Here is a 144,179-nt window from a genome sequence, read left to right on the forward strand (position 1 = left end):
TGCTAAATTACAAATATATTTTAGTTATAAATATTAATGCAAAATTTGTAAATATTACACCAGCAAATAGAATCTAATAGCACATAAAAAACAATACAAGATAAACAACTATAGTTAATTTCAGTAATGCAAGTGTGGTTCAATGGTAGAAAGCCCATAAATACGGCCATAAATAAGGCCATATAAACAGAGTATAAAAGAAAAATTATATGATTACTACAAAGATATAGAGAAGGCATTTGCCAAAATTCAGCACACATCATGATAAAACTACACTCAATAAAACAGTACTTAATGGACACATTATTAACATGATAAAGTATATATCTTAATCAATAAACAAGCACTTTACTTAAAAGGAAAACACTACAGGCCTTCCCATTATGATCAAGAAAAGACACGGTTGTGTCATGGTGTCAAAGAGAAACAAACATGCAAATAACATAATCAGAATATAAGACCCAGGCTTTAAGCTGGGAACTCAGGAGAGCTACACTCTAAGAGAATGAGAAGTGGAAGTAGAGGAAGTCTTGGGAAACCACACCTGGGCTACAGTCAGCTAAGGCTGTCACTGAATTTAGGCCACATGGTGCCACTTTATATGCCTGGTAGAGGATATGGGTAAAGTTTATAGAGAATTAATAGTATCTGGATACACTATATTTTTTCTATCTAGTGTGCATCAGTTGTGCACACATACACGTGCAAACACACCAATGATCGGGTTGAAAAGCAAACAACAGAAACGGATCCAGAGGTATTTGAGTAATTATGGATTTCAGGCACTGACTTTGAATTAACTGTGGTTAATATGTGTGAGGAAAGAGAGAAAAAGATAACTCACTGGAGAAAGGGAATCCTTGAAAAATGATATAGGAGATCTAGAATTAAAAATATCATGATACCAATTTACAATTAAATAGGTGGGTTTAACAGAAGACAGGACACAATAGGAAAGAAAATTGGTTAAGAGAATGACAGGGGTATAGAAAACAGGCAAGTGGATTCATGGACATTATAAAGAATTCAGACAACAGAATAGAGCATGAGAAACACATCTGAAAAGTCTTGTTTACCTTGTGTCCCAGAAGAACAGAAAGAGAATGAGGTACAAGTAAATTTAGACGAGATAATGGCTGAGACTCTTCCAAAACTGATGTGTGACATTGGGCCAATATGAAGAGGTGGAATAAGTAAAAATAAAACCTATGGATGTGTGCATAGGAACATCAAAATAAAATTTTTATAAGGCAATTATTAAGAGAAAAAAAAGGACCTAGAGAGAAAAGATGTGTCCATACAAAAGTAATACTGAAGTGAGTTCTTCCGGTAAAGGAAAACGATCTTGGGAAGAAACATGGAAAATTGGTAAGAAATGACAAAAAAAAAAAAGATAATGAATGCAGGGAATATAATAGTATTAAAGAGTAGAGTAACAGTATCACAGGAAATAGGATCACATAGCACTCAGATAAAATCCCAGCAAGTTCTACACATAAAAAACAGAATGTGTGAAATCAAGGTTCAAGGCTGTGATAGCATAAACATTCAACAGCAAAAGAGCACAAACAAAGGTGATAATAAAAGAAAATTAAAGTAAAACAGGTAGAAAATTTAAAATAAGTTTTGTAAGGTAGATATATAAAGACAAATATAGTAAACGTTATAGTATATATTAGTAAACCCAATAATACAATTAAAATTAAAACTGTCAGAGTAAAATAAAAATCATCAAAGAAAAAATATTACCTACAAAGGACATCCTTTTCAGTGCCTCTCATAAGAAATGAGAGGATAATAAAAAAGCATTAACACACAAACAGTAACCTTTAAGAACTGGTACACATACATCAGTGTCAGACAAAATAGACTTAAGGCAAGAGCCAATACTACAAAGAAAGATATCTGTCTCATAATAATATAAAGGTCATTTTTCCAGAAAGATACAAAAATTCTAAATGTGTGTGTCTCTAATTACATAGCATCAAATATGTAAAGGAACAATTGATAAAGCTAAAAGACAAAACTACAGAATTCACAGTCACAGTGGAATGGAAGACTAGCAATCCCTTTAAATACTTAATAGACTAAGCAAACGAAGTAAATCCTTATGAACATTGATCATTTGAATAACAATTAACTGATCGACATAATATACTAGACCAAATAATGACAGACTACACATTCTTTTGAAATTTGTATCAACTGTTTATCAATATAGACAGTATGCTAGGACACAAAGCAAGTCCAAACAAGTTGTAAAGGGCTAAAATAATTTAAAATGTATTCAATGATTAGAGTGGAATTAAGTCAGAAAACAATACTTAAAAAGAATAAATAAAAAATAATGTAATATTTGCTATTTTAAAGATGAGTCTGCAATTTAAAACAACTTTTACAGGAAAATAACCACAATGGAAATTAGGAAGTGTTTTGACTGTAATTTTAAAATGATATATCAAATTTGTGGGATGATGTTAATGTCATGCTTAATGGAAAATAATGAGCCTTAAGTAAATATATAAGAAAAAAAAGAAAAACTGAAAATAAACCACTGATTTGAGCTTCTAACTCAAGAAGCTAGACCATTAAAAAAAAAGACCTCAAATCCAATAGAAGGAAAAAACAAGGGAAGATACAGTAATTAAAAACAAATTACAATAGATTCCATAAAACGAACAAACAAACAAAAACCAAATAAAGATCTTTGAAAATGGCTGATGAAAATGTGGACTCCAAGGAAAGATAATTAAGAATCAAAGAGAGAAGACAAAAACTTCAAATTTCAAAAGGCAGACACATAGGTGTGAAAATAAGAAACATCACTGTAGACTTTAAAGCCATTAATTATGGGAGCATATTATGAGAATCTCTCTGATAATAAAATTTTATTCAGATGAAATAGACCTATTCACAAGAAAAACTGTGGCAATTGACCAAAAAAACTAAAAAAATAAAATGTCCTGTATCTATTTCAAAAATAAATTTGTAAATATAAATATTTTGACAAAGAAATATCTAGAGCTACAATATTTTACTGTGAGTTTTTCTAAAATTATTAGGAATGAAAATTATGGTAGAAAAATATTTAAGATATTTTTAAAATATGGGATATGTTTGAACGCATTTTTTTTAGGCGAACATATATTTGGCACGAAAATGTGACTAAGAAAAGAAAACAAAGTGGTCAAGCTTTCTCAGAAAAATATATGCTCTACAAATAACAAATTTAATGCGGTGTTACATTACAAAAATTATAATCACGCTGAATTGGGCTTATTTATGTAATTAAGGATTGGTTTAACATTTGAAATAATAGTGTAAGCTAAGAATTAATAGAAAAAGTAAAGTAAATAAATTCAAAGTTGATAATCTAAAAAGATGTTGAAAATAAAATTCAACAAATGCTGAAATGAATCTTAGTAACAAACTAGAAATAAAAAGCTCTTTCCTATTAGAGAAATCATGAAAGTTATTATTCTTATGTGATACTAGTATTAATATCAATATTTTAACTGATATAATAAATTTAATCAATAATAAAATAATTATATAATATTTTTGTAATTTATAAATGAATCAAGAGTAAAGTTTACAGCAATTTATATTTAGCACAGCAGACGAGAGTAAAAAATGTTATCAATAGAAAGGAACAAACTGGACAGCAACTATTTGCATATGACACATTTGCATACACAGAAAATGTAAAATAATATACCCAACATATTAGAGTTAATAAGTTTACAAAGTCCCTAGGTTCAAGGTAATATAAATATACATTGAAAATATGTGCAAATCTCTAAACTAAAAACTCCAAGGAAGAGGAAAATTAAAATCTCAAAAAGAAAAGATACACATCATGATTAAAAATTGTGTCAATTTTGTAAATATGTAAATTCTCCTCAAATTGATCTTCTGAATCTCAGTTAGAATCCAAGTTCTGTGTGTGTGTGTATGTGTAAATATTGTTAAAGATTCAAAATGTATATGAGAGTCAAAGGACCAGAAACAGCAAGAAAATCTTAATAAATAAAACAAAACACAGGACAGTATCAGTTTTCATTGCATTATTAAGATAGGAAAAATATATGGATACAAATGCATACATATTCAATCACTTGATTTATAAGAGCAGTGGCAATAAGATAGAATTTCTTATCTCCAAGGTAAAACAAATTAAAATTTGGTGACATTTTTGTTGGTGTGGCTGTGGAAAAATAGATACTCTCATACACTGGTGATAGGAACAGAAAATAGCAAAATCTATCTAGGAAGAAATGTAGCCATATCAAACAAAAGTGCATTTACCTTTCGATCAGCTGTAGGAATTTTTCCAGGGATAAATTAGAAAACATGCAAAAATCTATATAATGTTTATTCAATAAATTAGTAGATTTAATAGGCTAGGATTCAAAATTATCCATATGTCTATCAATAAGGAAACTTTTAGCTAAGGTCTAATGTCACATACAGTTGATTATGATGCAGCTATAACAAAGAGAAAGGAGTGTCTCCATATACTTCCATAAATCTTTTAGATATATTACTCAATAAAATGCCAAAGTAAAGCAGGAAAAATATAAACCAAGTAAGTATAAGAAAACCACATATAGGAACATCACTGTTGTCTTGATTCATTTTCTGCTGCTATAACAAAATACCATAGACTGGATAATTTGTAATAAAAAGAAATTTATCTGGCTCACAGTTCTGTAGACTGGGAAGTCCAAGATTATGGCACCAACATCTGGCAAGAGGCTTCTTACCGAGTCATAATATAGTGGAAGGGCAAGCTAGCACCTGAGGCAGAGAGAACGGGGCCAAACTTGTCTTCTTATCAGAAGCCCACTCCCAGGATAACTAAGCCATTTTCGAGATAATGGTATTAAACCACTTGTGAAGATGGACCCTTCAATGCTTAATCACCTCTTAGAGGTTCTACCTCCCAATACCATTATATTAGCAATTAAATTTCAACATGAGTTTTGGAGAGGACATTAAGCCATGGCACTAGTCAAGCTGTTAAAAACAGAAAGTAAAAAAATATATATTAAAAATGGTCAGAGAAAAAGGTAGATTTACATTGAGGAAAACCACACACACACACACAAAATGACGGCTAACTTAGTAACACAAATAAAAAAGGACAGAAAAAGATAAAATTGTTAAAGTTATGACGAGAAAAGTTAAAATTATTTCAAAATAGAGCAACACATGCTTAAAGACCCACGAGTGAAACATTAGCAATTAGAAACTGCTTTAAAATAAATGATAATGAAAATAAAACTTATCAAACTTTATGGGAAACAACGCACAGAGCAAAGCACAGATGAAAATGTAGACAGGCTGGGCGTGGTGGCTGACTCCTGTAATCCCAGTAACTCTGGGAAGCCAGGGCGGGTGGAGGGTGGATCACCTGAGGTCAGGAGTGTGAGACTAGCCTGGCTAACATGGTGCAAGCCCATTTCTACAAAAAATACACAAATTAGCTGGGCATGGTGGCGTGTGCCTATAATCCCAGCTACTACTCAGGAGGCTGAAGCAGGAGAATTACTTGAACCCAGGAGGTGGAGATTGCAATGAGCTGAGATGGTGCCACTGCACTCCAGCCTGGCCAACAGAGAGAGATACTTTGTTAAAAATAAAAAAAAAAAAAAGAGAAAGTAAGAAGAAACTGTATACATACCTTTAAGTGATCATATTTAATGAGAAAAATGTGTACAATTAATGATCTATGCTCCCACATTAGGAAGTTAGTATAAAAAAAAGAGAGAAATTAAAACCAATTATGTAGACAGAAGTAAATAATAAAAATATGAGCTAAATGTCAATGAATTGAAAAACAGCAAAACAACAGAATCAGTGAAAACAAAATCTGGTTCTTTGAACGGATCAATAAAGTTAGTCTCATCAGGAAAAAGGAATGCACAAAAAATATCAAGATCTGAAATTAAAAATTACCATCACTCCTGATCACATAATCATTAAAAAGATCAACATGTAAAACATGAAATGTTTGAGAAACAATTAGCAATATTGACTCGAAAAGCAAAAACATCACCACAAACAAAAACAAAAACAAAATAAAGACCCAGATGACATCAGTGGTGAATAAATTCCTGCAGACCTTTGAGAAAAATAATACCAATTGTAAAATACACTTTCAAAAAAAAAAAAAAAAAAGAGAGAGAGAGAGAGAGATCACTTTCCAGCTCCAGTATTAACAATAAAAATAGGAATTTTACTACAGACTCCGTAGGTTTTAAAAAGATAATAAGCAAATACGAAAATAACTCTGGTTACATAGATTCATCAATATAAATTAGAAAAAAAATCGTCACAACACATAAACTACCAAAATGTGTGCAAGATGGCATATCTTGAATAGTTCTATGACTATTAAATAAATTTAATTTGTAGTTTAAAGGCTCCTGATAGAGAAGTCTCCAGGACAGAAAATTTTATTGGTGAATATACTGGTTATTTAAAGAAGAAATAACACCAATTCTACACAATGTCTTCTAGGAAATAGAATAGGAAGAAACACTTCCCAAATAGCATTGTCCTGACACCAAATCCAAACACAACATTGTCTTGAAAAACAAAAGCAACCTCTAAACCATATTCCTCCTAAATAAAGAAGAAAATCTTTCATGAAATATGAGCAAATTGAATCCATTAATTCAGAAGCAATAAATGGCACTATGACGATATCTAAGGTGTGCAATGTTGTTTTTCTCTAAAATCAATAATGTAATTGTAATTTTAAGAAAAAAGAGAAATACAGTTATGCTAATACTTACAAAAAAATCACTTGGAAAAATTCAAAACCTATTCTTCATAAAAAACTCTCATCAAATTAGAAATAAAATGGAACTTCCTAAAACTGATAAAGGACATCTAATACATTTTATGACGAAGGTAATACTTATTGGTGATATTCAACATTGTCCTGGAGGACCTAGCCATTTCAATAAGGCTGTAAAAAATATAAGACACATGATTGGAAAGTAAAACAATCAAGACACTGCCACCTTGCTGTCTGCAAATGTAGAATATCTTAGTTCTATTGTAGGGAATCTAACAAAAACTGAAAACTTTTAGAATTTGTAAGTTACTATAACAAGGAGGTATTATACAAAGTCAATACACAAAAATTAATGATATTTATGCATAAGATCAAGAACTAAAAGTTGAATTTAAAATACAACTTAATTTATCAGAGAAACATAAGCAAAATATTTTAAAAGATGCTTCACTAAAATGAAAAACCAAATAGCAAAAATAAACATAAAATATAATAAAAGTCAATAATCATGGGACTACAGTTTAAGACCTTTATATTATTATACAGCTATTAATATGCAAAAACATAAATTGTGGTAGCTTAAAGTGTTGGTGAAGAGCTTAAATAATGGAAACACTCGTAGAGTGCTGGAAGGAAGTTAATTAGAAAAACTACTTTGGAAAAACATTTTTAACATGACCTAAGAAAGCTAAATATATGCTTTTCATCCCTCCATATATGCCCTTAAAAAAACAAAAACAAAAACTGTATATATGTCAGCAGACATTTAAAAGGATTTTTAGAAGATCATTGCTTGAAATAGCCCAAAATAAATAACTTAAATGTGAAATAAAATAAAATAGATAAATAAAATAGAGTCTAGTAATACAATTATAAATAACAATTAAAATGGCTGAATTAAGCTATAGCTGCCAACATAGATTGAATTTATATTGATGAGGAAAAGAAATAAGTAACATGAGAATGCACACAACTGACTATATTTATATGAGACCCCAGACCTAGCTATTTAAAATAATACATAGTATATAGATATATGTAGAGGTGATAACATTATAAAATAAATCAAAGTAATGATTATCACAAAAGTCAAGGCAATGATTACTCTTACTGGGAAAGAAGGGTTCAGAATCAAGAACATAACTCATATGCTTACCTTGGTTGATGCTTAGGGGGCTTTTATTTTATTAATATTTTTAAAATATATGTTTTATGACTCTTCTATATTCATTAGAATATATTTCATTTGAAATATTTCAAAGAACAAAGTTTATAAAATAGAATAATACTGCCGGGCACGGTGGCTCAAGCCTGTAATCCCAGCACTTTGGGAGGCCGAGACGGGCGGATCACGAGGTCAGGAGATCCAGACCATCGTGGCTAACATGGTGAAACCCCGTCTCTACTAAAAAATACAAAAAAAAAAAAAAAAAAAAAAAAAACTAGCCGGGCGAGGTGGCGGGCGCCTGTAGTCCCAACTACGCAGGAGGCTGAGGCAGGAGAATGGCGTGAACCCGGGAGGCGGAGCTTGCAGTGAGCTGAGATCCGGCCACTGCACTACAGCCTGGGCGACATAGGGAGACTCCGTCTCAAAAAAAAAACAGATTAAATACTGCTTGCCTATGAAACGATGAGACTGTGTCTAGTTATCCTCTTTGAACAATCCAGAGTTAAACAAGAATAATTTTATGCCATCTCAAACTCAACAAAGCCGATATGCGCTACTGTGAGAGAGAGTGTCATGTTTACACAAGGATAAAAGGGAATGACAACGTTTATATAGTCCCCGAGATAAGCATCTACCTCTCACGAAGGAATAGAAATGTCTTATCCAGAAAAGATCACACAAAGACTATATATTTAACAATTTGGAGACACTTTCTCCTACAGACAGACAACTAAGTCAGAGGAAGAAGCAAACATTCAACAAACATTTATTGAGCACCTGACAGATGTGACACCACTGATGGTAAAAACAAACAAACAAACAAACAAAAAAAAAACTTTTCATGATTTGTGTCTCAAGAAACTCTTAGGGTAATCAAAGTATCTAAAAATATAATTGCAATATCTGTAAATAAATGAACAACTCCATGCAGTAACAACAATAAATAAGAGGTAACAGACTTCATTTAGAAAGGGAATTATGAGTCAACCTGAAGGACAATGCATTTGGAGTTTCCAGGTGGATGAACAGGGCATTGTTTAACATTATTATCATCATCATAACATTATAGATAGCAGAAATTGTGTAATAAGAGTACAAAGATCAGAATATCAATGATAACATTAATATTATTTCATTTATCTTATTTGCAGTTATAAACGACTAAATGTGAGTATTGCATCCTAACAAAATGCCAATGTTCCATTTCTCTATTCACTCAGCATACATTAGGGGCCATTTGTGTGCTTCAGCTGTAGCAATCCAAAAACACGTTCCTGGCCAGCCTCATAGTTCTCACAGACCGGTAGTAATGATTCTGTGCATTTCATTGTCAGTTCCCTCATACTTCTGTTTTCTGATTTTCACCCTCACACTCCATTTACATCTTCTTATTTGGAGAAAAAGTCCCCTTATAATAAGTAGAGTGTAGGAATTCTGCTCTTGGATAGGTTCACAGAGGCTACAAATTAGTCTTTCTTTTTAGAAAATTTGGCCTCGTAATAATAACTCCCTTTATGAAGGCCTCACAAAGACTTTTGCCTTTCCATGTGGTGTTCAGAGATTAATGGGAATGGTGTCCACATATTTGTGTTACTGCCAGACTGCGCCACTTATCTGAAGCCAGTGTCAAGACCCCATGACGATTAATCACCTCTCCAGTCCCTGAAATAAAATCTGCATTGTACACTTTTTGGACTGAGGAGGGAGAAAGGGAATGGTGTGGTTTGGGACTGCTTCTCATCGTTAATTTTCAATTATGACTGCAAGAACCATCCCCGTTAAGCCTCACGTTGGAGGGCAGGGGGTACAAAAGCCCCCAGGGAAGACTAATAATGGCCACATGGAGTGGGAGAAATCTGGGACTTATAAACCCTTTTATTTGAAAAAGAAAAATAATACACAATTTATAAAATTCCTTGCAGGGCGGTATAAAATATATCCAAGCTAATTGAAAAAAAGTCACAAAAAGGACAAAATGAGGAGGCTTTTTAAAGGCGTAAATAAAAATGACTGAGCCATACCTTTGCTTAGGGCTAAAATCATGAAGCTGACTTTCTTCACTAGTTAAGATAATTGTTTCCACTTAAAAAAATAATTTTATGACTGCTTCTTCAGTTCTACTGACACTTCTCTCTTAGCCAAAGGAAAACGTTTCATAGTCTTCAGAGGCCCGTTTGGGAGTTTTTCTGGTGTGAAATGAGCAAGCACAGAAGATCTATTCTTAAAAGAAAAAAAAAGAAAAATCAGGTTCCCTCGTTAGACCCAAAGGAATCTGAATAATGAGAAACTAACTTTATGTGTGGTGTTCTGTATTTTGGAAATGACTTTTATATAAAATATTCTCATCTCACAACATTTTATGTTGTCAGTTTTATAGAAATCTCATTTTCCAACAAAAGGAACTAAAGATCAAGCAGCAAAATCACATGCTCTGTGTAATAGGTTAGAGGTGGTATAGTCCAATTTTCATCTCCTGAGTCTAAACACACACTTTATGTGGCATTTTGATGCCTTTGAGTCTTTAGAGATTGGATTTTAAAGCATTTATATAGTTATACTTTTTATATGAGCAGGCTGATATTATTTTTATTAGCAGAGAAGACCATCACACACACACACACACACACACACGCATTATATCATATTGGATATCAGTCACTTTTGAATTGTCCTTCTTTTCTTATTCACACTTTCTTAATTCATTTTGTTCTTTCTTGAAGAATAATTTATTATTGTGACTATTTTAGGTGGGGAAGTACCTATTCCCACTACAAAAACTCTGTAGGTCAATTTCTTCTTTTTTTTTTTTAACTTGGGCTTAGGCAATCACGCATTTTCTCTAAGGATAGTGAATCCTCAAGGAGCAAAAGAAGGACCAGAGTCTTCTTAAAACATGACCTTGGCCGTTGTTCTTACTACCTAACTTCTAGTGCAAAATCTTGCCTTTTGTCATTTTACCAAGCTTACCCTTCCATTATCCTATCAATTAAATGATTACCTGACATTCTAATACATTCCCTGGTTGTCTGAGAAATCAGTATTCAGTTCCTGTGGCTTGCCATCAAGAAAGTGACTAATCTATGCTTTTTTGCAGTCTTGAATACTCATGGATTATGAAGACACTAGCTCTATGCTAGTGCTTGTGATTTTAGATTTCAATAAAAAAACTTAATTTTTTAAGATATGAAATTAAATTTTGACTGAAAACACTGTAGATAGATAAACTTCTAAAACATCTCCTGGAACTATGATGCGAGGTTCATATGCTAAACACTGCAATATTGATGCCATACATATATGGTATATATAATGTTTATATATGCACTAGATAGATCTATATATATAAAGTAATTCAAATTAGCACTTAATATTGGCTGAATACGGTAAAAATTAAAGGGGTAGAAGACATTAAAAGTTTTTCAGGCACATATTTGATGACTATGATGCATGAAGTATGAAATAAACAAATCTATTTATGTCTTTCTTATTTATCCCAGATAGGGGAACTTTCTGCTACTAAAATATGTCTGCATGTCATTTTAAATTGCAAATTAATTGGGAAGTCTTATAAAAAGAGTATATCACAAAATGTAAAAAGGAATATATTACATAAATGTTATCTTTACAAAAATCTTCATCTTTATTAACAAAGGCTTTGAAATAAATTTTAGGCCTCAAACAGTTAACTTTATCTTATTTTTCCATTCCAGATATTTTTCATCTAGATGTCTAATTTTTGAGTAATAATTCTGGTTTGGGAGATAAAAATGGCAAGTGTCATAAAAAACGATTCTGTTTCTGTGGAATTTTCAGCCTTATTTTTAAGGCTCATTATTACTCTTTTATATCATTAATACTTTGTCCCCAAATGTGCTTTTATAGTAGTATAATACCAAAGTAAAACCACTGGAGAACAGTAGATTTACGTAGTAAGTGTGTTAGAGGAAATCCCTCATTGAGTGGCAAAAGCACGTGTTAAATTTCAAGTTCGATGAGAGTGACACTAGTCTTTATTTATAATGACAGCTGCATATAAGCTGTGGAGACAAACTAGATTTAGAATTTCCTGATGCTTTTGCTCTGACAATCATGTGGCAGGAAGGACCCTGGATTTGGATATTGAAGTAGAAAGTATAAATTTAGTTTCCCACTTACCCCTAGGGGTTAAGGGTAGAGGTTGACAGGTCAAAGCACTTGATAGAGTCAGAACAGGCCAGTATATGAAATCAAACATACCCTACCTCCATTCTTGGAAATACACCAATAATCCACTTTACATTTATTGAATAGTTAACTTGAATGTGCATGAGCAAGAAAAAAAAATAAGTTTTTTGGTGATAAAGGAAATATCAAGGAAACAAAGCTCAATATTTATTTTTAATTTTTGGTTTCACTCCTTGCAAATTTATAGTAAGGCCAACAGGCAGGCAGGCAGATAAAGGCAGGAAGACAGGAAAGGAAAGAAGGAAGACAGGAAAGGAAGGAAGGAAGGAAGGGAAGGAGGGAGGGAGGAAGGAAGGAAGGAAGGAAGGAAGGAAGGAAGGAAGGAAGGAAGGAAGGAAAGAAGGAAGGAAGGAAGAAAGGGAGGGAGGGAGGGAGAAAGACAGGAAGGGAAGGGAGGGAGGAAGAAAGGAAGGAAGGAAGGAAGGGAGAGAGGGAGGAAAAAGGGAGGAAAGAGAAGAGAAAGGAAAATAATTAAAATCAAAGGAAGAGACAGGAAGAAAAGGGAAGAAAGGAAAAGGAAGTAAATGATGTATGTCTAAGTATCAGGCAATATGGCACATATACTGAATCCCAGTTGCCTGAATTCAAATTATGATCTGGATTTTACAAACTGTGTGATCCAGGGCAAACTATTTAATCTGTTGATGAGCCACTTTAATCACCTGCAATACAGATCAAACACAGTAGCTACTTCATAAAGTTGTATTAAGAATTCTAAACATTGAAATAAACAATGTGTTTAAAACGATGTTTGGCAAGCTGTATGTAATGTTTGTTATTATAATTAATGTGTTATTAATGTAGTTTCCACAACCCTGATGAACGCCTCAGGTACTTGCATAGAGACTCGAAGCAGTTACAGAAATTATTGGAGGTCTCCTGGTTTCCACCCCAGTCTAGTTTCCTCTCACGCCAAGAGACTACCTTTATAGCAAAGGTGATTGACACAAATCCCTCCACTCTCATTGCCTACCTTCTAACATACACTATATTCTTCTGCTTCTTTGCAAAATCTCTCTTTTGAAGACTGTCTGGTCTTCCTTGAAGAGCTCTGGCTTCTGTTGAGTTGAATTAGGTCTTCCTCAAATTCATACATTGACGTTCTAATCTCCAGTACTGCAGAATGTCACCTTATTTGCAAATAGAATTGTTGTATTATAATAGATGGAACTGGTTAAGTTAGGATGAGTCCCTACTGGAGTCACCTGGACTCCTAACCCAATGTGACTGGTGACTTCATACAAGGGGGACATTTGGACACACAGGAAGAATACCGTGTGAAGACTGTAGTTAGGCTGCCATAGTCAAGGAACCCCAAAGAAGCCAGAAACCACCAAAAGCTAAGTAAAAGGCGTGGAACAGATTCACCCTCACAGCCCTCAAAGGGACTCAAACTCCTCAATACCTTAATTTCAGATTTCTGGCAGTCACCAGGGTTGTGGAACTATATTAATAATACATTCATAATAATAACAAAGGTCTGTTGTTGAAGCTTCTCAGTTTACCTTACCCTAGGAGGGTAGTAGTCTCATGGAGGAGAAATGTTGTCAACTATGCAACTTGCTATAGTTTATGCATGTTGGAAACCTCCCTCTGTCTGGAAATATCTCCTTCTGACCATGGTGTTGAGGCTTTCTTATGGCCATTGACACTGACAATATACTGCTTGTACTGCTGCATTTTCCTCACTGCTTGTGGGAAAGATTCTTAGTGGTTGTCTTGAGTCCTCTATCGAGAGAAGCTGCTCTATATTATTCCATGATTTCACTTTATATTGGGGAAACGAAAGATAACGACACTTGCAATTTGGATTTGCGAGCTTTGCCACTTCTAAAAGTGTAAACTTGAGAAAATCATTTAATCTCATCCTTCTCTCACTAAATAGAAATGAAATAAAGATGAAAATAAATCACTGAATTACTGCCCAGAAGTGAAATGATACATTTATTATCCATGTAGACATTTATTGAGTACCTACCTACAGACAGGAAACCAGGCAATAGATTTTTTTTTAATGTGCAAAACAAAGCCTGCCTTCGTGGTAATTAGCATGCAGAGAGGAAGACAAATACACACATAATAACATAACTACAATATGCAGTGAGAAATGATTGACTAGAGTTGTTTCAAGGTTGTATGTGAACTCAAGGAAAGAAGGTTTAATCACTGTCTAGGCTGGGAGGTGGGTGGAGGAATGATCAGAGAATACTTCAATTAGCAAGTATGTGTGGCTGGGGGAAGCTTCACAAATGTCATGACATTGGAACTGAGCTGTAAAGAATGATTGGCAATTTACCACATGGAGGAAGGATGATAAGGAATGGGTACCTGGAATGTGCATACACATAAGGGCATGATTTTAGGAAAAGTCTCAGTCGATGTGGCTAAAAGGCATGATGTACATATGGACAAGTAGCAGGAGATGTTGAGTTAACAGCTGAATTTGAAGTATTTGCAAATCTTGAAGAACTCTCTTATTAAGAATAAGCAATTTCTATCCTCCAAGTTCAAGAAAGAAGTAAGATAGATTACCTTTTCTTTGGTCTTGAATCCAAGTCTTCATCAGAACTGCTTTTAAACCTTCTCAGTCTTTCAGTAACAACTTGTCTTCCTTAATCAGACAGCAAATCAGCAACCCCCTGGCTCCAGTGGCCATGCTTGTAAGGGTCTGAAAGGTCAACCAGTCTCTCAACACTACTGCTTCTAAAAGCCTGCAGATCCTTGAACTCTGTACTTCCCCAAACACTGTATAAAATCATCACTTTCTTTGTTCAGAGATAGTATGCCTTATAACTATAGTTCTTCCTTGCTTACTAAGCAATACTGATATGGTTGCCTCTGAGTCTCTACCCAAATCTCACGTCAAATTATAATTTCCGGTTTTGAAGGAGGGACCTGGTCGGAGGTCATTGAATCATAGGGGCAAACTTCCTCCTGGCAGTCCTTGTGATAGGGTTAGCAGGAGATCTGGTTGTTCGAAAGTGTGTGTGCTTCCCCCTTTGCCCTCTCTCTTCCTCCTGCTCTAGCTCGCCATGTGAAGATCGTGCCTTTCTTTGCCTTCCTCCATGATTGTAAGTTTCCTGAGTCTTCTCCAGCCATGCCTCCTTTACAACCTGCAGAACTGTTAGTCAATTAACCCTCTTTTCTCCATAAATTACCAAGCCCCAGGTAGTTCTTTATAGCAATGTGAGAATGAACTAGTATAAATTATTTCTGCTTTGATTTCATATATTGACACTATTTAATTCCTTTATTATTGTACGTCTTCCCTGCCTTTATTTTCTAAAATATTTAATAAACACCTATTTTAATAAGCCTACCTCAGCATGGCCCAAGGACACAGAGACTTATTCTATTATATGTGGGAGTTGTCCCAGAAATTCATCTAATGGGTTATATGGATACTAAAACACTTTAAGTGAACATTTGTTTCATAAATGAATGAGTGCAGGAGAGCTAACAGTTGTTACGTGTTTACAATGATACATAGTTTACACTAGTTATTTCACATAATTTAATTTCATTACACATCACAGCAGTACCCTAAGGGCTTGTTTTGCGAACAAGAACTACTCTACCAAAGGCTTAGTAACTTTCTCAAAGGAGAGGTGAAGCAACAATGTGGTTTCATTTTTGGCTGGCTTCAGAACTGGTGGTCTTGCCCATATAGGGTCTGCAATCTTCAACATCCAAGCATACCTTGGGAAGGCTTAAAATGAGGGTAACTGCCCAGACATGGAGAGGAATTTCTCTGTTGTTACATATAAAGTTGAAATGTAGCCATGTAAACTTTCAGCCTGGGAGTCTGAAGCAAATCTCACACAAGAGTATGTACATACATTTGTTGAAAACACTAGATATTTAAAACAATACGTTTTTTCTCTAATATATTATTTGTATTAAATGTTATTTTTATAGAATTGCAAATTATCGTTTTCCACATTTTAACTTGAAAGGAATATATAGAAAATAATTAGTCCTTAGGGAGTATGCATACTGATATTTATTAAGCAGCTACTTATCATTTACATGTTTTATTCCAATAATCCTCTGTGACTGAAAATTGCATAATTTATATTTCAGGAGCAAGAAAACTGAGGCATGAGGTGGTTATGTAAATTCCTCCAGGAACTTATATATAGTACGTGGAAAACCAAAATGATAACATTTGTTCTGTTTTAAAATTAACATTTCGTCCGGGCACAGTGGCTCATGCCTGTAATTCCAGCACTTTGGGAGGCCGAGGCGGGCGGATCACAAGGTCAAGAGATCGAGACCATCCTGGCTAACATGGTGAAACTCCGTCTCTACTAAAAATACAAAAAATTGGCCGGGCGTGGTGGCAGGCACCTGTAATCCCAGCTACTCGGGAGTCTGAGGCAGGAGAATTACTTGAACCCATAAGGCAGAAGTTGCAGTGAACTGAGATTGCGCCACTGCACTCCAGCCTGGGCAACAAGAGCGAAACTCTGTCTCAAAAAAAAAAAAAAAAAAAAAAAAAAATATATATATATATATATACACACACACACACACACACACACATATATAAATAAAATTAACATTTCATAAAAATAATGCTTATAAATAAAATAAACAAATGTCTAAAAGAAGTCTTGACAAGGTTCTGAACACTTTTCAGTGATACTTCCTTATAGTTAAAAGCAAATAAATTTTTCCTTTTGGTCAAATATCAAAGTTAGTAGAAAGATGTTAGAGATTTATGTGATTCTTCCCAATTTAAGATTGAAAATGTCCTCTTCTTATTTCTCATTGTAATTAAAGATTAAGTAAGCCACACTCAAAATTACTTATCCTTTTCACAGAGAAGGATCTGAGAATGAGAAAGTCAATTTTGATGCTCGATATAATCTCAAAAATGCTAATTAGTTTTATGTAACACCTTCTATTTACGTCTCTTTACTGTTAACATGTTGATAAAATCTTCATAGTTTGCAAAATTAGGAAATATATAAATCACTCATTTTTATAAGAAACTGTATCAAGTTATTGAACAGTAGCAATGAGTAATTCTCATTTCTTATACTCTGACTTTTGGAGTTCCACTCTCAAAAATCTACTTGCTGAAACTTGCAAGACATAGTACTAACAGCCTGACTATACCAAAAAGGGAAAAAAGTAAAATAATCTGTTCCTTTGTTGTTCTGAGTTGTTTGAAGTAAGTCCTCTGGGACATAGCACTAAGCATCAACTTTGCTTGTAGGCTTTAATATGACAGGATCAAAGAGCTTATTAGAACGAATTATTTGAGAGGACTCAATGGTTGTATTTCCCTAATCTACAAAAACAAACCAAAAGTAAGAAAAGCAGAAAACAATCCCTAAATCATAACGGAGCAGATTAGGAGGCACGATGCTCCAGCTTAGTTCAATCAGATGGCAGGACAATATGTTGATAATTATAATCTCTTACATATGCTCAACCTCATTGAATTGTTAACAAACTCTCTACAGTATTTAAACACACTTGACAGCTTTATGAACAAATTTTAATAAACAATGAGAATACTATTGAAAACATTTATATTTTGAAATAATTTTAGATTGACAAGAAGAATCACAACAGTAATACAGAGTTCATTTATGTCTTCACCCAGCTACAGCTAATATTATCATTTTACATAATCATGACATATTCATGAAACCTAAGAAATCAACAATGATAGAATGTTTATTAACTAAACTACAGGTTTATTTCAGAATTCATCAGATTTTGCACTAATGTCTTTTTTCTTGTCCATGATGCAATCTAGCATAACACTTTGTCACAATGTGTTTCCTCAATCTCCACCAAACTGAGAATTTCGTGCTCTTTTTTGTTTGTTTGTTTGTTTGGTCTTTCATGACCTTGACACTTTTGAAGAGCCTTGGTCCTTTATTTTATACACTGTCTCTTAATTTTGGTTTGTCTGATGTGTTTTCATGATTGGACAAGGATTATACGTTTTGAGGGACACTATTTCGCTGAGAGTAAGTTGCCTCTCTCATCGCGTATCAGTCAGAGGGTGACAACAATATGACTTATTATTGAGGTTAACCTTGATCACTTGGATAATGTGCTGTCTGATGGTATCCTAAACAGTCACTAAGTTTCTCTTTCCATAATCTATTCCTTAGATTTCAGTTTTTAAATCTAGTCTATACTCAAGGGCAGAGGAGTTAAGTTTCTCCTTCTGGAAGGAGGAGTGTGAAAGAATCCATAGTCAAATGTTAAAACCACCAGAGTAAGTAATAAATATTTTGGATAAAATGCATTGAGGCTAGGTAAATATCCTGTTACTCTTTAACCTTTGCCCACTGATTTTTATCATACATCAATTGCCTGGAAGAATTATTACATGCTGGTTTAATGATGATACTCCATTTTTCACTTCCATTTCACACGTATTATTTGCAGTTCTTTTGTAAAAAAGATTTGTTCCTTTTCTCTTATTTATTAACCCTTCATTTACTCAATCATTTATTTATGTCAGTATGGATATGTACTACTAAACTCACACATTAATTCATATTTGTGTTTTATGTTAGGGACTTGGTATAATTTATCTTTATTGGCAATATTAACCATTTAATAAATAGCTATGATGTACTGAACACAACATACTTTATTTTGAAAAATCTATTATAGTTTATAGGAGTTATATTAAGCAAAATCAAATTATCATCTTCCACTTCGCATTCGAAGGAAAGCTCTCCAGTATTTTTCTACTTTTTCCCCCTAATGCCTTAAGAGGAGTCAAAAAAAATTTTTTTTATTTTTTATGAAAAAGGAAAGCATAGGCAGAAAACATGGAAAAGAAGTTGAGAATCAAAATTTCAGAGGAGGTAAACATGAGAAGTTTCAAAGTGAGGAAAGGGTTAAAATACAGGAGGAGAAAGATGACCAGGGTTCATTTCATTTCATTTCACGTATAAAGTAAAGGCCCAAGAATGAGGAATTGTCTAAATTATAATAACCCATAGGATGAGATATTACACAGTCATTCAAATAATGCTTTTAAAGAATGTGCAGCTGCATGGGGAACGTCGCGGAATAAAGTAGAGAAAAACAAACAAACGAACGAACAAAAAACAATGGCAGGATATAAAAGACACCCACGATTCTAACTTGATCACTGTGCTACCCAGGTTGGGGTACAATGGGGCGATCTCGGCTCACTGCAACCTCTGCCTCCCGGGTTCAAGCAATTGTCTTGCCTCAGCCCCCCGAGTAGCTGGGATTACAGGCACGCACCACCACGCCTGGCTAATTTTTGTATTTTTAGTAGAGACAGAGTTTATCCATGTTGGCAAGGCTGGTCTTGAACTCCTGACCTCAGGTGATCCACCCACCCCGGCTTCCCAAAGTGCTGTGATTACAGGAATGAGCCACCGTGCCTGGCCAAAAATATACTTTAAAAAAAAATCACTAAGTGATCCTCAACACCTAGTCTGTCACAGTGCCTGGTCGCCTACTTGGCATCTACTGAATTAATTATTGAATACAAGAAAATATTAATAGTGGTTATGGCTGAGCAGTGGAGTAGTTGATGACTTCATATTTCTTCTTTATGTTCTTTGTGTATTTTCCAAGCTTTATATTCTGAACATATATTATTTGACATCTCAAGAAGAAGTTGCAGTTAAAATAAAATTGAACAACAGTTGGTCTTCAACTGTCCTCTACCTTGCAAAAGTGACTCTTGAGAAGTGTTTTGCTACTGTGTCAACTAGAGATTATTTTTAGAAAGAAAAATATTTAGAATAAAATTCCTAAATTAAAACTGAACTCTTCTAATTAATCAACCTCAGAACTTGGCCGCTCAATACCAATGGTGTAGGTCACCTGAAAAGCAAACAGAATAATTGTAACTGCTTTAGGAGTCTTTGAAGTTATAGATTAAGCCAGTGGGAAATTAGCCAGATTGCCATTATAGCTGAAAAGTGCCGGAAGGCCTCAGCAGCCAGTATAATTATGCAAGCTTTGTGAGCCTTGAAAATTTTGTGATTGTAATGCGTGCTCTTAGCCTTCATAAAGTTCTCCACCAACCTGCATTCTTTAAACTGCTGTCTGGCCCAAGGCTGAGCGATAAATTAGGAGAGAAAAACAAACATTATAGCAAACCTTTCCTTCATATCAGGAGTTTCTTTACCCCTTGTGTTCCTAAAGGCTGCTGGGGTAGACATGCACTTCACCCTTTAGGGATGACAGTGGTGTGGAGACACTGCCCTTCCCGTGAGGCTTATCTTACAGGGCAGACACAGGCACCACACAGCTGTGTCTAATTATGGCTGGAAGTTCCATCTAAAAAGAGGCCACCTGGGTGTAGATAGGGGTCACTGATAAGATTAGGGACTCGTCATAGTCTAGTAAAAATTCAGGGCAGTGTTCAGAGGTGTGGGAGAGGTAAGTCCCAAATGATGCTTTGATAATCGCCGTAAGTAGATACGTTTGGGGCCCTCTTGAAAATGAATGCTGCTCTAAACTCAAATGCTGCCCAGATGTGAACTGGGAAAGAAAGAAAGGACTGCTATGGTGTGAACACGGACCTTTATTTAAGTCGTGAAATAATTAAGAGAAGGGTGCAAACAGTGGAGACATATAATCAAAATGTCTTTACATTCATACAAGGGCAGAACCATAAGTGAAGAACAAAAGATGACCTCAGAAAAAAAGACTTTTGTTTCCATTTGAAGGTTCTTCCTTGGAGGGTAACAAGACTCCAGGGAGAAGAAGACTTGGCTAAGAAGAAGTGTATTCCATCAAACTCAAGGAGTAAAATTTGTCTTATGTGTGACCTTTGATTCTTCTGCAGATTCCTTGCCAAAGACAGCATTTCAGACAAGGAGCATCTGGTTTGGAATATCTGAAAAACATACTGTGTAGAGGACAGTGGCCTTAAAATTTGAGGGGCAGAAATCACGTTAAGAATTTAGTAAAAACTGTTGATTCCTACCCCCAGGCAAATGTTTCCATTCACACAAAATGCATTATTCAGGGGGTTCAGACGTTACCCTGACACGCTACTAAGGCACTCAGATACATGAGCCCTAGTTTAATAATCACTGATGTAGAAGTCGATGACAAGTTATTTCTAAAATGTTTTCTCCTAGGAGCTAAAGGAAATTCTCAAATCTCTCAACTACCTTAGCTTGATTCTTTAGGAGAAAGATAGAATCTATGTTTTGCTGATAGGAACACCAAATGTAGATGAAAGATTGTTTGGCAGTGATTCAAGTCCGAGAAATGCAGCCATCAGTTTATAATCCTATGTTCGAAAGGCTATTGTTCCCTTCCAATCTACTAGTTGGTTTGTAAAATGATCAAGGAACTTTTAGAATTGGTGGAATATGTCTGTGGAGACAAGAATATTAATTTCCACCAAAGAAACCTAGGGATGTTGTTTCCTAATGTTTTGATATATCATCACATAGTGTAAACACAAAGCTGCACAATTCTAAAATCCTTTCTTTAATTAAAATTAATAACTGAAAATATTCTCAGTATTACAAAAGGAGCAATTATTTTAAAACAGTTAATGTATTCACATTTAAGTTTAGTATTTGTATGAAAAAGATAAAGTATTGTCAACTATTAAAAAAACAAAATATCTAAAAGAATTCTTAAAACTCCATTGATAGGACTTTCAAAAATAATGTGAATCACAAGATGATATTCGAATATAAATATTTCCATAATCCCAGTGCAAATTTTAAAAATAATATCCTTATTCTGCTTTCTTCACTGCATTCAACTGTCTTCCTTTATGCTAGTTAGAGATAAGTGCCCTTAGCAACTTTCCTAAAACTTCTCTATGAGCATTCTCCACTATCCCCAAAGGAACTGTAGAGTTTACAGAATATCTAACCTTGGAATCGGACTTATTTTATGCATATGTGTACACACACATACACATATACACACATTTTTATTGATATTACCATTCAGTTTCATCATACTATTTATCATTTAATTCTCTGGACATTTCATTTTGCTCCATAGAGACTTGGAGAAGAGAAAAAGTTCTTGAATATATAAATCAGCTTGGTGTTTTAAGAGAAAGATAGAGTCTGGTTTTTTCCAGATAGGACCTATTTTTTACAGACAGACACGTAGGCAAAGAGAAGTCAAATGTTAATGAAGGTTATTTGGTAGCAACTCAAGACCAAGAAATGAGTATTGTCAGATGAGGGTGTTTCCCCTGTCCAGGTTCTCTTTTCAAGGCTAGTTCCTTCCTTAAGCTGATGAGCATGTCAGCTGCTGAATGTTGATAGTTGAGCCATGTGTTGAGTTGTCCAAGATGATGGCGCATCCCAGGGGTCAGCTTTGGCAAATGACTGACTGAGGCAAGGACACAAAGGCCCAGACCCCCTCCCTCTTTTTGTAATAACTCCAAAGGGTCACTCAGCCCGAGAGCTGCCCATAGAATCAGCTGAAGCCTCAACTGCAATTGGAATTTGTTTGCTTTCCATGGTCCAACCCAATTTCTCTCACCTTTAGGGGGATTTATATACAATTGACATTTATATAACTGTTTTTTAACAGCTTTTTAAAGGTATAATTGATGTACAGATAACTGTACCTGTTTAATGTGTGCAGTTTGATGACTTTGAACATATGCACACACCCATGATACCATCCTCTCAATCAAGGAAACAGATATATCCAACACCTCCCAAAGTTCCCTTGTGTTGTTTTTGTTGTTTATTTTGGGATGGATGGGGAGGAGGGAGGTTGATAAGAATATGTAGCAGACGATCTATCCACCTCACAAATTTTGAAATGTACCATATCACCTTGTTCATGACAGGTACTATGTTGTACAGCAGATCTCTAGAATTTATTCCACTAGTATAACTGAAACTTCATACCCATTGAACATCATTTATGTGTCTTTATCTTAACCAATGTATAGCATGGTTAAATGGACCTAAAGACTTTATTTAGATCTCAGTGTTTCTCACTGGTGTTACTTTGTTCTTCCAAGATCTAATCTAGGATATCACATTGCATTTAGTCATCCTGTCTCTTTAGTCTCCTCTAATCTGTGATGATTTCTCAGGTTTTCTTTGTTTTTAATGAACTCAACAATTTTAACGAGCTATGGCCGAGTATTTTGTAGTACTTTTCTCAATTTGTGTTTAATATTTCCTCATAATCAGTCTGGGGTTAATCAATGGAACAAAATTACCTCCGAGGGGAAGTGCTCTTCTCACTGGATCTTCTGAGGGGTACATGATATCTGCAGAACTTACCAGTGGTGACATTGACCTTGGTCATTTGCTGAAACTAGCATCTGCCAGGTTTTTCCACTATGGAATTACTGTTTCTCCATGTTTTAGCTCTCTCCTGGAAGCACCTCCCAGTAAAATTCCCATATACAGCTCTCAATCTCAGAGAATGTTTCTACAGGACCTAAATTAAGTATATTGCAACATCTATTCATCTTTCTTCAACCAATATCCTCAAAACACAAAATTGCTGAATAAGTGAGCCACTGAAATTCAATTTTGCTAACAAATATAGAATAGGAAAAATGTAATTACAATTAATATTAATTTTGTAGTCATCCTAATGTTACACAAGAATTATACATTTTTACAAAATTTACCAGCTAAGTTATTTTCACGGAATAGCTTTAGTTCAAGGAGCTTATAGAAATAACCATATATATTAAATAGTCATATTCATATTACCATTTACATTTATGTTGATCCTGGTAGTGGTCTAATGCACAAAATGCATGCAACTTCTATCATATATAGAACCTGCCCAAGGATCTACATTTTTATGTTCACTAATTGTCCAAACTACTAATTAACTACATTAGAAATTCACACATTCCACTCTGAATCCTTTTGAACCAATCAGTGAAATCACATTTTACGAAAATCACTATCATTAGTAGAATTTGCAGTGAACATTACTGGATACGACATTCATGTCTTTGCCGCATCAAGATTTCCACTGGAAAAAATCTCTGATAAAGCTCACCTAACTGTATAAAATTGCTGTCACTTCAATTTCAATGACTGTTCCTTTATATTCAGTAAAGAAATATTTATTCAAGGAGAATAAAGCTAGTAATTTTTTTTCTCAACTTTCTTTATACAAACCAAATGTTTCTTAAGAAAAGCCCTCAAATTCTCCCTGGTTTATCACATACTCACATTGTGCTGTGTGAATATATCTGTCAAACTTTGAGTTATATGATAAACTCACTATTTTCTTCTCATAACTAAATTATCTGTTCTGATTGTGAAGAAAGTGACGCTTTTTAAAACATATTTCAGAAAGGCAGCAGTATCTAGTCTCAAAAACAAGCTACCTTCTATTTAAAAAAAAAAGAGAGAGAGAGAGAGAGAACACTGTGGCTGGGCATGGTGGCTCATGTCTATAATCTCAGCACTTTGGGAAGTCGAGGCAGGCAGATCAAGAGGTCAACAGATCAAGACCATCCTGGCCAATATGGAGAAACCCTGTCTCTACTAACAATATAAAAATTAGCTGGATGTGGGTGGTGCATGCCTGTAATCCCAGCTACTCGGGAGGCTGAGGCAGGAGAATCACTTGAACCTGGGAGGCGGAGGTTGTAGTGAGTCGAGATCGCGCCACTGCACTCCAGTCTGGCAACAGAGAGAGCCTCCATCTCAAATAAATAAATAAATAAATAAATAACTGTACTTGGTACTTTTTCTTCAAAAAAAAAAAAAAAAAAAAAACTCAGGAAAGGTGATGATTTAGATTACAAGCTTTGATGACGTTTACTGCAATCACCTCAGAAGACAAAACATCCTTCATTTTTGTAGGCAAAATCTTTGAGACAAGTGATGCTGGCGTAACATATCACGTGTGATCGTGATACCAGGTTATTCTTCCTTGACAGAGAACACAAATCCTCAGTTGTCTCCCCCCAGCATAGCAGGGTCATTATCACTATAAGTCGAGCCACATACATCAAGTTAAAATGAAAGTCTCTTTGGAGACTGTAACAGACTGGTTTCCTTCATAGTTCAATGGAATGGCCCAGGGAGCCACGTGGCTTTTGGCATCTCATTGATTTATTTGTGTCACTGCAGGAATGTTACCTTATCTGTGAGGACTATACTAAAGACTAAAAATATTACTCTTCCCCAACACTGCTCTCTGTATCCCCTTTCTTGCTTAATATTTTTCTCTACAGCACTCATTGCTATGCTGATGGATTCTATTTTGCTTGTTTTTAAAATGTCTGTCTCTTTGTTCTAGAATGACACCTACATGAGGACAGAGACTTCCTCCTTTTGTTCATGCTCTATCTCCAGTGCCTGGAACAGTGAATGACACATATAGATATTTCATGAGTTTTAAATAAATACGTGGATAAATATGTTTGTTTAACAAATCTGTGTGGATTGCTTGCTAACCTTTATCCATAGAGGAAAAAGCAGATACAAACAATTGTAATTACCTTCTTCCAAATGATTTTTTGGACATTATACTACAAAGAACATTCTCTACTATATATCAAATACCTTATTCTCCTCTCCATCTCCTTCCCTACATTAACCACTAATAAAATGGCTGTATCTTTGTCAGACTCCTTTGGCCATAGCATACAAAACAGCAAATTAATTTCTACAATTCAATAAGGTGATTCTTTGGAGGTCCATTTTTTTAGCAAGATTCATCACCTATAAATATAATAATCCTTGAGCTTTCCTTTTTCACAGCTAAGATTTACTACTATTTCAAAGACTACAAATGTATGCATTTCTACCTAATATAATTGTGTTAACTATTACCAGAGGGTAGCTTATGCCCTCCAGGGTCACATTATAGTTTAAATAGCTTGCCTCATTCATTATTTTTCCAACTTAGTGTATCTCATTGGATATGTTGAAGGTACTTCTATTTGATATTAATTCTTCCAACCCTAAAAATGACAGTAAATGATTGAAAGTCATAAGCATTTCTTTGTAAGCTTTTCTAAATAGAAAGTTTGTGTGTGTAATAGGATATACTCTAGAAAAGTGCATGCTATCAGGACTTTAAAAGATCGGTATGAGAAAGTCAAAGAATTATATCCCCCGTAATCAAGATTGCTAGTTGGTTTATGTAGAAAAATATTGCAGTAATATGCATCATCTTCCTGACTCTGTAGGCCAGTTTTGACCAGAGTATTTATATCTGAAAGGTGCCTTTCAAGTTAGACAAATGGTACAGCACAGCACCACACCACACCAATTTCATTCCCTCACCGTTACTGATGCTGTGCTTAATGTAGTCACTTACCCAAACTATCAACTTCTGCCATTTTTTAAAAGCTATGCTTTAAGGACTCTCTTCAGAAAATGTGAAACTAGTGAATTTGCCTTTAGGTATAATCTTGTCAGGCCCCCCCAAAAATGATATGTCACAGGTAATAAAATAGGGCTCATGGTTAAAGGAAGTTGAAGCAACAGACTTGTTCATCATTTGTGCCATTTTGCTGGTTACAGGCTGTGGCAACTGGTTCCATATATATATATATATATATATATATACACACACACACACATACATACACACACACACACACACACACACACACACACACCACACACATATACATTCCCTGACTGTATCTTTCCAATGGTATTATGAAGATAGCCTTCAGGTTAAGACAAAAGAAATATTCATCCTGTGACATCAATGACAGTCATCACCTAGAGAGACAAACAGCAGGTCTGGATAAGTCCCTGCTGGAAATGTCTATCTTTTGGTTCAGTGGATTACATTTAGTTGACTTGTTCCCAAAAGTGCCATGCTGTCTTCTTCCCCTTCCACGTTCAGTAGCTTATTATTCCAAGTAGACATTCTTATTACAGGAAACTTTCCATTCAAGGAGACTCCAATTTATGGCCATTTACTTTTCATGTGTTTTGCATCACTTTTCTTGTCACTTTTCTTCACTGTCAAAGATGAAATGGGGACAAAGCCCGCCCTTTTTGACTAAGACAACTCTGTCCACTCATTCACAAGACAAGGAGGGTGGAATCCATTTCACATTGTTTGAAAGTGGTGTCTTTTCCTTGTCAATCCAATCTTCTTGTTCTTGTAGTGAGATGACCACATTAAATATAGCCTGGTTTTTTAGTAGATTGACAAGTCCTGAACATGGAGTTATAACTAACTTCATTGTAGGGTTATAACAGTCAACATTAAAGTGAAATATTTTATAGCTGGGAAAAAATTGACTTTTACTGTAGAAAGGTCTATTAAAAGTCCTGATACTCTAAATTTCTCCTATAATTAATAAATGTTACTGTTTGAAAAACAGTCTCAATTAAGAACTTACTGGAGGAAATAATTATGAAACTATTAATACAAGAGTAAAAATTTCAGCTAGTTTGCACAAAACACATGAATTATTTGTCCCATGAATTTCCTAAAAATTATGTCTTTAAAATATTGAGGCTTAACTTTGAGGTGTATTTTAAAAATATTCTCATGTATCAGGGAAGTGTCAAGGAAGTTTAATAATCTATTTAATAATGTCTCTTTCCATGTTTCATCAGTAGCAATGAAAATAAATACTAGAATATTCATTCCTTCAGGTGGGAGTATTATTTCTCATAGGTTCCCTTAGTTCACGCATTCTTGATTGTCCCACATATGTTATGCAATTAACGAATATTTGGTGAATACATGAATGCACATACATTTTTCTAATGTCCTTTTATCCATTATTTTGTTTCTCTTTCTTACTGTCACTCCTTTATTCAGCCAATATTTAGCAAGCACTTAGTGTGTCCTAAGATTCTTTCTAAACAATTAAGACATTTCAGTAAATAGTGTAGCAAATGATCCCTGCCTCATGAACATAGTCTAGGAGCCACTTTTGATGATATAAATTCGAATGACTTGTCAACACGTGTTTTCATTGCCATATATTTTTCTCTGTAAAGGAGGAGGAGAGTAGAGTGCATCTGGGTGGAATATTGTGAATCATATAGGATCTATTATAATCAAATATGGAACTATAACTGAAGAAAATATTTTAGGGATTACATAAGAAGAGATGATCATTTCTCATGTTTAAGTATTCTCTCAGTCATTGGCTACTATTTTTTTTTCCGGATATTCATAGGGTTGTTGGCTTTCCATGAATGCTATAAAACATTTTGGTTAGCCTACAGGTGCCCCTTACTTTTCTTTAAATATAGATTGGCTGCAATTGAACAACGCCATCTGGAGTAGCAAAGGGGGTCATTTTTAACACCTGAAAGCTTTTTCTCTGAGAAATGAGCAGTACTAAGCATCCTGTCAGGCATGTAACTCAAGGTCCCTACCACTTCCCCCTGAGAATTTCCCTGGAATAGGTTGGAGGAGGTGGGCGAGATTAAATAGGTGCAAGTGCCTTCCTTTTGCCAACATTCATTCCAGGATTCAGTGGGAAACTGCCTGGAAATGTGGAATCATACAGATTCAGATGCAAAATCAGGTTCAAAGACTTCAATATTCTGACCTATATTTTGTTCTTCCAATGAGTATCTTAACATTATGTTATTGTGATGATTAATTCAGATAATATACGTCACGTGGTGAGGATAATAACTAATATATGATTAAAATAGATAAAATATATCAGTTTTCCTATATTAACTTTCAACAACAGGATAAAGAAAACACACTTTATATTCATCCTATTAAAATGATGATAGCCACTGGTTGGAAACAAGAAAAATACATAAAAATATGAAGACAAGAAGAAAACTCTTCATTTGATACACCACAGATTTCTTTTTTTTTTTTCAAGTAGTTTGCTATTACAAAAATGTGTGGCAATGAACATCTCAGCAACTAGTCTTCATCTGTTTCTGCTTATGTCCACAGAATAAATTCCTAGACATAAAATTGAGTCATTTTTTAATGTCAATATTTAAAGTATTTTTCTGTATGTTACTATATCCCTTTATGGAAAATCTTTATCAATTTACACTACAGCAATATGATAATTCCTAGATGATCTCACCCTATTGTCTCTTAACTATTTTCCATTTGATAAAATTGTACCCTTATGCTGTTTTTTAAAACATTACATCTGAATAATAATTCAGGCCACTTTGATTTTATTTCTATTTATTTGAATTACTTTAGGCTGAAGTAAGTGTTTTCTGATGGAGTTTAATTTTTTATAATTTACATATACTTATTTTTAATTTTGGTTTTTAATCACTTGTTTTAGTGAGTAGAAAACTTATTCTCCAATTTATCTTTCACTTTTGTTATATGATTTTTGATAAATACTCTAATTTTTTGATGGTGGTCGGCTTTAACGTTTCTTTTGATTTCTTCAATTATACTTAATCTGTAGAAGTTTTCTGTATGAGATTAAATACATTTTATGCTATATTTTCCTCGGTTTTATTTTTACTTTTTAAAATCCTTTTATATTTAACTACTTAATCTCTTTAATTTTGTGCTATTAGAGAGCGTATATGTGTTTAACACATGGTGATTACCAGGTGATCGCCATGTTTGACACTATTTAATTATTATCATTATCATGAGGTTCTTTTAATTTCTTTACAGTAAGTATGCAACTCGGATGGCAGGAAAAGTATTTGGTTGTAGAAGGAGTCTCCAGTCCCCAGGATGTGGACTGGTACAGGTCTCTGGTCTATTAGGAACTGGGCCACACAGCAGGAGGTGAGCGGTAGACAACGGAAACTTCATCTGTATTTACAGCCTTTCCCCATCACTCACATTACCGCGTGAGCACTGCCTCCTGTCAGATCAGCGGCAGCATTAGATTCTCATAAAAGCGTGAACCCTATTGTGAAATGCGCATGTGAGGGATCTAGGCTGCATGCTCCTTATGACAATATAACTAATGCCTGATGATCTGAAGTGGGACAGTGTCATTCGGAAACCATCATCCCCAACACCCCTGGTCCATGGAAAAATTATCTTCCCCAAAAAGAGGTCCCTGGTGCCAAAAAGGCCGGGACCACTGACTTATATGATTTGTCTCTCATATATTGAAATTGTCTTTTAGTAGCAATTCATACGTTAGAGAAAAAAACACAAGGCCGGCTTGAATTGTATTCTGCTTTTAGTGTTTTGTTTTTGTGAATGTGAACAGACATTTAGAGAAGATTTTCTTCTCACTTCTAATGAAAGGACATAGGGGTATCTCAAGATTTTTTTTTTTTCTGAATCTTAATGAAGCATTTCAATTAGTGTAGTTTCAGTTAGATATATTTTTCGTCTATTCTGAAAATTCTTCTTCGGTTATGTCCTTGAGTATTGTTTCTGTTTTAAAAGTTGTATTCTCCTTGAGCTTCTTCAGATCCTCTCATAATTCAAAGATTGGCTTTCCATTATTTCTTTATCACATCTGAACTCTATCCTTTTCCCTTCCTTTGGGAGCACTTCTCCTATTCATCATACTCACTGATGTCATCTCCCAACTTATCTTATTTAGCTGTTTTCTGCCTTGGATTCACCTTTAGGTTCTGCTACTGGATGTTTAGTTTTTCCATGTATCTCTCTTTGCTCTTAATCATTGTGGTGGGTTGAGTTGTCTACCCAAAAAGGTTAAGTACAAGTCCTAACTCCCAGTACTGCTGAATAAGACCTTATTTGGAAAGAATCTTTGCAGCTGTAATAAAGTTGAAAATTTCAAGATGACATTATTCTGAATTTAGGGCTGGGCCCAAATCCAATTACTGGTATGTTCTGAAAAGTAAGGAGAGTGAGATTTGAGACACAGTGACACACAGCAGAAGACTGTGCAAAGAAAGAGGTAGAAATGTAAAGCAAGGAACACCAAGGATCTCTGGCAACCACTGGAAGATAGGAGAAGGACAGAGAACAGATTCTCCTGCAGAGCCTCCAAAAAAGACCCAACACTCCCAGCACCTTGATTTAGGGCTTCTAATCTCCCAAACTGAGAGGGAATAAACTTATGTTGCTTTCAACTGGTAAATTTGTGGTTATTTGTTATGGCAGCCCTAGGCAACACTTTCCATTAATTTCATTTTTTAAAATTTATTTTCATCTACTATGTAGTAAGTGACAATTCTTTCAAGAGTTAGGTGTTAAGCTGTCAGTACTAAACCCTAATGTTATTTTCTTTTTTTTCCTAATTTCCCTATTTTTTGTTGATTTTTTTTCTTTCAAAAGTATTTTAGTGGACAATAAGGAAGTTTTCACTGGGGATGCTAGCCAAATACCATTTTAAACAAAATGTTTACTTATATTCATAAACAGATGTGTACATAATTATACATCAAAGATACAATTAAGATCAAATCACATTGAAAGGACATGAGGAAAAGAAAATCTAACACCCTGCATTATAATTGATAATATCAATTGTTAGAATGATCCTTTATATCTTCAAGAAGAAAATCATATTGGAATGTGTATCTTTTCCCAGTAACAGAAAATTCATAAAGGCTGCCTTCCTTTGGATTTTCTCAGAAGCAAACCCTGAAGCAAGGGTTAGAATACAGTTAGTTTATTTTGGAGTGATCCCAGAAAACACCAATAAAAGAGTGAGGAAGTGAGACCAGGATGGGAAGTCAGCCAGTAAGGGTTGTTATCAGGCAATAATACCACTGCAGCTATCTGGAGCTTAGCCGTGCTGAGAAACTCTGGGCACTAGTGCAAACCATGATATTCCACTCCAGGGATGGAGCTGAAGTATTTATATACCAACTGCTTTCTGTCATTAGGCCTGTTCTTAGAGGCAGGGATAACAATGTTCCCTGGGCATTTGTGCTAACTGGGTGGCATTTGTGCTAACTGGGTATCTAGAGGACTGAGAAATGACTTAGGGAAATAAATATGTGTTGTCAGTTGGAAAGTAGAACAGGATACTGCATAGTGGTAGAGAGCATGGAAGGGCACCCATCACATCTGCTGCAGTGGTGTTAAAATACAGGGTTTCTCTCAAAATACCGGAAATCCTAAGATTAGCCATTGCTAGCATTATTTCCAAATAGACACAGCACTGACATGTTCTCTTGACCTTTCTATCATGCTTCCTAGTTGGCTGTAACAGCTCCAAACCTTGTGTTCTTTTCACTTCAATCAAAGAAGAAAGAGGAAGGATGTTCAGCAGAGGTTTTCTCGGCACGAGTTATCCTTTCATCAGAAGGGGAAAATCTTCCCCAGAATCCCCCCAGCTGACTTCTTAATACCTCATTGGTCTGATAGAAAAAAGGAATGGGCCTATTCTCCATCAGATCAAGAACTTTTCACTTCATATATGAACAAAACTGAAGTTTGATAACAAAGAAGACACAGGGAATAAAGAAGGTTTGTGGAAGCAGCAGCCTAGTCTCTTACAAAACATAAAAGAAAAAAATAACTGGAAGACGTTGTAGATACAAACACTCTTACCTCAGTTCGGTGCTTTCATTCTTGTATATATATATATAACCTGAGTAGGTGTATGCATCGCTGAGTTAGTTGCAGTGTAATAAGCTATGATTTTCACAATGTTCTCAAAATACAGGAGAAAATATCCACATTTTTGAGATATTTTAGGTCACTTTCCTTCTGTCACTTTTCTTTCTTGCGGCAGGTACTCCATGTACACACAGGCCTTCATCATTTTTTCCCATCTACATGTTTAAGCCTCTCAACATACAGAACAAAAGTATGTATAAAATTAAAGGGAGTCTGTTATTTTGAGGATGCTAAAAAGGACCGTGAGTCTCCCACTTCCATATTATTTTTGGTCTCATTTAAAGAGGAGAAAATGCTGTAAACATGAGTTTCTGTCATATTTCAAAATATTCGTATTAACCCGTATGTGACCATAAGAGCAAGGCCATGTTTTCCCATTCTGTTTCATTCCAACCAATATCCACCCGTCACTAAACTTTACAGATCTTCATAAGCTTAATTTGAATTAGGCAAAAAAAAAAAAATCTTGTTCAGAATAACTGAAAGCATGATTGTGGATTTGTACTAACTTACTTTTAGATCTAAAATAAAATAACTCACACCATTTGGTCAGGGAATTGCTCATTGCTCTCATTGCTCTAACAAATCAAACCCTAAATCTTACAGGCTTAACACAATATGTTTATTTCTCACCTCACCCAAATGAAATCTAAAATTGCACTTTTGGTTGGTGGGTACCCACTCCTTCAAGTGGATATTCCAAGGCCAGATCTCACCTTTGGTTTTGTCTTCCTCAACATGTGGTTTCTAAGATGACTAAACTTGTGAAGACAGATAGGGCATGTAGGAGGGACTGTGAAAGATGTTTTGAGTCAGTCCTAGGCACAGCAGACAATGAACTAACCTCTAACATTTCCTTGGCTGGGCTCAGATACATGATCACACCTAATTGCAAGAGAGTTTGCAAAAGTCCAACTTCGGGGCCAGTAAGAAAAGAACAGGCTTGATGATGAGCTGTCACTCATTACTACATTCTCTTCAATTCTCTACCATCCTCTTCTCAGAGGAACAAAATGAAAGAAAATAAGTAGGTCATTCATCAACAAACAATCAAACAACAACTTAAATTGCTCTCTAAGGCTTAATTTGCAAAATAATTATATACTATTATCAAAGCAGTTAATATTTGTTCTTATTAAACATTGAATTTATAAGTTATTTTAAAGTTGCAAATAAAACATCAGGTGTTAACTTCTTGCCAAATGGCTTTCGAAAAAAATGTTATTGATTTTTTTCAACAAATGTTTATTAGTTGTCCAGTATGCACCAAGATTTTGTTTGCACTTGCATTTAACATTATATATTACTATTGCTTGTAATTGTTTCACTTTACCATATACTGATAACACCCTAGGAAGTAATTGTGAGGTTTAATTTTTCTCTTTTTAAATGTGAGAGAAGAAAGAGACTTTATTTTTAATCAAAAAACAGAGTACATGATGTTAATTTTGCTCTCTATCACCAAAGTGATCGCTATTTTGTAAGAATGAGAATTGTTCCATCTGATTACTGATCCAAAGGCTATAAACATAACTTTTATGAAAATCTATCATCTATGTTTATTCTAAATTGTATCCAAAAAAGCACCATCCATTGTAATTCAGTGTGATTCACTCTTCAAGTTTAAAAGTTAGTGCTCATGCAGTATATTACTTTCAGACACTTTAAAAAACTTTCCTTAGCAAATTGCAAAAACATGCATTTTTAAAGCAGAGTTATTTGCATGTGCTGTTTATATCATGGTTTTGAAACTTATTTTTTTAAAAATAGCATAAGTTTGTGTGGTAAAGAGCCTTAGCTTTAAAACGTTTTCATAGAAATTTCATGAAATTACAAAGGTATTTTTAATTATTACTTTATTAACTTAATTTTCTAATTGTACCTGAAATTTGTAGTTGACGGTATTTTTATTTTGTCATTTCGTTGTTAGAATTAAGATGCATTGATACTTTAAACCACATAGCAATGGCCATAGTTTATTCCTCAAAACTCCAGTACAATCATAGAGGAGTCAAATTTGCTAACCCAGACAAGGGATATTTTCCCAGGATTATGAAGATAGTGAAAAACTGCACACAGAAATATTTTTTAAAAAGTACCCACAAAATATAACTAGTGGTAAGTTAGGAATAATAAACAGGCATATGTTTCTGGTTTCAAGCCAAATGTTCCTTTCAGTAACCTACTTCCTGCTAAAAATAAAGAGATATCTATTTTTTCCTATTAAATATAAAGCTAAACATTAAACCGATAAAATTGTTTCCTAGTTTTTTTCTTTTATTCCCAGTACTAGAGTAGCCTCTTTCTTGTGTGGCCTACGTAAGAACAAAAGAGATTATTTTATAGATATGTGTGTGTGTGTGTCTGTGCGTCTGTGTGTTGTATTTTATATATAAAACAAATCAATTAAAAAGTATCAAAGATACTTAATAACCTCTCTTTACATACGTGGAGAGTTTGGGAGGAAGAGGCTATAAATCCATTTAGTTACATATCTTTTGAAAAGTCAAGAGAAAGTGATTGGTGAGTTACACAGTGGGATAGTTCCTATTGTGTAGCAGAGGTATCTGAGCATGAGGACACATACGCACATACACACACAGTTAATTGGCACCTACACATGGCATAAAGTCAACAATAACCTGCTGACCAAATATTTCGTCCTACGGCAGTACTCTTTACGTGTATTGTTTTCAGTATTGTCTTATTACAATCAGAAAATTGGACAATAGGTTCTGAATATTTAACAGCAGTGACTATTAATTGAGTTGGGAGGGTATTTTTTAAAAACATTCTCCCCACAACTTACCGTGGGAACGTATTGTGATGGTCAAGCTCCAAGATGATTGGCTATCTGTACCATGATGTGGTTGGTCCCTTTCACCATGAATAGGACTGACCTGTGTAACTAATAAAATATTGCAGACATTATGGTGTGTGACTTCCTAGGCTAGGTCATAGATATTGTGACATCTCCTTTGTTTTCCCTAGTATCATTCATTTTAAAAGAGGCTAGCATCAAAGCTGGCTACCGGGCCCTGAACACTCACAAGTAATTGTATGGAGAAGCCGCCATGAGAAGGAACTGAGGCCTCCCACCAGTAGCCAATGCCAACTTGCCAACCTGTTAAGGAAGCTATCCTGGAAGATCTTCCACCCTAGTCAAACCTTCAAATGTCTGCTTTCTTAACAGGCATCTTTAATACAATTTCATGAGAAACTGAACCAGAACCATTCTGCTAAACGAATGCAGAATTCCTGATACAAGGGAACTGTTTCATATAATTAACAGTTATTGTTTTAAGCTGGTATGTTTCAAGTAATTTGTTACTCAGGAAAAGATAACTAATAGCAATATTTTGGCAATAAAAAATAAGCTAATATAATTTCTTAGCATCAATTTAATTCAATTAACAAATGTTGAGTATGTTGAATACAACTACCTGACACACACTCACACATGTTTTTTCTCTAACGTATGTTTTATGTATATGTTTTGTATAATATGTTATATATATGAGTGTCACCATCATATATGCATGTGTTATATATATGTGTTTTAGGTTATTATAAATATATGTGTGTGTGTGTGTGTGTGTGTGTGTGTATAACATCTTGCTGGGTGATGGGATACAAAAACTTACCTTACAGGAGCTAAAAAGAAAGAAAGCCATGTTGATAAACAATTATAATAAGCATCACAACTGAGATTTAAGAACTATAGCCAAGTGAGGCTGGGTGCAGTGGCTCAAGCCTATAATCCCAGCGCTTTGGAAGGCCGAGGCGGGCAGATCACCAGGTCAGGAGATGAAGACCATCCTGGTTAACACGGTGAAACCCCTTTACTACTAAAAATACAAAAAATTAGCTAGATGTGGGGTACACACCTGCAATCTCAGCTACTTGGCAGGCTGAGGCAGGAGAATCACTTGAACTCGGGAGGTTGCAGTGAGCCGAGATCGTGTCGTTGCACTCCAGCCCAGGCGACAGTGCAAGACTCCGTCAAAAAAAAAAGAAAAAAAGAACTACTATAGCCAAGTGATAGCTGTAATTACCAAAAAAAAAAAAAAAAAAAAAAAAAAAGCGATTAAACTGAATTCTGTTGAGAAACAGAATTTTCTGCAGAAATGACTAGCTGAGGACAGTGAATGAGCCATTGTGACAGGCAAGGCTAAAGACAACTAGTGATGTATTTCTAAATGGAGCTTCTTAATTTTTTTGTGTATTAATGGTAGGCCTACTCTGTGCCCAGCAAAAATAGGGTTAGCTAGGTAAAGAGGTGAGGCAATTGGGAGGAAAATACTCTAGGCATAGAAAATACCCATGCAAATCCTGGAGAGAAGAAAGAACATTCCAGAACTGTCAGATATTATATTTGCCTTGAATATAGACTTTGCTATGTGGCTTCAGGTTAAGGACTCCTGAAATGATCAGAAAGAACATTGCAAATAGTTGGATAAAAGGTTAGTCTTATATACGGTTCAGATTTTCCAGGCTCTTCAGAAGAGACAACAAAGGTCTCCATCCGTCCATCCTCTCTTGGACCTGCTTCAGTTCATATACATGTTTAATGCAGGTCCAAGCTGGATTATGTCTTTGAATAAGATGAAATAGAAGATGTGTTGCTTTCACATTCACTCAAATATAGAAATGATCTCATATGAGTTCCCCTTAATTTCCCTCCGTATCTTCTTTTAGAGGCCAGTTTTGTTGCAAATGTTTTTTTTTCTTGTTGAATGCCTGTTTTCTTAATCTAAATGCATTATTCTTTTGTAAGCCTTAGAAATTGAGTTGCTATAAATGATTCCACACCTGCTGCCAATTAGTGAAAATGTTCAATGTTAGCAAACTTGAACCAGTTTAAGAAAAAGTGAGGAGCATATTTCAAGGTCTCTGTAACTGTGGCTGGAAAGGTTGAAATAATTGCATAAACAAGACTTCCAGAAGTCACTGCTATTGCGGGTTGGTACAATTAAGAGAATTACTGCAAGCTCAATAAAGATGCTACTACAAATGTAAATACTAAATTCTGCAATATAGTCTGTCACAAAATATTAAAGAGATTTCTTTTTCGTATATATTCATATAACAATGAATCACCATAGCTTCAGAAAGCCTACGGTGGAATTGCCAGACAGGATGAATCTACATAAATACTATCTAACGTTGGTGGTTAATAATATTAATGTCTACTATTAGACCCTATTTGTTTCTAAAAGCAAAATTCAAAGAATTACCATATCAAGTACCACAATACATTGATCTGATCTGCTGTTTTTCCTATATATCTTAATGTCTATTTAAAACGTACTGTACTACCTGAAATATTAAAATATTGTAAATCTATCAGCCTTCCTTCTATAAATTCCCTAAATTCTATTTGGAAATGTTTCAGTCTGCTGAAAATAATTACGTATTTATTTATATTGATACAATATCTGCATATTTTTGTTGATATCAGAAATTTGTGGAAATAGAATAAGTAAGAATACCTACAAAATGAATACTAATGAAGAGCCAAATGTAGTTTACATGTATATAACCCGCATCAATAAAAACATATCACTCTGTTCATATAATCTTCCACAATGATCTTAATCCCATGAACTGAGACTCTTTTCCCTGGTAGAAAACTCTAGAGTTACTGACCATAGTAACTGTTCCTTAAGCAAGGGAGTCAGACGATGAATTCGGATGGGATATGCACACTCTTCCACTAAGACCAAATCAGAAAATAGGATCTCTTTCAAAGCATACTTTTAGTAGCCTGGCCTATGTTTGAACCAGTGATTTGAGAGATACAATTCTTTGTGCTTTAAGTTTAGGAAAGTACATGGGAGGGAATTAGATTTTCCCAGAGAATATTATCTGAAGGGCTGGCTCTTTATGATTTAGGGGAGAATATCAAGCTGGAAATTATCTGTCTAGCTTACTGCCTGTATATTTACCCTGCAGTCTGACCTTGTCTGTGACTCTATGCGTCTCATTTGAAGAACAGTACATAATATATATCCACATCAAACAAATTCACTGTAGAAATAATAGCTACTACTTTATCCCTTCGCTGCCTCCCCCAACTTTGCTGCTAGTCGCCTCTAGAGCCAAAATGTCTTGTCCTTTTCCCTTAGCTCACAAAGCTCCAGGACACAGTCCATAATTTACGACTGATATTTAATGAACATTTGGAGACAATGGAGAATAGAGCATAAACAACCTAAAACTTTAAGGTAAATATCACAAAAATATTTGCTCTTAGAGAAACTTTGATTTAGTTCCCACCACAAGAAACTTCTTACAGTCTTGTCCTTCTCTAGCCCCAGCTGCCACTAGAACATTCATACCCCATTATAACTCAAGATCCTTTCCCTCATTTTTTCTTTCCGGTTTCCAACACACTTTTCTCAGAATCAGGAAAGAAGTCTAAATTCCTATTACTGTCATATGCAGAACACAAAAGAACTTTGAACCACTTTTTCCATCTGGGTTATAACCAAAGGCATTTTCTTGTACAGCCATTACTTCTAATTATTTTCTTTAGCAAAAGAGTAGTTCTTTTTTGTAAAAGGATGTTATTTTATTTTATTTTTAAGTGTTCCCAGGCAAAATTGCTCAAACTGGAGCCTGTGTTAATATAATTTATATGCCTCTACTCATACCATACAGAGAAAGGAATAGTGAAGGAATATATAATGTGAACATTGTTGCCCTCTATCTCCAAGCCAAAATGAAGAACAGAGATACTATAAAAGAACAACAACAAATCCATTTTAGTTCATAATGCGGAAAGAATTCACATAGCATGTCCTCCTCATTCTGGAAACATCCATCTTTCTTAAGAGAGTGACAATCACTTAATTGGTAAAATTAACCTTGGCTTGAAAAATACAAACTTTTTTCATGGCATCTAACATTTCTTGGAATTAGCTGATGAGTTTATGTAACCTGGATTCACAACTGCTTTTATGGATTCTGTTTTTTCTTTTGAATGCTTGATGGATTTTTCATTGTCCTTTGCATGATCATCCAAATGGAATTTAAAACAATGTTAACTTTCTGAGGATATGAAATGAAAACTTGGGAACTAGCTTTGGTTAGAATACCACTACCCAGAGGCATATATGGAATTAGATATTAACATTATGGACTTATTTTTCGCCCATGACACAAGGCTAAAATCATCTGCAGATTTAACTTGAGGAAACAATTTCTTCCTCAGGGCATTTTGGCATTTTGGCAGAAATCCTGAGCTGCCTTTTCCTCTCCTCTTTTGGCTGTTCTCCCTGGGGCTCAGAGCCGGGACGATCCATTAAGATCAGATGCATGTAATCATGATCAATTTCCTGCAAGTGTAGAAGGGCTGGGCACTTGCGATGTTGGGCCTCACATTTTTTATTCTGTTTCCACGGGTGGTGTTTTTCTGTCTGTAATGGCAGCTGGATTCCAACTATGTAGTAGAGAGTAGAGGAGAGAAATGAAACTCCTCTTAGGTATAAGAATACGCAATATTTGTCTGGTTTCTTTTTCTTTAAATGAATTCTCTGTAGTTCCAGTTTCCCTACTGCTTGCAATGTGAAGAAAGCTATGGGAACGCAGGCTCAACTCAATGCATACTTATTTGATGCCACAAAGCTGAAGAAATGTCACTTTATTTCAAATGTCAGTATCCAGTGTTTCCTGAAGAACAAATCTGCCTTAGAAAGTCCCCAAAGTACCTCTAACTGGCTCTTGCTTACTTAAAGCCTCAGCTGTGAAAAGGCGTCTTCATTTTTGTTGGCACTCAATATATTTGGGACTTGAAGGACACTTGATACATTGACAAGTTGTATATAAAATAACAAAAGAAGAGTAGGAGGAACTTTCTTCTTCTCCACAGATGAGAATGATTTTTATATACACACCCATTTTACCCAGACACATAAAGATTGTGACTTAAAAAAATTTTCTGAAAAATCAAATATTTTAATACCGTAATGTTATTTTCTTTTGCCCATTTTACCCAGACACATAAAGATTGTGTCTGAAAAAATTCTGAAAAATCAAATATTTCAATACCTTAATTTTTTCAGTTCCTTTTATAAATACTTCCCTGGACCTATAATTTTCTGATACTTTTCTCTTAGCTTTTCATTAAGAATGGAGAATTTTTAAATGTGTTCCATGAAGAATATTCTGCTTCTTTTATGCAACTATTCCCATAGAAATTGTTCACTTTGATATTAAATTCTTCTAATATGCAGATGTATACAATCACTAGAAAAATCATCTCACTTCATGTAATTATTATTATGTAAAGGGGATGTATAAAATAATTTTTTCCTTGCTTGCTAGGAGGCCCACCGTTAAATTTTGAGTTTACTTGCTGTTAGTATTCTTAGCTCAGGGTTTCTGGTAAAACTTCCCACATCATCTTTAGTAACTAATGTTAATTGTAATTATTGTGGTAATAAAGAGGTTTACTTTCCTCTGCCCAACTCAGCTACCTCTCAGGGCAATGAGTGTGGTGCATTAATGGTCATGCTGGAGCATCGTAGGGAGGCTCCTTCATGGGGTAGCTGGCAATTGTCAAATGTAGCAAGTCTGGCTTTCACCATACGGTTCCTACTTAGCAGCTGACAGTGAAGAGGCTCAGTGCAAGCAAATAGAAGTCCTTATTCATGTAAAGGTTTGATGGTTGACTGACCCAAGTTCTTAGTTCAGGTGATGTTAATTTTCTATTTATGTACAAACAGCACAGCCAGCTAGTGAGGGCTCCAGGCAGCGAAACTGAGCATACAACCAATTACCCTTGCAGTAAACTTTCTCTGGGTCAGGATTCTACTGGCTCCTCCTGGACAGCTGTCTTCTGAGAACGATTTTCTGAGTGAGGCTCCCCATGTTTCTGCAGCTTCCTGATCTTTCTTCCTTCTTTTCTATCGAGCCTGTCTGACTTAACGCATGTATCTATTCATGCCTCCAGCCTGAGAGTTTCACTTGTTATTTGGAAGTCTTCCATGGCTATTCAACAAGAAGAACCCAAAGTCTTATTAAATCATGAGCACATATCAGCATCAGAACATTTACCTCTCCTATTCTTGAATTCAGAGGAGACTCAGTCTTCAAAAACATGACCAAATGACATCCATCCCTGAGAGGAAGAATGCATTTTCTATTCAAACGGACAAAACTGTTTCTCCATTCTAGGGCAGTTTAAGTCAATTATGATAATGGAGCAAATAAAAAAAAAGTGAAAAATACTTTTCCTGGGCAAATAGGTTGAAGATTCAAATTCTGCTGATTTCTAAGGATCATTAGTGCATTACAGTTAATAATTACATTTTGTGTACATCACCATATCCTTGTAAAAATAATGGCATCATCCTCCTCAACACGCAAATAGAAAAATGGAAGCTCAGGAAAGTAGCAACTTGTCCAGATTGCAGGGTAGAAATTGGAAAGCCAGATGTTACACTCTATTTTTTTTAGTACTCTTCTTTGCCGCATAGTAGCCTTTTCAAGTCAACTCCCTACCTCATCTCCTATGGTGTTAATGATTTTAGTACAGAATTGCTCCCTTTCTTTTCTTGGTTATGTTTTTACAGCAACTCTTACTGATTAATTATTTTAAAATAAGGTGGGGTAAAAATCTTAAGTACTCCAAAGCATGGTGTTCTATGTTTAAAGAAAACAATGAAAATCCCACCAATATTGTTAATCAATTAAACTCCCAAGCTGGAATAGATGATACATTGTTTTGAAGGGGATGAAAATACTAGCTAATACGTACCTTGATTGTTTTAAATATGGTTAAAATTTGTCCTTAAGGAATGCCCCCCAAAACCTGCAGAAGTTACTATATTCTATAGAGTGGTGAATCACCCCCATGAATAACTCTGATCTTAATTCTAGCCCTACATGAGGATTTTACTCATTGATTTTAAAGAGGTGGACTTTTAGTCTCCATCATTTACCTTAAGAGACTTATGAGAGACTCAAATTAAGTAAATGACTGGAAATGTCAAGTAATTAAACATCTGGTTTTTAACATGAAACAAATCACTTCATGCCTGTGGTCTCTGTCACTTGATCCCTCCCAGTGCTCTGTGTTTAAGCTGCTTCTGGCTATATTTAACCTCTTTGCCAAGCCAGACATAACTCCATGCTTCCCATGGTAGGTAGGCCTGGCCATTCTTGTCCCCAAGGCCTTCTTCTAGGATTGCTGGGTCTGTGGCTCAGGCCTGAGTTTAGAGTCTAGTTTCTGTCTTGCTCTACTTAGGATAAAATATAGCAGAAGGAAGTGATACTGATATATGTCTAACTTCAGCTGGGACTTTTAAATTTTTTTGTGTGAGTGAACAGAGAAACTCCCTCTGCTACCCGTCCCCTGCAAGCTGGTACTAGGTCTTTCTCATGGAAAGAACACTGTCTCATCTGATTTTTGAGATGTTATATTTGGACCTCTTATTCATTTTCTTTTTAAAGCTCTTTAATAGGATAGATTTTTTCAAGGGCTGCACCAACCACTGAAAAACGAAGTGTTTTTTTCATGTATGCCTAATGCAAATGAAGAAGTTTGGGTTTTTAGGGCACCCCATACATGAGGCACAGTGGACGGACAAGATTTCTTCTTCATCCTGAAGCCACCACATCTATAAGATTGGTAGCAACATGTTGCCCCTAATAGTAAACATCTGTTGTTTTTGTCGCTGCAGAATCTGCGATCCCTCCTCTAATTTATACTTAGAGTCCTCCCCTCCTCAGTTTCAGTCCACGAGCTCAGGTGTGACCATCTCCAAATTTGCTTCAGGGCTAGGCCTAGCTAATTAGCTTGTTCCATTCCCTAGAGATAGTCACTAGTTTCAGTCAGAGAAAGTATAGACCCATGACATTTCAATTCTGGAATTTTCCTGGAAAAAACAAGCAGAAGAATCAATCTCTTTTTCTGCTGAACTTGCTTAAAGAAAAGAATACAAGCTTGAAGTTTCTGCTGGCTACTTTTTCACCACAGGCAAAAAATATTGGCTTAATGAGATTAATGAACAAAGAAACACATAAAACAGATACAGGAGATGATTCAAATTGGAGTATAATATCTAAGCACTAACAAACGCTATCTTTATGCTTTTCAATAGAATGAGTCAATGCATTCTTTTTTTTATTTAAACCAATTTAATTTAATTTGAGGGCTTTTTGTTTTTATTTTTATTTTTTCTGTATATAAGCAGATGATTCTTGACCAACATAACTCTACTTCAAAGGCCCATATAATTTTAGTCCAATTTGACAATGGTGTAAATTGCATTATCAAACTCCTATTTTGATTTCAGTTTGGTTTCTTGACTATTTTCATGTCAAATTAAGGAGCAGGAATTAATTGTGCTTTCTAAAACTTCTAATATCTCATGATTAATCTCTTCTGAGAAACGACTGGTTAAAATTTTTCTCTCCATAATATAAACCCATAATCTTTTCTGCTTGTACTAGTTCATCTGGACTTACCTAGTTACTAAAAAGACAGGCTTTTCACATTTATGATTGCCAGGTCAAACATAGGCATGAGACATACTTAAACTACCTGTGTTTAAGTATTTATCTGGAATTGAGTGTTTATCTGAAATTGAAAGTTAATTGGATGTCTTTTATTTTTATTTGTTAAATCTAGCAATTCTACTCATTGTGCTCATACAGACACATGAAAGGTCTAGAACTTTCTCTGGTTTCATTCGAATTAAATCTACACATTCCTTAATTGTAGACTTAGTTCCACTCTTGTCCATGCCAGCAGCATTTATCTGACTATTGCTTTTATTTGTGTTTATTGTGGTTTAATGAAACCTAACTGTGGAGCATTCCAGAAAATATGAAATAAGTGAAAAAAAAAATGGAGGTTCTTTGACATTCAAGGAGTATTTAGTTTGAAAAAAATCTAAGGGCTAGAGATAGGGGAGAAACTTCATTCCATAACCAAATATGTCTTGAATAGAAGAGACAACAAATACAGTCCATACTTATCCAGAATATACAGCTTGAATCATAGGGAAAGTTACAGGGTAGCATGTTAGATTCCATATAAGTCTAACTAGAAAGAAAATTAGTGTTATAATCAGCATTTCCTATGGAATGAAATAGAATAGATTTCTGCCTCTAGAGACTGCTGGTGTTTGAAAAAGGAAGATATCTGTTAAGAACATCATGAAAGATACTCTTGCATTGCTGTTTTCTGCAGGTGGATCATGAAATATAATTTTGGGAGATCCATGGACCTGAGGGAAGAAGCCAGATGGTGAAAAGTTATGGAGTCATAGTAAGTGAGAATGGTTTCCAGAGAAAGACATGCTCATGAGATTGTAGTGGAAAATCCAGTGACAAATTTGTCACAGCAAGGTAGCAAGATAATTTTAAGGGAGAGGTAAACTAATATTCAACTTTAAATTGTTTCCTGCTCCTAACTGGGATGTGGATTCCCTCTATTATCTCAAAACCACCTCTAAATGAGGTGCATGCAAAAGTGTTGTATTAATAAAATTGGGTTTTCCAGAAACAGCAGCTCTGGTTATATGCAGAGTGAAATTTGAAGAAAGAAAAGGCAGTCATAGGGACTTGAGAAAATGAGAGGGGGCAAAGAAGCTGCCAGAGAAGGAAAGCAAAGCAGGATGGAATTAGGGAAATTCTAGGCGTTTTGTATAACCTCAGAAAGTTAAGATGCAGGGATAGACACAGTGGAAGATGGTATCTCAAACATTTTTTAAAAAATTGTTAAGTCTTATCTAAGAAGGAAGAGTGCTTGGGGGTAAATCAGTGACATGAGAATAAGCTTTTTTGTAGACCTTTCCTTCAATGAGATCGGTTGCTTTATGTTACAGTGGAAGACATGACATTTTTTATGCTATCTGGAAAGGCCATTATAAACGGGATCTTTGGATTGGATGGGAAAATAGACGAAGGAGTTCTCTTATCACTTATGGTCCACACTGTTTAAATTAAATCTCTCATGACTTTCTATGTAGTTACTCTTTCATGGTTCACTACACTGTGATCAAATTCCTAGAGCATTTTTATATGGATTTTGAGCTTCCTGAGAAACTAATAATTTTATTCTGTCTTGATATCACTTATGACACGATATTAGAAATAATGCAGTGGGGAATTACTGGCCCACTTAGTGATTAGGTATGTACCAAAAAAAAAAAAAAAAGACTACTTACAACTCAATAATTGACAACATTGGAAGAAAATGTAGACACAAAGCAAAACAAAGCAAAAAGGCAAGAAGACACTGTTCAATTTATTAGAAGCTAAGATATATGTATAGGATTAAACAATTTTAAATAAGCTAATATATTCTTAGGCTATACTATGAGGATAATGGAGAAAATGAAAATGATAGCAAATTTATGACCACTCTTAAATATGTTACAAAAACTAAGTCTGAAATATTACTCTAATTCTCAGCTCCACTTAAAGATTAGAAAAGTGTTACGTCTTCTATTGAAAAGACACAACGGTAAATTGCTAAGTATAACAACATTAAAATTTATAATGAAAAAACAATTAACCTCAGTTAAATGGTTTTCATTTTACATGTTTCCTGTGTATAGTTAATATTTTTCAAACTAGAATCACAGTGGGTACAATGGCTTATAACGATTTTTTCCCAGTTGCATTTTTTTAAAATTCTGCAATTTGAAAAATCTTACAATTTTAATGATTACCTAATATTCCATTTTGTGGATTCAATACTATAACTTAATAATTCTAAATCATTTTTAGTTCAAATTTTTATAATTATAATGAAAATAAATGTTTTTGTAAATCAATTTTTTTATATTTTAAATTATGTTATTTGATTAGATTCATAGCAGTAGAATTTTTACACAAATGGGATGAACAACTTTCAGGGCATATAGACATGGTCTTATGCTCATTTAATTGCCCATATTAATATATCATGCACTTTCTTCGAGTATTATTATTTTTGAGCATTTATAATTTAAGAGACCAAAATAGACATTTGTATTGTCAAAATATACTGATGAGTTTTATTGTGCTTCCCAACATGTATTGAACCTATTCATTAGCTAATAACCCTATACTCATATATAATCCTAATTATTAACATTAGCTATTTATATTACCTTTATCCAAATTTTTGTTAATTGTTTGTTCAAACTTTACCCATATATTATTGAAATGATAATGCTTCACATCAATTTATAAGAATGCTTTATTTATAATACTTTATATATTTTTAAATTTATTACATTTGTCTTTACTTCTTGGTATTTTCATTTTAAGTTTGATAATGTTATAAGGGCACAGTCTTGAAAACTTTTTGTTTGTTAAAATCTTTGTATGTATCATTTGATGCATCTGATAATAAGTATAATATTAGAAAATCTTTACCAGTGATCCCTCTAATATTTTTACATTTAGAGATAATTTTTAATTCATCTAATGTCATATGGTCGATCTATGTGTAGTAGTTTATATTTCTCTTTTTTTTTTTTTTTTTTTTTTGAGATGGAGTCTTGCTCTTGTTGCCCAGGCTGGAGTGCAATGGTTCTATCTCAGCTCACTGCAACCTCCACCTCCTGGATTCAAGCGATTCTCCTGCTTCAGCCTCCCAGGTAACTGGGATCACAGGAGTGTGCCACCACGCCCAGTTAATTTTTGTATTTTTAGTAGAGACGAGGTTTCACCATGTTGGTCAGACTGGTCTTGAACTCCTGAGCTTAAGTGATCCTCCTATCTTGGCCTGCCAAAGTGCTAGGATTATAGGCATGAGCCATTGCGCCTGGCCTATATTACTTTCATGAAGTGAAAGATGAAGATCTACATTGACTTTTTTCTAAATAATTAAGAAATTGGTTAAGGTCTATTTATTAATTTGCCTTTGCTTTCCTTATTGATTTAGGCTAACACTTGCATCTATTTAGTTATTTTATAAAACTAACTCAATTTTAATGAAATCATTTTTTCATCATTGTATATATTTTGAATGGAGTATAATAATTTTTAATGATGATTCATTAATTTAAGCTAAAAAATTCTAAAGTTCATTAGTCTCTCTATCATGACTTTTCTATATCCAAATTTTCTATGCTTTTCTCACACCTTTTCTAATCCAGATAATTTTAATAATATTTTATTAATTGAAAATTTACTGATAAGAGTTGACTGAAATCATATTCACAGTAGCCATTTTTACTTTTGAGGTATATTGAAGACTCCAATTCCAAGCCACTTTGGTCAATATGAATAGTCTTACTCAATGCAATCTATATTAAATGACTTATATTACAAGTATAAAGTATAATTGAATGAAAAAGAAATTTCTATGGACTTTCTTTCCCGGCAAGTTGAAAAAGGGAGTCACACTTTCATGTTGTGAAAGGAGTTACACTTTCTTTGTGTGAAGTCACTGAGATTGGTAAGTAATCAGCTGGTCCTGCCTAAATGAGGCTATCCTGATTTAAAGTACTATTTTTGAATTAGATTTATTTCTTCTGGAGGCAAATACTATGGGCATATGTTTTCCTTTCCTTTCCCTCCCTCCCTCCCTCTCTCTCTCTCTTTTCTTTCTTTATTTCTCTTTCTTTCTTTTCTTTCTTTCTTTCTTTCTTTCTTTCTTTCTTTCTTTTTCTTTCTTTCTCTCTTTCTCTCTTTCTCTCTTTCTTTCTTTTCTTTTCTCTCTCTCTCTCTCTCTTTCTTTCTCTTTCTTTCTTTCTTCTTTTTTTTTTTTGGTGGAGTCTCACTCTATCACCCAGCTTGGACTGCAGTGGCGTGATATCAGCTCACTGCAACCTCTGCCTCCCAGTTCAAGCGATCTCCTGCCTCAGGGTCCCGTGTAGCTGGGATTACAGTCGTGCACCACCACGCCTAGCTAATTTTTTATATTTTTGGTAGAGAAGGCATTTTACCTCGTTAGCCAGGCTGATCTCAAACTCCTGACCTCTGGTTAACAAGGTGAAATCCCGTCTCTACTAAAAATACAAAAAAATTAGCCGGGTGTGGTGGCGGGCGCTTGTAGTCCCATCAATGATAGACTGGATAAAGAAAATGTGGCACACATACACCATGGAATACAATGCAGCCATAAAAAGAAATGAGATCATGTCCTTTACAGTAACATAAATAAAGTTAGAAGCCATTATTCTCAGCAAACTAACACAGGAATAGAAAACCAAACAGCTGAACAATGACATCACATGGACACAGGGAGGGGAAAAACACACACTGGGTCCTGTTGGAGGGTGTGGTAGGAGGAGGGAGAGTATTAGAAAAATAGCTAATGCATACTGTGCTTAATACATAGGTGCTTGGTTGATAGGTGTAGCAACCCACTATGGCACATGATTACCTGTGTAACAAACCTGCACACACTGCACGTGTGCCCCAGAACTAAAAGTAAAAATAAATTAAAAAATAAAAAATAAAAAGACAGAAACATTAATATTTAATCCAATTAACATACACATAATTCTGTATGCTTGATTTTATATTCAAAAATTAGAAGTACACATTTTTCTCCATATTCATTAGATACTTACAAAATTGATTCTATACTAGGCTACAAAGCAAGGTATAACTTATTTCAAATAATAGGTATTTCACATAATAGGTTTTCAATGGTTTTGATGCAAACTGCTTCTTTTCATGTATCTCACAAAGGAACTTAAACAAGTAAGTACGGTTATTTAAGAGATATGTATTTCCTGTGACTGAAAATGTTAAAGAAGCCATTTTTGAAGAAGAAAAGTTAATTGGACCCTACTGTCAAAAAAAGCTAAGAAAATTCTGGGTCAAGCAAATCAATTTCCATAGTCTTGTATAGCTTTATGTAGGAGACAGCAGAGCAAAAGTTAAAGACCTCCTCCCTTACATGAGTCTGGCTTAAATCCAGCTGTGGCATTCACTGTAGTGTGGCAGTTTGGACAGGGATACTCTATCTCACAGTATTCCAGATGACTTATTGATAAAATGTGAACATATAATATTAATGTAAAGATTAAATCAGATGAAACATACAAAATCTTTAAAGGAGTGCCTAGTATACAATACGCATTCAGAAAATGTCAACTTTTTTATGTATGTTCACATTGACTCTCTTTGAGTGGATTCATAGTAGATGACATCCTCCAAACTTGGTCTCCACTTCGGCTCTTTTGTTGTTATTGTTGTCCTTGTTAATTTGTTTCAGAAGCAGCTCAAGGAAATACCATTCTGTACATACATTTTAAGAATTACTATTGCAGAGGAGTCATTCTAAATTTATGATTTCAGACTCACTAAATAAAAATTAACTGAGCGCATTTTCATTCTTTCAACAAATATAACCGGAGTTATTATGTGGAGCAGATATTCGTGGATCCTGCACTGGCAGGTGGGAGTAAAGGCAGGGACCTCTTGGCCATCTTCGCTAAAATAAAGCACAATAACTTTCAGAATCAATACATTTCAATAAATGTCAAAGGTCATGAGGGTGGTCCCCCAATTTGGAAATCTCAATGATTTCCTTTTTCTTATTAGGAATTGCTTCATTCCTATGCAGAGAATTATAGACTTTGTGTATAACTTTTGTTCTGTGCGTACTTTGCTTGTGCAGTATTCTCATGCTTTTTCAATGTCACATAATTAATACCTCACACAGCAAATATTTTTGTGACTCTACAATGGCATTGTGCTAGACATTGTCACTAAAAAGTGAATGAGTGACACAATTCTGCCTTCACTGGGTTGCAGTCTCCCTTGGAAAAAATATTTCTAAATAAGCAGTGACAGTAACACGGACTGCCATGATACTTGAGAACATAGCATTAAGTAACAGCAGCAACAATTTCTATACAAATTAGTATGCTATTAATTTACATAATCCATGTGAAATATTCTTAAGAATTTAAAGCAAAACAAACACAAAACCTTTCTTTGAGTCTCAGAATGCAATTTGTGTTACTAACTAGAACAGTCTGTTGTTAATTAGAGTGTATTAAGATTTTTAAAAAGACAAAAATGAGAGGTGTGTCATGGAGGCTAATGATTTCTAATCATATCCCCAAGGCAAGTCTATGGACATTTGAAAAACAGGGACATTTCAAATGTCCCAAGGATAGAGACCCTTCTTACCCAGAAACATATAGTTAAAGCAACTAAGAAACAATGCCAAGCATCTAGTGTGGTGTGTGTGTGGGTGGGGGGGCTGTGGGGGGTGATATGTGCATGCCTATTTTTCCCTAACAAGGAAGTATGAAAGACTTAGCATTTCTCCATCATAAACTTCTTTTAAAAATGGCTCTAAGTTGCTTTGTTCATTTTGATCAGGACGTATTTGACCATTGGAGATCTTTTGCAGTTCCATATAAATTTTAGGATTATTTTTTCTATTTCCGTGAAGAATGTCATTAGTATTTTGATAGGGATTACATAAAATCTGTAGATCGCTTTGTGTAGTATGGACTTTTTAACCATATCAGTTCATCTATTCCATGAAGATAGGATATCTTTCCATTTATTCATGTCCTCTTCAATTTCTTCATCAATGTTTTATACATTTTATTATTGAGATTGTTCACCTCCTTGGCTAAATTTATTCCTAGGTATTATTTGGGGGCTATTATAAATGGGGTTGATTTACTTTCTTGATTTATTTTTTATATAGTTTGCTATTGGCATATAGAAACACTACTGATTTTTGCATGTAGGCTTTGTATCCTACAACTTTACTGAATTCATTCATTAGTTCTAAAGTTTTTTGTTAGATTCTTTAGAGTTTTCTATATATAAGATCAGGTCATCAGTAAAGAAGGATAATTTGACTTCCTCCTTTCTAATTTTGATGCCCTTTATTTCTTTCTCTTGACTAATTGCTCTGGCTAGAACTACGTTAAATAAAAGGTGAAAGTAGCCATCCTTATATTGTTCCAGATCTTAAAGGAAAGCTTTTAACTATTTCCCATTCAGTATGATGTTAGCTGTGAATTTGTCATATATGGCTTTTATTGTGTTGAGGTGTGTTAATTCTACAGCTAATTTATTGAGAGTTTTTATTATGAAGTGAAGTTGAATTTTATCAATGCTTTTCCTGCATTTATTGAAAAGATTATATGCTTTTGTAGTTGATTCTGTTGAAATGATATTTCATGTTTATTGATTTGCATATGCTGATCCGTCCTTGACGAATCTCACTCAATCATGGTAAATGATCATCTAATGTGCTATTGAATTAGTTTTTCTAGCATTTTGTCAAAGATTTTTGCATTAATGTTTGTCAGGGATATTGGCCTATATTTTCTTTTTTGTTATGTCTTTCTCTGATTTTGGTATTAGGGTGATACCGGCCTCATAGAATGGTTTGAAAGAATTTCTATTTTAGTAACCAAAACACCATGATACTAGCATAAGAAATGGACACAGAAAAATGTAACAGAATAAAGGACACAGATATAAAGTCACTGTAGCCAATTGATTTTTAACAAAGATACCAAGAACACACATTGGGGAAAGAATAGTCTCCTCAAAAATGGTGCTGTAAAAATTGGATATCAACATGCAGAAGAATAAAAGATCATTGTCTGTTACCAAATACAAAAGTCAACTCAAAATGGATTAAAGATTTAAATGTAAGATCTGAATCTATAAAACTACTGGATTAAGAAAGTGTGGCACATATACACCATGGAATACTATGCAGCCATAAAAAAGGATGAGTTCGTGTCCTTTCTAGGGACATGGATGCAGCTGGAAACCATCATTCTCAGCAAACTATTGCAAGAACAGAAAACCAAACACCGCATGTTCTCACTTATAGGTGAGAATTGAACAATGAGATCACTTGGACACAGGAAGGGGAACATCACACACCGGGGCCTATTGTGGGGAGGGGGGAGGGGGGAGGGATAGATAGCATTAGGAGATAAAACTAATGTAAATGACGAGTTAATGGGTGCAGCACACCAACATGGCACATGTATACACATGTAACAAACCTGCACGTTGTGCACATGTACCCTAGAACTTAACGTATAATAATAATAATAATAATAATAATAATAATAAAAGAAAACATAAGGAAAATGCTTCATGAAATTGGCCTGGGCAATAATTCTTTGGATAAAAACTCAAAAGTACAGGCAGCAAAAGCAAAAAAAGAAAAATGGGGTTAAATCAAACTAAAAAGCTTTTGCACAACAAGGAAAATAATCTTTGTCTAAACAGACAACTTGCAGAATCAGAGAAAATACTTGCAAATTATGCACCCGGCAAGGATAACATCTAGAACATATAAGGAACTCAAACACTTCTATAGCAAAAAACAATCTTATTTTTAAATGGGCAAAATACCTGAATAAATATTTCTTCAAGAAACACATACAAAAATCCAATAGGTATATAAAAAATGCTGAACATCATTAATAATCAGGGAAGTGCAAATCAAAGCCACAATGAAATATCATCTCACCTTAGTTAGAATGGCTACTACAAAAAATACATATATTAAAAAAAAAAAAAACAAATGTTAGCATGGATGTTGAGAAATAGGAACCCTTATACACTGTTGGGAATGTAAATTAATGTTGGCATTATGAAAAGTAGTATGGAGGTCCCTCAAAAAGTTGAAAATAGAACTATCATATGAGCCAGCAATCCCACTACTGTGTATGTATCCAAAAGAAATGAAATCAGTATGTCAAAGAGATGTCTGCCCTCATGTTCATTGCAACATTATTCTTCATAGCAAAGATATGAAATCAACACAAGTGTCTATCAACAGATGAACAGATAAAGAAAATGTGATATATATATATATAATAACAAAGAAATACTAATGAGCAATAAAAATAAATGAAATCCTGTCATTTATGGTAACATGGATAAACTCTGATGACCTTGTGTTAACTGAAAATACAAGAACAGAAAAACGAGTACAGCATGATGTCACTCATTCGTGAAATTTTAAAAAGCTGATCTCATAGAATCACAGAGTAGAGTAATGCTTACCAGTGGCTGAGAAGAGTAGGGAGTAGGAAGGAATGGGGAAAGATTGTTCAATGGGTACAAAATTACAGATAGATAAGAGAAATAAGTTCTGGTGTTCTATTGCACAGTCAGATGAACATAGTTAACAATATTACAAGAGAATGTGAAAGTTCTCACCGCAAAATAATGATAAATATTTGAGGTCATGGATAAGCGAAATACCCTAATTTGATTTTTACACAAGGTATACATGTATCGACATCATACCGTACCCATAAATATGTACAATTATTATGTACCAATTAAAAATAAAATCTAAGATTAAAAAAGCACATAAAAATTATTCTAAGTTTTTGACTTCTTGACAGCAAAACACACTGAGAAAGAAGATGTTCATTTGATTATGGAAATACTGGAAAGCTGGAAGTCAACTTTTAGTGCACTTCCTTTAGTGACCTTCATTATACAGTTTTTCTACAAGTCTCTTCTTTCTGTGAGAGTCATCTGTGCTGCTAATTAGTTTTTAGATTCGCTTACCTTTTTCTGTTAATTGGAAGTCATCACTCTGCTTCTCATCCCCCCACCCCTTTATATTATTCATGAAGAATAGTTACAATAAATAATTATTCATGCTTATATATGCAATGTGTTTATTTGGAAAGAATTCTGTATTGGTAAATAAATCCAGGCAACAGGCCTTGGTGGGAAGACAATTATGGACACATTTTGCTAAGTAGTGTTTATGGGTGTGTGGCAAAGCACACCATTGCAAATTTCAGATTTTCAAATTTCCAGTGTTTAAATTTCAAATTTTCCCAGAAAATTCGAATTGGAGATTGAGATAGAGTCAAGATTTGGATGCCCAAGTGGTTGCCAGAGTCCTGAGCACTACGCTTATGGAACCCTAGTTTAACTATAGGTAGAGGAAAACGTATAGGTAATTTTGTAGATGTATAGAAAATAAGTGATCCTGATGTTGAATGGCACATGATAGAAATAATGTTTCTTTTCTGATGGAAATAACTGGTGATTCTACTGATAAATAATGTATTCTTTTCAAAATTATTATTGATGTCAAGAATACAAGGGAATGGTTTTATAGAAAACTGAAGTTTTTTTTCTAAATATATGCATGCACCTGTGTTCACATTGTGTATGGGTGTGATTCCTTTGGAGATATAAAAATCCTTTATCATATACACATCAGGTTCTGAATGGGTGTTTATTCTATTTGTTCTGTAGTGAAAAGTGAGACTTTAAGAAAGTCATTACTAATGTTGCTATTAGTGAAAAACTATGTAGCTGCTATTTTGCCTTAGATCACAGTTTTTTTGGTTTTGTTTTTACATATGAGAATTATTACCTGGTAGTATGTTCTCAGAGAAACTTCGACAGACACATACATGAACATGCATGCTTACATCCACTGTATTGTATAAATAATTATGCTTACTGGAAGAACATACAAAAAGTCAAGATGCATGTTGCATTGGATTTTTCATAAGGTGAGGAAGATGAGATACATCCTTGCTGTTGGTCAAGTGTGTTTGCACTGTTCCTGTTCCCACACGTTGCACAATTCTTTTCTAGGTCTGAAACCACTGACCTGCAACTACATACAGTTATCTGTATTAGTCAGGGGTTCTCAGAGAAACAGAATATATACCCAATATAAGTCTTCTCATATAAAAACATAAATACAAGGAAATTATTATAGGACTTGATCGAAATTGGCTCACACAATTATGGTGATTAAGAAGTCCCACTATGTGCTTGGTGTCTGCAAACTGAAGAACAGGAAAGCCAGTGAAGTAATTCAGTTTGTGTCTAAAGGTTTGAAAATCAGGAGGATGATGCCTGATGGCAAGAAAAAAAAAAGTCCCAAGTCAAACAGCAAGCAAATGTATTCTTTCCGAACCTTTTTTGCTCTGTTTATACCCTCAAGGTATTGCATGATGTCCACTCACATTAATGAGGTTGCATCTTCTTTGCTCAGTCTACTGATTCAAATATCAATCTTGCAGACATAACTAGCAACAATGTTATGTCAGCCTGGGTGTCCCTTAGCCCAGTCAAGTTAACACATAAAATAAACCATCACAGGAACTCTGGCAGAGACCAGTAACTGTTTCCCAATATTTTTTTGCCTCCTTATTCTATAGGAATAGAATTACATAGTTAGTTTTGTGTTGCAACCCAACAATAGGAACTTTGAATCTCATTTTTCTTTGTGTTATAATAAACCTGGCATGTGGCACAAATTTAAAACTCTGTACTTGCTCCATCTTTATGTCCTTGAGTTATTATATTATTAACTTGCCTAGTTTCTCCAGAACTTGAGCCCTCATTTTCATGTCAATATCCTTTGTTAGAGAGTTTTGACCTGGTCACTGGGACCTATTGACTTTTAAGATCTGAAAATTTATCTAACCATCTGGATCTTCAAAAATAGTTTGTTTTGGTTTTTTGTCTTACTGTGCATGCCTAGCTTCCCTATAGATTGGTATTGAAGATTTTATCTGCCCAAACAACCACACGAACCTACCACTATATCCCCATGGTTGCCTGTACTTCCACAGCTGAGTCACAGAACAAATCACTGTATTTCTGTTTCATGATAAGGAATTTAACAGAGAATAGAACCAATCAAAATCCAGCATACGGAAAGCTGTAGCGTTCAGAAGTTCTAATGATATTAGAACAGGAAACCCCTCATAGAACCTATTTTCCACTCACCTTTTTCTTTTTTAGGGGAGATTTATTTCAAAACAACATTTAGAGAGAAGTCTGTACACAAAATGCATAAAGAGCATTTCTGATTAAATCAGGGTGAAATCCACAGAACTATTTTAACTCCTATATGACAATACTGAGGCTCCAAAGCAGTAAAAATGACTTTAAAACACATCACAAAGAGACCTGGGGGAGAAACCTGCATTTATAGACTCTCTTTGCTGAGCTCCTCCTCACCACCACCTCGTGGCCAACTCCATAGGCAATGCACATTCCTGGATGGAAATCTCAAAGTTTATTTGACATATGAGATTAAATTAAAAGCAGTTAAAATGTTTACCTATAATATTTGAGAGAAAGACTTTGCTTTTCTTCTGGTACTTAACTCGATGGGTGAAAAATGTTCCCTTCCCAACCTTTTCCTTGTAATTAGAGGTAAGTCCATTCTCATGATGGTACTGATGCTAATATGAAACAGAACTCTTGAGGAAAGTTTATTCCTAGAAGAATGTCAGCGTATTTGTTTCTCTGTAGTTTGGTGGTCTTCATTAACAATCTCCAATGAAACAAATTTTGGTGGGATGCCTTTTACGTTAGCCAAGTATTAAATAGCATTCACATAACATACTGGCAAATTTAAAACATTAATGTTTATAACTGAAAATAAAACCCAGTAATTCTCAGTGGATTAGAAAATATTAGAAACTATATTCCAATGAAGTTATATAATTATGCTGATCACATTTTGTATTCTCATAATTTTATTGGCTTATGAATTATTCCATGTATTTTGTCCAATAAAATTATTTAATTGGTAAAATAAATTGCAGTTTGGGTAAAGATACAATTTAGCTCACTTTACGCATTTTGGCATATCATTCCTTTGCAAAATTTATAAATTACAATGAATGGGGTCATATAAGTGGCAGTGGAAAATAAAATGCATCAATATATATGCATTTTTAATAGGATTCAGCATATTTCAAGAGCACAAAAGGATTGCGAAGCAGAGGCTTTTGTAAATATTGAAAAACAACGTTTAAGAGACTCTATTTCTAGAGCAACGTTGTCCTTCTCTGTTCTCTGATTCCATACTAAATCTTTTCTTGCATTTGATTTGTAATTTACATCCTAATAATTTGGATTATTTTGTTTTTAGGAATACTAAAACAAAAAATTCAAGGTAATGTTATTCATTTAAAACACAGTGTCATGGAGATAAATTGTCATTAAGAAATAGACAGCTAGATAGAAAGATAGATGGTCAGACAGATAGATATACATAACTCTATGGACTCATAATGATGCAGACACTTACGTAGTTAGAGTTACAGCATACAATCTGCCTGAGAAAGCACCGATTTTCTCTTCTTTTTTGTTACCCTTGTGTTCCCAAATCTAGCATTTCGTGCTCTAGTTACATTAAACAGCAGATTTCATGAACATTTTATGCTGTTTTTCATTTTCCAGTCTTTGCTTCTCCTCCTTCCTTGTACTGAATTGTCTTTTCTTCTTATATGCCTAATCAACTGTGAGGGCAGACATTATTATCTCCTCTCTTAAGCTCTCCCTGATCTGCCTTCCAGGAATTTATTTCCTCCCTGTACTATTTCCAGATTTCAAATTATTTTCACATATCAGACCTTAGCTGGTAGTCTTAAATATTCTGCCATCTCAGACAATCTGAAGTACAACAAATGTGCCAATCTGCTAGATAAAATAAAGAATGGAATCGGGAAAAATGATTCCTCTGAAAGAAATCTGTCTGTTTTTCTGAATAAAATCCTTCTCACTGGCCACAATGACTATGATTATTTATACTTCCTCAACATGCCTCAAATATATTGTCACCTCCCATTTAGAAAAGGTCTTTGCCTCCTATGTCCTAGGAAAATCCAATGCCATCAAACAGGAAACACGGATCTTATGACATGTTTGTTCTTTCTGTCCCTTTAGGGACTATAATTTTTGAATCATAGAGCAAGTTCATAGTTAATTTGGCTAATTACTGACACATAGCTCTTTAGAAGATCTGTACTAAGTTACAGTCAACTAGCAGAGCTCAATATTCCCTGCTTATGTATACTTTTCTCAACAGTTAGCTAATCTAATTTTTACTTTACACCAATCAGATGTGCAAGGCTAGCTTTCGTTGTTGACTTTCATTTGCATTTTTCTGATCACTAATGAGTTTGACATTTCTTATCCTCTTATCCATTCAGTTTTCACCTTCTGAGAAATTAGAATATGTACTGTTTTCTTTATTTCTTAAAAAAAAGAAAAACTGGATACATGTGCAGAAGGTGCAGGTTTGTTACATAGGTATACGTGTGCCATGGTGGTTTGCTGCACCTATTGACCCCTCCTCTAACTTCCTTCCCCTCGCCACCCCCAACCCTGCACCGCAACAGGCTCTGGTGTGTGTTGTTCCCCTCTCTGTGTCCATCTGTTCTCAAAGTTCAACTCCCACTTATGAGTGAGAACATGTGGTGTTCGGTTTTCTATTCTTGTGTTAGTTTGCTAAGAATGATGGCTTCCAGCTTCATCCATGTCCATGCAAAGGACATGACCTCATTCCTTTTTATGGCTGCATAGTTTTACATGTGTATATGTACCACATTTTATTTATCAAGTCTATCATTGGTGGGCATTTGTGTTGGTTCCACATTTTTGCTATTGTAAATAGGCTGGAAGAAACATACGTGTGCATGTGTCTTTAGAGTAGAATGATTTATATTATTTTGGGTATATACCCAGTAATGGGATTGCTGGATCATATGATATTTCTGCTTCTAGATCCATGGGGAATCGCCATACTGTCTTCCATAATGGTTGAACTAATTTACATTCCCACCAACAGTGTAAAAGTTTTCCTATTTCTCCACAGCCTCACCAGCATCTATTGTTTCCTGACTTTTTGATAATCCCCATTCTGATTGGCATGAGGTGGTAACTCATTGTGGTTTTGATTTGCATTTCTCTGATGATCAGTGATGCTGAGCATTTTTCATATGTTTGTTGGCCTCATAAATGTCTTCTTTTGAGAAGTGTCTGTTCATATTCTTTGCTCACTTTTTGATGGGGTTGTTTGTTTTTTTCTTGTAAATATGTTTAACTCCCTTGTAAATTCTGGATATTAGACCTTTGTCAGATGGGTAGATTGCAAAAATTTTCTCCCATTCTGTAGGTTGCCTGTTCACTATGATGATAGTTTCTTTTGCTGTGCAGAAGCTGTTTACTTAGATCCCATTTGTCAATTTTGGCTTTTGTTGCCATTGCTTTTGGCATTTTAGTTATGAAGTCTTTGCCTATGCCTATGTCCTGAACGGTATTGTCTAGGTTTTCTTCTAGGGTTATTACGTTTTTGGGTTTTACATTTAAGTCTTTATTCCATTTTGAGTTAATTTTCGTATAAAGTATAAGATAGGGGTCTAGTTTCAGTTTTCTGCATATGGCTAGCCAGTTTTCCCAGCACCATTTACTGAATAGGAGATCCTTTCCCCATCACTTGCTTTTGTCAGATTTGTCGAAGATCAGATGGCTTTAGATGTGTGGTGTTATTTCTGAGGTCTCTTTTCTGCTCCATTGGTCATGTCTGTTTTGGTAACATTACCATGCTGTTTTGGTTACTATATCCTTGTAGTATAGTTTGAAGCCAGTTAGCGTGACACATCCAGCTTCGTTCTTTTTGCTTAGAATTGTGTTGGTTGTACAGGATCTTTTCTGATTCCATATGAAATTTAAAATAGTTTTATTCTAATTCTGTGAAGAATGTCAATGGTAGTTTGATGGGAATAGCATTGAATCTATAAATTACTTTGGGTAGTATGGTCATTTTAATGATATGGATTCTTCCTATCCACGAGGATGGAATGGTTTTCCATTTGTTTGTGTCATCTCTTATTTCCTTGAGCTGTGGAATGTGGTTCTTGAAGAGTTCCTTCACATCCCTTGTTAGCTGTATTCCTAGGTATTTTAGTCATGTTTTAGTGATTGTGAATAAGAGTCCATTAATGATTTGGCTGTCTGCTTGCCTATTATTGGTATAAAGGAATGTTTTTAATTTTCGCACATTGTTTTTGGTTTCTTAAAATTTATTATTCATTTTCAGGAAGGTTTCATATAGCCTTAAATATAAAATATATGTGAGTTTTAAGGTGGGAGATGGCATTTACCAATCTGTCGTTTGTTAGTTAACTCAGTCTAAGGTAGTGATTCCCAAAGGAGGGGGATTTTTCCCCTCGGAGTTTTGGAAATATGGGGAGACATTTTGTGTTATCTCGGTGATTGAGGGGATTTATCTTGGCATGTTGTGCGTTAGAACCAGGGAAACTAGATTTTCTACAAAACTTTGATATGTCTCACTAAGTAATTATTTGACTATAAAATACTTAGAATTATTTGATCCTAAAACTCAATTCCATTTTAAATATACCACAAAGTAATTTTGAATAGTTTTTCATATATACTGTTTTCCCCAGAAATGTACCTACAATACAAATTTATGAAGGCATTGTGGGGAACCTTACCAAAAATTGTTGATCATTTTTGAAAATCAAATCATGGACACTAATGAACCTCTTGGTATTTGAATATACATTGAAACTTCCCTTCATAAATTAACATTTGTAGCTTTGAAGTCATAGTAATTCTATATATAGATGCTAATGTAGCCTTGACAAACAATTTACCATTTCAAATACTGAACAGAACATGATAAATTTAAATTATTTTACTTCACCTTATATTACAGTAATATACTTTTATTTGATATGGAGTTATAGTATCCATTTTTGTAAGCATAGAAAGGAGAGCCTTACACAATATTTATTGTTAAAAGGATATTTGGGTCTCATGCTACATTAAGGTCTATATTAACCATATGTGAATAGAAATTCTTATTTTGGATAGAATCATATACACATCAAATTTTTTCTTTATGATTTATGCCTTTTAGATTTTTTGAAGAAATTCTCTATACCCAAGGGTCACAACAATATACACATACATTTTCTTCTATTAAAAAATACATATATATACATACACATATATTACTTATATTAATTTTGTCACTATAACATCCATGTTTAAGTTGAATCCAAATAGAGTGCATGATAATAGATAACAAGATAAGTATGTAGTTTGATTTTATTTTTTATATTTTGAGCCAGTTTTCCCAATAACATTTGTTTCCTAACAGTTTATACTTTATCTCCCTTTACTGTGGTGCTGCCTTATCAGATATCAATTTACCATTATACATAATCCTAAGAGATCTTTAATCATTTTCTGGTTCTATTTTTCAGCTCCTTCAGGAGTACTTTACATTTTTTATAATGTGTTTTTGGCATATTATGATATGTATCTGTGCTATTAAAAATCTTGATTCTTTTGTATAAATTTAAAAAGATTTTATTCAATTTATAAAAACTAGGCAGAATATTGCTGACAATGTGAATCCATACGTTTATTGTGGGGGAATTGACAGCTTCACACAATTAATTTTCTGCATTCATAAACATGTGTATCTTCATTTGTACATAATTTTTGTGTTAATTTTTATTCCCCACATATACACTATGCATTATATGTCAATTATGATACATTTGATGTTTTTTGTTCCAACTCTAAATTATATATTATGTATTTATAAGATGATTATTGTGATTATAGAGAATTATAACTCTTTTTCAAAGCTGTACATGAATCTGAGGATCTTGTTAAAATATCATATACTTGGAATGATTTCTGACTTCTGGTGTTTTTTTCTGTGTAAAGAATCACACTGTCTGCCCATATTGATAATTTTATATCTCCCTTTCCAATCTTTACACCTCTTTTCTTTTTCTCTTTCTTGTGTTATTGTATTGGGGGAGTTCCAGTAAAATATTAAAAACTGGTGATACAAGTCAACTTGTCTTGCCACTAATCTTAAAGAACATGTATCTAAAGTTTCTACAGAAAATTTTATATTTGCTGTATATTTTGTTCAACAACCTTCATCAAGTTAAAAAATATGCAAATATGCATTGATTCTTATTTCTTAGGAGATTGGCGATGTATTTTTAGAGAATTTACCATGGTTAACAGAACTGGCTCAAAGTAGACTGCCTTAGTTCAAACGGTGGTGCAATCACGACCCAATGTATGACTTTCTGTCTTCTTCCCTTGCCTCTTATGTAAAACGTAGTCAATAATAATAGTTTTCTCATATGAATTTCTGAGTGTTAAATCAATTCACTTGGGAAAAGGTCTCAGTGCCTGGTACATGGGAAATGCTAATTGCTAAGTATTCTTTATTTGATTTTAAGAGAAATTTAGTTATAATTTATTCAAATATTTTATGTCTTTATATGCACATGTATATTATATATTTTTTTTTCTTTTTGAGACTCATTATGTGCATGTTTTTACTTATTTATATACGCCCTTCCTATATCTTATTTTTTCTCATTATATCTCATCATTGGTTGACCACAGATAATTCCTCTGCAAAATGTTCTTGCTCACTAATTGACATGAATTGACATTTCAACTGTATATATTCCGGTCTTTTGTATTCTTTATTTATTGTCTTTTTCAGGCTCAAAATGTTGACATGCTTCTTACTTTGGCAGTTGGGAGATAGTTTTATGTCAATGCAAGGATTATCACTTATGTTGAATTTGTACATGTACCCAAATTCTTATTTGTACAATAAAACTTTTAAGAAATATTTAAAATATTAAAGAGATGATGTATAATATCTCATAAAATACATAAAGAGTATTATAGTAAATACTCATATGTCTAATTTTGAATATAGAATGGTTCCATATCTATTAAGATTCCATCCACGTATCTCCTTGATGTCATCTCTTGTAGTCACGGCAGACGAATCCACCATTATGAATTTTGTGCTTGCATTCTGTTGCTTGTTTTTTTCTTTGTACAAATATTTACTACAATGTCTCATTATATATATTTAAAATATATCCTTCTATAACTTGCTTATGTGTCCTTCCATGACTTGTTTATTTTGCTAAACATTACACTGGTGAAATGTATGTTGCTACATATGGTTTTAATTTATTTATTTTCAAAACTTTATAGTATTTTATTAATTCACTACAATTTGTTTATCTGTTCTTCGATTGATAGACCATAGAACCTTTTCATAAAAACAACTCAATTCTTGGCCGGGCGCGGTGGCTCACGCCTGTAATCCCAGCACTTTGGGAGGCCGAGGCGTGTGGATCACGAGGTCAGGAGATGGAGACCAGCCTGGCGAACACGGTGAAACCCTGTCTCCACTGAAAATACAAAAAAATTAGCCGGGCGTGGTGGCGGGCACCTGTAGTCTCAGCTTCCAGGGAGGCTGAGGCAGGTGAATGGCGTTAACCCGGGAGGCGGCGGAGCTTGCGTGAGCAGAGATCGCGCCACCGCACTCCAGCCTGGGTGACAAAGCCAGACTCCGTCTCCAAAAAAAAAAAAAAAAAAAAAAAAGTCAATTCTAAATATTTTTATATATTCCAACTGGTACATATTGTCAAAAATTTCTTCATGGCCTAACTAACTCTTGATGTTTCAGCCTTTTTCATTTATTTTAATATGGTAGGAATAAAATAAAGTTTCATTGTGATTCAATTTGTAAATAATTGACTGTGTACAAGGTTGTGTTTTCCTATTCTATAAGCCATGCCTTTTTCCTTTATTATAAAATGCCCATTGTTATACTTTGTTTTGTGTTTTTATCTTAAAGATCCATAAATATTTTATATGGACTCCAAATACTATGGTTTTTTCTGTTATTTGCATCCCGAATACATTGATACAGTTTGAAATGTATTCTTTAAACATTTTAAATTATTTTTCAATTTTTATTACTTATTTATTTATTTATTAGATGAAATTTTGCTCTTGTTGTCCAGGCTGTAGTGCAATGGCACTATCTTGGCTCACTACAACCTCCACCTCCCAGGTTCAAGCGATTCTCCTACCTCAGCCTCCCTAGTAGCTGGGATTACAGGCCTCCACCACCCTGCTCAGCTAATTTTTGTGTTTTTAGTTGAGACGGGGTTTCACCATGTTGGCCAGGCTGGTCTTGAACTCCTGACCTCACGTGATCCGCCCGTCTCCCAAAATACTGGGATTACAGGCATGAACCACCATGCCTGGTCTTAATTTTTAAATATTTGTAATAAAATATTTTGCTATGCTTATGTTTTCATTTTATCTGAATGTATTTAACTTTTTTTATTTCTCCAAGTTCATAAATACATTTCTCAATATTTTAACTTCTGAACTAAGTTTATAACATTCAAAGTAATGTCAGTTAATTTAGTTTTGACAGAATAAACTATAAAAGGTTTGCTTTGATATCTTTAACTGAAAAAAATTAAAATAAAACTTTTTGGAATTAACTGACTTTCTCTTTAAAGCATCTATTACACAGATGTAAATATGGAATAAATTAGATCTTCTAAAATATTTTTCTGTCAATGGACACAGCACCATAGTAGCTATTTCTTCATTTTTCACACATAAACTTAAATTATAAAGTGAATGAAATCTGTGAATGAAAACACAATTAGATCTAAACGAAATGTCATGTTTTATAGAGTGAAAAGTGCCTGCACTTTCTGTACTCATATGTATCTCTGGGTTCAGTATTCTTATATCAACTACTAGCTTTTGCAATAGAGTCTAATGTTTCTTCTGCAGATTACTATCTACTAGTCTTCATGTAATCAGTGACATAGCAAGTCGTTTCTGTGGTGAATGATAAATGTCAACAAATATTTGTGCAAGCTGTATACTCACTGTTAACTTTCTTGAGAGGCTAGAATTAAGTACTTATTTTTTTTTAATTAAATACAAGCATTATTTTTAGAGCTAATTCCTGCTAAAATATTTATTCCAAAGCCTAAAAAGCATTACCAAACAGGTTTACAAAGTGGTTTTTTATGTTTGCATTACAATAAATGAAGCCACCACTGCAGGAAAGGCCTGCAGACTACTCTTTATATGGTCTATATGGTCTATAGTCGGGTTTCATTTCACATATGTATTTTATATACAACCTACTTACAATTTTTCATGGTTCTGTTGACCCAAACAGCAATGCCTGATGGCTTTGTGGATCTCACAAGCCAACATGCAGGAACCTGTGCTCCTGACTGGTATATTAAGTGGCCAACAGGAATCTCTATCACAATTACTTAGGTCCTGAAGGAATTAGGTATCCCTAGATACTCCTTTTAGAGCACATTTGATTTTCTAATGAAATTATTCCCTCAAACAAGTTTTCCAAACTTTTAGATTTTTCTTCTTCCTTGGGAGTACCAATTATTCTTAGGTTTGGTAATTTAACATAACCTAAACTTCTTGAACCCCTGGCTTCAAACAGTCTTCCCGCCTTTGCCTCTCAAAATGCAGGGATTACAGACATGAGTCATCATGCCCAGTCATTGGATGTAATTTTTGACAACACTGAAATATCAATATCTGGCAGGGCAAGCTCCATTTATGTCTTTTCTTTTGAGTTTATTCAATTATTTGCTGACTTTTATTACATTTTACATTTTAGTATAATTATATCTATTAATTAAACTTTCAACTGATATTTTGGTTGAATCAGTTTATATTTATACATTAGCATGGGGAGAATTGGCCTCTGTTTTAATTGAGTTGTCTTATCTATGAGCAAGCAGGTTCTTTCCATTTATTCATTTACTTTGCCCTTTATTTGGGACTTAAAGTTTTTCTCTATAGAGATTAATGCATATTTAGTTAATCATTAATTACTTTCATTGGTTTGTACTAATTGTAAATGCCATCTTGTTTGTGTATTTCTCCATTGGCATTCGATGATGTCACTATTGACACTCTGTAAGTTGAGTGATCAAATTGCTGAACTATCTTATGAGTTACAATAAATTTTTAATTATACTCATTTTTAAAAGTAGATGATAATAAGATATTTGCATATTATGCCATTTTTTCTCTTTCCATTCAGCACTTATACCTGTTACTAGCATTTCTTTTTCTTTATAGTAGCATTGTCTAGCATGTCTAGTATTAACTAACAGCACTGATGCTGGGCATTCTTCTCCATTCTTAAGAATGAAGTTAGGCATCTGAAGGTTCCCCCATTATGTAAAATATTTTACAGGTTTTAATTTATAATGTATATTTTAAAAATCCCTTCTACTTCTAGTGTACTAAGGTCTTTTTAAATAAATAATGGTTAAATTTGGTTGAATGAATTTACTCGTTGGTTTTGAAAATTATGACCTTTTTCCATTAGTTAATGCACTGAATTACATTGACAGCACTTCTGTTTGGCACATTCTTGAATTTCTTGCATAAGCCTATATGATCATGATATATAATTGGATTTGAATATTTAATATTGTTTATGAATTTTGCCATTTAACTAATTTGTTCAAAAGTAAAATGGGAGTTTTCTGACTTAGAAGGTATCATTCCATTGCCTTCACAAAATAAACTGAGTGGCTTTTGCTGTTTCTAACTTTTTTATTGTAACAACTTTTTTGATGCAGGAATAAAGTGTTCTTTAAAAGTATAATAGAACTCAACTTCAATATCCTTTGGAACTGGGTATTTTTGACACATTTAAAAGTTTTTATAATCTTTTGTTATTACATTATTTATTTCTTCTGACAAATTTAATATTTTCTATAAATTTAGCTATTTCACTACATTCTGAAGCACATTATAGTATTTTATAATGCTCAGTGTTTATTGTGTTTACAGTTATTATCCATTTAAAATCTATACATTATCTTCTTTTTTTCTTGATCAGTTTTATTAGAGGTATGATTAAGCATATGTATATACTTTATAGGAGCCAACTTTCAATTCTATTAAATTTATTTGTTGTTTTTGACCTCTATTATTTTGAATTTTTTTTTTGCTTTCCATGTCTTTTCAAACATTTGTAATATAGTTTCATTATATATTAAAATTACATTGACTCTTTTATTGTAATATACTTCATATATGTCATTTCTATGAAATTGATTTTGTAATGTCCATTGAGGCTGTTTTTGTCACCTTAAACATAGTTTCCTTAATAGTCCACGTGCACTTGAAAAGAACAATTTTAGTTTTTATGTATGATATCTTGAATTCAGCAATTCTATTTTTAGATCTTCAATGTTTCTGTTTATATTTGTGTACCTGATTCATCAACTAAATCTGACTGCTTATATACTTCTTGTTATATGATATATTGCAAAAGGTTATCAATGATAGATATGTCCTCTTGTCATAGTATTTCTTGTAATATTATATATTACTTTTCTTTTTCTTCTGTGTCATAATTTTCCTTCAAATTTTGTTTTGGCAGATTTTCAGAATGCAATCCTACTGTTCTTTTTGTCCGTAGTTGCCTAGTGGATCATCTTTTATCATGTTATTTCAATCATTTTTATTGTTTCACGTTTTTTTCTCTTATTTATTATAACCTCTTTGTAGTACAATCTGTGGTCTCTAAGATGAATAGAACATTGAGACAGTGGAACACTGGAAATGAGGTAGTTGTAAATGACAAGAGCAATAAATATTAATTTTTATATAGTGCAGTACTACAAAAGGACTAAATGAAGTAACATGATAAGAACTAAAAAATATTTTTTAGTGAAAGAGTTGCACTGTAATGTATATATGGTAAGATATACCATATACATTTTATGTAAATTACTTCTTTTAAGTATTAAATATAGTGAATATGAGCTTCTCACTTGTTGAGAGGATAAAAACCTTACATTTTATGGGCACATAATCATTTTATTTAAAAAATGCCTTAATATGATAAAATGGTAGTATCATTTTAACTTTGTGTAGTGGTAAGATGGATGTTTAATATATCAATTGTTGTGCATCTATTTTCAAAATTTAAAAATAAATAATTAAAAACCCTCAAACCCGAAGTTGATTTAAGAAAAAAGTAAGTTGTAGAATGAGTCCATTTAGAAAATTCTAAACAAAATAAAATATGCAAATATGCAACATAATTTAAATAACTGAGAATTAGAATCTAAATTGGCAATGTTGAATTCCAATTTTTATTCCTTTAACATTAATAACCTTATTCACATTGTTCAAGACTCAAGAGACTCTAGAATTAAGATCAAAATTCTGTGACACCAAGCTTTTTTACTAGTTTGTTCAGTTTTTGCTAATTGTAGTTGTAAATACCAAAATAAATTATTTGACTAAGAAATTTTTTTTTTTTTTTTTGAGATGGAGTCTCACTGTGTGGCCCAGGCTGGAGTGCAGTGGCCCGATCTCGGCTCACTGCAAGCTCCGCCTCCCAGGTTCATGCCATTCTCCTGCCTCAGCCTCCAGAGTAGCTGGGACTACAGGCGCCCGCCACCACGCCCGGCTAGTTTTTTTGTATTTTTAGTAGAGACGGGGTTTCACCATGTTAGCCAGGATGGTCTCGATCTCCTGACCTCGTGATCCACCCGCCTCGGCCTCCCAAAGTGACTAAGAAATATTTTGACTACGAAATTATACACAAGTAAAATGGCACTTTCCTATACCTAAAATGAGTGACATTTTCAGGGAAGTTATTCATCTTTCACATTACTAGTAAAGACACTTTTCTTCCCAAACGTTTAGATATTCTCGAGGTCTCCTTATCAAGAATCCATAAGTAGACGGTAATTAATTCCTGTCTAAAAATGCATTTCTTCCAGAAGTAAAAGACCCACTGAAGGTAAAAATTGGAATCCAGCACCCACTGTCGACTAAACTGTCTAATTGTTTGATGCCAAGAAATTCATTATTGGTCCACCAATGGAATAAAAAGTATTTTCAAGTAAAAACAACAGTAAAATTTTAAAAATTATTTTTAAATTAAAACTGCATCATCAATTTTATATTACCTGGCTGTATCAATTAGAAACTGGGTAAGTAAGAGTTGGTGCAACTGAAGATGAGACTGGGATAAAGGCTTCAACTTGCCTATTGGTTTTGGCACGGTGGCATTTAGTCAGAGAGCATGTTGGCATGTTAAAGCCCAAAAGCGGAAAGGAAAGTAGAAATAGTGGTGCTAGGCAAATTTTTCAGTCACTTTTACCCTAAAGAGGAAAAGGGAAAGGGTCAAGACGCCAGAAAACATAAAAACAAGGAGACAATCATTTTTGTTTGTTTGTCTGTTTGCTTAAAGAGATTTTAGACTGGAGAGAATGATCCAAGCAAGAGTAAAGACTTAAGACACAATGGAGAAATAATATACTTTTAGTAACAAATTCCTGGAAAGAGCAAGAGAAAATACGTAATGAATTTCAATGCTGAATGGTTTTAATAGAAGTAAAAAAGTTCGTCTATTGTGATGGAAAATAAACAGACTGCCCCAAGATAGATAACTATCCGCTAAGTAGATTTAGTGATGGGGGTATGAGATACTTCTCTCTGGGGCTTCTATTCTCTCAAGAATGAAATAAATAGAAAAATATTTGAGAAGAGGAAATAAGAGAAAATGCAAAATAATTATCTCAGTGACGAGAAGGGCCATTTGATCAGGAAACGTTAGTAGGATTGCTTGATATTGTAGAAGGCCCAGTTGAGAGTTGTAGTCATAATTTTAAAATAAAGTTTTTCTCCAATCCCTATCAGTTACATAGGTGCGGGCACAAAGTAAACAGAGACTTGATGTAATCAGGATAGTCATGTTGGCTGGAAAACATGATAAAGTGGGAAAGGGATAGGAAAGTTAAGTGTTCATGCAAGAAATATTTAAAGGGCTGGAGCATGGAATCTACTGGTTGATCTATCCTACGGAATGCTCAGTTTTTCAAGATTCCTCTGAGATGCCAGATCTACTACAAAATCCAACTTTAAAATATACTATGGGTTGAAACAGGAAAATACAGAATAGAAACAAAAGTACGGGCAATGACTGCAGTCAAACCACAGATCACAGTGTGTGTGGACAGCTAAACTCCGCATTTTGCAAGTAAATACAGTGGGAAAAAAGTCTTGGTAAAGACATTTAGCAAAGAAAATAAGCTAAAAAAGGAAGCATTTAGACTGCAATTCTGAGAACGTGTGGATTTCTTTTTCTGTCTGGGCCTTTGATGAAATCCATTACTCACAGTATACCTTGCTGTACAACAAATGAGCATAATGAGGACGGCACAATCAGTCCTGAGGGAAAGCGATCAGTCACTGATCCGCAGATTCCATTCCATGATTCATGTCCTAGGTTTGCTCAAATTATCCCTCACTGGCGACTGCCCATGAGATTAGGCAGCTGAGAGTAAATAAAATTTGAAGGAATATTTTAACACAAATGATAAATCAGGGGAACAAAGAAGGTATTAAACATATCGCTTGTTTTAAAATGTGTATTCTATCAGCCCTAGAAATCCTGTGCGACATTTTGTTAAGGAAGCTCTTCTCTAAAACTTTTCCTTCAGAAGCAGTTCATCACCGTCTTCAAGTCTGGGAAACAGCATTGTCTCTGGTAGTTGAGAATTAGTTTAGCCAATTTCCTTTTTCCCTATCTCACAGTCTAACTGGTAGGTGTGACTAAAAGGTCTCTGAAATTACTCAGAATGATTGTGGCATTACTTAATAACTCTAAAGGATTTTTCCTCTGAAAATCTGTCACAAATCTCTAACCAAATAGCAGTTATTATGGAAATTTTTGGATAAATTTACTGTACCATTAGTGGTATTTCTGAGTCAGCTAGTAATGACACTGAAAGTTAAAAGAAATTTTAAAAACACATAATCGGTTAGAAATAGCTTATTGACGGTGAATTTGGCCCTTGCACAAGTTCAGTGGAAAAAGAGCTGCTTCAAAAGAGCCCTGTCAGCATAACATTAGTCTAATTTTAAGAGTCTGTCTTTCCTTACTACTAATTTGAGTTTAATGAATCCTTCTGGCTGGGATATTTCTGATGAAAAGATATGTTGTGAGATAATAAATTGGATCTGCATGTGTGTTTCTGTGTGTATGTGTGTGTATGTGCATGTGTGTGTGGTTGAATCGTAGGAAATTATCAATTTCATAGGTTAAAAAAGTCATCAGTTTCACATGGTTCAACTTCATAAATACATATTTATATTTGAATATTTATAAAATATAATATTCTGTGTGCTATTGTGTGACATATATTATTGTATTGTGATAAAGAATATTTTGCATGCTCACAAAATATAACATTAGACACATAGACACTATTTCATAATTTACCTTCCTCATGCATAGCAAATTTCCTCATTGTCTTTCCTGTGACAGTAACTGTCTTGAAAAGGAAAAATAAAACCATTATTCAAACTATTTGATTTAACCACAATAAAAACATGTTGTATTTTTGAGAGAAATATATGAAGTTGGTAACATTCCAGAATATTTTTCCTATAGGAAGGACTCTCACCTTTCAGAATTTGTTTTATTCTATGGAAACTAAATTTTGCCAATTTTTGTGGGACTATATTGACATCAAGTTTTGACCAATATACGAAGAGAACCTGAGAAAGAGCCACCTAGACCATCCTTAAGCAAAATGTGGGTAGGTGAAAATGTTTAGCAATTTTCTTCCTTTTTGTTTCTTCTCACATAGTATCTGTGACTGGTAGGTGCAAAGCAATCAGTTCAAAAGCACTTTCTGTATAGCACACTGGACTTAATTAAATCTCTGTTGACTTTGCTAGGTTTTATCTACTGCACTGTCCAACCAAGAGTAGTCTACAGGCAATCAAACTAGAAAGACTTAGCACATTTTTACAGTTTATTGTTGCAATCAAACAAACCTTATAGAATGTTAATTTATGCAGTATTTAAGATTCTTCTTCAACTTTATAGCCTATATCATAATTAGCCATAAAGGTAAATAATAAGCATGAATATCAAAAGATTTTATCGTGTCATAGCCAGCCCATATAGATCCATGTTTTAATTTTGTTAGCTTTATATTATACACAAGTTAATTTGGCAAACTCATTGAGATTCCACAATGTACCAAAGTAGACACAGATGCTAAGGAGGCAGTTCTAAACAAGGCGGCTTTTCTGTCATAATGTTATGAATGATAAGTCTTACTTCTTTATATTTCAACACTATCAGAGTCAGTAACATATATGGTACTCTTATACATGTGTCACTGATTCTGGATCAGGAACCCTATATACTTAGCCTTTATTTTATTTTACCTATATATGTCTGCCTAGTATTACCTAAGCTTCTGGGACAAAGATTCCAAACTTATTTCTCTCTTTCCTGGGCATACAGCCAAATGGTTTCCTGATCTCTTTTTTTCTGGATAAGTGAGAATGTGTGACTGAGTTCTTGGTAATGGAATATGAATGGAAATGATGGATGCTACTCAAAAAAAACTGTTTCCAGCTTGGATACAGAGAAACATGCAAATAATTCTAAAGCACTAGAAGATAATAGAGAGCAAAATATTGAAAAATCTTGGGTTCCTGTATACCCACTAGAATCTTGTCTCCCCAGCCAACTATATTGGATTCTGACTTGAATGAGAATAAACTTTTATTTTCTCACACTATTAATATTTGGAAAATGTCTTGAATAGTTAACCTACTCTGACTAATACAATTTTTGTGATGAAGTTTCCTGTTTTTTTTTTTTTTTTAACATAAACTCCCATCCAATTCTGATGTTCCACTGTTGGAGATAGAGTTAAACTCACAAAATGGAAATATTTACAAGAAATTTAGAGTTTCGCATTGTGTTAACTCCTTGAAGTGACATAAAGCTAAAGTATGTGAAGAAGATAGGGGCCTGCGTTATTATTTCCTTAAAATTCCTGTGCAATTGCAACTGAGTTTTGTTGTGAATATAATTAATAACATTAAATATTTTTCTATTGTGAGGAGAAAATGAATTCAGAAATCAGGAGAAATGGGGTACATGAATGCTTGCCGGAGTGTAAGAGATCATTTAGACTAGGGAATGAGAGAAGCAAAAAAGAGATGAGAAATTGAAGGGGAGCTTCCTTGATTTCAGATTGCAACACACTGTGATAGCTCTTCATAAATATTTGGAAAGGGCATTTATTTATCCAGTATAACTCCAGAGAGCATAGTAAAGATTCATAGGTATATTTCATAGAGGAAGATTCCCATTTAATACCAGAAGAAATTATTGCTAATTATAGCAATTTCAATGAATTCTCCTCCAGAAATTCTGTATGCCTACATGTCAGGTAAACTTCCCTGGGCCATGTCTTGTCCTTGTTACTGTACTTTCACCTCCCCTGCTATGACCAATTTTGTTTTGTTTTGTTTTGTTGTTCAGATGGAGTCTCACTCTGTCGCCAGACTGGAGTGGAATGCAGTGGCGCAGTCTCAGCTCACTGCAACCTCCGCCTCCAGGTTTCAAGTAATTCTTCTGCCTCAGCCTCCCGAGCAGCTGGGACTACAGGTGAGCACCACCATGCTTGGCTAATTTTTGTATTTTTAGGAGAGATGGGGTTTCATCAAATTGGTCTGTCTGGTCTCAAACTCCTGACCTTGTGATCCGCCCACCTTGGCCTCCCAAAATGCTGGGATTACAGGCTTGAGCAACCGCGCCCGGTGCTATGACCATTATTGTGTGACATGTACCACAGGGGTCAAGCCCTCTTCTTTTCCTATGTTCTTCACTATGCTCTAGTGTCTGAAGGGTTGTTGACATCTCACTCATATGCCAGGTCCTCCATGCCACATTCTGGACTCTTACTCAACATTATCTCAGCTTTTATGACTGTTATTTTCTTTGTGTAAATATAATTACCATAAGATATAAAAAACTAGATCATGTCTTTATTTTAGAATTCCCTATATGTATTTTGTGTTTTGATATTCACTAAACAGTTGAATAAATCAATTAATTTATTTCTTTGGAGATATTGCAGACTGGATGCCTCTGAGACATGTAAAAACTCTAAAATTTCTTCATTATAAGTTGGCAAATAAAAATTTAATCAAGTCTCTTTTACTGGGTGGTTGATAAACTAGAAAAGATTTTGAGAGGCACTGTATGCTTCTAGGAGGCTGGAAAACTCAGTAACCTGTTTAGGTGATCACTTTTTTTTTTGCCTAACTTGAGGCATTCTTTCTCTTCCACTGCCATACCATGTTGATTTTATTTTTCTTACAACCTGACCACATTGGAATTTTCCTCTGCTTATCTAATGTCCTCCATGTAATTCCTTTCAATGCCCATCTCAATTTTATACATCCAAATGTCAGTATTTTGTCTCCATAAATGAAGTGATTATCTCTTGCTTACTCTCCATATCTCTCTCTGTATATATATGTGTGTGTTTGTGTGTGGATATACACACACAAACATATACACATGTATTCATGCATACACATACATATATACCTACACACACACGTGTATATGTATATACTCGAATATTTATATATTTCTGTGTATATTACATACATAAAAACATAAATACATTATTTTATGTATAATATATGTAACATAATTACATCATTAAATATGATAAATATTTTATATCATATATAACATCATATCTAATGTATATTTAATATATCATGGTCTATATCCCCCATATAATATGCATCATGTATTATTGCATACATGCAATCCATATATTTCAGAGACATGAAAGCTATTTTCCAGTATATATTAGTTGCATGATGAAAAATATATTAATTAAATCCTCTGTGTCTCAACTCACTTACCTGTTAAAGAGAAAACATTATAGCATTTATCTCATAGGGTCGGTAAGAGATTATACTTGTAACTTGGTAAGAAAGGTTTCTTGCTCATAGTAAGTCTAAAATAAATTGTGGTTCCCTTTTAATATCAAAATCATGAGTAGTTTATAGCAATTGGAATGACTTCTAGATAATTGGTGCTTACAAATATGTGTAGCATGGAGGTAGACTATGCCCTTGACTATTTACAAATTTACCGAAAACAAACTATGTCTCAGATTTTATTATCCCAATACAAACCCTTGGAAGTATCTCATTTCTCCACTTTATTAAGTGGAAAAATGACAAATATGGTCATACTAACAGAACCCTTAAGGATCAAGGATTAAGTGTTCTGTGAGTATCACCATATTTCCACATGATGTGCCAAATTGATCTAGAAGTTCTTAACTCCCAAGTAATTCAACCTCAGTATGCAAAACCCTTTCTGCATTGAGTAGGGGTCTCGTTCCAAAGCTAAATAATTGTTATTCCCAGTATTTATCAATAAGTGCAGGATGAATCAAAATAAAGACCTTTTTAAAAATTGTGTCTTTAAGTACTATAAGATTGACACCTAATAAAGCAGCTTACAAATCATAACAATGCACTATCATAGTGAATAATGGACCATATGCAACACACTCATTACCTGCTTGAATGTGGCTGCCTGCTGTAATTTCTGGTCTCTCACCTTGTAGCTCAAACTGGCACATAGCACTATGAGTCTCTGGGGCAAGTAACATTGTTGAAGTCATTAATCCCCTCCCCCCAACAGTCTTGTTCATCCTCCCACTGAACTGTGAGCAAATGACTTGGAACTCAAAGACCTTCCACAGAGCTCCTCTGCTCTTTCTCAGCCTGGCACATATAACAAAGGTTTATGGTACACATATGAGATTGTTTATTGAGTGTTATAAGCAGAACATTTTCAGCGTAACCCAATAGGGACACTAATATGGTAGATATGTTTTGGCTTGATGTGGTTACCAAGTCATATGTGTTATCAGGAAAATAATTCTGTAACTTGCCTGTAAAGAATGAAAAGATACCTATAGATATTTTTAGTTCTCTTTAATGAATTTGAAAATTAGTATGTGAAAATCCACAAAAGTTGTCAACGTGTAGGTTAACATAACTCAGGAACTGGTCTATAAGACACACTGGGGTATTTAAATCATTTAAAACTTTGTTTGGCAAACCGTTATACTGACTTGACAAATTGAGATTCCTTATTAGTTTCAGTGTTGCTCTTGGCTTCAGTCTTCTTGATCTCCCCCTCCACTCCTAATTTCAAGCTGGATAATAGCAGCCTTGAATATCCTGAAAAAATTTTATGTGGTGGAAAATGTGTATGTGGGGTGGGTGAGGTTAGATAAGAAAATTGTTACGTGTTAAAAGTTTTAATGTATGAAACAAACTCTCTTTGAATAGGGTAGAATATGCCTGATCTTTAGATTTTTCTATTTTTATTTTTTAATTTATTTTTTCCAGAATTTTTGGACCCTGAAACCAGTTTACATATTAAGAGAAGTGGCAGTTGTTGACAGAGATGTCTTTCCTGCCCTAAGAGATAGGGTAGCCACTTATGAACAAGCTATACTGAAAACCTCCAAATACGGTCTGGTCCTGAGGACACATAACCACAGGGATGGAACTTGGCAGTGACAAAATCCCACTATCAACCATGCCAGGTTCTGACATCAGCAAGTTAATTATGGCCAACCAAAATTGGTGACTTTCTAAAGTACAGAAAGGAGACAATTTTAGCACAGAGGGGGCCTTTAGAAACACTGTTCAGAATTTTATTTTACAGATGTGAAAATACAGGCTAATACTATTAAATAACTTTCCCAAAGTCAGACAACTAGATGTAATATATGTATAAATCATCCATAAAAGTCATTAATATGAACTTGATATAAATTCTGCCGAGACTAGAGTTTAACAGCATACCACCTTTCTTTTATATACTGATGTTTCCAAAGATTAGAAACCAAATTACTTCTGAGAAATAGCACAGCAAAATTTTCTATTCTTTTCTCCAATGTGTTCTACCTAGATATTCAAATATTAAACAATCAACTTAAGATATATCATAATGCTGCTAATTGTGCATTAGGCACAAAAATGCATAGGTACAATCATATTCCTAGAGTGTCAAAGTCCTAAAGAAAAAAAGTACATTTGTTCATTACAGCACAAAAATTAAAGATAGTAAATATATTAAATGTACTCAACTACTTACAGAGATATGAACATACACAGGAGAGGCTGCTGAAATGAGAATAGTCAAATGAAGATGTATCTAGAGGGATTCATGGAGAGAATCAGTATATAATACTCTTCTGAAGGAAGAAAAATATGCCATTAACCTTCTAAATGCTGACAGATAGAAGACAGAAAAAAATATGTGAAGGGTTTATTTTAAGTGAGCAATTCATAGTATTGTGGCAGTTTAAGCATGGGAGGGAAGCAGATGGATAGAGGAACTCAAAGACTTTGAATAGTGATGCTTATTTTTTTAGGTTAGACTATTTGGGGAAAGTGGTAGACTTGTTTAAAGAGTTATGCCATTGGAATCTTTAATGTAATGATTTTCATTGCTATTCCTAAAGCAAAGGCTAATCAAGAAAATGGTAGAAGTTGTGCAGGCCACACAGTGGTGTTGGGTTGATGGAAGCATGCAGCAGTTAAAGCCGAGGAAAAGGACAGATATTGCTCTGGATCATAAGTGATGGGCTTAGGCCTTATATTGGATATTGCGTGTATAGTAAAGATTCAGCTTGCCAATGAAGCTTATGGAGAGAGTGGTACATGGCTTACAGTAGTGAAATGGTGGTGTTGGTTTGAGGGGGTGTAGTTGGGATAACAATAGAGAAAACTGAAATGACCAGTTGAGTGTCTTTTTCAATGCAGTTTTTTTTTTAAAGATATTCACAAAGTAGGAATTGTAAGTATGGAGCTTGGAATATCCTCTACCCACCAAAATGCCAATTCAAATAATGAAGATTCAAAAAATAATCTGATATGGTTTGGCTCTGTGTCCCCACCCAAATCTCATCCTGTAGCTCCCATAATTCCCAGTGTTGTGGGAGCAACTTGATGGCAGATGAAGAGATGATTGAATAATGGGGGCAGGTCTTTCCCATGCTGTTCTTTTGATAGCGAATGGGTCTAATGAGATCTGATGGTTTTAAAAACGGGAGCTTCTCTGCACAAGCTCTCTCTTTGCTGCTGCCATTCATGTAAGATGTGACTTGCTCCTGTTTGTCTTCCCTTCATGATTGCGAGGCCTCCCCAGTCATGTGGAACTGTCAGTTCAATAAACCTCTTTCTTTTGTAAATTGCCCAGTCTCTGGTATGTCTTTATCAACAGCATGAAAACTAACTAATACACCATCTTGTAAAGTACAAATTGTCTAAATGGAGAAATATTCTTTTAAAAACAATCTACTAAATCTTGGTAACCTGCTTCCTAACTTGTGCTCCAGCCCAGCTCTGTGTTACAGAAGCTCCACTCAAAGCATGTACAGCCAGGAAGGCATGGAGGTCCTCATTCTCCCAGCTTCGAGTCTGAGATTATAGTTTCACACCAGGAGAGGCAGACTGTTGTTTCTCATCACCCCCCTCTTTCCCCAGTCTCCAGTCACAGGGTGAGAACTTTACTCCATGGACAGCAGACCAGTAATACTGAGTCTCTGATCATCCACACTCAGGCCAACCTTTAGGGTGGAGATTCCATATGCGAGAGGCAGACATTCCTTCCACTACGTGCCCAACATGGAGCAAGGATTTCACTTCAAAAAAACTTTCCAGCCCCAGCTTTAAGCAGTGGCCCAAGGATTTTCCCCAAGTTGAAACACTGTCTTTAGGAATAAGGAGCTCCAGGACACTGGCTAAAAGGACTGACTTTATTTAAACAGGGAGTGGAGAAACTCATTCCTTAAGGCATTGTTGAAAACAATGGAGATATTGGTGGAAGGCAATTAAAGGAGATTGGTAATTCCAGGATACAAGCAACATGGAAGAATAGCCAGAAGTTTAATAGAGAGAAACAGAAGAAGAGGCAGCCAAGGAGAGCCCTCCTGTATCACAGTCAACTTTGAGGGTCTTGATGACTGTGCACTTGTCTAGGTTGTCACCCACTCAGGAGCAATCACGGTAGGACACGGCGCTGACATGACAGTATTAACCAAACTGCACCTATCAACACAGGATGGAAGTTTCAGTGGCAAAAGGGGCTTAAAAACAACCTCTAACCAAACACTGGCTAAAAAATAGGTCTCTCTGACTCAAAGATACCTCCTAGGAAACTAGGCTTAAAAATAAAATTGCACACATCCTTGGCATCGTAGAAGATTGTATATATGATGTAGGCTGCAGGCCTTTGGGAGAGATCAGAGAGGGAAGAACCAACCTAAAATTCCTTGGCAAAATGTGAGCAAAAACAAACATGTAAACTCCCCGAAACAAGAGCGCAGCATACAAGCCACATATATATCCAATGCTAAAAGGTACATATCTAACTGACTAAGAAAGATTAGGTACAATATTTGATCAGTAAGTGACCTATGCTGGTATAGGGTGACCTCTAGGCAGCTAGATTAAAAGATGAAAACAAGAGTGAACAATGTATGCAGGGGTATTAGAGGATGCACATTTTGATGGGAAAAAAACTACGGAATTATTTCAGCGAAGTCACTAAATATGTAAACAAATTGCCAAGTGGGCAGCAACAGTACTCTCTGGTAGGGTGTGAGGATCAGTCTATAGAATTTCAACAAAAATTTATGAGGCATTCAAAGAAACAAGAAAGTAAAATTCATATATGGGGAAGGAGGAGAGGGAAAACAAAAATAAAGAAAAAAACAAACAAACAAAAACCAGGAAATAGAAACTGCCTTTGAAGGAAATAAGATGATAGCCTTAGCAAAGGCTGAAAAGCAGCTATACATACATTCAAAGAACTAAAGGGCACTATACTTACAGGATTAAAAGGCATAAAAATCATGATATTGATAAAAAAGTGAATCCATCAAGAAGGCATGATGAATATAAACATCCACACACCTAAAAACACCCTGAAATGACATGAAGCAAAAACTGACATAATTAAAAGGAAAAACAGACAATTCAGTAATAATAGTTGGAGGGTCAATATCCCACTTTCAGTAATGGACGGAATGACCAGGTGGAAGATGAACAAAGAAATGGAAGATCTGAGCAATACTACAAGACAATTAAAACAATACTATAAGATATCTAAAGAACACACTACCCAACAGCAGCAAAATACACATTCTTTCCAAGCATACATGGAACAATCTTCAAGATAAACTTATGTCATGCTGTAAAATAGGTCTCAATAAACTTAACAAACTATGTTCTTCTTCCACAGTAGATTCAAATTAGAAATCAATAACAGAAGGACATTTTGGAAATTCACAATTATATAGAAATTGAACAACATGCTCATTGATGACCAATGGGTGAAAGAACTGAGAAGGAAAATTTGAAAATAATTTGACACTAAAGAAAATTAAAACAATGTACTAAAACTTAATGAATGTATATAAATTAATAATCAGAGGGAATTTTTATCTGTAGACACCCACATTTAAAAATAAGAAATTTCATGAAAGAATAAGCCAAGCTTCTGCATTAATAAACTAGAGACTGGGTGTGGTGGCTCATGCCTACAATCCCTGTACCTCGGGAGGCCAAGGCGGGCGGATTATCTGAGGCCAGGAGTTTGAGATCAGCCTAGCCAACATGATGAAATTCCGTCACTCTACTAAAAATGCAAAAAATTAGTTGGGCGTGGTGGCAGGCACCTGTAATCCCAGCTACTGGGGAGGCTGAGGCAGAAGAATCACTTGAACCTGGGAGGCGGAAGTTGCAGTGAGCTGAGATTGCACCACTGCACTCCAACCTGGGTAACAAGAACAAAATACCATCTCAATAAATAAATAAAAGTAAACTAGAAAAAGAAAAGTACATTTCAAAGCAAGCAGAGGATAAAATAATAAAGTTTAAGGTGAAGATTAGTAAAACAAGTAATGAAAATAGAGAAAATCAATAAAATTAAAAGTTGGATTTTTTTGAAAAGTTCAACAAAGTTGATCAAGAACCCATTTTTCTAGACCATTAACTAGACTGATCAAGAAAAAAGAGAGGTTGGGTGCAGTGGCTCATGCCTGTAATCCCAGCACTTTGAAAGGCCGAGACAGGAGGATAACCTGAAGTCAGGAGTTCAAGACCAGCCTGGCCAATGTGGCAAAATTCCATCTATATTAGAAAATACAAAAATTAACCAGGCGTGGTAGTGGGCAACTGTAATCTCAGACACTTGGAAGGCTGAGGCAGGAAGAATTGCTTGAACCTGGGAGGAGGAGGATGAACTGAGTGGAGATCACACCACTGCAGCACTCCAACCTGGGTTACAGAGTGAGATTCCATCTCAAAAAAAAAAAAAAGAAAAAGAAAAAAAGAAAAGAAAAGAAAAAGGAGAAAAAACTTGAATTAATAAAATAATAAAATCAGAAATGAAAAGAGAAGGTTACTACTGATCTTAGAAAGATAAAAGGATTATCAGGCAATACTCCAATAAATTAGATAATCTAAATGAAATGGACAATCCATAAAAATAAAAACTACTGAAATTGGCTCAAAAAGAAATTAAAATCTAAATAAATTTGTAACAAGAGTAAGAGATTGATTTAGTAAGCAATAACAACAACAAACGTCTTACAAAGAAAAGCCCAGGACCAGATGACTTCATGGGTGAATTTTTATCAAATATTTAAAAAACTATCACCAATCCTGCACAAACTCTTGCAAAAAGTAGAAGATAAAGACACACTTCCCAATGCATTTTATGAGGCGAATATTACTTTGATTTAAAAAAAAAAAGATAAAGAAATCACAAAGAACATTGTAGACTTCCATCTCTTATGTATATTCATATACAAATCCTCAAAAAAATTCTAGAAGACCAGATTCAGCAATATATTAAAAAATTATATACCATGAGCACAGGGGATCTATTCCAGGATCATGAGACAACAAATATAAATCAATATTAATAAAACAAAGGGAAAAACAACACACAGTATTATCTCACAAACACAGAGAAATATGTGACAAAATCCAACACCCTTTCATGATAAAAATATTCAACTTATTAAGAGTAGAAAAGAACTTTCTTACCCTGGTAAAATCTTTAGTATACATCATACTTAATGATAAATGGCTGAAAGGTTTCTCCATAAGATCAGTAATAAAACAAGAAGGTTCACTCTTGCCATTTCTAATCAACATTGCATTATGAGATTTAGCTGGGAAATTGGGCAAAAAACATGAAATAAAAGGGCTCTAAACTAAGAAAGAAGAAGTAAAACAATATTTATTTAGAGATGACATAATCTTGTAAATAAAAGTTCAAATAACCCCTGCCCGCTCACCACACAAACAAAACTATGAGCTCTAAAGAAAAACATTTAGCAAGGTTGCAAGACACAAGATTAATATACAAAAATCAGTAGAAATGAACTACTAGTAAACATTCAGAAAATGAATTTACACATATCATTGCATTTAAAATAGCATAAAAATAATACAATACATAGGAGTAAATTTAACAAAAGAATGAAGGTGGAGTGCTATCTCACAACAAAAGAAAAATCAACTCAAAATGAATCAAAAAACTAAATATAAGGGTTAAAACCATAACACTTTCTGGAAAAAAAAACTGAGAAAAACATCTTTTCAAGCATGGGTTAAACAATAGTTTCTTAAGTAAGGCAAAAAGAAGTACAAGTGACAAAAGGAAACAATAGACAAATTGAGATCAATCAATATGGAAAATTTTTGTACTGCAAACAATAGCATACGGAAAGTTAAGACACAAAAAATGGCAGTAAATATTTACAAATCTGATAAGAACTTGAATCTAGAATACATAAAGAACTCCTTAAATTTAGTAGTAAATTCAGTAATAAAAAGACAAAAGACAAGTCAGTTTTTAAAATGGGCACAAGATTTTCACAGACATTAATTAAAGATACATAAATCACTATTAGATATATGAATAGATGCTGAATATCTCGCTTAGTTTTCTGTTGCTTAGAATACCTGAAATGGGAAATTTATATAAAAAAGGATTTTATTTCTTATAGTTATGGAGGCTGAGAAGCCTAAGGATAAGGAGCTGCAATCACCTGAGTCTTCTTGTTGGTGGAGACTCTCTGCAGAGTCCCAGGCAGCACAAGACCGTTTCAAGTCTCATGTGAGGGGGCTGGTTGTGCTGGCTGGGGTATCTTTTTTTATAAAGGCAACAGTCCCACTCCTGTGATAGCCTGTTAATCCATTAACCCATTACATTCATTAACCCATTAATCCATATATGTATTAATCCATTCATGAGGGCAGAGCCCTCTTAAAGGCCCTACCTCTCAATACTGCCACATTGAGGATTAAATTTCAACATAGGTTTTAAAGGGAACAGAAATTCAAACCATAGCAACATTATTAGTGATAAGGGAAATTTATGTCAAAACCATGATGAGATGCCACTTCATACTCACTAGGATGTCTATAATTAAAAAGCTAAACAGCAACCAATGTTGCTGAAGAGCTGGAGAAATTGGAACTATTATAATTTGCTGGGAGGGATGTAAAATGGTTCAGTTGCTTTGGAAAATAATGTCTCAAAATTTTAAACAGCAATTCACTCTATGAGAAATGAAACATATGCCCACACAAAACCTTGTACACCAGTGTTCACAGTAGCATTATTCAAAATAACCAAAGTGGAAGCAAAATTTTCATCAACTGATCAAATGGATTTAAAAAAGTGATATAGTAATACAATAGAATAGTACTTGGCAATTAAAAATGAATACCTAACTGATATGGATTACAACATGAATAAACCTTAGAAACATCATGCTCAGTGGAAGAAGCCAGACACATAAGGCTTCATAACATACAATTCCATTTATAGGAAATGTCAGAATTATAACTCAATAAAATAGTTAAAAGAAAAGAGAACATCTAATTGAAAGCGAGTGAGGAGGAACCATCTTATTTAGTGTAGGTTGACAGACATCATTTATGAAACAACATTTATACATGTATATAGTTCTTATGCCTGCATCTATTTGAATATCATTTCTACTTAACAGAAAATAATCAATTCATTGTTACTTAGGTCCAAGGAAACCACAATTTTTTTTTTCTATCAACCAGGACTTTGAAAAGAAAACACAGTGTGTATTTTCATATTTTCTTTTCTCATGGTTCCAGCTTTAGTCCACTTCTAACTTAACTCAGTTTTTTTTTTCAAACAATCATTTGAACCTGAGTTGCTAGTACTGTTCAATATGGAGATAGTGTAGTCTAGTATAATCTAAAGGTAAAATGTTCTGCATGTTCTAGCAAGAAATGTATGCGTCCCGTTATTTTTGAAGTCATTTTATTTTGTGCCTTAAATGTTGCCATGCTAGTCTTAAAATTACAGAATACATCTCAGGTGGACAGTGGAGTTATAATTATTAGTGTACACTTTCTGTTTCTTAAAAAAAAAAAGATGAGTAGTCATTTTTATAAAGACTCTCTGTAAAACACCTTTTGCTAAAAGGGATTTTGTTTAAATACTAATGCCTGGAATTTTATTCCGAATCATGTAAGAAGTGAAACAAATGACTGGATGTGTAGATAGTACCAGACCGGCTGTGGCTCAGATGCTGTTGGGACTGAGTGGTAGGTTCATAGGCATTTATTATTTTATTTTAAATGTGAATTTATGCTAACTTTTCATAAGGTAAAACCAAAAACAAAATACGTAACAGAAGAAGAAGCAATGAAAGACCGGTTGAATAGCAGTCACACATGAGAAGTAAAGGCTGTTGGCACAAATAAAACTGGAATGTAAAAGAGAAAATGAGACTCTTACATTTAAGAGGGATAATGATATGCAATCAAATATCAATTGGTAAATGTCTTATATGAAAAATAAGATGGCATAAAATTCATGTTTTGTTTCAGTCATGGGATAACTCACAGTCTATATAGTCTATAACTTCTCAGAGATGAGAAATTAATCTAATTACAGACTAAGAAAAATACATAGATAGATAATAGAAAGATTACAATTTCTTCTTTACATAATGTCATTTTATTCATTTCCTTAACCTCTTCTTGTTTTTTTAGTCAGTTTTCTCAGGTTAAATCTATACCTCTTTTTTACCCTGTACTCAGCTCCTCTTGTTAAATGACTGCAGTGACATAGCTAAAATCATCTTTTTAAAATAATAGGAAATCAACATTGATATACAATTCCTCTTAGAAAATAAACGTGTTTATGAAAACAGAATAGTAAGCTTCTTCTTACTTTTCTCATTGAGTTTCTTCCTCCAACTTAAATATTGGGAGTGGCATGGCCAAGAAGGAGCAAGATGAGAAAAGGACCATTAAGGACACTGGTAGTCTAGTGGCAGAGTGACTTGTGTGTCAGAATTTAGTTCATGGATTGATTTCTAAAGTCAGTAGGCTCAGATACTTGGTTGACTTTGTTATCAAAAAAACAAACAAAAAAACAAAAAAGAGAGTGGTGTCTTTTAATCTAATACAAAAGGACTTTTTGAAATGCCTTAGTTACTTATGAGCGTTAAACTCATTTTTTTTTAAAGTATTAAATTGCTTCACAACAGAAGAAATAAGAGATTACCATCATTTCACATGCCTGGTATTCCTAGGTTAGGTGAGATGGCCCTGCTTCTCTGTCTGTGGCTCTTCGAGTCAGCTGGATTTGGCTGATCAAGGCCAGTTTTGATTGGACTGATCAATCAAATTGACAGTGGTTTCAGGTCAATTCAGTGGTTTCTGCTTCCTAGTGCTCTCATTCTTCTGAGAACAAATTCCCCAGGTCATGTTTTTCTTTTGAAGTTAACAGAAACACAAGATATGGCCAGGCACAGTGGCTCACTCCTGTAATCCTAGCACTTTGGGAGGCTGAGGCATGCGGATCACCTGAAGCCGGGAGTTCGAGACCAGCCTGGCCAATATGGTGAAATCCCATCTCTACTAAAAACACAAAAACTAGTTTGGCATGGCGGCAGGTGCCTGTAATCCCAGCTACTCGGGAGGCTGAGGCAGGAGAATCAATTGAGTCCAGGAGGCAGAGGTTGCAGTGAGCCAAGATCACGCCATTGCACTCCAGTCCGGGCGACTGGAGTGAACAAGAACAAGACTTCGTCTGAATAAAAAAACAAAACAAATCAAAAAACAAAACCAAAACCTGAGAACATGATGTTGTTTAAGCTTAGGCTCAAACTGACACATTGTCACTTGGGCCCAGATGACATTGGTCAAAATAAGTCTCATGGAAAACTCCACATTCACATGGTGGGAAAATATATATACTCTACCACCAATGGTAAGATTTTAAAGTCATGTGTCAAAGTTTATAGATATAGCCAGGGTTGAAGTCATGTGAATTCAATTGAATCTACCTATGGTAGCCATATAATGTTGCTTCCTAAATGATATGTATCCAAGTACATACAATTCAGTGTTTGCATTGTCTCATTAAGTCTACTAAGGACCATTTCCGCTTGAAATGTATCTTTCATTTGCATGGTATTACAATAATCATAACAATAAATTAGGTCATGTTTTCTGGAAATTTATGAAGAGGAAAATAGCTGAGCAAATGGATGAGTCACATTCCAAGCCTGTGATGTTAGCGGTCATACACCAAACGTGGTTTCTGCATTTTGGAAACAGGCAAATGGATTTTTTTTCAGCAAAGTATTAACCTCCTTCAAAGCTTAGTTCAAGTTTCAAAGTGTTGTCTACAATTCCTAATAAGATCTGTATTGCTTTTTGATAGTTAATACATACTATTGTATTGCAGGATAGCAATGTAGTGTAATAACTTTGAAAACTAGGGCATTTCTTGTTATGAAAAACATACGCAGTCTTTACTTGAAACTTCAGATGGCACCAAAAGCCTTGCATTATGCTTTTCATGTTCACAATGAATATAGGGCATGATTACCACATTAGAAACACAGAGAAGCAGTCTAGGTATCAATGCCAGGATGAGCTGTCTTCTGTTCAGAGGAATCACCAGGCTGACATCAAGGTGTCAGCTGGGGCTGTGATGGTGCTAGGGGCTTGGGATTCTCTTCCAAGTTCACTGGTTCTTGCAGAACTCCTTTTTGACAGCTGTGTGACTGAAGTTCCTGTGTTCTCGTTGGCTCTTAACCAGGGGACACTCTTGGCTCCTAGAAGCCTCTCTCAGGTCTTTGCCACATGGCCTCTTCCTCTCAAAACATGACTCTTCACTTTCTTTTAAGCAAGTGAAAAAATGATAAAAACCTTAAGGAATTAGGTCAAACCCACGCAGGATAATCTGCATTTTGATGAAGTCAAAGGCAACTAATGGGGACCTTTAGTTATATGTGTGAAATTCATTTTGTCATATAACCTGGCATGGTTGTAGGAGTGATATTCTATCATATTCACACATACACATACACACACACACACTGTGTATATATATATATATATATATATAGTAGCAACAGCAGCTGTATGTGTATATATAAACATACAACGGAATAGTTGGACTTGGCAATATATATATACACACATAATACACACATATATATACACATATATACACATATGTATTGCCAAATCCAACTAATCAGTATATATATGTGTGTATATATATGTGTATATGTGTGTGTGTGTGTGTGTGTGTGTGTATATGTATATATATTGCCAAGTCCAACTAATCAGTTCATTTCTGGTTCATAAACTCACTAAATAGTTACAATCATGAACCACAGGTATGCTTGAGTAATTTCTGCCAAAATCCCCATATATCCATTTGGAAGAAAAATACTAAAGGGATTTTCAGCATGTTTATGTACCGGTGGAAGAATGAATTAGCTGGCATTCTCATGCTTACCTAAATCTTAGACATGGGTAAAAAAATAAGAAAACAATTCTAGCAATACATATAGAACGCTTTTCACATGTATTGTATTATTTAATACTAGTTAAAATAAGTGTTTCCAAACCAGTAGGAAGTATTTATTTAACATTCAGATTATAATTTTTTACCTATTGTTAAACATGATATTTTCTAAACCTTGGGTCTGTAAGTATTGATAACAAATTGCATGTTTGTTTTCAAACCCTGGAGTGCCATCTCAACTTTACAATAATTCATTACATTGTAAGAAGGAATATAGGAAGAAAAAGGGGAGTTCAGGGAAAAGGAGAAAAAAATAGGCCAGGGCAGTGGCTCAGGCCTGTAATCCCAGCACTTTGGGAGGCAGAGGCAGGTAGATCACCTGAGGTCAGGAGTTCAAGACCAGCCTGGCCAACATGCTGAAACCCCATCTCTACCAAAAATACAAAAATCAGCCCAGTGTGGTGGCACATACCTGTAATCCAAGGTACTCAGGGGGCTGAGGCAGGAAAATTACTTGAACCCGAGAAGCAGAGGGTGTAGTGAGCCAAGATCACACCACTGCACTCCAGCCTAGGTGACAGAGCAAGACTCTGTCTCAAAAAAAAAAAAAAAAAAAGAAAAAAAGAAAAAAAAGACAGAGAGGTAAAAGATAAGAAAGAAGGCAAAACAAGGGGAAAGACTGAAACCTGGTTTGTAACTGACTATCTTTAGAAACAGGTTCAAGATTAAAGTCACAAACACTTGAGAACCCTTCGCTCTTGGATGTGTGTTTCTATTGCGTTCTTTTAAAAAAAGGGCCCTAAATTCTTTTCATATATTTTGAATTTCCTCACTTATAAGAATTATTCCTGGGGTTATAAAAGGTTGCTGACCTTTTATAATTGACTGCTACTGAGAACAAACCTAGCCAAAATATTTGAACCACCCAAAGCATGTTTTTTAATGCCCCTTCATCTTCCATATTCAGTGAATATATTCATATTCTTTTCTTCCTCTGACTCCAAATATTTCTATCACTCTGGCATCTTATCTACCATTACTTTTAGATGACACTGAACAACAAGAGTTTTTTCTAGGTCTTCGCTTTTCTTTTCTCAGTCAAAATATGTCTGTCCTATGGTGCTACAGCAGAAAGCATTTTCTTGTATTTTGTGTTTTCTCTTGGGCAATTAGTAGATCTCGCGTGAAAAAGTGCAGACCACTCTGGCCATCAAGCTCTAGCATCCTCTGGCATGGTTTGAAAACATTCCAGAAGATACAAACTGAGAGAACCTTTTTCACCCTGCCCCATCTCACTTATTTAGGAAGATGGCTTTCTACAAGGTTTCTACATTTACAATCACTTTTCCAGAACTTGGTAGTTTCTGGAATTTTTGTTGTTAAAATTCAAAGAAAAAATATGAAATATATCTGTGAAATATATATACTACATATATATTTGATATATATTTGAAATCCATATATATCTCAATCTAGTCATATATTTTCACATACATAGAACATACATACACCTGGATTTAATGACACTGCTTTTAAAACCATAGACGGGAATCTCTAGAAAACTTAGGTATCATTAAGCTCTGTGTAAAGGACCTTTTAATGAGACAGGTATTCTATTTGCTTCTTGAGGCTCCAAGTTTTCCTTCTTCAGGACAGATCAACGATGACACAGTTAACTGACACTTTTTTTTTTCTTTTTTTTTTTTTTATTATACTTTAAGTTCTAGGGTACATGTGCATAACGTGCAGGTTTGTTACATATGTATACTTGTGCCATGTTGCTGTGCTGCACCCATCAACTCGTCAGCACCCATCAACTCGTCATTTACATCAGGTATAACTCCCAATGCAATCCCTCCTCCCTCCCCCCTCCCCCCTCCCCATGATAGGCCCCAGTGTGTGATGTTCCCCTTCCCGAGTCCAAGTGATCTCATTGTTCAGTTCCCACCTATGAGTGAGAACATGCGGTGTTTGGTTTTCTGTTCTTTTGATAAATTGACACTTTTTAATAAACGCACCAGGAAGAAAAAGCCTTAGGCTTGACGCACTACAGGACAGCAAGAACCCTTCAACCTGGGCTGTGGGTGTCTGCAAAGGGAGGAAGGTGCCTGCAAGTGATGAAGTTGGAGGCTCCAGGTGAGGATGCGTATTTGCAACAGCACTATCTCTTGCGGACATGCTTTGCTTGTTGAGTACAAAAACTATGCTTAAACTTCACATTTCTTTTCTGGCACCTAGTGAATGCTCAATAAACGTTGATCAAATTACTTTTTATTTTTAAGCAATGTCAAACTTATAGGAAAGTTGAAAGAACAGCACAAAATAATTCTACTCATCCAGATTCCTCGATTGTTAACCATTTACATTTGATCCATTGATCAACCTCTTACCTCTTTCTATATCTCTCACCTCTTTCTCTCTCTCTCTCTCTTTTTCTATCTGTTTATCTATTTATCTGCAGATATATATTACAAATATAATGCCAATCACCTCTAACTGCTTTTGTGTCTTTTACTCAAAAGAAGGACAACCATTTGTATCATCACAATGCAGCCACCCAATTCAGCAAATCAACATTGTTACAACACTCAACATTATCATTAATATGGAGAACCCCATTAAATTTTGCCAAGAGTAAAAATAATGACACTATTTTTGTTTCTCACGCAGGATCTGAACCACAGCATCACACTGAATTTAATTGTGACATCTCCTTAAATTGAATGGTTCTGTAGTCTTTTCTCTACCTTTTATTATTCTGGCAGTTTAAAAGAGTGTAGGCCCTTCCTTCTATCTGCTGTCCCTCAACATGCATCCATTCAGGACTTCCTCATGCTTCCCAGGCTATTTATGTTTGGCAGAAAGACCACCAAATATGCACTGCTCTTTTCTGTACATCATGTCAGGAAGCACAGAATGTTAACCTGTCTCATTTCTTCTGATGTTTACTCTGATCGAGTGGGTGTCATAATGTTTCTCCATATTTGGTCACCATCTTTTTCCTGAATAATGGATTAGTATTTTGTGGGACAAAGCTCTACCATTATTCCTCATTCCTTATCAAACCTTCACCTCCTAACTTTAATATCCATTCTTGAATCCCACCTGGAACAAATTGTTAAATGAAATTTCAGAGAGCATGTCAGATTTAACTGAAAATAAAACAGTCCTTTCTCGTGTGTTTGTTTTTCTACTTTAGGTTGTATCCACCATGGGTAGAGAGACGTTAGGAAAGAGAAACCTGTGATTGTTGCAAGTAACAGTATGTAAATAGAACAAAGCAAATTGATTACACCTGCAAAGTAGCTCTATATTTCAACTTCAGAGGAAGATTATTCTTTGCTTAAGGGTGGCTCTGTCTGTTGTTAGTGAGTGTGCTGGAGTTATAAAAAGTATATTTCTAATATTTCGGGGTATTGAAGTAGTACATGTGCTGCATTTCATGTAAGCATGCTAATAACTCATAATCATTAGTCCATGCACTCTCTGCTGTATTGTGTGTTTGTATTTCCCAGTTCTGTAACGTTATACCTCAAGCTAGCATCCACTTTTCCTTTACATTTATCTATTCAACAAATATTTGCTGAAAATCTAGTAAGTGAATGTACACACAAAGATCCTAGAAAACTGTTAGCAAACTGAATCCAGCAATATGCAAGATAATATACATCATGTATTAATGAGATTTATCCAACTAACAAAAGATTTGTTTGACATGCAAAATCAGTTGATGATGTAATATACCCTGATCATAGAATAAGAGGCAAAAACCACATAGATATATCAACAGTCTCAGGAAAAAGCATATGAAAAAAATCCAATGCTCATTTATAAAAAAAAAAATAACCTTCAATGCACACAGAATAGATGGGAACTTCTTCAACCTAGTAACAGGCATCTACATAAACCTACAAATAATATAATACTGTATTTACTGGTGAACAATAAATACTTTCCTTCTCTGACTAGGAGCAAGGTAAGGATGTCCATGATTACTAATTCTATTCAATTTTGGACTGAGGATTCTGGCCCATGATATCAGGCAAGTACAAGAAGTAAAAGCATCCACTGAAAAGACAGAAGTGAAACTGTTTATATTCACAGGCGACATGATCTTGTAATGCACAAAATCCTAAGACATCTACAACAAACTATAAGAACCAATAAGCAAGTTTAGCAAGGACACACAGTAAAAGATTAATATACAATTTATTGGAGTCTGAATTGATGAAAAAATCTTAATTAAAAAAGGAAGATGAATAATAATTGAATGAAAAAGACGAACAGAGCCACAGATGGAAAAACAATGGCAACAATACTTAGGAAAGAGAGCTCTGTGGTCCACAGTGCAACATGAATACGGGTAAGACAGCAGTTTCATTTTTGTTTACATATATATATATATATATATATATATATTTTTTTTTTTTTTTTAACGAAAAACCTTGGAAAGTTGTTCAGATCCTCTTTCTTCCAATTAGTAATAGAAAAGCCAGATAGGCATTCCTGCACCTCACTTTTAATTAAAATCACTATAAAAACAACAGGCTCCAATGTGGTCAAGTTAAATGTCAAGGGAAATAATATAATGTTTGTTCATGAGTACTTATATGTCCTAGTATGTAAACGAGAAAACATTTTATTTCTTCAGTAAATTTTCCTATTTCAGAGTACAATCCTCTGCTATTTCCCTGGGGTCTGCCAATGAGTCTAGCTCATTTCATAATCAATGACCCCGGGGAATTTAGAGTGAGAAAAGAAGGAAAGGGAGCAACGACAGATTAAATATTGTTAAACTGCAATGCTCCATTGTAAACAGTGGTTTTGCCGCTGCCTCACCTTTTACCTAACAAGCTATGGAACTGGGGCAAGAGGACAAGCAGTGATGCAGTAGGCAGAGCTGAATGTGCTTTAAGTGGGGATATAAACATTGATAGCTTCTTCTCCCAAATAATGATACATTGTATGCAGAATAATTAAGCCTCCATATTAAGGCAGAATGATAAACACAGTAGGGAGAAGTTTATTCCAGAAACTTTCTTTTTTTTTTTCTTTTTTTTGAAAGGTTAATGTGAAAAGAAATACTGTTAATGAATAAGGTTATTTTACTCTTTTGCTGTTAAACTTGTTATTAATTCAGCGGACTTGTTCTTATTATGATGCTATGACTTGGAGCAACTTTCTAGGGATAGAATGGCTTCCCAAGTACTGACCAGAATACATAGGAAGCCATTGTACTGGCTATGTACTATTAAAATTTACTTTTAAACGAATACTTTTGTTGTTCATACAAATAATCAAGCAAAAAACTGCTTTCTGCTTCCAAGTTCCTGAGTCCTGGGGGTTTAATTTGCAATAGTGGGTAATCTTCATATCAACTAATTTTACTTACTGAGATTAGTGATATCCTAGGAACAATGAAGTATCCGTGGTTTTCCTAAAGAAGTTGTGCATTGATGCAGTAGACGTTTGCAAATGATGAGGCATCCAGAAACAGTGAAAAACAAAGCCAAACAACACAACAATACTGAGTTCTTTTTAGGTATAGATAATTAGAGAATATCGTATTTGAGACACGATGAAATAACTGTAATGATGAGTGGCTTCTAGTCTGGACCTCCAGAAAAGACTATGAGGACATAGCAGAGCTGACTCCCTGGGGAGCAACGGCTGCTTCAGTGTCTCTAGAAGTTGTGGAAATTGGAGGCTGCCACCAGCCCAGATTTAATGTAGGGACTGGAAACAAGATTGGGAAGATGCTGTTAGGTGCTGTTGCCACACTATCCCTAGAACTTCTAGGTCAACTCCACCACCTTTTACAACTATCATTCAATGCTCTTAGGTGACATTGGCAGAAACACCATGTCTCCATAACCTTGCTTGCCAGATGAAAGCACTGAAAGCAGCAGGAAGATGATCCCTTCTCTTACTAAATTTTCTACAGCTTTCATCAATGTACCTAAGTTACAGGTCCTAATTCATATCCAGAACTGTAGTTGCAAGGGAGTTTGAGAAAAGCATATTTCACAAAGGCCTATTAGGAGGATGTAGGAATTTGTTCTAAGTACCAGTTGACCATATCTGCCACTGAAACTTTGACAGTAAATTGCAAATCTCAAGAAAGGGACAAAGCAAAGGATCAGATATGTGTCCAGAGAAGGACTGATGTCTTTGTGAAGCCCATATGGAGAATGGTATTTACTATACATAATTTATTTGAGACAAGCTCTCATTCTGTTGCCCAGGTTGGAGTGCAGTGGTGCAATCGCAATCATAGCTCACTGCAGTCTTGAAGTCCTGAACTCATGCAGTCCTCCTGTCTACTATACATTTTTAATATATTTCTATGTATTGTAATTTCCTTTTTTAATCTCACATTTAGGAAAAGCTTTTGCATTTCTCTGGTGGCGTTCCTTTGAACTAATAGACGCAGACAGTAAGGGGAAGCTAGCTAGCATTTCTCACACGTCCCCTTACCCAATGTGACACCACGTAGGTAATACCATTACATTTCTGTGATCTTGGTTAATGTGAATCAGTCTTGGAAATCTGTATCAGTCAGTTTTCACACTGCTACAAAGACATACCTGAGACTGGGTAATTTATAAAGAAAAGAGATTTAATTGACTCACAATTCCACAGAGCTGGGGATGCCTCAGGAAACTTACAATCATGGCAGAAGGGGAAGAGGCATGTCTTACATGGTGGCAGGCAAGAGAGAGACAAGTGTGTAGCATGAAGGAGGAAGAGTCCCTTACGAAACCATCAGATCTTGTAAGAACTCACTACTATCACAAGAACAGCAAGGAGAAAAATGATCCCATTATCCAATCACCTCCCATTGGGTTCCTCCCTTGACCTGTGAAGATTATGAGGATTACATTTTAGGATGAGATTTGGGTGGGGACACAGCCAAATCATGTCAAAATCTGATTTCATCTTAAAGTAAAAATCTTAAACCACTCAAGTAAATGACAGTATGAAAGTTCATGGTGGATTGGCCAAATAAATGTCTATCTCTGAGAACACTACTGTGAACTGAGATGCCAAGCAGAAGGTTTGAAAAATCAAAGTCTGCCTAGAAAAGTCAAGAACTCCACAGTAGAGCTTAATTTTGAGCTGAGTCTTTAATAGGAATTTTTAGTTGTTTCAGAATTTCAGCTGGGCCCTCAAAGCTAAAATGGTATGAAGAACATACATATTCAAAAGAAACGTGTTAGATAATTTATGATGAACTCACTAAGGGTGACCCCCCAAAAAACCTTCCAACCCATCTAAGTCTATCACTGTTCTTCTGTGTATATAAGAGAAAAGGAGTTTGGCAGGAGGAACAATTAGGGAGACAATTTCTTTTGATAGTTTTCCGTGTACTAGCAATTCTTCCCTATATGGGAGAAAACATGAAGTTGAACCACACAGATCTCCCTTTAAGAAAGAATTTTTCCTTCAGCTGCTATGAGTGTGGTTAGTTGTCAGTCACAAATGGAACCACCTTTGGAATACACTGTATCTGAACTAAGAATATGCTCTCGCAGGTCAGCTCCTAGAAAAGACTGAGCATGCTCAAGGTACTAGGGCCTGGCCATTTCTGCCCAACTGCTGACTGTTGCAATGTGCAGCCTTGCTTCCTTTCTCCCCACTGGGTTGGCCAAACTTTCATGTTACCATTCATTAAAGTTCCTGCACTCTTAACTTTGCCACAATATCTCTGTCGCAGGGGCTGAACTGTCACACCATAGAAGGCATATTTCCCCTAGATTTTTGAAGAGGGTATTGAAAGTGAGAAGGCCTGTCTGTATGCAAGGTGTCTAAGTCCATTTGGGCTGCTATAAAAAATACCATAGACTGTTTGGCTTATAAACAACAGAAATGTATTTCTGCCAGTTCTGGAGCCTGGGAAGTCCAAGATGAAATCAGTATATTCTGTGTCTGATGAGGGCTCTCATAGACAGTCATCTCCTCACTCTAACCTCACTTGGAGTCAGAGGAACCAAGTGGTCTCTCTTTTATAAAGGCACTACTCCCGTTCATGAGGCTCTGCCTCCATGGCCTAATCAGCTACCAAAATTCCTATTTCCTAGTACCATCATCTGAGGGTAAGAATTTCAATGTATGGATTTTGAGGGGATTTAAATATTCAGACAATGGCACATAGTAAGTAGTAAGGGTTTTATGAGGAACAAGGTTTAATTCCACTGCCCAAAAGGAAACCCTGCAAACCTCCTCTTGAGATTCAAGGGTATCCATCGAGGTCACCCAGGCTTATCCTGTCTTACACAATAACTTGGTCAAGAGAGCTTGCTGCCAGAAGCCAGAGAGCTTCAATATAAAGATGCTGGAAGTGTGCACCTTTAGATACAGAAGCTCAGTAGGAAGATAATCATAAATGGTCTATTAGAGATTGCTTGACTCATTACAGGGAAAGATACTTAGAATATCCCAAACGTAATATCATATGAGGAACCTCTAAGTCTTCCAATAAGAAAATAAAATGAAGCATTTGGGCTTCTTATATCCAGAGGATATCTTCTAAAGAATATAACTGGTTTATGATGGGAAAACTAAAAACCTTTTCAGCTGCTTACTAAACCTCCCTACCCCCACTCCATCTCTGGAGAAAAATTAGGCAGCCAGTGCAATAAGCAGGAAAGAAGGAGCTAGGAATAAGCTGAAGAAATATCTTAGGATATATCTCTTTTCTACCCCCACAGCAGGTTTCTGAGCCTTTTTCTGGACTATCTGTTGGGGAAGAATTTTTAATTGCATGAAAGACTGATGCTTGTGTTATTAGATTGAACTGGCCTTTTTAATACCTGACAGTGACCAGAAAAGCAATGTGATCTTTCTGAGAATTAAACAAAGGGCAGAGAAGAATAATTCAATAGAGCAGGTTTTAAGTCAACTTTAAATCGAATAAATACGTATGGTTGTTTTATGTTCAGCTAATAAGATGAATGTGTATGGGTATGAGAAATTCATTAAAAATAGTAGATAAATAAAATAAATGAAGAATAGTCAAACCACTATGATGAAACCATAGCTCGCATTTATGCCAATTTCTCCTTCATCCATATTCTATAAGCTTGTAATTTTACTGTATGCCCAGTGTTATATCCTATTTTTTAACCTAAAAGTTTATAAGAAATTCCTATGCAATTATATCACATTTACAATTATTTTTTTAATAGTGGATAGGTCATTATAACACCCTCAGTAAATGTGCTGTATCTTAGGAATCATATTTCTGATTTGGAATATTTAAATTACTTTTTATTTCTCCAAAATAAACATTGCCATAGAAACATAATTTTATTTTTATTTTTATTATTATTTAACAGAGACAGAGGTCTCTTTATGTTGCCCAGGCTGATCTCAAACTATTGGGTGCAAGCAATTTGTTCTTCCTGTCCCAGCCTCTCAGAGTTCCGAGGCTCCATGAGCCACCATGGATGGCCCACAAACATTTTTAGTTAGAACTTTTAATAATAAACATACCTTAAATTATTTACTTGACTATATTGCCAGAATATTACTTAAATTCTTAATACAAATATGAAAATTTCTCTATTACTTTCCATACAGATTATATCAACTCACACTATCATAATTTCTGTGTGTACATGTCCATATTGCAGTATCCTTGATGACATTACACTTTTGAGAAATTCTTAAGATCTAGTTAGGTTTCACTCTGAGAAAAAATGAGAAAGATATCTCTTAATTTATAATCAAATCTTGGATAAGCTTACTGCTATAGACTACATGTGCCTGTCTTTCCAAAATTCATATGTTGAAACCCAGTCCCCAGTGTGATGGTATTAGGTGTTGGAGTCTCTGAGAGGTGATTAGGTTATGAGAGTGAAGCTTTATGAAAAGGATTAGTGCCCTCAGAAGAGAAGCCACTCATTCCTTTCACCGTGTGAGATTATGAACGAGAAGGCAGGTCCTAACCAGACAGGGACTCTGCCAGCACCTTGATGTTGGACTTTCCAGCCTCCAGAACTATGGGAAATAAACGTCCTGTTGATTTTGTGATATTCCACCTACCATAATTTGTTTCAGCAGCCAAGCAGCCTAAGACACTTAGATACAGAAAAAAAATGTAGATTTTCTGCCATTTAAAGATACATGAACCATCTATATGGTGGCATCCACTGCAATTTTCACTTTTCAAAGAACTCATTTTCTGATCTTGGCCTAAATAATATCTACTTTATATTGGGATTCATATAATAGGTAACTGATATGTACCCTAAGGTCTCAGACTTCTCAGAGTATCCTTAGTTATCTTTAGCAAAACAAAGTTATTTTTCATTGAATAGGAATGAAATGAAGTAATAAGGCTCTCACATAGCTTTACCATTTGAAAAATTGTGCTAAAGCTTTAAGTTAAACAGGAAGCACCTGTAAGTATCAGGATGACTCTGGACCAACATTGCTTTCCCATCTCTTTCTAATGAGTAGTTGTTCCTCAAACTGTACTCATTAAAACATTTTACAGGAAGGTGTAAAACCAGTTCCAGTTTTAGGGTATCTAATTTGGTGGTTAAAAAATTAGAATATGCATTGCTCTTCTCTCTGTAAGTAATACACCCTGCAAATCAAAATGAACTCTTTCTAATTTCAACTTGAGATTGAAGAAACTGAAAAAGGAAAATAGACAAAAAAAAAAAAAAAATGGAGGAATATTATTAGGTTCTTTTAATAAATTATGTACTTAGAAATTTTATTTTTTCAGCATCAGTTGAACAAATGTGGGCTTCTTGCCATGAATTTAGCTCTCTCACCTCCTCAAGCTTTAAGAATAGACAATAAAGTGCACCATAAGGGCTTCAAGCTGTAATTTCCATTGAGGTTCTTGAAGTCATAAATTGCAAGTGGGAAACTGAAGATGAAATTACAACCTTTCTAATATCCCACCCAGGTATGCTTTATTTTTATACAATGGATGTTTCCACCAAGTCCACCAACATCAAATTTGCACACAATTGCAGTTAAAAATAACTTTTCTTCTAGCTTTGTGTAAGGAAAAAGGCAAGAACAACTGCTGAGTTTAAAACTATTACCACTTTAAAGAAGGTTGCTTTAGGCACTGTTTTTAAATATTAAAATGAAAAAAATAAAAAGTAATAGATTAAAGAAACAGTTTTTTACTTTACCACACACGAGACGGTCTAAGTAGATGTCTCTTAATTCATTTTGCTTCCTGAGAATGTTTTGTTAATTACAGTGTAAGATGAAATGGAAAATAAAATAAAATATGAATGGTTTCAAAGTTTATTTCTTAAAGAAACTTCTTTAAACATTTTATTTTAGGCCTAATATATTATCTACTTCCTAAAGATCATGATCCTTTTAAAATCACGATTGCAGAAAGCCTATATAAAACACAATATGAATATTCTAACAGCCAAAATTTTAGGTTTTATTTAATATCTAAACAAGTGTTCTCCAAAACCAGACTACAAAAGGGAGGTTGAAGATAAAGATACTTCAATCACTCAAGAAGAAATTATAATTACATGTTGGGGACAGATAAGAAAAAAGGACACATCATTTTAAAAAAATGGAGGAGAACAGGACATTATGCAACAGCCATTTTCAGGGGACTGGATAGGTAGAGACAGACCCAAAAATAATCATTCTAAAATAGAGCATAATACATGGTACAGAGAAGAAATATACAAAGTTTTCTTTGGATTCATAGGCATTCTCCCAATAAAAACTAAAACATAGATCCACACAAAGAGGCATTATTCATATTCCGCACAAAAGTGGAAACAACCAAAATCCATCAAGCAGTGAATGGACAAGAACAATGTGATATATCCATACAATGGAGCTTGGTCAGTAACAAAAAGAACAGAGTACTGACTGATACCTACTTCTACATGGATAAACAGCAAAAATATTATATAACTGAAGAAATTCAGTCATAAAATACCACATAGTATGTAAATCAACTTATGTAAAACATCCAGAGAAGGCAAATCTTTAGAGAAAGAAAGAAAATTGGTGGTTACTTAAGGCCTAGGGGCAGGGAGGACAGGAGTAGGGGCTATGTATTGGAGTAGCAGAAATGTTCTGAAACTGAATTGCAGCATTGCTTGTGCAACTCTTTGAAGTCACTAAAAAATCATTAAATTGAACCTTTAGTCAATATTATGATACATATGTTAAAATCGATAAAATGGAAATAAATCTGGTAGGAGTTCAAAAGAAAAAAGATTGATTGTAGTTATAGCAAGGATCCACGGAAGAGAAAGTATCACAGAGCTATTTCAAAGCATAGGTAGGATTTTATGTGTTTATCATATTTATGTTTTTACAAATGAACTAAAAGTGGCATAAGTAAAAATCATACTCAAATTTGAATTAAACATCAATATAATAAGAAAAATAGATATCTAATTATAAGAACTAAAACAAATACAAAGTTGAAAAGTAAGCGTCAGTTACAAAGTTTTGCCTTGTGTAATGGAACCCTCAGCACAACATGAGAAAATCACAGGTTATGTGATCCTCACTGTCTGGGAAGAGCAGGACTTAGTTATGCGATGTTCAGAGTTATACAGATTGAGTAGGGGTGTTGTATGCGGACATTCAAGCAAGAGCAGAAAAACTAGAATTTATGAATATGAGTAGGTCAGCCAGAGTTTACTGAGCTCATTATGATGTTCTATCCCCATGCTAAATGCTTTCTATGCCTTATCTCATTTAATCCCCAAAACACCCCTATAAGTAGTTATCACATTAACAGTATTTATTTTGCAAATGAAGCAACTGACATGACACCTGTTTATGCAGCCCCCAAATTCACAAACTAGGTATGCGTGAAAGCTGAGATTTCACAGGCAAACATTCCAATGCTCATAGAAACACTCATAGCAAATTGGTTTAGCTGCTTCTTTTGGATTTTAATCCAGACACTCTGAAGCTCAGAATTATAATTTGATTTTTGTCAAAGGTTTAATTAGCAGTAATCCTGCCATTTGTATGCCACATTTAAATAGTGCTACTAGAGTGCCTTAAGGGCAGTCATTGTTATTAGGATCATTTGTCTTGACCCCCAAATCAGGACATTAATCTGCCCTTTCCTGGTGCAGAAACATTATGAAAGATGCTATTAGAATTTCTGTATGTGTGTGTTTCTTAAACTTCGTGAAGACCAATATTTTAAGACAGGAATAAAATATGACAGATTCAACACAGCTGCTTACGTTGGCTGCTGTAAGAAACTCCCCTAAATTACAAAAAAATAAAATTTTAGATACATAAACATATAAACCAAAAGAGAATAGAAAATGTGACAACAGCAAATGAGACACATCAATAATTTTGTGAGGATGGAAATCAGCTGTAAGAATGCTATGTGACTTAATAGAGAAGAAGAAATTGAAATCAAAGTTTGTGCAGAAGCATGTTGCTTCTTCCTGAAAAATAATGGAAAGGCTGTAAATTTGGAGGACTCAGAACAGTAAATGTAAAAATGATTCACAGCCCTGAAAACATGGGAATGAGTTCAAAGCTGTGTAAAGATTTGTCCCTTAACTCTCCCTACCACACAAAGACTCCTAAAGCTACGTGGCCACCTCTTGCCCACCTTTGGAGGATACCAGAAGTTTTTTTTTGTTGTTGTTGTTTTGTAGAAAAATAAAACCTTGAGGAATGGGAACTTGGGAATAGCTGACACAATAAAGCAGAGGTTGGAACCAGAAAGAAGGGGAATTGAATTTTTCAATAGCCTGAATGATGAGCTACTCCAAACAATGTTTGCCCTCAATCGGATACCTACAGGCGGATGACTGAAGAACTTTCTTCTGGAAAAATGGAAAGCGCCATTTGCCATACTTGTGGGAGATTTGCAAAGAATGCAACTGATCAGTGGATCACCTTGCAAGGAAGTGAAAATGCTTTCACACAAATATCAAACCACCTTTCAGTGAATCTCTCTTAAATATAGTCAACCGAAGAAAGCCTACAAAATGACAGAGATACAAATAGAAAAAAAAAAAATCAGAAACAACAGAGAAAGTAGAAGAAAGCTTTATAAAAATATATGATCAATGCCCTTAAAAACAGTGCTATTCAAAGAACTCACCGCTGTGTGGTGGCTTAGGCCTGTAATCCCAGAACTTTGGGAGGTTGAGGTAGGGCTGCAGAAGGATCACTTGAGTCCAGAGCCGGACCGTGTCTCAAAAATAAAGAAAGAAAGAAAAAAAATTACTTTTGTGGTCTTTACAAATGAATTGTATCCTTATTAATAAAAAAGTTCCCCATAAATAAACTAATACAAAAGGCAGAGACAATAGAAGACAAGTTTGATAATTGAAGGATCCATGAGGAAAGTCCAGTGTTTCACTAAAAGAAACTTATTTTAATGAGTCATACAAGTAATTTCCAAGAACTGAATTACACAAGTCTCTAAATTGTAAAGATCTGCCAAGTTCCTAACACAACGAAAAAAAAGGTTTCCTCATAGAGGCCTATTGTAAAATGTGAGAATATGAATACTTACTTTTAAAATGATACTAGGAGCTTCCAGTGTGGGAAAAGGATTAGGAACAAGTCTCATAAAAAGCAATGCATTTCAGAATGGCATCCAGTTTCTCAATAAAAAGACTGGAAGCCAGAAAGTAGTAATTGAATTCCTTTAAAATTCAGTGGGGAGATAATATACCTGACTAAACTGTGAATAAATTATGTTAGCATCAAAACATTTTTAGACAGAAAGCATCTTTTGAAGTTTTACTCCAATGTGCCCTTTCTTAGAAAGCTGCTAGAGGCTCTGATTCTGCAAAGTGAAATCACACTAAGAAACGAGAAGAGAAGTTATCCAGGGAACAAAATCCAACACAGGAGATTGCTGATTGAGAACAACCAGGAGAATAAATGTATACTTCCACCAGCAAGCAACCAGAATAGATCGGAGCAGCAGGCTCAAAAACGATCAATATATAAATCAAGTTATATACAGGTTTTCCTACTGAGATCAAATCTCTGATCTTACACCTTAATCCCAAATAGAAAAATGAATTGTTTCAAATTTTAAAAAAGAAAATGGTGAATTATAGAGGACGTGGCATAAATTTCCCTGAAATTTATTATTATTTGTTCCTCTAATCTTGTAAGAAATATCTGGTCGACATCAAGGTGAATTTCAGGTTTTTATGATGTTGATGCTAAAAATTTAGATACAAATATAGATCTTTCATATTACTAATTTTATATTGTTTATTATTACTAAAATGCGTTATTTTATATTTGGTATCATCATATAGTAACATTTAATAACTGTTGAAGATGTGTAGAGATAATGGTTTTGGTGGTAGATGTGATAAATTGATTTAATGTTTGTTTTGCTGAAAAAAGTAAGAAATTCTTTAAAAAACTGAAGAGAAGCTTTTTACTCCTTTCATATATTTTCCCTGAAACTTTTAGCCACCACAAACATGAACCATTGATCATTTTACAGACACACAGATAGACACACACACACACACACACACGCGCACACACACACACAATGTGAGTTACAGGTGAAAGCATAAAATGAAGACAAAAATCTCACTTCTTTCCATTATTTGTACTATAGGAATCTGATGATACCCTCGGTATTTTTTCTGTGTGCTTGTGCGTGGAGTTTTAGCTAAGGCATTTGTAACATAAACTTGTTTCTGATGAAGTAAACAATCCTACTAAATATTGGAGATAATATATACTATATGTATTCCAGTGAGAAATAGGTCATGGTTATACATAAGATAAAAAAGAAAACTTCATCACTGTTCTTTTATGTATATACATATATCGCTGTATCTTAGTTGAGTGTCAGATTCTAAGAAAATGTTAATTCTTCAGAAAATATTAAGGATTCAGCTAATAAGCCAATTTTAAAACAGTAAGATTATTACCTGAAACTATTCTAGTATTAGTAAATCATAATAGTAGTAGCACAAAGAAAGGTTTTCATTAAAGATTTATTAAGTATCAAGGATTATCTTAGGACTTTAAATGCATTAATGCTTTATAACCTTAGGAATTGCTATTATTATACATGAGAACACAGCACACAGATAGTAAATTCCAGAGTTGGGATTTTTATCTGATACACAAAATACTCAAGTATCTAAATGACATATTCATATGGTAAGAGTGTTTTTGTTCTAAATAATAGAGTTAGACATTGCAAATAAAGTTATATTTCTAAGGTATAGGCTTCTCATCAAATCGAAACTTTGAGGAGTCCTCTCTCTGTTTCATGTCAGCTACTTAAAGATATTAAAATAAAAGAAAAATATTTTTATTAAAGGCAAATTCATGCACCTGCTAACCAATATTTTATTTCAAAGGGAAAATTGTTATTTTATTCTGTTTGTGTTGTCTCAGAAAGCAAACACGAATATTGTTACCACAACATCTGTGTTTCTGATTTATTTGTTTTCAGCTTTTTAGTAAATACTGTAAAATGAGTGCAGTAACTGGATTTATATCTCCAAAGAGAAATAAACAGGAGACAATTAACGGGTAATTATTTCCACCTGCTGAACTCCATTTTGAGGCGATCTGATTAATTAACAGCAAAAATCTATCATCATTAGATCCAGAATCTTTTATTTTCTTTCTCAAAACACCAAAATACTGTTAACATTAGTTTGGACCAGGGTCTTCTGTCCATTTTCTGGGTCATTGCTCCTGAACTCATTATCCATATAATTGGAAAATGTGGCTACTGATGATCAATGTGAAAACATATTTTGTCTCATAAAATTAATCGTGCTTTTGTAATATGGAAAAATGTACTTGAAAAAAAAAGAAGAACGGAGTATTGTGGATGATTATCCTGAATGATTCAGCCATTACTCATTCAAGAGAGGAAATATTTTTATTCTAATCAAATATATTTTTCTATTTTTTAAAGAAAACATTGTTATATACTGAGACATTTGCTTGTGTCCTGCATGGGTTTTTAATCTTGCTTCTTTAATACAAAAATTATGCATGGCTATGTTTTAGGTCAATTATACTTAGATTTCTCCTGATTTAAAATTATGTAGAAATAAATAGCTCCGATCCTTGGCTCTTTTTCTCTCCTCTCAGATTATATATTGTAATACTGTGCGAACTTTCTAATCAAAGCCTACTACTGGGGCATTTCCCATTTTTAATCTTCATTATGTGTGTAAGGCAATAATCAAAGGCCAACATGGCAGTTGAAGAGCAGCAAAAATGCAAAGGATTGTTTTCTTCTTAAAAAATTCATGATCATGCTGGCAGAATAGTCCAACAATGAGTGTTAGAAAATGTTGTAAATGTTGTAAATCCATATTGACAAGTTCAGTCTCGCAAATGCTATGTGAATCATGCTGAAAAACTTCATTCTGTTTTTCATCTCATTTGGAGAAAAAGAAATTATGTTGTGTAAAAGCAGAAAGTGTACTGCAAATAAGCATTTACATTTCTGAAAGCTTTATCTTCTCACTTTTGAATTCACAGCATTATATTTGCCTTTGTCATTATGAGTACCGGCTGGGGGAGAGGAGGCATAGATTTCTCCAATTCTTCTTAAGATTTGCTTGCTATATTTTATTATAAATCATGCTCTGCTTGTTATAGGTATGTCATTGTGGAATGTATTTAGCTAGTCTCCTTCCAGGAGAGCAGTTGGGAGATAGAGAGGAGGTAGTCCACAGTTACGGTGTGTTTCTGCTACAATATCAAACAGGATCATCATGTGAATGACATGAGCCAGTTTTTCAAATACATTAAAAATATAAATTAGTGCAGTTTATATGTAGATGAGTTCCTCTCTTTCATGATCGCTTTCCTGTGGAAGTTACTCATACACCCTACCCTCACTTTTTTAAATTTGAAGGTGATATTTTTATATCATCTCCTGGTCACATCGTATTTTTCTTCACTTTCTCTTTAATGAGGAATGCTTAGGAATAAATGAATATTTTGATGTGATGTGATTATCCCTCCACAAAGGAGGTTATAACATTGTTATCTATATAAGAATCTACATACATAGATATTAAAAGTTACAGTTTAAAGAGAAATGGACAAATGATTAGCTTAGATATTGCTAGATTTCACAGGTCTGTGGTTGGCAACCTCACCTGAAGCTTCCAAACAATTTCTAAACCAAAAATAATTAGGAAATAATTTATTTTAGTCACTAACGTTTTAAGCCAGGTCTATCTGAAATTACAGTCTCTCCTCCTTCAGTTGCTTGTCTCAGTTATTATTCTCACTCCCAAAATAAAGCACGCTTATTTCTTTTAATGACATCATATTAAGACTTCATAATTTTATTTTCTATGAAGTAGAAGGAGAAGAAGAACCAAGAGGAAGAAAAAGAGGGAGAAAGAAGAAAGGGAAGCCTGTAGGTACTTTATAAGCCATATGATCTTTAGTGTTTAAGCATATGGGATTTGAATTATCAAGAAATCTGAATTATCATCTACCTTGGTTCAAATCCAAATGCTGCCAATTTAGGATTCCTGAGTTTGGCAGAATTACCTATCTTAGTTTGTGGCTCAATTTACCACATAAGTTAATTACCCACATTTTGATTTTTCTCTTATGTGACTTAATGACTTCTCTTATATTTCTTAATGACCATTAGAATTTCTTAGCGTACGGTCTCGCACATGATAAACTCTTAGATATTCTTAACAATTAAATAATAATTCCATGGTCTTAAAACTAACCTTGGTTAGGTTTAAATCTGAACAGAACTCAACTGGAAATGTTGCTTATTCCATAAGAATGCAAGCCGCCTGGCCAACACCGTGAAACCCCATCCCGACTAAAAATACAAAAATTAGCCGGACATGGTGGTGGGTGCCTGTAATCCCAGCTACTCGGGAGGCTGAGGCAAGAGAATCACTTGAACCTGGGAGGTGGAGGTTGCAGTGAGCCAAGATCGCACCATTGCACTCCAGCCTGGGCAATAGAGCAAGACTCTGTCTCCAAAAAAAAAAAAAAAAAAATCCTGTAAGCCAACAGATATTAATGTACTTCGTTATCCTGGAATTTGGACTAAAAACTAGGAAATTTTAATTTAGGGAATCCAATTTTAAACTCATAACTTACTGTGAAATTCAGTTCTCAAAGTTCCTTGATGACACATCTGGAAAAAAAATGGAATTCTTTGGCACAGAAAACATTTTACATACGGTAATGTCTGATTTGTGATACTGTTGTTTGGCCTCATAGTTGATCCCATGATAGAACAATCCAGATGTTGCAGTAAGCCATATGGCCAACATGGTCTTGCTAATGCATGTAGTAATGGATCAGGTCTTGGTGATGTTATCAATAACCAGATCAGAAGAGTGATGCAATGCAGATGGTGTATCATATTATGTGTTTATAGTATAAAAATGACTCCAGATCATGTATGCATGGCAGTTTTGTTCTATGGTCTTTCCATTATTGTTTAACAAGGTCTGAGTTATGAAGAAGTGTAAATAATTTAAGCAGAAGTAATCTATATCCACCAGCAGCACCTGCATGTGACTAAAATCTGAATCTGACCAATGAAACATTTTCAACAGAAAAATTCCAGCAGGACTTTGAGGGGAGGTAAAACAAGCACCACTGGAGAGGAAGATTTGCCTAACAGTTAAGGGCTTTCAATTTCCTACTTCAAAGTCTAGCCTTGCCACTAACTGTGTGAACCTGGGAAAGTTACTAAAATTCTCCACATTTCAGTTTTCTAATCTGTAAAAAAGGAAAGATGTTAATATCCTCTCATAGAGGTATTGTGAGATTTGAAGGAGTCCATGCATGAAAGCCGCATACAATAGTAATAGTGCTTGACACATAATAACCTTAAAACTGAAAACCTGAGCAGATACAAAATACATACAAACTATATAGAGATTAGTGAGAAAGGATACTCAAGATCAAGATCTATCCCCAGTATGTACCAAGTGGTTGGCATAGTATCTTATCTAACCTTGTTTCCCAGTCTCAAATTATGGCCCCATTATAACTTTACTTCCACCATAAAAAAATCTTAATTTTTATTTTATGATTATATTGTATGAAGACAAATATGTTAATATATATTAAAACATCATTTCACCTAAATATTTAGTTCTGCTTTCTCCTGATTTTAAAAGAAATTACAATATTTTCATTGGTTCCTGAAATTCCCACAAACCCGAGCCACTGTGGCTAATAGAGAAGCTGCCCTACATCAAAGACCATTATTTCCATTTAACTTGAAAATCAGAAGGGTTAAGACACTTAATGCATATTTACAAATTTAACATGTGGTCAAACAAGGACATAAATTCAAGTTTAACTCTGGAGTGCATTCTCTTCCCTTTTCATCTCTGCTTCTGCAGGGGAAATCCATCTGAAATGCACCAGGTTTTCCTTTGCCACTACCCCTCATCACACTCCCCGGGCCATCTTCTCCAGCTCAGCTTTCTCTTGCTGGTATTTCTCTTGCTAGGTCTGATCTCTTCCCTTAGCATGTCCAGAAAGTACCTCTTTCTTCTAGTAGTCAAATATTATTTTTTCCCTTCCAGTTAGTAACCACATGAAAAGCAATCAAACAGGCTATGTTTCACAAAGGTATTAATGACCAATAATGGCATATGCTGCCCATTCAAGAATATTCATATTTTAGCCAAAGAATCCTGAAGTTGAAAGTCTTTCATGTGAAAGATTGCCTTGATAATTGACTTGATTTGCTACAGCTGCAGTAACAAAGCACCAAAAGTTGGATGGCTTAAAAAAATTAATTATCTCACAGATCTGGAGGCTAGATGCTCAAATTCAAAACATTGGCAGAATGTGCTGGGGGCTGTTGAAGGAAGGATCTGTTAAAGGCTTCTTTTCTTGGCTTCAAAATCTGTGTTTTCTATTTTCTCTGGGTCTCTGCACATTGTTTTCCTTCTATATGTGTTGCTACAAATTTCCCCTGTTTATAAGGGGAAGTCATATTGGATTGGGGCCCACCTTAATGACCTCTTATTAACTTGATTACATCTGTGAAGAACCTATCTCCACCTAATGGTGCTTTATGAGGTGCTGGGGGTTAGGAAGTCAACATATGAATTTGGGGTGATACACCTTAATCCATAATAGTAATATTATAGATTGAAATATAACAAAATACCAATTGTGGAGAACTTTTTGAGCAGAATATTTTTATACCATCTAGTAATAACAAGGAAAAAAGTTCCATCAATCTCCTTGTGGGCAATGCCTACATTAAGAACCAATACCTTCCTTTTCCAGTATGCCACCAAATACCCTTTGCTGACTTTCTATTCCTCTCTATTCACCTCTAACCACCTTTCTGTTCTGCCCTTTAAATGAATATAAGCATATTAATATTACGAGATGAAGGACTATAATGCATCTAAACCAGGATTTCACAACTTTGGCTCTACTAGCATTTGGGGTCAGATAAATTTTTGTTGTAAGGGGATAGGCCATCATGGTAGGACATTCAGTCTTATCCTTGGCTTCTGCTGATGAGATGCTAATAGCACCCCCTTCTCACAAGATAGGATAGCCCAAAGTGTCTCTAGACATTATCAAATGCCCTTAGGCTGCATGGAAACGTTGGTGCAAAATCACCTCCAGTTGAAGATGACTTCTCTGAACAAATGTCGTTGAAGATCTTAGGCCAACAAGGTAGTAACAGTTACTTTATAGAAGCTTTATATTAGGATAATTCCCAAAGAAGTTTAATATCTTTTAGAACAAATCTATAATCTTTTTCCTTTAAGACAAAGTAGGAGCTAAAAGAGGTTGAGCACCAACACCTACTAATAAAAACTTTATGGTACTTGAACAATAATGCTGACTGAACTTAATGGTTAATAAAACAGAATTGTGTCTTTCCCCCACTCCTTAGACTGGGAGCTGAATTAATTTCCCCTTTTCACGCCAATGATCTTTTAGAAACCATGCATGCTTATAACACTGATAAAGACAATTTATTGTGATGTGCTTATTTTACCATAATTAGTAAACAAGAATTATTTTCTGAATATTTTGTGTGAAATGTGAAGGAGAGAGTTCCATTTTAGAAGTCAAAATAAAGTCTCTTACTTCTATCCCTAGCTTGTTCTTTTACATCATTCTTGCTTCTGTAACAAAATACCTTATCCTGTGTAATTTATAAACAACACAAATTTATTTATCACAATTCTGGATACTGGGGAAGTTCAAGATCTAGGCACCAGCAAATTCAGTATCTGGCAAAAGTTGCTCTCTGCTTCCAGGATGGTGCTTTCTCACCGTATCCTTATATGGCAGAAGAAATGGAAGGGAATGACGGGGAGGTTGGGAGTCTTTCTTCAACCTCTTTCTAAGCTTGTTAATCTCATTCATGAGGGGTCCACCTAATATGGTTTGGCTGTCACCCCATCCAAAGGTCATCTGGAATTGTAGCTCTCATAATTCCCATGTGTTGTGGGAGGGACCCAATGGGAGATAACTGAATCTTCGTGGCAGTTTCTTTACTGTTCTCAGGGTAGTGAATATGCCTCATGAGATCTGATGTTTTTATAAGGGGTTTATCTTTTCACTTGGCTATCATTCTTTCTTGTCTGCCACCATGTAAGATGTGCCTTTTGCCTTCCACCATGATTGTGAGGCCTCCACAGCCACATGGAACTGTGAATTCACTAAACCTCTTTTTCTTCATAAATGACCCAGTCTTGGGTATGTTTTTCTCAGCAGCATGAAAATTGACTAATAAACAATCCTTATGACTTAATCACCTTTCAAAGGCCCAGCCTCTTAACATATTGGAAATTAAGTTTGAACATGAATTTTGGAGGGAACACAAATATTCTAACCATAGCATTCCACCCCAGCTCCCTAAAACTCATGTTCTTCTCACACAAAAAATAGCTTCATTTCATCCCATAGCCCCAAAAGTCTTAACTGTTCTCACTTTAACTTTAAAACCTAAGCTCTGAAGTCTCATCTAAATATCATCTAAATAATAAGATATGGGTGACGCTCAAGGTACAATCATTGAAGCAAATTAGTCTTCATCTGTGGACCTATGAAATTAAGCAAGTTATGTGCTTCCAAAATACAATGGTTGTAGAAGCATAGGATAGACATTGCCCTTCCAAAGAAGAGAAAATAGAAAAGAAGAAAAGGATAATAGGTCCTGGAGTAATCCAAAACCCAACAAGGTCAACATTAAATCTTAAGAATAACCTTCTTTGACTTTATTCCCTGCCTTCTAGACATACTAAGACAATGTTGGGCCCCAAAGGCCCCAAGAAGCCCCATTCCATGGCGATGCTGGGTGCAGCCTTCATGTCTTGGAGTCAGGTACCTGCATCTCTCTCTGGCTGCTGTTGCACTCTAATGGCTGCCCCATTCTGGGGTCTCTGGGGTGGCTCTGCCTCCATGGCTCCACTCAGCATTGCCCTAATGGGGACTCCGTGCAGCAACCCTGCCTTTGTGGTAGTTCTCTCCCTGGGGCCCAAGGCTCTCTGAGGCATCCTTTGAAATCCAGATGGACTCAGCTGTACCTCTACAGCTCAGGCATTCTATGTGCCTGCACAGTTAACACCATGTGGTGACTGCCAAAATTTACCCCAGTACCTTTTGGCACTTTGGCCTGAGCTACACTTGGGCCTGGTCAAACCACAGCTAGAATGGACAAAGAGCACCGTAGCAGAATTCAGGAAGCAGAGATTTATGGCAGCACTAGGCAGTGAACCAATGAAACCCAAGGTCCCAGGGGTGCCGTGGGTCCCTCCTTGAAACTTTTTGTCCTCAAGCTCCCAACACTCTTGTCCTGTGATGAAAGTGGCAATCTTGAAGATCTCTGACATGACTGTGACGTCATTCTTTCATTGTCTTGTGAACAGTATCTGGCTTCCTTATACCCATGCTAATCTCCTTATCAGATGCTTATTTTGCCAGTTTCTTGGCATTCTCTCTTGACCATGCCTTTTTATTTACTATGATTATTATTATTATTATTATTTGAGATGGAGTCTCACTCTGTTGCCCAGGCTGGAGTGCAATGGCAGGATCTCAGCTTGCTGCAAGCTCCACCTCCCGGGTTCACACCATTCTTCTGCCTCAGCCTCCCCAGTAGCTGGGACTACAGGTGTCTACCACCATGCCTGGCTAATTTTTTGTATTTTTAGTAGAGACGGGGTTTCACCGTGTTATCCAGGATGGTCTTGATCTCCTGACCTTGTGATCCACCTGCCTCAGCCTCTCAAAGTGCTGGGATTACAGGCGTGAGCCACCTCACCTGGCTGCCTTTTTATTCTTTACAAGCATAGCCAGCCTAAGAATTTTTGAGATCTCCAAGTTCTGCTTCTCTTCTAATTATAAACTTTATGGTTAATTTGTTCATCTCTTCTTGCTTTTTAGTATAAGCAGTCAAGAGATGCCACACTGTACCCTCAACACCTTGCTTAGATGTTTTTACAACAAATATCCTGCTTCATCACTCTTAAATTCTGTCTTCCACAAATCATGGGACACAAACATAATTTAATCAAATTGGCCTTTTCTCCATTTTCCATTTTTTTATTCCTAATTTTCCTCTGAGACTTCATCAAAATTGCCTTCATTGTCTATACTTTCACCAACATTTTGATCCCAATCACTTAGACTATCTTTAAGAAAGTTCAGGGCCAGGCACAGTGGCTCATGCCTGTAATCCCAGCACTTTGAGAGACTGAGGTGGACAGATCGTGAGGTCAGAAGATGGAGACCATCCTGGCTAACACAGTGAAACCCCATCTCTACTAAAAATACAGAGAAAAAAAAAAGCCGGGCATGGTGGCATGCACCTGTAGTCCCAGCTACTCGGGAAGCTGAGGCAGGAGAAGCAGTTGAACCTGAGAGGTGGAGGTTGCAGTGAGCCGAGATCGTGCCACTGCACTCAAGCCTGGGCGACAGAGTGAGACTCTGTCTCAAAAAGGGAAAAAAAAAAAAAAAAAAAAAAGTTCAGACTCTACCTACAGTTCTCCTTTTCTTCTGCATCCACACCAGAAATGCTCTTAACATTCAATTCATGGTAATATGGGCTTTTCTTTTCTTTTCTTTTTCTTCTTCTTCTTTTTTTTTTTTTTTTTTTTTGAGACAGAGTCTTGGTCTGTCGCCCAGGCTGGAGTGCAGTGGCATGATCTTGGCTCACTGCAACCTCAATGTAGGCTTTTTTTAAAGCATTCACTTCTGAACTCTTTCAACCTTCACTCATAGTTCTAAAATTGCTTCTATACTTTTAGGTATTTGTTGTAGCAATACCTCACTTCTCTGTACCAACTTCTATTTTAGTTTTTCCTGCTGCTATTAAAATATGGACTGGGTAATTTATAAATAACACAAATTTATTTCTCAGAGTTCTGGAGGCTTAGATGTCCAAGATTTAGATATCAGCAGGTTTGGTATCAGGTGAGGACACAGTCTTTGCTTCCAAAATGGTACCTTGAATATCGTGCCCTCGCATAGTGGAAAGGGGGAAAGGACCTAGGATGCACCCTTCAGCTCCTTTTATAAGGTTTCTAATCCCATTTATGAGGGCTTCATTTTTATGACTGAGTCACCTCTTAATATTATTGCAATGGGAATATTCAAGGGTACACAAACATCCAAGAATTTTGAAGGGTACACAAACATTCAAGCCATAGCACCTGTCACTATTTATGGTATACGTTTATTTTTGCTTGCTTTCATTCATGGATTCATTCATTGATTATTTCACTCAGTCTTAAATTTTGATGAGTATCTATTGAATACAAGATGTTAGGCCATACACTGTGGGAGTAAAATTACCATAGATTAATAGATACATGTGATGAGTGTTACTACTGAGGAAAACACAAGATAGAGAGGAAACAGAACTTGGCAACTAAAACAAAATTTGCCACAGTAATTGGTTCAGAAGAGGAAATCTAGTCTAGTCTTATCTAATACAAGTGTAGGTCAAGATTTTTGTTCTGTGATTTGGAGAAGAAAAATTTTGTTCCTGTTCAACATGAATAAGAATTTCAGTAGCCTTGATTGTTGCTGGCTGTTGACTCACAACCACAGAGAGAACCTGCCTTTGGTTGAGGAAGCAGAATTGTAGAACAGAGAGATGAAAGGAAGCTTAATAATGCTACTTTATAGCATCATTAAGTAACCAGATAAACTTTTTTAAAAATCTCGAAATATTGCTGTTTTATCATACTGTGTCAATTATTTCTCTCTTTTAAAGAAATCATTTGTGTAGAGTGTTTACAGTTTACTGCTAAAAAAAATTCTATCCAATTTAATTCCTTCTTAGACAAAGACACCAACAAGGAAGTAGAAATATTGTGTTATCTGTCTTATTTTTTTCTACTTTCAATTTCTCTAGGCTTTTTATTTTATGTAGGTTAAACATCTCTCCTTGGTTGATGTGAAGAATGGAAAGCTTATATATGCCCCTTAGGGGATAAACTCCATTTATGTGCTATGGATAAAACTAATTCTATGACTTCTGTCTAGTTGTGTCTTATTTGTACCAAACAAAGGTATACCTTTATGCTGGCCTGAGAGCCTCTAATAAACATCATGTTGATTGTCCAGTCATTCTAATCCATACCTCACATTTCCATAACCATTACACTTACATCTCTACTCTCACATCTCAGACTCCTGAAGAATGGTTTTGAATGTCAGTATTTTTTTGGGAGCTGAGAAATAGAAATAGTCTTAGAAAATAAAATGTATAATTTTAGGCCTGGAAAACATTGTTTATTACAGAACAAAATGTAGACACTTCAAACCTTTGAAGAAATCATAATAAAAATAAAAGGACTCCTACTTTTCTTGTATATGTTACCTATTTTACGATAGCCATGGAATTGACTTGGGTCCAAGTGGGACACACTGGAATCTGCAAGCTTCTCAGATGCTCCCCGCAATCTGTACTCTAGTCTGTCAATTCATTTTGGGAAGTGTAAACATTTACTCCTTTATTTTTTCAACTAGCCTGATGAATTACTGCCCAAACATTTCCATAACACTCCCTCTATATCAGTTTCCAGATTAGCAAACTCTGCTGATGGTTTGTTTTGATCAAATACATCACTGTAGAAGACTGTATTTGATAGAGAAAAGTGTGATTTATAAATTTCTGAAAGTTGTCATGTTTTCTATTTATGGTATTCATTGACAAATGCAAAAGTTGGCAAAACCAATTATTGGGATTTATCCTTACAGTCTATCTCTTTTCTATCTATCTATCTATCTATCTATCTATCTATCTATCTATCTATCTATCATCTATCTACCTATCAATCTATTTATCTAAATTTGTTTTTTCGTATTATACTTTAAGTTATGGGATACATGTGCAGAATATGCAGTTTTGTTACATAGGTATACACAAGCCATGGTGGTTTGCTGCACCCATCAACCTGTCATTTACGTTAGGTATTTGTCCTAATGTTATCACTCCCCTAGCTCCCCACCCCCCAACAGGCCCTGGTGTGTGATGTTCCCCTCACTGTGTTCATATGTCTCATTGTTCAACTTCCACTTATGAGTGAGAACATGCGGTGCTTGGTTTTCTGTTTCTGTGTTAGTTTGCTGAGAAAAAGGCCTTCAATAAAATTCAACACCCCTTTATGCTAAGAATGCTCAATAAACTAGGTATTGATGGAATGTATCTCAAAATAATAATAGCTATTTATGACAAACCCACAGCCGATATCATACTGAATGGGCAGAAACTGGAAGCATTCCCTTTGAAAATAATCAGTACAAGATAAAGATGCTCTCTCTCACTACTCCTATTCAACGCAGTATTGGAAATTCTGACCAGGATAATCAGGCAAGAGAAAGGAATAAAGGGTATTCAAATAGGAGGAGAGGAAGTCAAATTATCTCTGTTTGCAGATGACATTATTCTATATTTAGAAAACTCCATCGTCTCAGCCCAAAATCTCCTTAAGCTGATAAGCAACTTCAGCAAAGTCTAAGCATACAAAATCTATTTATCTAAATTTCTAAAGAAACTCCATCCCCTCAATCTTTGTTTTGTTCACATATTAGAAATCTCTCTAAGTCATTTCAATAGATCAAATTTGTTCTCTTAATAGGTGCATTCGATGGTTTGACTGGGCCTAATATTTATAACCATTAGCCTACTAATGAGCAGTACCATTGTTTCAAGGATTGATGGCACAAACATGATGTTGATAAACATATGCGAATCCTTACATTTTATTGGTTTTTATCTTTCTTGGGTCTAAATTGATTCATTGATGGGTATACTATTTTATTTGTTATTTACATACTAAAATAAATACTGACAGATTATATTTCAAGAAGTTTGTAACAACTTATATTTTCACAAGCCAGTAATATATTTTGCTATTTTTTTTATTTCAGTTAAACTGATAGGTGTAAATGAATATAGTGTGGTTAATCTAAGTTGCATTTCTCTGATTTGGGGAAGGGAAGGCATGTTCAGCATAAGTTTTATTTCTTTCCTTATTAGCATTTAAAATCTTGTACACAACATCCTCTTGTTTCTCCTTAATGTAGATTTATCTTATCCAAATGATACTTTTTTGTTCTTTTTATTTCTTAAATTACAAAAAAAAAGCATTTAACATGCAGTGTGCTATACATTATTTTCTTCAGCTTTTTTCTTTAATATTTTAATAATAATTTAATAAATTATAGCCTATACATGTAAATTCATATGTTTTTTACTGTTGTAAAACATTCATTGTAGTCATATATCAGACTTTAAAAAAGATGACTCTAATATTTACTCTTTCAAGATAATCTTTGATTTAGGTTTCCATACATACCCTTAATAGAAAAGAAAGTTTAATTCTAATTGTAAATCAATATATAAATGTTAATATTAATTTATTTAGAATTTTATCAGTTCTTCAAGTAATAAATAATGTATTTTTAATCTAAGAATTTATATATTATATTTATGGATTATTTTATCATTAAACCATTTGTAGTCCACTTTGTTAAATCTCCTTTGGTTAAAATATAATTTGGTTGCATAAGCCCTGGATTTATTTTTTTTAATTTTTGTTATGAATTTTAATCTTTTAATTAAAGAAATGGAAATATAATTTTCCTTTCAGGCAGTATCTTTGACTACTTTTGTTATATGGATTATGTTGATCTTATCAAATGAGTTGGAAAACTGTATTTTTCAAAGTTCAATGAGAAAAACAGATATTTATATATTTTAAGCAGAGAGATATTTAACTCAGAAACTTGGTCACAAAAGATTGGTAAAACTGGAGTAACAAACTGAAGGGTGACACTGGGAAATATTTAAAAGTAAGAATTTGAAATTAACTAACCATCATCAGAAAGCTTCTATCATCTGTAAGCTTAGGCCTTCAAACACAAACACACTTAATGTTCATAATACTGTGGTAGTTAAGACTGCTATTGACAGCCCTTATCTTCATTTCCCAAGAGTAATTCAGGAACCCACATACCTGCTACAGCTGCTAAAATAATTACAGATACTTCTGGCAACAAACAATTGCTCACAGTTTATTGGGGAGCTCACAATTACATACGTCTGTTGCCATGGAAGGTGTTGTCAAAAGCATCTGATACCCAGGAGTGTTGCCCATTGGCAGAACCTAAGCTCATGGTTGCCAGCAAGGAAGCTTGAGAAATGTAGCTTGCAGTTAGCCAGCCCCAGTGAATGAGAAGTAAAATAAAGCTAACTAGCAAGCAATCAAGTAATTGGCACTGAGTGTATTTCCCTTGTTTCTGTTCTCTGAAATGGTTTTTATAGGTTTGGAAGGATCTGTTCCTTGGAAACCTTTCTTGTTTTGATATCTTCATTGTTGAAATAATTTTAACTACTTTCATTTTTTTACTAGTTTTAGGGCTCTGCTGATTTCATCTAAATTTTTTAAACTGTTGAACTAGGCCTGTAATGGTATTCTCTTAACATTTTAATCACTGCTTTTGTTCTTCTTATGTCTTTTTTTCCAATTATAATATTTACTTGTGCCTCTTATACTTTTTTCCTTGATCAGTGTAATCAGATATGGTATATTTTCATCAGTTTTTCAAATAACTAACATTTGCCTACATTCATTTCCTCTTGTGTGCTTTTATATTGTGTATCTATTTAATCTTCATGACTACATTATCTTATTGTTGCTTAGCACATTAAAATTGTTGTATTATCTTTTAATTCAATATTTTATTAGAAAATAAGGTTGCTAAAATTTGTCAAATGCCTAACGTAAGCATCTCTTCTTCTAACAATGGGCGATTTTTCTTATGATGATGTGACTTGCTATGTTAATATAATCTCAGTATTAAACCATCCTTGCATTTTTGGAATAAATTCACAACTTGATTATTTTATTTATTATTTAACATATTGCTGTAGTCACTATGCCAGGTTATTACTTAAAATTTCTTCAAATTATCAGTGTGTTGTCTCTTTTGTTGTACATCAGATAGTCATATAAAGATCATGCTTGATTCATAAATAAAGCATGGGAAACTTTCTGGGGTTCTATTTTTTACAAAGTTTAAATAGCACCAAAATTATCTGATGAGTCTTTAAAATGTGAAATCACCATTTGTGTCTTTTTCGATGTTAGCAATTCGGTCGCTTTTTTTATAGTTTACATTATAGTTAATGTATTCAATATATTCATATTCTTGAGCCCATTCTATTAATTTCTATTTACCTCAAATATTAACTGTTTCAATAACATAAGTTTTCAAATATATTTTCATAGAGTCACATATAATATTCTCATATCATAAAATTTTTCTATATCTGTGATTATGTATCATTTACCTTCCATAATTTTTAAAAATTATTTTTTACCTTAGTTTATTGTTAATTACAAAAAGTGAATTATTTTATCAATATTTTGAAATAACTGCATTTTAAACATATTTAATATTGCTATGATTTTTCATGTTTTAAGATTTTTATGTTATTTCCTTTTATTCTTTTTGTTCTATTACCAATATCAGGTACCTTAACTTCCTTTTATTATATTTATTTATTTTCTTAAGATAAAAATTAATATTCCTTATCTTAAAACTCCTTTTTTCAACATTGATGGCAATTAAGGCTATACATTTTTCTTTAATTACAGCCTTTATTACAGTCCACAGGTTATTTGAGAAGAGTATTCTTTCCATTAATTTTTAATAGTTGTTAACATAAATTTAAATTCTCTTTTAATCCGGTGATTTTATAGCTATATCTTACTTAGTTTTGAAGTAGTTAGGAGTTTCTGTAAACTCTTATCAGTTTATTGTTATTTATTTAGAAGAAGTTATTGTAAAATTTCTGCATTAAATTATTTTATTTTCTGTTTGGTCTGTTAAGATATTCTTTCTGAGTAAATTCTAATTTTTTAAGTAAGTTTGTTGATAATGTTATGCAGCTTCCTCTACTTCTTGCCATTTTTTTCTCAGTAAAAATATGAAATTACTATTTTTATATTTTTTCAATTTCATTACTTATTTACCATAGTTTTGCTTCAGAGAGTAAGCTGGTATTTTAACTATTGGGTACTAGGCTTAGTACCTGGGTGACAAAATAATCTGTATAACAAATGCTCATGACACGAGTTTACCTATGTAACAAGCCAAAACATATATACCTGAACCTAAACTCAAAGTTAAAAAAAAAAAAAGAAGCTAATATTTTGCTTGGTGAGGACAAATTTATTGTTTTATTTTTATCCTGAATTGTGCCTTATATCATTATACAATGCTGTCATTTATCCTATTTAGCACTTTAAATTTAAATTTGACCTTATCTGGCATTAAGAGATAATTGGGTAGGGTGGGATGTATGTAAGACTGCCAACCACTCACTGACCTTTCCAGAATAAGTCACATGGTTATCATTTTATATGACAAATCATTAAGATTGTAGCTTTAGGGTATGGTGCTTATCAGACGCTCAGAGATCTTTAGTGGTTGTTGCCAAAACCATGACTTAGTCACATTTCCTCTATTTCTCATTATTTCTTTTCATCCAGCACATTTAAGTTCAAAGCCAATTGTATCTAGTTTTTACTTTGATAATTAGTAGATGCAAAATATATATGACATGGTCAGTGAAAATATTCACCTGAGGCCAGAGATCTATTTGGAAAATGACTAGTTATTAATAAATTGAAACCCACTCTTGTAATACTAAGCCCTTTCTCTTCCTAAAAATAAATTTAAATATCTTTGTTTATATTTAAATCAGCACATATTAAAATGAATATTATGAGGTAGAATAACCAGAACATTCTGATTTGAACAAATCATATTTTCTATGTCATGTCAAGTATATTAATTCAAAATCTAACAAAAGAATTTTTTCCTCTGGCACCTCAGTGATGAACTAATCTATTTAAAAAGGCAACATCTGCTAGAGCTGTAAAACAAATGAAAAATTAATTAAGTATTTGAAGGTCTTTTTTGAGACAATGGAGTTTAGTCGTGTCTTAAATCCTCTTACAGCTTAAACTGTGTGTTCAGTCTGGAAAAGACCTTTCCTTGTTTCCTGATCATTGTGTTTTCAGATCATTTTCTTCTTCTTGGCTGGCCTAGTAGTTTTGGATGGAGGAGCTGCAATGTCCTTCATTAAGTAATAAATGCTTCCTCAGCGTCAAAAAGCCAGTTAATAACTTTTTGATTCTTAAATCTTACATTACTAAAATAGCTTGTGAAAAATACTTTCTTTTACATTCAGTAAGTGTTTATATCTATCTTGTACCTTGCTTATGTCAACTTTTTAAGCCTTTTTTGTCTTTCTCTTGGTTTACTTAATTATAATGTATTCTACGTCAAGATATTTCCTAATGCAAACGTATTTTTTCAAAACATGTGTACTAAGTTTTTAAGCATCAGATAATATGAAAGTTTCAGTGTTACATAAATAAAAATACAGTTTCTGCCCTCTAGGAAATCTGCACAAAAAATTAATATAAAAGTAATGTATTGAACAGTGTGATGGAGTTTTGTAGGTGGAGTGTATCAGTTTGTTTTCATGCTGCTGATAAAGACATACTCAAAACAGAGTAATTTATGAAGAAAAAGGTTTAATGGACTCACAATTTCACATGGCTGAGGAGGCCTCACAATCATGGTGGAAGATGAAAGGCACGTCTTACACGGCAGCAGACAAGAGAGAAATAAGAGAGCCAAGCGAAAGCGGTTTTCCCTTATGAAACCATCAGATCTCATGAGACTTATTCACTACCATGAGAATAGTATGGGGGGACTGCTCCTGTGATTCAGTTATCTCCCACCAGGTCCCTCCCACACATGTGGGAATTATGGGAGCCAAAATTCCTGATGAGATTTGGGTGGGGACACAGTCAAACCATATCATGGAGGCTTTTCTTCTTGAGGGTCATTTAACTAATTTGTGGAATATAAGGAAGGTTTCTAGGAGGAAAAGTCTCCTGACATGTGTTTAAATGATAAGCAGAAATTATTTATAAGGGGTAGGAGGTATTCCACAGAGTAAAAGAGCCTGCACAAATATGTGTGTTGTAAGCGCTATAACACATTTTGAATATCAAATTATTTTACACAGTTAGACAGAAAGTTACAGTAATATAGTGATGGCAAGAAGAAGAAAAATGGAGAAGGGGCAGGGAGGGAAGATAAAGTGAGAACAGTGGTAATTACTCTGATATTTTTGGTCTATTTGTTCTAATATTTTATATATGTATTAGTTTGCTAGAACTGTTGTAGCAAAATACTACATTTACTAGGTTGCTTAAACAACGTAAGTGTAGTGCCTTATAATTCTGGAATGCAGAAGACTCAAGATGTGGGCAAAGTTGATTCCTTCAGAGCTGTGAGGAAAAGACCTGTTCCTGGCCTCTCGAGCTTGTAGATAGCTGCCTTTTCCCTGTGTTTAAAATCATTTTCCTTCTGCTCATATCTCTGTGTACAAGTCATCCCTTTTTATAAGGACACCAGTCCAATTGGATTAAGATCCACCCTAATATCCTTACATCAGGTTACATCCTGATGTAATTAGAACTTCTACATACAAATTTGGAGGGGACAGAGTTCAGCCCAGGACAAATTAATTGAGGTCAAACTACATTTCATCACGCTGTGCTTTTATGGAACATTCTAATGAGAACTTTTTTGTGTGTGTATTTTAACAGATCTCCAAATGAAGAGATCAAAATATGTTTTTAATAAAAAGTTTCCGATGAATTAAGTGAAATAAGCAAGTTTTAGAATAATATGATGCCAATCAAAAAAGCTTATAAATATAATTTTGTGTACACGTGCTTGTGTGTACATATGCAACCCCTCTTTTTAAGTGCCTTTGTGTGTGTGTGCATGTGTTTATAGAACTAGGGTAAAACAGGATTAGGTAAAGAGCCTATGTATGAACATGTGTGTGATTCTGGCACTGGATGGTTTAGAGGGCAATTCCCACAAAGTTGGGATAAGCAACTGTATTTTTCTCATGAGTTTATTCCCCACCTCCAATAGGATAACAAAGTGGGATGAAGGTGCGGTAAAGAATAAAGCAAGGGTCTTTCTCCTCCCTTCTCTGGGATTGCCTATATTATTTTGCTTTGGAAGCTGAAGGATGACCTATGCAAGAGTTCGTACTTACTCCACCTTCAATACTCATAAAATTAATTACAGAAATTTATACCTGGTGTTGGATGTGGGTTTTTACTAAAGTTTAATTTACAAATCTTTTTATCACTTTTGGTTTATTTTATATTTTAATGGCTATATCATTTCAGCTTCCTTTAGGGTATGCTACCCCCAAATTTTAATGACTTACACTATAAAAGTTTATGTATTACCACTGTTACATAGCTTCATGTTCCTGTGACCTGGATTCATACTGTTTTTATTTAAAGAGCCAGGCCAGGCATGATGGCTCACACCTGTAATCCCAGAGCTTTGGAAGGCCAAGGTGAGAGAATTGCTTGAGCGCAGGATTTTAAGACCAGCCTGGGCAACATAGTGAGACTCTGTCTCTACAAAATAATTTAAAAATAAAAAGATTAGCTGAATACTGTGCAGCCATAAAAAAGAACAAGATCATGTCCTTTGCGGGAACACTAATGGAGCTAGAGACCATTATCCTTAGCAAACTAATGCAGGAACAGCAAACAAAATACGGCATGTTCTTACTTATAAGTATGAGCTAAATGATGAGAACACATGGACACATAGAGGGAAACAACACACACTGGGCCTATTAGAGGGTGGAGGGTGGAAGGAGGGAGAGGATCAGGAAAAATAATTAATGAGTACTAGGCTTAATACCTGGGTGATGAAATAATCTGTACAACAAACTCCCATGTCACAAGCTTACCCATGTAACAAACCTGCACATGTAACCCTGAACTTAAAAGTTAAAAAAAAAATTAGCTGAATGTGACGGTGTGCACTGGTAGATCTAGCTACTGGGAAGGCTGTAGTGGGAGGATCATGTAAACTCAGGAGTTTGAGATTATAGTGAGCTTTGATCACACCACTGCACTCTACCCTGGGTGACAGAGCAAGACTTTATCTCTAATATATTAAAATCAAATCAAATCAAAAAGAGCCAGGCTGAAGGAGCAGTCCACATGTGGATATGTCATTCTTGTGGAAGAAAGAACAGATAAAGGAGAAAAAAGGTGAAAGAAGGTGGAGGGAAGGAGAGAGAGACACACATACAGAGAGAGAGAGAGAGAGAGAGATAGTGAGAGAGAGAGAGACACACACACATACAGAGAGAGAGAGAGAGAGAGAGAGAGAGAGAGAGGACCATTGCGATGATTGTAAAGGTCTTCTCAGGCATATTTCCCATCATTTCCACTTATATTGTACAGACCAAAGCAAGCTGATGGCCAAGTCTGATGTCAGTAGTTGGGAAGTATAATCACTTAACAGGAAGATGCTATAATTCACATGGTGTCAGCTGAGGGTATATTAATTATCCTCTCACAGGGATGGCAGAAAGTAAATGAAAATAATAATAATAATGCAATCTCCCATAGTCCCACCTTTTTTTGTCACAAAGATTCCTCCCCTCTTGGATGCAAAAGGCATTCATTTGTTCTTGAAGGAAGACATCTCAAAGACCTCATCCAATTGTGACATTAGGCTCAAAGTTCAGACTCTTGTGGAAGTCCCTACATCAAATGTAGATAAGGCTTCTGTTCATTTAGGGATTAAAGAGCCATAAAGCTAAACTATCTCTTCTGATACAGTTTATCTGTGTGCTCCCACTCAAATCTCATCATTAATTATAATTCCCAGTTGTTAAGAGAGAAACCTGGTGGGAGGTTATTGGATCATGGGGGCGGTTTCCCCCATGTTGTTCTCATGATAGCAAGTGAGTTATCGGGAAATCTGATGGTTTTATAAGCATCTGGCATTTCCCCTGCTTGCAATTCTCTCTCCTGCCACCACATGAAGAATGTCCTTGTTCTCCCTTTCCCTTCCACCATGATTGTGAGTTTTCTGAGGCCTCCCAACCATGTGGAACTGAGTCAAACCTCTTTCTTTTATAAATTACCCAATCTCAGGTATTTCTTTATAGCAGTGTGAGAACAGATTAATACATCTTCCTTTTACCACAAAAACCCACAACTTAGAATGGTGGATGAAAGTGAGAATAAATTAGCATTCTTATGTACTAAGGTAGATCATGGGAGGCATACAGTTGGGTACTGGTCCAAAGCAATTCTGAAATCCTGCTGTGCACATGTTTGAAAGCCTTTCAGTCCTGGGAGTAGGAAGTATTCCTTGGTTAGATTTTGATTCTTTGTCCTAAAACAGCTCCTTAGCCTATTCCACTCCATCGTTCTTATGTCAGAGGCAAAAGAGAAATTCCAAGATAGCGAGATGGCTCTTAAAGTTGCTGCATATATAACTTTGTGCTCATTGAATTGGCTTACACATGTTACATGGACAGTGCTGACATTACTGGGACACAGAAGAGTGCTTTTCCCATAGAAAAGTTCTGAAAGTTATACAGCAGTATTTTGAGTGTAAGATACTTGGAAAGGTGGTGAATAAAATCATTGTGAACAATAATAAAATTTATGCCAGTGAACTTTTTTAATACAGAACTGGGAACAATACGGCCTTCTGCTCAATGAAACAAAAATCTTAAATTGGTGATTTCTAAGCCACAAAATAGAATAATAATCTATGGGATAGAAAAATAGAAATCTGGCCAGGCATGGTGGCTCATGCTTATAATCCCAGCACTTTGGGAGGCCGAGGCGGGAAGATTACCTGAGGTCAGGAGTTCGAGACCAGTCTGCCCAACATGGTGAAACCCCATCTCTACTAAAAATACAAAAATTAGCCCAGCATGGCAGCACATGCCTGCAATCCCAGTTACTCGGGAGGCTGAGGCAGGAGAATCACTTGAGTCCAGGAGATGGAGTTTGAAGTTCCACTGCACTCCAGCCTAGCCAACAGAGCAAGACTCTGTCTCAAAAAAAAAAAAAAAAAAAAAAAAAAATAGAAAGAAAGAAAGAAAAGAAAAATAGACCAATCTTTCTTATTTCTAAGAAGTTAAGAACTTAATACTATACTTTGGCGCTTTTTTTCTTCACATGGACCAAAAGTGTTAGTTAAAAGTTTATATTAGAAAGAATGTCCACTAAGAAGTAAGCTTGATCTATTTCATTTTTATGGTTGACGTCATTTCGCTATTGTAAGTTGGACAGTGTTAAGTGAAAATCCATGCAACTAGATTTCATATGGTTTAAACAGTAGCTAACAAAAAACATTTTAAGAAAAAACCGATGAGGTGTTTTCAAACACTGCAGGTCCTCCTGTCTTGCACAAGGGTCAGCTCCTATAAGAAGAATTTATTTGATTAGTTGTGCCCCCAGAATATCACAGTTATTTCTCTCTCCCCATATCCAATTTTTGTTTCCAAAATCTAAGAAGGAAAAAGGGAGGTTTCTGTGCCTGTTTCTTCAAAACCTATTGCCCTGCACTCGATTTTATTTTATCGTTACTCTGAAGGATAGAGCTGGGTCGATTAAAAAAAAACTTGAGAAAACTGAATTTCCTAGAAGGATCTCCTGCAAGGACACAGAGCTGTGCTGACTCACAGTATTCAGTTTTAAAACTATAGAGACTGCTGTTGGTCAGCAATAAAACTCAGAGGAAGTTGGAGTCAGAAGAAAAGAAACAGAACAGAAGCTCTATTATCTAATAGTTTCTCAAAATATAGCATTGGTATAAGCCATTGGATAAAGTCTGTCAAGTTCTGAACAGAAATAAATAGGTTTTTTACCCTAGTTTTCTAAACTTTAAAGAGATGTCTGTATGTAGTAGAAATACTACCAAATACACAAATACTTTCTGATATTAATTCCATTTTAGAGAAATGAACTGTTCTTGAACTTTCATGATGGGGACTTTTTAAAGAAGCATGGAAGAGTGACAAAACGCCTTATTTATGAAAGCAAATCTAATAGTTCATTAGCAAAATAGAATAAATACCTGCGTTCTTAGATTCACTTAGTGTGAAGCTACTCAGAGAACAGATAAAACCAAAAAGATATTTGATGGTGCAAACGTCCCAATTGATGCTTGCCTTGTGATGTTCACATTTTAAAAATTTATTTAATTGAAATATAATTCACTTACCACAAAATTCTTCCATTTTTGTGGTTTTTAGTATATTCATGGAATTGTGCAATCATCACCACAGTCTAATTTTAGAATGTTTTCATTGCCTACAAAAAGACACTTTGTACCCTCTCAGGGAGGTGGACAGTCATTCCCTTCACCCTTAGCCCTAGTCAACCACTACACTTTCTATCTCTACCTGTGGACCTGTTCTAAACACTTCCTATAAATGGAATTACACAGTTTGTACTTTTTATGGTTCAGTGCTGATGTACTGAACACTGATATCGGTGTTCAGTATCAGTGTATCAGTATTTTTATTGCCAAATAATAGCCCATTGAATGGATATGCCACATTTGTTTATCCTTTCCACATTTGATGGGCATTTGAATTGTTTCTACATTTTGGTTATTGTGAATGTTGCTGCTGTTAATTCCTATATACGTTTTCTTGTAGATGTGTTTTTATTTCTCTTATGTGTATATTTAGGAGCAAAACTGCTGGGTCATATAGAAACTCTATATGTAATCCTTGGAGGTACTGCCAAACTGTCTTCCAAAGTGACTGTACCATTTTACATTCCAGCTGTTTACATTTTGCATTTACATTTTAAAACCTTCATTTTCATAAAACTAATTTGCAGCAGCTGTGTTGGAATAGCAATGGATTACCTACAGATGAGGATCAAAAAGTTGTTGGTGGTATAATAAAGAGAAGGTCAAACTAAATTAGCCTGGACGTCCCAAAAGCCTCTCTTAAAAGTATCAGTAAATCATAACACATAATATAACAATAATCATAACAATAAGCTGCATAATGATAAGTTAATGTCCAAAGAGATCCTGGTTGTCATTAATGCTTACAAAACCCCTGGGAGTCAGTCAGTCTTAATGCTTCTAATTATAGCACGAAAATGTAGGTGCTATGAGTTTGTCCCTGGTAAAGAAGAAAAGAGATTCCCGGAGTAGCTTCAACTGTGCTTAGGAAAGAGAGTGGCTCAGAGTTGTTGAAGTCCTTTATTTATCACATTTAACGGGAGAAACTCTTTCACAAAAGATTTTGATAGTATAATGATAGCAAGGTGATATCGTTTGGCTCTGTGTCCCCAACCAAATCATATCTCGAATTGTAATCCCCATGTGTAAAGCGAGGGACTGGGTGGGAGGTGATTAGATCATGGGGGTGAATTCCCCCCACTGTTCTTGTGATAGTGAGTTTGTTCTCCTGCTACCTGATGGTTTCAAAGTGTTTGGCAGTTCCCTTCTCCTTCTCTCTCTCTCCTGCCACCATGTAAGACATATCTTACTTCCCCTTCACCTTCCATCATGATTGTAAGTTTCCTGAGGCCTCCCCAACCATGCGGAACTGTGAGTCAATTAAACCTCTTTTCTTTATAAATTACACAGTGTCAGGTACTTCTTTACAGCAATGTGAAAATGAACTTGTACAGGAGGGAATCTCCTGCTATGGAGTTTAGGATAAAATTAAAACTAATTCTGCATTGACTTTTCAACATGGAACTAAACCTGGACATTGCTTTATCCCACTGGGACTTTAGAAGGAATATCTCAAGGGGAAATTAACTGGCATTAAATAAATAAAACAAGCACTAGAAAAAAATAATTTAAATATCAAAAGTCTCCTTAAAAGTAAAATAACAGCTGGGCGCTGTGGCTCATGCCTATATTCCCAGCACTTTGGGAGGCCAAGTGAGCGGAACACCTGAAGTTGTGAGCTCCAGACCAGCCTGGGCAACATGGTGAACCCCTGTTTCTACTAAAAATACAAAAATTACCTGGGCTTGGTCTTATCAGCTACTCAGTAGGCTGAGGCACAAGAATCTCTTGAATCTGGGAGGTTACAGTGGGTAGAGATCATGCCACTGCACTCCAACCTGGGTGACAATGTGAGACTGTCTCAAAACAAAACAAAACCAAAAAATTAAAGTAACATTAGGATAAACACTATTTAGTTATAATATATAAAAATTGCTCAGAGGCTCTTTAGTAGCTGTATAGAGACAGAAAGAGTAGGGAATTTGCAGGAGCAAAATGTTTTTTCTTTTTTTTTTCTTTTTGAGACAGAGTAGGGTGCATTCTGCATACCTTTTTTGTAAAACTATGAACAATTGACCCTTTAATCTCATCTTGTAAGAAAAGCGTACACTCTGTTTGCCACGTGAGCATTTTAGAACTGGTTCCACTAATCTATTGTCACAACTTTTATTAACATCTTTTTTGGTGTATTATATTAATTTAATGTTTTTGGTTCTCATCATATGTGTGATCTGTGTTTTTAATCTTATCTCCCCACTATTTATAATCCCATTCTATTGAATATTCTCCTCTCACTTACATAGAGTGGGCTAACTCTTAATGCAAGGGGAAAACAGTATAGGGAATGCTAAATGAAAATAAATATAGAACTACCATAAAATCCAGCAATCTTACTTCTGAGTATATACCCACAAGAATAAAATCAGTATCTTGAAAAGATATCTGCACTCCCATGGTCATTGTAACATTATTCACAATAGTCAAGATGTGAACATAACCTGTGTCCATCAATGGATAAATGGATAAAGAAAATGTAATACACACACGTGCACACGTGCGAATACTATTCAGCCTTAAAAGAGGAGAAAATTCTTCCATTTGTTGAAAACATGGATGAACCGGAACGACATTATGGTAAATAAAGTAAGCCAAGCACAGAAAGACAAAAAACCACATGATCTCACTTATATGTGGAAACCAAAAAAGTTGAACTCATAAAAGCGGAGAGTAGAATGGTGATTGCCAGTAGCTGACACACAGGGGTGGGGATGGAAAGATGTTCTTCAGATGGTACAAACTTTCATCTGGACAGAATGAATAAATTCTAGAGATCTACTGTACAGCATGGTGACTATAGTTAATCAAAAAAGATACTTAAAAATTGCTGAGTAAATTTTACATGTTTTTACCACACACACAGTAAGTAGATGAGGTGATGAATATGTTAACTAGCTTGGATTAATCATTTCACAATGTAGACATATATCAAATATCAAATGTATACCACAAATATATATACTTTCTCTTTTTCAATTATACCTTAATAAAGCTCAAAAAATTTACTCACAATTGCCTTCCGTGTTGTTCTCCAGATGTGAAACAACCATACCTAGTACAGGTGGGTCAAAGATAAGCTGCTTTTTTATGTGTTCATGCACAACTCTTCACAACTCTTTCTACCCTTGTGCACTTTTCTGTATGTCACATTCCTTAAGGTGTCAGTTTCATCCTGCTCATCCTTAAAACATCCAGTAAAAATAAAAGCTGTTCTTTAAAAGCAGCCATTAAAAATGTACCAGTTTTATTCTCCTGGCAGTTATAAATTTTTGTCTGGTCTTAACAGAAATTGAAGTACACATTTTCCCTATTGAATAGCCAGAGCTGGTGTTTTATTAAGAGAGTAACCCCTTCCATCCATTATGCCCTGGGGATTATAGTAGGAACTCAAAATTATTAAGTGAAAGACTGAATTTTGATTGCATTTGTTTTGTTTTGTAACTACAATATAATTTAGAAAGAAATACAGATAAAATTAAATAATGCTGTTTGAAAACTGCAAGTATCCTATATCTATAGTATATATAAACACACACACACATATGCATTCACTCCTGTTTCAAACATCTGCAGACCACCTAACAATGTCTTCTATATCCAAATTTTCTGGCCTTATAAGCATGCAGAGTTGTATAACCTGGGTTTGTGGTTGGGGAGATGCATTTTACTCCAGCTCTTCCATTAATTAATTAAACAAATTTAGGTGTCAACCATAATAATGGTGTGCCTCTGTTTTTGTGTTTTCAAATGGGCATAGTACTAATAACCCTTGACAATATTGAAAGATCATTATGGGGCTTCAGTGGGCTATCTGGCCCAGGTGTACATATTCTAGATAGCCCAGAACACAAAGTGACTACAGTTCTTACAATGGTATTTCATACGAAACTTCTGGGTCTTCTTCGCTTGAAATAATTGTTGAGAGGTTAAGGTCAAATCTCTTCAAGTTTACATCAGGTGGACCTTTTCTGTATATTTAATTTAATAGTTTCATTTGAAATTTGTCGTATGTAGGAAAGAATAAATTAATCATATTTTAGAGAATAATAAAATGCATAAACCCATCTGCCCACCACTCACCTTAAGAAAAAGACTAATTATCATGAAATAAGAAGCACTCTGGGTGAGCTTCCTAATTGTTTCATTATCTCTAGGCTCCTGGATACTGTACTAATAATGTTTTTGGTTTTATTTATAGTGCTACCATCCATATATGTATCATTTAACTTTAATGATTTGTTGTATTTAATAAATTACTCTGTGTGTATTCTTCTGTGACTTTTGAACAATGGATATTTCAGATGCCTCTATGCTGACATGTGTAACTAAAGTATATTCATTCACATCTGCTACTTTAAATATAACACAATGTGTTTATTCTTTTTGTCACTGACGGGCAATTGGATTGTTTACAGGTTTCTGTTAGGCAAACACTACAATGAACATTTTATAATATATTGACAAAAACATACAAGAGTTTCTCTAGGGTATGTATGTGATACTTCATCAAGGCTAGGCTAAGAGGTTATCAGTAATACAATACAGACCATTATTTTGCACAAAATCATGCACAAAATATTTTAATTGAAAGAAAAAAGTTTTCAATTAAAATATATCGGAATTGCATTTTAACTTCAGACATATTAAACTATGAAAAAATGTAACTCAAAATTGATGAAACCGTATCTAGGTGTGTAATTGCTGCACCATAGAGAATACACGCCTTCAAATTTACTAGGAATCATTCCAATTCCAAATTGCATAGGAATGAAATTCCACCAGCTTGCAGACATAGTCACAGGGATTTCTATATCCACTATGGGGTTTAGGGTCACTGTTTCTTTGCATCTTCCAGCTCCATTTTATTATTTTTTTTTCCATGGCCTCTTGTTCCAGGACAGTAATACATTTTAATTTTAATTTTAAACTTGACCAGTGTTTCCGAACTTCATTGGGAAGCATCTAATCTACTGTATCGCAGGAATAGAAAATTATACCAGTGATCTCTAATGGATAACATAGCTATTGGAACATTTGATGAAACCTTGCTTAATTCATCTTCCCTCCTCAAATTTCCCCTTATTTTACCAAATGGCCAAACGCTTGGAGTGTTTTACAATTCAGTACACACTTTACCTCTTCTGTGCTTCCTGACCAGATGGTCCCTAGAAAGATCAGGCACTATTTCCTCTGGTTTCAGGGAACCTCTATAGATTGTATTTATAATTTATTGATCCCAATAGATTGCAGCCTTCATTAGTGATGGTACCATTTAGAATGACGTAGCTGTACATTAATTGATTATAAATTTAAGATGAGAAGTCATATTACTCCTCAAGGCATTCTTGCTGTCTGGTGGCCGAGACAATGATAACATCTTGACTTTCCTGTTTAGCTTTTGGCTCCAGAGTTTGCTTAGATTATAATTATTCCCCTTCAGCCTCTTGTGGATCCAAGAGACTAGTCTTCAAACTTAACTATTACAGGTATTCACAGACATGTATTAATGTCAATTGGTAATAAATAAGAAAGAAGAACAGATATTACCATATATAGAAATGGCAATATTCATCTCCATCATGAAACTAAGTATAGATTTTGCCTCCTTAATATTCCTCAAATGTGTACTCTTTCTGCCATTGTCTTTATTTAAATGCATATGGGTTTCTCTTGACTGTGGCAGCTCCAAACCATGGGCAGATTTTTGTAAAACAGAACCTCTCACTTTCATGGGCTCCTTTCAAGGCATTGGGAAGGAACATGACAAGGTGCTCACATATTTATGTAAAATCTGCAGAATCTGTTAGCTACATGAACCACAGTCTGTTAGAAACACTGTCCCATTCTCCTTCAATTCTCTCATTGCATTTCTAAGTTGCTTGGTTTGATGTATGCACAGACATTTTTTTAATCTAGCAAGGAGGAGGTGAGCACTAAATATAGCTATTGGTGAATAGTACATGAAACACAAAACAGACCGTTATAGCAGAGACAACAAAGACAAATAGATTAATGAATAACAATAACTTAAATAGCCTCTGCACAAGAAAATGTAAAAAGCTACAATTTTTTAGTACTTATTCATGAAAAAATGTGATAAGGTTTTCACTAAATTTTACATCAAGCATAAAATATTTTTATGCCATTACCAATAAAGAACTACAAAGCTTAAACTAACTTTTATAAATTGTCAACCTAAAAGCAAAGCAAAGTTTCTCTTTAAAATGGCTGACAGCTAGTGTGTGCAGCACTCACAGAAAGAAAATAAAGTGGCGAGTAAATACTGACTCTTCAAGTGGATTCTCTAACCATGTCAGAATCCATCAAGCAAGAGAGGAGACCCATGGAGGACAGGTAAGAGTAAATCTGAGCAGCCACACACCTGGGACCAGCGAGGAGCCAGGAGAAGCTCCCTAACACAGGCAAAGGGTAGTAGAGTAAGAGCTCCTCCAACAGGAACCTTTGCAATTCTGGGAATGGAAGAATCTCTCTGAGACACCCACGTCTCTGGACTGATACAGAAATCCTCCTGGGTTTTCTTTCAGAGAGGCATTACTTAAGACCACAGAAAGCCCCACAGGACCTGGATGCCTGAGCAGCCTAGCACCAGCTTCCATGATGCCCAATGACGCCACACTCATGGTACCAGGGGAGCAGTCAGACTGTCCCACTCCTTCTTGCCAGACAATTCTCTGCTTGGCTTCCAACATGACAACCTCCACCCTACCTGAATGCTACAGATAGGCACAGCATTATGTTCCCCTGGGAACCTCCCAGACTGCAGACCGTGTCACCCCCACTGGCCCCCACACACTGAAGCCAGGCAAGGCTACCTAGCATGGACTTCCAGTGCTGTTGTCCTATCTCTGCCTGAGTTCCGATGGCAGGCACAGTGCTGTGTTCCCTCAGGAACCACCTGGACTGCAGATCACGTGACCCCCTTGCCCCCATTGCCCCTAGCCAGGCAGATCTTGCCAGGTTGAGCTTCCAGACCAGTGGCTCCACCCCTGCCTGAACCCTGCGGCTGTGCACAGCTCTGTGTTTCTTCAGAAAATGCCTAAACGGCAGATCATGAGACTGCCTTTGCCCCTACTGCTCCCAGCCAAGCAAGTCTTGCTGGCCTAGTGGTGCCTGAGTGGGAGGTGCCCCAAATCTCAGAATACTGAGAGGACTGGAGACACCAGGGTTCATGGACCAGTGTAGGATGGGACATGCCTCCCTCCATATAGGCAGTGAAGGAAGTGGATACCCTATCTGCTGGCTGTGCTGTCTGCCTCAGGGAGCCCCATGGCCGGGAACACCAATCAAGGGAAATGCAGGCACAGCCCCACTGATTGGAGAGGGCTGTTCGAAGGCCCAGGAGTAAATCTGGTGAGGGGAGTCATATCTCTCCCCAACCCCACCACAGAACCCACTGTGAACATGTTGAAATACAAAAGAGACACACAGCTAGCTGAAGCCTATCTCTTGGCCATCACTCTTAAGTGCCATCTACTGGATTAAAGCCCAACTTACAACACCAAAAATATTTTGCCAGTATTTAGCACCTGTGAAACTTAAGGCAAGAATCCAGCAACAAATAACGATTGTATACGTGGCCTTGGCCTAATGAAAGCACCCAGAAATGAAGCCAACTGACTACATTTAACTTATACTACAGTTAAAGGAACACCAGCCCTCTCAGAGGAATGTTAATCAGAGCAAGAGGTCAAAAAGTCAGAGGTCCCCTTACCTCCAAATGAGACACTAGCGCCCCAGCAGTGGTTCTTAACCAGACTGAAATTACCAAAATGACAGACATCTAAAATTCAGAATCTGGATATCAAGGAAGGGAGCTATCGAGATTGAAGAGAAAGTTGAAATCCAATCCAAGGAATGCAAAGGTCCAGTAAAATGATGCAAGAGCTGAAAGACAGAATAGCCATTTTAAAAAAGAATCAAGTTAACTCCTATAATTGAGAAATGTACTAGGATAATTTCTTAGTACAGTGAGAAGCATTATAAGCAGAATAGGCCAACCTGAGAGAAGAATCTCAAAGATTGATAGCTGCTTCTTCGAATCAACTCAGTCAGATAAAAATAAAGAAAATATAATTTAAATAAATTAACAAAATGGCTGAGAAACATGAGATTATGTAAACAGACCAAATATATGACTCATTGGCATTTCTGAGAGAGGAGGAAAGAGTAAGCAACTTGGAAAGTGTATTTGAGGATATAGTCCATGAAAAGCTCCCCAGCGTTGCTAGAGAGATTGGCATGTAAATTCAAGAAATAGAGAGAACCCCTGGGAGACACAAGACGACTATCCCCCAGGCTTGTAATTGTCAGATTAATCAAGATGAATATGAAAGATAAAACCTGAAAAGTAACTAGACAGAAATGTCATTTACACAGGGAACCCCATCAGGTTTGCAGTGAACCTCTCAGCAGAAACCATAAAAAAAGAAGAGTTGGGGCGTCTATTTTCAGGATCCTCAAAGAAAAGAAATTCCAACCAAGAATTTCATATTCTGCCAAACTAAGCTTCATAGGCGAAGAAGATATAAAATACTCCTCATATAAGCAAACACTAAGGGAATTCATTACCACAAAATCAGCCTTAAAAGCAGTCATTAAGTGAGTGCTAAACATGTAAACAAAAAAAATGAGTCTGCTACCACAAAACATGCTTAATACAGAGCCCACAGACAATATAAAGCATTTTCGTAATCAAGTCATACAAAACAACCATGTTGTTACATGATGATAGGATCAAAAATCTCACATTACCAGTACTAACCCTGAATATAAATGGTCTAATCACCCCTACTTAAAAGACAAAGAGTGGCAAGCTGGATTAAAAGACAAGACCTGGGTCAGCACTTTGGGAGGTCAAAGCGGGCAGATCACCTGAGGTTAGGAGTTCGAGACCAGCCTGGCTAAAATGGTGAAACCCTGTCTCTACTAAAAATACAAAAAAATTAGCCAGGTGTGGTGGTACCTGCCTGTAATCCCAGTCACTCAGGAGGCTGAAGCAGGAGAATTGCTTGAACTCAGGAGGCGGAGGTTGCAGTGAGCTGAGATGCACCATTGCACTCCAGCTTGGGCAACAAGAGTGAAACTCTATCTCAAAAAAATAAATAAATAAATAAAAGGAAAAGACAGACAAGACCTGATTATCTACTGTCTTCAAAAGACCCATCTTACATTTAATGCTACACACAGGCTCCCAGTAAAGGTATGGAGGAAGATGTACTATGCAAATGGGAAAAAAAAAAAAGCTGGAATCCCTTTCATATGCTAGATAAAATGGTCTTTAAACCAATGACCATCAGGAAAGATAAGGAAGGATATTTCATAATGATAGAGTGTTCAGTTCAACAAGAAGACTTAACTATCCTGAATATATTTGCACCCAATATGGGAGCAACCAGATTCATAAAACAAGTTATTCCCGATCAATGAAGAGATTCAGACAGTCACACAATAATAGTGGGGAATTTAAACACTCCATTAACAGAATTAGACAGATCATTCAGGCAAAAAACTAACAAAGAAATTGTGAATTTAAACTTTACACTCAACCAATTGGATGCAATAGATATCTACAGAATACTTCGCCTAACAACCACAGAATATACATTCTTCTCATGCTTACATGTAACATATTCTAAAATCAACCACATGGTCAGTCCTAAAGCAAGTTTCAATAAATTCAATAAAATCAAAATCATACCAAATACACTCTTGAACCACAGTGCAATAAAAATAGAAATCAATACTAAGAAGGTTTCTCAAAACTAGACAGAAACACGGAAATTAAAGAACTTGCTCCTAATAATAACTCTACTGCAAAGTTAGAAAAATCTCCAATTAACAATCTAATATTTTACCTAGAGGAAGTGGAAATAATAAAGATCAAATCATCCCAAAGGCAGCAGAAGAAAAGAAATAACTAAAATCAGAGAAGAACTGAAGGAAATTGAGATGCAAAAATTCATAAAGATCAGTGAAACAAATAATTGTTTTTTTCAAAAGAACAAACAAGATTACTAGACCATTAGCTACACCACTCTTCTAGATTAACAAAGAAAAAAAAAACAGAGAAGATCCAAATAAGTTCAATCAGAAATGACAATGACATTACAACCTATTCCACAGAAATACTAAAAATCTTCAGTGACTATTACAAACACCTCTACACACACAAATTAGAAATTCTAGAGGAAATGAATAAATTACTGGAAACGCACAAATTCCCAAGATTGAACCAGGAAGAAAGTTAAAACCTGAAAGGACCAATATCAACTTCTGAAATTGAATCAGTAATAAAGAACCTATCAACCTAAAATAGACCTGGACAAGACAGATTAACAGCCAAATTTTACCAGACCTACAAAAAGAACTAGCACTAATCCTACTGAAAATGTCTCAAATGATAGAGAAGGAGGAGCTCGTTTCTAACTCATTTTATGAAGCCAGCATCATCTCAATACCAAAATCCAACAGAGACACAATGAAAAATGAAAAATTGAGACCAGTGTCACTGAGGAACATAGACGCAAAAATACTCAAAAAAATACAAGCAAACCAAATCCAGTAGCAATATCAGAAAGTTTATTCACTGTGATGAAATAGGCTTCATTCCTGGGATAAGGTTGATTAAATATATGTATATCAATAAATATGATTTACCACCTAAACAGAATCAAAAACAAAAATCATATGATCCCTTCAATAGATGCAGAAAAAGTCTTCAGTAAAATTCAATATCCCTTCCTGATAAAAACCCTCAACAGATAGACATCAAAAGAATATGTCAGGAAATAATGAGCTCCATCTACAACAAACCTTTAGCCAGCATCATACAGAATGGGCAAAAACTGGAAGCATTCCTCTTGAGAACTGGAACAAGACAAGAATTCCTGCTCTCATCACTCCTATTTAACATAGTAGTGGAAGTCTTAGCCAAAGCAATCAGGGAGGAGAAAGAAATAAAAGGCATTGAAATAGGAAAAGAAGTTAAATTATGTCTCTTTATTGACTGTATGATGTTATATCTAGAAAACCATAAAGACTCTCCCAAATGGTCCTTAGAACAAATAAACAACTTCAGGAAAGTCTTGGGATATAAAATCAATGTACAAAAATCAGTGGCATTTTTATACACTAGAAACATTCTAGTTGAGAGCCAAATCAGAAACACAATCCCATTTACAATAGGCACACAAAAATATAATACCTAGGAATACATCTATCTAAGGAGATGAAAGATATCTACAAGGAGAATGACAAAACACTTCTGAAAGAAATCAGAGATGACACAAATACATGGAAAAATGTTTTATGCTCTTGGAATAAGGGAATCAATGCTTTTAAATGTCCATACTGCCCGCAGCATTTTACAGATTCAACAATGCTCCTATCAAAGTACCAACATCAATTTTCACATAATTTGTAAAAACTGTTCTACAATTTATATGGAAACAAAAAAGAGCCTGAATAGCCAAAGTGATCCTAAGCAAAATGAACAAAGCCAGAGGTGTCACATTACTTGGCTTTAAACTATACTATAGGGATACAGTAAACAAAACAGCATGGTACTGGTACAAAACAGATACATAGACCAAGGAAATAGAATAGAGAATCTAGAACAAAAGCTGCACAGCTACAGTGATCTGATCTTCCATAAAGTTGACAAAAACAAGCAATATGGAAAGGACTCCCTATTCCATAAATTGTGCTGGGATAACTGGCTAGACATATGCATAAGTATAAAACTGGACTCCTGTCTTTCACCATGTACAAAGAATTAACTCAAGATGGATTTAAAATTTAAGTGTAAAACATCAAACTATAAAAATCCAAGAAAAAAACCTAGAAAATTCTCTTCTCAGCATCAACTTTGGGAAAGAATTTATGGGTAAGTCCACAAAAGAAATTGCAATAAAAACAACAATTGAAAAGTGGAACCTAATTAAAGAGCTTCTGCATACCAAAAACTAATAATAATCAATAGAATAACTGACAACCTGTATAATGGAAGAAAATATTTGCACCCTGCATCCAACAAAGGTCTAATATCCAGAATCTACAAAGAACTTAAAATGTACAAGTAAACAGCAAATAATCAAATTTAAAAATTGGCAAAGGACATGAACAGACAACTCTCAAAAGAGGACATACAAGTGGCCAAGAAACATATGAAAAAAATGCATATCATCACTAATCATCAGAGAAATGCAAATCAAAACCACAATGAGATATAATCTCACACCAATCAGAATGGTGATCATGAAAAATTTAGAAAATAACAGATGCTGGTGAGGCCATGGAGAAAAGAGAATATTTATATACTGTTGATGGAAATGCAAACTAGTTCAGTCCTTGTGAAAAGCAGTTTGGAGATTTCTCAAACAACTTGAAAGAGAACTACCATTCAACCCAGCAATTCCAGTACTGGGTGTATATCCAAAGGAAAATAAATTGTTCTTCCAAAAAGACACTTGTACTTGTATGTCCATTGCAGCAGTACTCACAAAAGGAAAGACATGCAATCAATCAAGATGCCCACCATCAGTGGATTGTATATAAAAAAAAGTTACACACACCATAAATACAGCCATAAAAAATAATGAAATCATGTCATTTGCAGCAACATGGATGCAACTGGAGGCCATTATCCTACATGAATTAATGTAAGAACAGAAAATCAAATACCACATGTTCTCATTTATAGGTGGGAGCTAAACATTGAGTATACATGGACACAAAGATTAAAGCAATAGATAGCGAGGACTATTAGTGAGAGAAGGAGAGAGATTGGTGAGGGCTGAAAAACTACCTATTGGGTGCTATATTCACTCCCTGGGTGACAGGATCATCCATACCCTAAATCTCAGCATCACACAATATACCCACATAACAAACCTACATATGTACCTTCTGAATCCAAAATAAGAGTAAAATATAAAATAAAAATGAAAAGTAAAAAGCCAAACAAATGTTCATCATGACAATTAATACTAAAATATCTCACTTTTCCCTATAGAGAAATGTCAAATGAAGAGTAATTGAAAGAAAATATAGCTAGATTGAAGGAAAAAAAATTACAGAGAAGTAACCAGTAAGTTAATTCATATAAAGTGTGTCATTGTTAAAAAATTAAATGATATTTCTAGTATATGTCAACTTTTAAAAATTTGTATTAATAATTTATTGTGATTTTTCCCTACGTGAAAATAGCTATTTACTTATGGACATAATTTGGCTTTTTTTTTTTTTTTTTTTTTTTTCGTAAACAGTCCTCCCTCTCAATTAGATAAACCTAAGTCCCCACAAAAGGTGTAGGCACCCTTCAGCTTCTCAAATTGGTTTCTCTTCCTATATTCTCACTTCTTTCAATACATTCTCCATGAGTTCCCTCTTTGTAAAATCTAATCCTCTTTGGCTAAATATATGTGAGTCATGTCATAGGAATTCAGGAAATAGCTTTGGAATGAAAGAATACATAATTTAATTAAACTGTGTATTATTCCCTAAATATTGGCTTTTCTCTCTTCCCCTATTTGACTGGTTACTGGTTAGGAATTTTTGAAACAAAATATACCTTGGACGGCCGGGCGCGGTGGCTCACGCCTGTAATCCCAGTACTTTGGAAGGCCTAGACGGGCGGATCACGAGGTCAGGAGATGAAGACCATCCTGGCTAACACGGTGAAACTCCGTCTCTATTAAAAATACAAAAACTTAGCCAGGCGCCGTGGCGGGCGCCTGTAGTCCCAGCTACTCGGGAGGCTGAGGCAGGAGAATGGCGGGAACCCGGAAGGCGGAGCTTGCAGTGAGCAGAGATCTCGCCTCTGCGCTCCAGCCTGGGCTACAGAGCGAGACTCCGCCTCCAAAAATATATATATATATACATATATATATGTGTGTGTATATACACACACACACATATATATATGTATATATATACACCTTGGACATACTACATGTTTCATAAATATTTGTCAGATTAATCAATCAATTAATGGACTAATAAACCTATAAATTATGAAGTTATCTCTGAGTCCTCATTATTTCATTTGTGGATTTTTTCTCTCATGTAACAAATTTTTGTCTAGAATATATGCAGAGATTGTTATTATTGTTATTATTACTTCTATTATAATAAAGTTAAAAATCTTACGTGACATCCCTAAAAAGTGACTTGCCCCTGATCAAACTAGATCTAAAAGCCAAACTTCAAAAAAAGGATATAAATTAAAATGATGTACTATTTCCCTTGCATTTTTTTCTCTATAGCAAAGGGACAGTATATTCATCTCTCCTTCCTTTTTATCAGTGACAATTTCTTTCACATACAAGAAATAAGAAAATTATGTAAGGGCTAAAAGGCAGCTGTCTACCTGAGTAAAGAAAAAGAAAAATGAGCTCAAAACTATTGCTCAGGCTGGTCTTAGAAACAAGTGAATAAGACAAGGGACAGGAAGTCATGATGAGACAGCCGATTCCGGGGTGCAGAAAGGTTCTGATAGCAGTAGGCGGATTTAATAGCTATTGTATATTGAAAGACACAATAAAAAGAAACTGAATTCTGTTTTTAGAAAAGTTTCCCCTCAGAAAGATTTGTGTTCCATGAAATCACTAATAGGCACAGTATGGGACCTAAAGTTAAAGAAGGAAAAGAAAAATAGTAATAACAAAAATGAGAAACTCTATGCTCACATCTATATCCTTGGCCCTGGGTGGACTTTCTCTTCCCAATAATTTAACAAAGGATCAAAGTGACAAGACGAATAAATAGAATAAAAGTATTCTCGTTTTAGATTTTCTTTTGTGCAGTCACATGGTTAAAACCAGCTATGTATGTCTCTCATAACAATTTTTTCTTATTAAATGTTTTACTAATTGGAGACCTGAATAAATGGCTTACAAGGTTTTGCTCCAGTGTAATAGAACTCCAACATGTGTTAATATACAACATGAGCACATTATAGCGTCAGGTTGTTGATGTAACTAAAAGAGGGAAAGTGCTGAGAGCCCAGGAAATAATATCTCAGAATGAAAATTCCACGGGCGTCAGCTAATAAACAAATCACAGTGGATTCTGGAAATAGAATAGAGTCCATTTCTTTTTCTTGCATATCTGGATGAACAGCTCCCAGGAGTACCGTTTTTGTCTGTCCCTCCATGTTTCTCTCTTATCCTCCTTATTTCTCATACAACAGCCATTTTCCTCCTTCAAGAAATCTGGAGTCATTTTGGAAAAGTCTGAAGAGTCCACACCATTTTCACAGCCTACAAATATCAAGCTTCAAGGAGAAGCTGAATACTTCACTTTTGAAAAGTGCTTCTGGTATTAGACAATACTCAACTAATTTTACAGAAAGAGCTGAAATTAAGAACTTCCAATATTATTACTCTTCTTTAATCAGTTCATTTTTAGGAAAGACTTGTTATCTTTCAGTGTTTCATAATGTAGATGACGCATGCAAAGATAAGCTAATTAAACTCTGAGGATATGCAAACATTAGTTATTATCACTGCCAAACAGTTTAGTTCTGGCAAAAATAATTTGAGACAGCATTATCATTACATCCATTTTGCCCATAAAAAGAAATTACTAGCTCACTCACACTCAACTATTCCGTTGTGAAACTGGAATTGAAATCTAAAGCTGCTTTCTAACATGCCAACTCAAATGAAAATATCAGTTAGCAACAATTGGTTTTTGAAAAAATAAGAGACGTTTTCTATGATGGTGGTTATGAGAAATCATATAGAGCAGGAATAGGAAACCTTACTTCCCTTCCTTTCTTCCATTCGCCATTGTTGGGGGGGACGGGGTGACATATTTGAAGCTTGCTCACCGGCGCCCCCTGGTGACAAGCATTTCTGGCTGTTAAGGACTCTTTTTGTTGAACAAAAACATTTTTCCCTAATTTGTTATATGGGCATATATTAAATGACCAGGCTTCAAAGTTAATGCAAATTTGAATAGCTTCTAAGCGGTAGAACGTCTTCCATTTTTACAACTCCTTGTTTTAATAATGTGGGGGTGATTAGTCTAAGTGCTGTTTTCAAAAGATTTGAGAAATTACTAGCAGAATCTGCCATCCTAATGAAGGTTCACACAATCATCCCACTCACGGCACATTCACCTCAAGGCCAATTCTCTACCCAGCACTCTCCAACACAGGTTGTAACTTCCTGCCTCCCTCTTTTGAATAGTTGCTTTATTCTGAGTGGCCTATTTCTGTTTAAATCTCTCCTCAGTGTGGTCCAAGGCAGTGGAAAACCTGAATCTAAGAGTTGTTGTCACCACTAAGAATGTTACAGAGATTTTATACTGATTTTTTCTTTATTATTATACTTTAATTTCTAGGGTACATGTGCACAACGTGCAGGTTTGTATACATGTGCCATGTTGGTGTGCTGCACCCATTAACTCGTCATTTACATTAGGTATATGTCCTAATGTTATCCCTCCCCTCTCCCCATACTCCATGACAGTCCCCGGTGTGTGATGGTCCCCACCCTGTGTCCAAGTGTTCTCATTGTTCAACTCCCACCTATGAGTGAGAACATGCGGTGTTTGGTTTTCTGTCCTTGCAACAGTTTGCTCAGAATGATGGTTTCCAGCTTCATCCACGTCCCTACAAAGGACATGAACTCCTCCTTTTATACTGATTTTAATGGTCATCAGGCCGCATTGTTTAGCATGTGATGACTACCTGCTATGACTAGAAACCATTCTAGGTGACAAAACTGGCCTTTATTCATTCATCCATATTCCATTTTAAAATTTCATAAAGTTATACTTTTTGAAACTTACGCAGAAACGGCCATTTTCTTTATTATTACTCATTGATGCAGTCCCACTCTACCAGAGGGCAAGTGTCTAAAGTCTATGACAAGGGAATCATTATATCTTGGTGAAATTAAACCTGGAATATTCCTTAGAAAATCCTGTTGGAGACTGACGTACTATCTCTCAATGCAGTGAGTCCAACAGCAGTTTTTCCTTAGGCTGGGATTAGATCATTTTTTCCTTGGTTTAATGTCAGGTGGAGTAGCTGGATTAAGATTAATGTATGTGCTATATAAAAAAAATATGTATTGTTAGGAGGGTGGCATAGTGGCACATGCCTGTACTCCTAGCTACTCAGGAAGCTGAGGTGGGAGGATCACTTGAATCCAGCAGTTCAAGGCTGCAGTGCGTCATGATTGTTCTACTGCACTCCAGCCTGAGCTACAGAGTGAGACTTTGTCTCTTAAATAAATAAATAAATAAATAAAGCATCTTTAAACTCTCAACACCTAGTTATCCAGTTAAGATTCTCACCTTATGAGAGTGATGATGAAATTGGGATGAATTAAAGAAAGGCAATTTGATTTGCTTAACTCAGCTTCACTCAGGGAGATAGAGAAACAGCAGGCAGAATGGCATGA

This window comes from Macaca mulatta, chromosome 7, assembly GCF_049350105.2.
Source record: "Macaca mulatta isolate MMU2019108-1 chromosome 7, T2T-MMU8v2.0, whole genome shotgun sequence".
NCBI classification, from domain to species: Eukaryota; Metazoa; Chordata; class Mammalia; order Primates; family Cercopithecidae; genus Macaca; species Macaca mulatta.